We start from the raw sequence: 144,179 nt of genomic DNA, 5'->3' as shown, positions 1-144,179 counted from the left end.
GATGAACGCCTTCTTGTTTGGCGCAAGCAACACAAGTCCATGGGCCCATTTTGTATGGTGCTCACTATCCAGGTAGGTGCCGGCAGTTGCTTAATGCGAGCATGTTTTGCTGGCAAGAACTAGGACCCGTAGTGCGTATGGGCCGACGTTTCACTGGTGAGGTCCGTGTTGTGATGTCTTATGTAAGGCGGCCCCTAAACGTTACCAGTACCTCGTAAGAGATTATGTACACCCTGCCATGTTATATTTTTTCCCAAACAGAAAGGGGATCTTCCAAGATGATAATGCGCCGTGTCATTGGGACCGCACTGTGCACAAGTGGTTCAACGAATACAGTGAGGATATCACCCATCTTGATTGGCCTTCAAATTTGCCTGACCCCACTCCAATCGAACACCTGTGAGATGTTTTGGAACGGGAAGTGAAGCGTGTGGACATGCCACCATCATCTATTCCGACACTGTGGAAAGCTTTGCAGGCAGCATGAATGCACATCCCTTCAGACATCTAGTGGAGCCAACGTTAGGTGAATAGCGGCTGTTATTAGTGCGAATGGTAGCCCAACACGGTATTAGGTAGGTGGTCATAATTCAGGGAACATTGAGTGCATATATGTGATAAATTTATGTATTAGTGGCTGCCTTCAAAGTACATCATTTCTCTATGATTGTATACAGGAATATATATATATATGCTCATATGAGCATATATACTTATTGAGTATATATGTTTGCCATGTTGCTATTACCCTTCAAAGCAACCTTGAAATTATACCATTATTTCTATTATGTTTCATAGCACCCTACATTCTTCTCCTTTACCCTAACTGAAATTTAGAAACCACTTAGATGATGGTAGTTGTTGGCGCATAGGCTTCTGTGGCCATAATGCACTTCCCAAGGTTTTTGCAGTACTTTGATCCAAGCCCGAGGCGGGAATCGAACCCGCGACCTTTGGGTTGCCAGGCAGGCACTTTACTCACCCGGCTAGCCCGATCGGCACTTAGATGATGCAGATATGATCACTTTCTTCTGTAGGACTAAAACAATTATTTGCTCATTGTGCTTAGCATCAAACTTATGAATTACTGATTAATTATACTTTGCTCCTCCTTCCTTCAGACTGCGTTTTGTTTGTTTATGGTCTTATACAAACACGCCATGACGTATCCAAGTGATCAATCGGTACACTAATTAGTTTACCGTAGTTCGAATTCTCGTGGCTGCTAAATACGGTTCATGGTTATATTCAGATCAGAATGATTAGTTTTGACCTCCTCTATCCTAAGTGGCCATCCCTCGCTGGTAGCATGGTTATAATCACTGCTCTTTATACCGTGTGGAAAAGGTGTGAGTTTGAATCCCGTCAGTGACGCGAGAAGTTTTTTATGGTGGCTAAGTTAGTCAGTCTTAGGCAAGACTGTGATTTTTTTCCCCCCGGAAACTCTGGTTTCTTGTCCATTAAATCGACCAAAGAATACACCCATTATAGACACAAGTATTTCGCTTCATAGCTTTAGTTGCTTTGGCGCTTAACACCCTTCATAGGCGCCTCCGTAGCCAGGTGGGCAGGAGCGGTAGTGCGTAGCACACGCTTCTTGATTAGACCGGGGTTCGAACCCGTGACCACCAAATACGGAGGATGCGGAAAGGTCAGGGAATGACCACCGCATATCCCCGGAGCAACATGGCCTTAGTTGCTAATGCTCCTAAAAACCAAATAACAACAAGAACACCCTTCATAACCTATGTGGTCGTGCTAGAGGTCATTAGAATTATATTTCGATTTAATTTTAATGCATCCGCGCAAATAACATGATTCAGTTAAAAAGGTTAAAAAAAAGGTAGTACAACAAACTTCAGTACTAATTTTTACTCCCAGTTATTCTTAGAAATCAATCAAATAAAAGTCTTTTATCCATTACATTTTTACTTAAAAACCTCCATATTAGCTTCATCAGTATAGGGCCTTACTAACGACCATCCTCAGAGCTCAATTTGAATCCACGGCTGTTCGATGAAAGTACGTACGTTCGTGTTATCTGAGGCCGATATTGCATAATGAACTAATGGTATGCAAAAGTAATTACCTACAGTAGCTATTACCATCATTTCGTTCCAGCAGCTTTCACTCATTAGTATATACTATTTCGTAAATAACTATAATGTAAATAAATTTTACAGATGATAAATTTATTCTCTGTTTTTAAAATATTTTATTCTATTTTGATGTCAGCACATGCTCTGAAATATTCCTGAGGTCCACATCCCATCTTTCCTTTGCCATTTTCGCACAGTCCCCATTGGTTGGCTGAAAGTAGAAAAAAAAAAAATATGATGTGATGTGATGATAGCATCAATACTGTGAGATTGCCTAAAAAGTTTCAGTTAAATAAGAAAAAATAAATGAAATAATGCTGAATTAAAATGTAAACTAAAATCAAATATCTATTTCTGATGAGTACATGATGTATCAAAATGAAAATTACAGTATCATGACAGTATCAAAATGAAAATTACAGTTGCAAATTAATTTTAAAATTTTGGATCTGTCCAATTAAGAAAACTAACTAGTACGCCTTAGAAACAAGGGTTAAACTAAAATTTGATTATTGTAGAATCTCCAGTTGTAAAAAAAAAAAAAAAAAAAATTCATCACTCGAATTAGGCATTTTATAAAACTCGAAGATCATGTGCACAAAATGCAGTACAATAAGTTACTAATAACCTATGTAATTATAGTAGTATATCTTGTACACAAGATGCAATGTTACTATAGTAACGATTGTTCCCATGACTGAAGCGCCATCTATGCGATAAATGTTAGTGGAAAATATCATTTAATTTTTATGCAGTCCTAGATAAATTTTAAGAACAATGAAATATGTGAAATAAAGTCGGTTCTTAAAAAGTTGCAGTTATATGCGCATGCCAAGATACTTATAACGTCATTCTAGTGGTTTTTACTTACCAGCACGATAATGCCACTGGAGAACGCATCTTTCGCATTTTAATCCTGCTGGAAGTTGCAACTCAACTGGGAAGTCGGCCTTTCCACCGTGAGGAATGATGTATTTTGTTCCTCCTCCATTTACTAACTCCAACGGGTATTGGTCAAGGCAGTCCTGGTCGACTTTTTTGCCTTCGGTTACTGGGCAGAGCTTGAATTCGAAGTGGCCCATGTGGTTGGCGATCAACTTTACTACTGCTGTAAATTTCTCACCAGACTTATAAGTCTTAACGATGATTCCTTTGCCATATTTACCACCGTCTTCATTAGGACGAGGCTCGGGTAAGTTCCAAGGGTCTCCACAAATGCCACATTTTCCTCCATTTTTACCCCATTGGATCTGTTAAAGAAACGAAATATTCTGAGATAATATATCGTGCTAAGTATGACATTTGTTATTATTTAGTGCTAAAGGCAAGTATTTTATTGATTTCTGGTATGTCTTTATTGCATTCAGTGAATAGTTACATGGATGCCCATAACATCGACGATGCTAGGAGTTTAACATAAAATTAACCAATAAAGGAAAAATTACAAAGAACATATATAAAAACATGAAATTAAAAATTCTGTAGTAGGTACATAATGTATCCGGCCGCTAGCATATTTAACGTGTTTTACATTCAAGAGTCATCGGCAGGCGTTAAAAACGTTTTTATTTTCAGATATTAATAAAATTCATAGATAATAATATTACAATGTTTTGATTTTATTAATAATAATTAAATATCTGTTACTGAAAGTATTGGTCTGTGATGACTAAAGTAGGATGTCATTTTTACATTGAAGAGTACGTATTGAAGAAGTTCACGGCTTTGTTCCATTACGTGTAGTATTTATCGAAAGTTTTGATGACATGTCCAAGTTGAATGTTTTCATAAATGTGCAGAACTCTTTTCCAGCCTCAGAGTCTAGTTGGAAAGAAAAAAGTACATTGTAAAAAAGTAATTGTAAAAATCACATTAATCTGAAAACACCCGGTGACTTGAAACCAGATGCGTTTTTTTTTGAATTAACGCATTTCCCAGTTTCCGAAAGTATGTGCGTTTTTTTTTTTTTTTTTGTATCTTAAAATCTTAATATTTCTGTTTCTAAATTCCTTAAATTTCCAACTATATGCCATACGTCTACATTATCCTGTTTATTACGTGAGAAAATTTCCTTGATCACACGCTGATATTTCCCACTATCCTGGAAAAACTACTGCAGTTTTCAGAGGCTTGAAAGTTTTTCCTCTAGTATAGAGCTAAGATGAAGCTTCGTGCAAAATTTCATTAAATTTGGTCCAGTACAAGATAAATTATTGTTACCAGCAATGCTTGCAGCAATACAAGTTACAATAATTCACTTCTGGCGGAAGCTGATTATTTGGTTTTTTAGGCGCATTAGCAACTAAGGCCATATTGCTCCGGGGATATGCGGTGGTCATTCCCTGACATTTCCGCATCCTCCGTATTTGGTGGTGACGGGCTCGAACCCGGATCTAATAGAGAAGCGTGTGCTACGCACTGCTGCTCCTTCCCACCTGGCTACGGAGGCGCCCGGCGGAAGCTGAAGGTCACTTTCATAATGCTATTCGCATGACGGTTTTTCGTTACAAAATTTATGGAATAACTCCAGTAAAAACGTTTTAATGTCCAGACGTATAATTACATAAATAAAACAGGTTATTAACACGGGAAATGAAGGAGCATTTTTTTTTTTTCGTGGTACACTCAGCGCGATGAAAAAAAAAACGATGGCAGCTGAAGACGAAAGCTGTTCCCTCATGATGCGTCTTTTGTAGGATTTATCCTCTATGAACTTTTTATAGTCGACATCCATGTCCTGGACGTTGTAGAGCATCTCCATGGACAAGAATCTGTCGCCTATCCTGAGTTTCCACACCACAGACTGCAGAGAGGGGAGGGCTCTTAAGGGTTTCAGGGGGATCCTCCAATTGTACATCTGCCAGAAACTTGGCGTATTGATTTCACTCGCTATCATTTTAATTGAGACGAGTAAGCGGAGGGTGAAGATCTGTTACGAGACTTTTCTGTAATTAAGTAGTTTGGTAATATCTGAAGTGCGTGTGAGGGGTCGCAGTTTATATTTGAAGAGGACCCACCGAAGAAGCCAGTACTCATCAGATGCAATAGTTTTTAACGTGGTTTTCGTTGCTGTCGCCCAGATTTCCGATCCGTAGAAACCGGTATATGCATTGGGCGTATACTCGGGTTCTATGACACGAAAGGAAGTGATGTTTGGCAAACCACCTGGATCTGCAAACCTTGTGAATATCTACAACATGGTGTTTGAAGCTGAGTTTAGGTTCATGAAATGAATATAATAGTTGTATTATATTCATTTCACTGACTCAATTGCTATACGACAGCGTCAGTATAGCAATTGAGTCAGTGAAATGAATTATACATATATAATTCATTATACATATTCTGTTCCTAGTCTATACTAGGAACAGAATATGTATATATTCTGTTCCTAGTCTATACTGTTGTGCAGTTTGTGTGCTGGTATAGTTCTATTCTAGTGTATTCCTTTTATTTCTGTCTCTCAGGTTCAAGTATAAATTTGTAACTTTTTACCTTTTATCATATTCGTAAGAGCTGTAAAGACGAAGGGAACGGCGTTTCCTCACGTTAGTTCAATCGAACTTCATTCTACTGAAGAGCTGCATCTTTAACTTTGGTATCCACTTCCGGGCGGCATTGCATTTTTTTTTCTTTTGTTCAACGTACCGATACAATTATATGCGCAGCATTTATTTGGTCTATTTAGAAACGGACCTGATCAAAACTATTTACAATGAAATCTTAAAAATCCCGCACCCTTGGGATTGAGAAGTGCCGAATTTTAGAGAAGTTTACAAGGGTTGATCCCGTACATAGGTTGATCATTTTTGGAGAGGCACATTTCAGTGAATATCAAGAAAAAATTGAACTTCTTTAGATCTGTAAAGATTTATAATGATAAAAAGATGATACTAGTAGTTAAAATGTAAATAATAGTTCAATTTGTGTAATGTAGGCTACACAAATGACAAACTGTCGCAACAAATGTTATGTACCGTAACGTCAATTTTTAATGCATGCCTAATACAGTATCAGAGATTATCAATGAATGTATTTCAGCAAAAAAAAAAAATAATAATACTTTTCATTGGATGATAAAAACAATTCTTTTAAGGAATACTTAAACGAGGTGTGTAGAATCACTATTTACATTACATTTTAATTTTATCAATGCGCTGTGGAGAAATTGTATCAATTTCTCGCATGTAATAACAAAAATCGCTGTTTCGTTTTCATTGAGGAATCGCCTCACAGTCTGTCATTGGGGATACTGAAGTATCTCCAATAACAAAACTGTTGTGCGGTGATAATTATCTGTTCTTAAGGGCGTATTTAGGGTTAGCCATTTCTACATTTTGTACGATAGCACGTCATCTTTGTTTGCCGTGATAGTATAGTGATATCAGCATTTCTCACTGGTTTGGAGAGGTCTCAAGTCCTGTCAGTGACTGGAGGGATTTTTAAGTCTCAATCGGGACTGTAGTTGGCCAACAAGGCAGAGGGATTAGCAAACTACAGGGTTCCCCCGTGAATTATTTGGGGTTTTCAGTCACACGACGCGCAAATCGTTTCGAACGCACACTCCCTACAGGCATAATCTACAGTAACGCAATGTAGAGTAAAATGGTGCTGATTCGCCTAAGAACTCGCAACAAAACTCAACCAGTTCACGTTGGGCTATAGTTTCCCAGTAGGATAATCCCCTTCCCCCGGTCATATTGCATGAGTTAAACAAAAGTGAATTTTTTTTGTTTAAAAAAAATGTCTGAAGTCGATAACTGACCCAGTGATCCGACCATTCCATTCCGTTCCAGTTATTTACACACAATTTTATGTACATTCTCATGATATATAAACAATTTATATACAGTTTTATACATATTATCTTATATATCCATTCTATATAATGGTAATCAAAGTACTGTGTGTGTGTTCTTGTATCGGGGTAGCTCCTAGGCGTTAGCCCATCTCCACCTTTGTACTCTGTTATGGTGCAGAAACTCTGCATAATGGGCCTGAAAAAAAGTGTATGTGTATAAATATTAATGTGTGTTGTTTTGTTTGTGTCAGGCTACTATACCACCAGGGTGCAGCCAACACGTGGGCAGCTGCAACCTGGTGCCCATCCCTAGCACTGGGTGAACTGTCATCCTGTACCGGTGTAATTCCCATCGAAAATCTTGCACCCGCCAGAGGTAGTGCAATACTGGTGGGTGCCTGCAATCCCGCTCCCAGGTATCCTATATCTGAGAGCCAGGAAAAAAAAAACTAATAGTTATATACATTTATGGTCTGAGTATCTCGACCAAACACTCCTGTTCTTAGAAGATATGTACTTTTGGTCCTGAGTCACCAGGACCAACCACTCCAAGGCTAGGAGGATGTTCTGGCAAAACAATTGTAACAATTATATTAACAGATATACATGATTTCCTAAGGTCTTAGTTTTTTCATCACAGTCCAAATGTTCTCAGTATTTCTTATTTTCAAATGAAGTCACAAGTTGAACTGTCCATTTTGATTTCATTCAAGAAAGAAGTCAGTCCCAGTAGTCTTCTTCGTTCTGTGCCAACATAAGTCTTAAACTCTTCTTCAGGTGGTGGTTCTCTTCTAGTTGTTGAAGACTTCTAATTATTCTCTTTTTTCCCGAGAATCATAGATCTTGTGTATGATTTGGAATTCCAATGACAATCCACAGAAAATACTCCATTTGCTTAGCCGTATGGGTAAGCAAATGGAGTATTGTCACTTTCAAAAGTTCTCGTTGTGAAAAACACCCTTCATTACGTTCATGTAGTTTTAAATTGTATGCATGTTGTACCTCATATCTATATGGTCACAAATCTAGATGTCACTTAAGACCACACAAGGTCACTAGGTATAACTGCATAAGTTTCAGAAGTTATGCTTGTAAATTATTTCCATCCAGTTCCTTAGTTTTTAATTTGAGGTATCACGCCCCAGAACCAATCAACATTCTTTAGAGAATCCTGTTAACATCTGAGGGTCCCTGTATATCCTCCCATTAGAGTTCTATCGAAGCATCCGATCTGCGACTTCCAACCAGCTGAGAAACTAATCAAATATACTTAGTATATGTTTCTTTAATAATTCATCTGTACATCTTACAGCTAATTTACTCGAGGGTGAAGGGATCTTATTTCTAGTCTTTTTCTTTTAAAAACAGTCACTGAAAATGTGTGTAAAGCATTAAAATTCCTACTGTTTTCGACCAAGGGACTTGCGTTATCCTCTGTCAGATCCGGTACGCTTGTAAGAACTATTCTTACACTTACGTTTAGGAATGTATAAATTATCAAATTTTAATAAATAACTAAGAGTTAAAAACAGTCAAGCACTCAGCAGAATTGCTGGTCTGTTTACACTTCGAAAGTGAGAGATTAGCGTAGCAGCAGGAGGGACGCTGACCAGACTATGATACAATGGGTAGGCCAGTTTGACGCAGTTCGTGCCTACAGAAAAAATAGGACTGTCGCCTACTGACGGTAACGGGAGACAAAAGAACGCCCACACCCCAAAAGTGGTTTCGGTACCCCATCCAAAGGGAAGACCCAGATCAGAGAGTTCTCCGTGTTCGAGCTGTAAACAAAGTACAAACAGGCCGACACGGGAGGCACTCTCACCAATTTCACAGACGGTGTCTTGGAAGGAAGCGTGAAGGAAGAGGTAAGTGGCTGCGGGCATCCCAAAGATAGTTTTTGAGATTGGTTAGAGCCCGGATGTTGTCAACACAAAGAAGGAAGATGGACCTACCAGACGCGGTCCAGGCGACGAGAAAAAAAAAACATAAGCGAATGAAATTAAAGATGAAGAGAGAGAGAAAAATATGATTGGACGAAAAATAAGGGAGAGTTGGAAACAAAACTAGAATGCAGGAAGAAGACGAGAGAGAGCCCGAGAGTCAGAGTCCTGAAGCCTGGAAGGGAAAGATCCGGAGGAGAATCCCGGAGGTGCGAAAGATATTTTTGGAGTGCGGGGAAACGCGTACGGAAAGTTAGATCATGATAGTTTAGTGGGTGCAGATAATAGCGAAAGGCAGAATGACCTGGAGGAAGTCCTGAGTGTGGGAAAGTCAACGTGGAGACAGAAAAGAGCCGTAAGCCCAGCTGATCAGGGAAGAAATCGCAGGAAGGCCTGAAGGATCAGAAACTTACCCAGGAAGTAGAGAAAATGATACCAAGTAAGTCAGCTTAGTGAATGTTACTAACGAGAACGGGGTTGTAAAGAAGGTTCCAAGGAGGGATATGAAAATATATATTGTGTGTAAATAATTACATATACAAATAGGAAAATAATTAAAATATTCTCATCCAACCCCCCCCCCCCCACACGCTGCTAAACAACTCTACCTGAAGATAGTGTGGGCAGTCGAATAAAACATGAGACCAAGTTTCCACACCCCCCCACAAGTGCAGTAAGGGTCTGGCTCAAGTCCACATTCATGTAACTTGGCTCTGAGGGAGCCATATCCCTTTAATAAGTACGTTGTATTCATCAAAGGAGCAAACCAAGGATTTATTTCCTTGGCGGCAGTAAAGTCCATTTTGGTTATAAATTGCCTCGTAACTATTCCATGTTCGCTGACATTCCACCGTTCCTGCCATACAGATGTCATATGTTCCCACATTTAAGTATAATAAAGTCAGTGATATTAGGTGGATTTGGACAAATATCTAGGGGGCCACCAAAGACATATAATAATATGTTCCCACAAACTTCTTTTGTTTGACCTCGTTCACTGGATCAGATGTTATTCCCATTAGTTCCGAAGCCAAATCTTTCCAAAGCCGACCTGTTATCCCCTTGAATACGATATACAGATCCAGGGGAATGGTTCCTGCCAAGGCTTGTAACGCTTTGTTTAATACAGTTCTAGGGGAATTTAAAACAGATAATAACATGGATCTTTGAAGAGAAATAAGTTTCATTTTCATTTTAACTGTTATGACTCTGTGATACCAAATGGTTGCCGCATATGAGACTATTGGCAGAAATATTGTTTTATAATATAAAAATAAGATCCTTTACTAAGTCCCCATTCTTTCCTTGATATTCTTATTATTGAGGCAGTAAAATTCCTTATTTTATCTCTAAGTGTACATACATGTGGCAGAAATCTTAATTTATTATCGATTAGGATGCCTAAATATTTGTTTTGGGATACATGTGGGATTTGAGAGTTGTCTGTCAAGATCTTAGGAAGTCGATTATTGTTAAAATGAGCTTTGAAGGTCATAAAGTTGGTCTTTGTTGGTGATATTTTTAGCTTGCTAAGTTTGATCCATACAAATAGATCATTTAATATAATTTGCATTTTTTCCTCGAGTATCCTCCTCGAACGGCCCTCAACAGCAATTGTTAAGTCGTCGTCGTAAGCGATTTTCATAGCCTCCTCGTGATATTTTCTCATCCACTGATCTAAGACTGCGTTCCAGAGGAGAGACCCCAGTACCGACCCCTGAGGGCATCCTCTGGAAACGGTAGCTGAATTCACTAGGTGTTTTGCATCAATTCTAATGGATCTGTCCTGGAAGTAGGACCTGATGATTTTATAAGTGTAGTTCTCACATCTTCCCAAGCACATTGACACGAGGGCACTCTCCCACTATACAGTGTCAAAATCCCCCTCAAAGTCAACAAACACTGCCAACATGTACTTAGCTTCGAAGTTTTCCACATAGTTCTTGAGGGTGGCAATGGCATCTTCTGCTGAAGACCCTTTTTTAAACCCGAACTGATTAATTGAACTTAGATGGTTATCGTGTAACTTTTTTTGTATTCTTGGAGAGAGGAGCCTTTCAAAAAGTTTCCCCACGTTTGCCAATAGGGAGATTGGTCTGTATGGCCTGGGATCAGATGTCGACTTCCCAGGCTTACTTAAAACTTTAAGCAGGGCAGTCTTCCACAGTCTTGGAAAGACTCCCTCGATATAACACTTGTTCATGAGATTGAGGAGGATATTAGGAAATAGGTCATAAAATTTGACTATTATCTGGTTTCCTATCAGATCCATCCCTGGACATTTTTTACAGTTTATTTTGGAAACAGCTGTTCCTAGTTCAACGAGAGTAAAAGGATTGACGTCACATGTTCCAAAGTATTGTTGATTGTCTCTCCTAATTTCTGCTTGTTTGGGAGAATCATCGTCTGGATTGTCTTGAGGAAAAAGCTTATTTACAATAGTATCAACAGTAGAGTACCAGTCCGTGGTTTCTTGTCCGTCCACTATAACAGTGTTATATATGTCTTCGGAGATTAACTTGTTCCTGGAAATCTTGTATACTAGACCCCACGGTTCGATGTTTCCCGTGTGACGTACACAATTTTGCCAACATTCAATTTTGGCATCCGCGACTGCTTTATGTAGCCTTTTCCTTAGATCACTGTATTGTATCAGTCTCTGGACATCAGTGTCCGCCATGTGCCTGTTTCGTTGGTAAGTTTTTCTAGCATTCATGGTTTGGGTTCTTAATGCAGTAAATTCAGAAGTCTACCAGGAGACAAATGAGCGTCTGGATTGTTTTACGTTTAGTAGAGTAGCTCATAGCAAGGAATAAGTGTGACTGAACATAGTTTGAGTATTCTATGACAGATAAGGAATTTAAAGTAGAAGCCACCTCAGGACGAAAGAACAAATTGAGAAAATTCTTAAAAACTTGTCCCATTTTTAATTTTTTCCATGGAATATCTTCTCAAGTCCACCAGCTGTAGATCCGCATTTTTAACTGTAGGTTTGATACTGAATACTATAGCGTTATGATCACTGTTAATAAGTGATGGTAGAACATTCCAATCAGTTATCTGTCCGTCCAGTTTAACAGAGGATAGTTACATCAATGTTTGATGTTCCATTTACGGACGCGAATGTGTAAGGTCTGTTTGGCAAATTTTGAACTATTAAATTATAAGACAATATTAAATCTTCCACAGCAGAACCTCTGTTGTCTGAAATTCTGCTGTGCCAAAAAGATGATGATTTGGCATTTAAGTCAGCGCATATAATTAAATTCCCTGAAGCAAATTTTGTGCATATACGATCCAGCTGATGTTGCGATCCGACCACTACAACGTCGAGCAACTCTAGTGCCTTGCGAGGTGCCATTTTTGGATTGTCGCTAATAAACAATACGATCAGCAAACCTTCACGCCAGGTATTTGTATGAAAGATAGATGGCGAGCTTTCCTGATGAGATATGAAAGTTGTTACTTAGAGGTTTCTACAAGTAATGATCTTGTACTGTACAAGGAGCGTCTGTTATTACAAATATTGCACTTCTTACTATGGGTCATGCCTTGGGATGGCATGATCGGATGGTAATACTTTTTTTTTTTCTTTTCTTTTTTTTTATGTTTGGGCAACCTCTGTGCATTGGGGATTAGCATCCACTGGTTTAGCACTACAATCCAGTGGATGCTGTTAAAGACTGGGGTCTGTTCACCGGGTAGCAGTTGTCCAGGTTATGGCTACTCCCTGGTGGCAAAGTGGCCTGACACGCACTACAAAACATTCACTAACACACATTAATTCACACGTCAGGCTCGTTTTACAGAGTTCTGTGTTTCATCACAGTTATACTAGATGGAAATAGATTATTTCTGGGAACTACCATGGACAGGACACACACACACACTACAAATATAAGAAATATTATATAAAACAGAAGGTCCTTTGGCAATTCACCGCGTATTGCTAAGCTCCGCTTGCAAAACTTGTGCACAGACACGCATGCAGAGATATCTCGCAAAAGTAGTTGAACTATTATTCATAGTGGCTCATGTAAGTAATCTGTTATTAAGCAGCTATTATTTAACTAACAGCTTTCAATTGGAAATGGGTGGCGCTTTATCAGATCGCTTTATGTGTGCATGATCGTTCATGGTTTGTCTAACTTGTGTAAATATCAACAATTATGAAAAGCTGTTATACTTACTCCAAAACCTCCACAGTACAGTTCGTTATCGTCGTAATTAACAGGAGTGTTGAAACCGTAGCGCCACATAGTGGAACGCCCAGGTGGTTCAATCAGACTCCCATGGCCAACCACCATACCAACGGCTAAACCTAACACGAAAAGTTGCAGCATCTTTCAGTTGCAGTCCGAGATTCCTCAAGAATATTGGAGACGAACGATTATGTAAACTCTTTTTAATAGATGACAGACACGTGACGCGTCATGATTTGCACTTGAGATTCAAGTGTTTTGAGGTATAAGAAACTACGGTAAGATACGCAGATATTATATCGACCCATCTGTACATTTCCCTTAAGACTTGACGTTCAGGTGTGGTCCCGCTGATCTTATCATTGACTTTTTTCAGAACTCTTCGACAGTTCCTCATCTGTTGACCTTATCTCGCTTCAGACTTCACTGATATTATTCACTCAATAACACATTAAAAGATAAAAAATTTCTAACGTCTTATGAAGTTTTAAAATTTGAGCTATTTATTTTTAGTATGAGTGGACGCAATGGAAACCATACTATCCGTTATTAATTAAGGAATACAAGTACACTTTAACCAACAAAAGGCCAGATTCATTAGTGTGTACATTAAAGGAAAAAGAATTGAAATATTCTTCGTTCGTTAGTAATAGAGGCATGTGATGCAAGAAAACAAGCGTATGAGCTTATGTAGCATCAGCCAAAAAAAAAAAAAAAAAAAAAAAATCACACAAATTCCCTCTAAAAATTTGTCCAGTTCCTCCTTGAATTTGTATAAACTATCAGCTTCCACAACGACAGATGGAGTTTGTTCCAGCAATTAACCACCCGCTGGCTAAAGCAACTTTCAGCACATTGATACTATAGCTGTCTTGCCCCAATTTGAATTTATGCCCCTGCAAATTCATAATCTGAGCAAGCGGAAGAATCCCATTACCTCGCAGGTGCCTAGTCTCCAGCCGCTACAATTTGCAGAACTTAAGCCTTTCTTGGTAAGAGAACCCCATCGTTCCACTCACCAATCTTGTTACCCTTCTCTGTACACGCTCAAGCAACTCTACATCCTTCCTAAAATTAGGCCTCCAGACCTGTAACGTAGTACTCAAACCCTGACCATTGCCTTATACAAAGGGACAACTATCTCCTTTTCCCTGTTAACAAAATTCCTGTATATCATTGACAATAATCTGCTCTGGCAGCCTGTCTACATTGCTCAGAAAACTTCATATCTGACTGCACAATTACTCCCAAGTCTTTTTCATTTTCTACCACCCTAAGTGTAGTACCACACAGTTGGCACGTTCCTGTGGGGTTACTTCTACCCATATGCAGTACTTTCCATTTGTCAATGTTAAACTTCAGTTGCCACTTTCTCAGCCCATCTGTCCAAATTTTCTAGATCCTGTTGCAGTAGCACACTGCCATTACTGTCATTAACAACCCTGCCAACCTTTGCATCATTTGCAAACTTCGACACTAAGTCTGATATACTTCCATAAATATCATTGATAAATATTCAAAACAACAGTGGGCCCAACGCTGAACCCTGTGAGACTCCACTAATAACATTAGTCCACGAAGAGCAGCGTCCATTGATTACCACTCTCTGTCTTCTCCCACTGAACCACCCATTTATCCATCGTAGAAACTTACTCTTAATACCATTTTGCTCCAATTTATATAGTAGTGTTCCATGTGCAACAGTGTCAAACGTTTTCCTGAAATCCAAGTATATGATATCAAAATTATTTTTTGCATCCAGTTCCTTTGTAACCACATTACAGTATCCAGTCAAATTTGTGAGACAAGATTTTCCATTAACAAACCCATGCTGTGTCTGAATTATTGCTGCAGTCTTGTCTAGATGATCCTGCAATGCATCTTTAACCACTGACTCCATTATTTTACCCTGAACAGAAGTTAAACTAGCTGGTCTGTAATTACTCGTGTCACCCTTTTATTCCCCTTTGTGAATTTGGGATACATTTGCACATATCCAGTCCGTGGGGACTTCCCCTGAGTTCAAAGATGCTCTCATAATTATGGCTAAGGGTTTGCTTGCTTACTTTGCCGCCTCCTTTATAACTGGATAGATTCCATCTGTCCTAGGAGCCTTTCTTATGTTTAATTTCAACAATTTCTCCTCCACTTTGCTCCCAGTTATTACAAAATCATTAAGCACTCTGTTACAGTTTGATAAACTTCTGTCATTTTCCTCCCATAATAGCTCCTCATGTGTGAATGTAGATGCAAAATACTCAATTAGTTTTTTAGCTATCTGAGCTGGATCTTCAACAGTCGAACTATCGATATCAAGTGGACCAATCCGATTCATCCCCTTTCCTTTTAGAGTTCATATAAGTAAAGAAATACTTGCTGTTTTTCTTAGCATCCTTTGCCAAAGAGTTTTCGTAATCTGCCTTCGCTTTCCTAATCTCCTCTGTGACTTGATTACAGACTAGCTGATATCTGCCATGGGCTTCTGTGTCGTCTGATATATGCATCCATGCATTTTTCTTCTCTGCGACGAGTTGTAATTCATTTTATAACTATTTAGGCCTAAACCTTGAACAATATTTCTTAATCGGTATGAAAAATCCTAGTAGCTTCCACAATTAATTCCTTGAATGCTTTCCCACTTAGAATTTGCTATTGGTGATATCATCAGTTGGTCCCACTGTACAGAATTTAAAAACTGTCTGAGACCACTGTAGTCACCTTTACGGAAGCAAAAACTTCCCTTTTACCGCTGATGGTAATTATATCTTTAAGTAAATCCCAAATCAGTACATTGTGATCACTGCTACCTAGTGGTTCCTTTATCTGCAAATTCCTAAACCATAATACACCACGTTAACTGACAATTGGGGAAAAAATAAACCGTACGCTGCAAGAATTAACTAAATCATAAATAATGCAAGTACAATTTACAGAGTTTACTGAAATCTAAAAGGAAGGAAGGAGGCAACGTTTTCACGTAAAAATGTTTAGTTTATTTTTGTACAGTTGTCAACCATACAGTACAGGCTAAATGACGCTGAGGACGAGTATGAGGAAAATCTCTTTGGGCAGTTTGAATTGGCTAATAAGTACAATGATTCCATTATGAGCTGTTTTAATCTACCTCCTATAGACTAGAATACCTTGACCAGAAAAGCACTGTATGGTAACAGATTTTAGAATAAACTGGATTATTGTTGCTTGTCCAAGACAGTGCAAGGGACTAATATCTTGCATCTGGTTCCCACTTACGAGCCTAACTGTATCAAAAACGTGGCAATGGAAGAACCAATAATGCCGACCGTAACACAGTACCATAAAATGGGTTGTATCTAAAAAACCTATATGGTTAAAGGTAAAAGCGAACGATTCCGTTTGAATAGAGGGGCTATAATGGAATGAGATTTCTTTGGTTCAGTTAATTGGGACGATCACTATATGCTGTTAAACAGACTGGGAACATATTCAAGAAACTTATCCTCGAAACCATAAAATGTATTTTATGTGGTCATAAAACCAGTGGTCAAGTCCCGTAATTGTAATATTCCAAAATGATTAACAGGTGAGTTTAATTGAGTAAAAGAAATAAGCATGGGACAGTTACATTCATGTGATTCCGATTTGTATGAGCATTATAAGAGAATATGTAATCCAGGGGTGTCAAACTCATTTGGGCCGCGGACCATTTCCCGTATTAGTGTACCTCACGCGGACAACACACTACCTACAAACCGCCTCCGTAGTAGCCAGGTGGGCAGGAGCAGCAGTGCGTGGCACAAGCTTCTTGATTAGACTAGGGTTCGAGCCCGTGACCACCGAATGCGGAAAGGTCAGGGAATGACCACCGCATATCCCCCGAGCAATATGGCCTTAGTTGCTAATGCTCCTAAAAACCAAATAATAACAACAACCACAACAACTACCTACAAACCTTGCCGTTGCTAAGCCTAAAGACGCTTTTTAATTGCTCAGTTGTTGCTTGATACTCGCAGCTGAAAATGCACTAATAACTAATTTAAAGGAAATAAAAGTCTGAATAAACAACAGAACGAATAATGAAAAGCCAGTTTATTCCAGATAATACAATATTTCAACAAGGGAGAATATACATGAAATTAGGTAATCTAGGCCTTTTTGCCAGACACTTGACTCCGTTTGCTTGCAACCAGCTTCTCGAGATTTGGAGGCAAAGATTGAGAAGATACAACCTTCATTATGGAAGAAAGATTGGCGTGGGTTAGTCTTAATCTGGATGCTGTTTTTTAGCTTTCATACGCGAAAACAGTTGTTCACATAAATATGTGCTCCCAAAGTAACAGAATTTGTGTGGCAAACTTTTTTATCTCTGGGTATTTTTGCCCTAAATACGAGTAGATTTTTGGGATCCCAACTTCTCGGTATTTCCCTTTTAAAATTGAGTCATTCCACAAATCGATTAGTACCATTTGTGTGGAAATGGGAGCTCTCTCGACATTAAAAGAAAAAGGACCCTTGAAAAGAGAAAAGTCTTGGTGCTCCTTGAAATCTTTAAAGCGCCTATCAAATTCGTGTTTAATCTTCTCTATTCTGTCACAATATTTTGAAAAGGTATAACTTTGACTGATTTTTCAACTGTTCGCACATAGAAAAGTAAGTCAGAGTACCCTCTTTTAATTGATGTTGCCACACAATCAACTTTTTTTTTTTTTTGAAAACTAACCAGTGCATCGTACGTCTGTTATCAGCTGATCTTTCCATTGTAGTTTAATGTTTAGATTTAGGTGACCTGTAATATCAACTAAGAAGGCCAGATCTTTTACCCAAGACTGATCCTTCAGAAGCGATACATCCTGACCTTTCATTTCTAGGAACAGTATTATTTCTTCTAAAAGTATTATTTCAACCAACGAAACCCTGTGTAGTACGGCAACCCTTCAAATTCACTTACCAAGTCCTCAAGAAGGAGAGCAAACTGACAGTTATTCAGTCCTCTGGACCGGATGAAGTTCACGGTCTTGAGCACATAGTCCATTTTCAGTATTTTCGAACACAATTGATGTAATCACCGCACTTCCCACACTGGGCGGAAAAGAACTGAATTCGAATTCCGTTAATGACGCGAGGAATTTTAATGTGCCTTTTTCAAAAAGTGGTTGAGTTAGTCGGGCTCTGGCGAGGACAGCATGGTTTTTTCTCCAGGAAACGCGGGTTTATCGTCCAGCAAACAGCAAAGCGACCACAGAACACGCACAATTTACAGGCATGTTATATACGGCGCATTATGGCCTAAGTTGTTGGTACCTAAAACCCTACAACAACAGCTGAGGCGGCTAAAATCCATTCTATATTAACCCCTTCAACAAATTCGAGAGCCTCGTGTATAGTATGCCTCACTCGGCCGTCCGCATGATGCAATAATTTCCCTCCAACTTGATCATTTGGGTGAGCCGTCGGCTGCGATATCTCAACGTGCCAGCGTCCCACATGGTCCCCATTAAAATGAGTCAATCGCACACTGTTGTTTTGTGTGGTAATTTGCTACACTGTGGCGTGTCTGTTCCACCGGAAGGAATGTTGAACCCTCCATTTGCTTCTTTGGGCAACAACTCGCGGCTAGCTATCTTTGTACCTCTGACTCGTGTTCATTCCGCCGTTGAGCCTCTCTTGATGCACATGAGAGACGAGTAGAGAATACTTGATAAAAGTGGCAGTGTTCGAGATGCTCACCTCACCCCCTGCTAATCTTGTTCCCAGAGATCATTCCCCACTTGGAATTCGAGTGGGGAATGACATTGTTTCCTACTCGTTTTCTCCATAGAACACAGATCTAGTGAATGCTGTAAGGCCAGGCTATGCCCTTGTATAATGAGGTGCGTTGTGGAGCGGTAGACGCTGCGGATGAATTCGTAGCTTGAAGTGTTCCTAACGCATAGCTGTCAATGTATTTTCGAGTTACTCCTCGTGAGATACTCCTTGGTGTTTCAGCCTGCGTAACTTGCAAGTCGGACCGTAAATACACACACACCTCTACAGAGAACTATACATACTATAGTCCGGAAAGATCAATTTAACAGATTAAAATTATTTTCAGAAGGTTATTTAATTAAATCTATCGACAAGTTCCGCTGAATTGCAGTATTTTTTTTTTTAAACTAGTACCACAAACAAAGTCTTAATTTTCAGCTTGATATAATCTGTTTATATAAGCTATTTGGCAGCCAGTGCGATTATATTCATTATTAAACATATACCTGAGTTATGTGGGCCTGATTCCTCAGTTTTCTGGTTATTCACTTAAGTAGTCGTATTTCTTTTTAAACACAGTATAATCGAATTTTACCATCAGAGGCATACCTAACGGTACTAGGAACAAATTTCTATGTAAGCGCCTGTTCCAGTTCACATGATGGTGTGTGTTCACCCTCTCCCCAGCTGCCTCCTCGCGCACCCTTAGTTCTGACTCTTCTTGTAGTGAATAATACTCTTCTACTAAAAATCTTTCAGAATTCTAAGATTGAAGCTTAACTTTTCCATATCAGTGTAGATGAATGTATTCTCAAAGCATTTGTCCGTAATGATCATAAAGTGAAGTGTAATGAATAATTTTACCAAAGATTCTACTTTAAAAGTAGAATAGAAAGTAAAAAAAGTCTACTAAAAATTGTACTACTAAAGATTCTACTAAAAATCTTTTAGAATTCTAAGTAGAATCTTTAGTATAATAGAAAATAGTAAAAAATTCTACTACTAAAGGTTCTAAAAATCTTTTAGAATTGCAAGATTGAGCTTAACTTCTGCACATTAGTGTAGAGGAATATGTTCTCAAAGCATTTGTGTCTGCAATGATCATAAAGTGAAGTGTAATGAATAATTGCATATGTACAAATCTTTTCTTAAGAACCACTTAGCTGTAGGTTAGCAGTCTTGTTTTCCAGAACTGCTAACCCAACCCGTAGTCATAACTTGTTTCCAGTTATAATCACAAGAGACATAATTAATTTATTTTATTAAATAATCTATTGAATAAAAGAAGCTTCATTTCTGTTATAAAAAGGTATTGAGTCACTGAAGTAAGGAGACCGAATACCAGCTCCGGCCTTTATAGAAACATCAGCACAGTTGCGATACGTTTCTTGTGGTCCACAGCCTACTCTCTCGGTTCCATCGTCGCAAACTCCCCAGTTGTTCGCTAAAAAAAAGAGAAAGAGAGAGAGAGAGAGAGAAAAAAAAGCATTACGTAACAAACAAGTATTAAAAATACATTATTTAAGTTTTAATACAGTAGGTAATTGGGAATTTTTTTTTTTTTTTTGTAAGATCTAACAACGCAAAAGACATCTGACGAAATTTAATAACGCAACTGATAGTGAAACATTGTAAAAAAAAAAAAAAAAAACCAACTCTACTTACCGGATAACCAGTGCCAGCGCAGAACGCAATGAGAACAGCTTACATCTTTCGGAAGCTTAACTGGGATTATGAATAAACCAGTCCTGTTATGAGGTAACATGTAACGCGTTCCCTGGAGACCATCAATGAGTTCCAGTGGATGTTTCTGAAAACATTGTTCCGTTTCATCTTGCTCTTCGTTCCGAGAGCACAACGAGAACTCAAACCAGCCTTGGTGATTCGCTACAATATCGATAACAATATCCACCACTCTTCCTGGTTGGTAGGTGCGCCCAATAATTCCTTTTGAAAAATTTCCACCCGTTTCATGTGGTCGAGGTTTCGGTAGATCATACCTATCACCGCAAGGACCACAAGAGCCGTTATTTTGTCTCCATTGAACCTAAAAGGGAAAATGATCTATCAACACCTGAAGTTTGCAAAATATTGTTGTTAATTATTTTCCTACATATTTGTGTTGCCAATTATTCGTACATTGAGAGAAAATTGGCGTATTCACATGATTTTTTTTTTTTCCAAGACATTTTCCGTAATTACGAGTGGCATCCAGAAAATGAAGTTCAAGGTCTCAATTATTCATTATTAATATCAATTTATTTAAATTTGTTAAGCCTATTGCTTTTCTATTACATAGAAAAATGTCCTTTCTTACGCGTAGAAGAGCGAGGCATTGTAATGATATTTTTTTTTATATAACCGCTGCCACATTTTTGTCATTTGTCCATTGGTGGGGGTGAAAACAACCGCACTTCGGATCCCGTAAAAAGAAAAGAGGAATTTTCATCGGCTTTATTTTTAATTGCCGAGTTAGTCAGGCAATGGTTACGTAGTTTTCCGCATCCAGCAAACCAACTGAATAATACAGAAATTGCGGGCACGGTATGTTGTTATTATTAAGATTTTTTTTTTTTTTTTTAAATCTAAAGCGTTGACACTGAATGGTCACGGGATAACAGGGTGTCTTCCAAGAAATGATGTATACATATACGGTTACAGAGTCTTATAAACATAGATTTACAATTATTGAAGCTGTATGTTCGAATATGCAATAATTAATTTGATACAGTTAAAATTAGTTGAGATTATGAACTTCTTATTTACCTGAATGTACAGGAAAATTTCAAGATATTTATCTGAATCCAGACTCTTCGTTGCTTTAGTTGCTTTGACCCTTAACATACTCTTATCCAGATGGCAAGTGCACATGTAGAAAAACTGCGTTTAGGCAAGGATGGCCTGAATGCATTTAGCCTTTGGTATTTAGACTGAACGACGTCTTCATCAGTTTCACATTTATTTCCTAATGAGGGCGGCAGAGAGAACGTCCCCTTGGGGGAGCCCTCTGGAACAGAGAATGCGGTGATTATGGTTCTGATGCATAGGGTCCTGGACTGAAGGAGTTTCCTAAGGAGAACGAGATTTTGAAGTAGTTGCACAGTATGGCACATAATGCACGCGTAGGCAGATTGTCAAAGGCCGCCTTAATGAGGAGGAATACAATATCCAGTTGCTGGATGAATATCTGGCCATGGACCTGGGGGATGTCCGAGCGCAGGCTTTGCGGACGATCTCGCCTTGCTCATAGCTGGAAACTATAGGGCACAGGTTGAAACTGCTGCCAACAACGCCCTGACTGTTCTGCAACACTGGACCAAGCTACATCGTCTACAAATATCACCGATCAAAATTCAATTCATCTTGCTAAAAGGGCACTGTGCCTCAACGAGACCGCCGCTAATCAAAATACAGGACAAAACCATTAAAATAACGACCGATCTAAAATACCTGGGCATCACCCTGGACAGAAGCTCACATTACTACCACACAAAAAATCTACAGAAGAAAATGAAAACATACGCAGCAATGATAAATAGTGGCAAGAAAAGACTGGGGGGTTGAAGAGGCGCACCCTTTCCCTCTTATACAAAGCTGTATTCATCCCTACGGTGACTTATGCCTCTGGAATCTGGTACAACAAAGCCACAAGTGTGGTAAATTCTAGAAAGCTTCTCACCATCCAAAAACCGGCGCTACTCACCATGACAAGAGCTTGCCACACAGTCTCCATCCCCGCGCTTCAAGTGATGACAGGAAGCCTGCCCCTTGACCTGGAGGTGGTTCGAGCTGGGATGAATTTCCAACTTGGTCGGGGCAAAAGCACCACATACAAAGAGTTCACCACAGATCCTGCAAGCAACAGAGCAAATGAAAAGAAGCGGCTTCTAGCTTACCTCCATTGGATATGGCAACAACGGTGGTCCGAAATAACAAAGGGACAAATAACAAAAAATTCTTCCCCGAGATAAATAGTCTACCCGACGCTACCGGCCTGGTTTTCCCTAGGTCTTCGTGTTACATATCTGATGGCAGGACATGGCGCCATCAGAAGTAAACTGGCCACCTTCCGACTAGTGGACTCCCCCCTGTGTGCCTGCGGGTTCCCTGAGACCTGGGACCACATGTTGGCCGAATGCCAACACTACGAGGACCTCAGATTAGTATTAATCACCAAGATTTAATTCATCCCGATAAATAATGAACACCACCTTCTGGAGAGTGTCGAGACTTTCAGAGCCTTCTCAGACTTTTCCCAGGTCGTATATGCCAAGCGACAAACTTTACCACAACCACCAAACTCCAACTAGGAAAGGGGCGAGATAAATGACAACAAAAGGAATTACCAACATAGGAGAAAGTGCAAACAACAAAATGACACAACCACACTAGGGGAAGAATGAATTGGGACCCCAAGATCTTATCACACCACAAGTCAAGGAAACCTAAGCTCTCAATAAAGTAACCACCTTCTGCGACAAACAGGAAAACCGCAAGTTTGTAACACCTAGAGAAACAGCTTCCTCTCAACCCAACAGTTGACTCAACAACCACAACTAACCACAAGAACTGGTGACAACCAGCACTGCACACCTGACTTAAACCAGAGATGAGACAAAAGGAAATTAATCCCAAGGAAAGGACAATCATACTTGACCAAACACATGGATGTGACAAACTGACCAGCACCACAAGGAAAGGACAACCAAGATATTGGAAAAAGACCAGGACAGCAGCTGATCGCTGCCTAAGCCATACGGTGACCCAGGCTGGACACCTAGCCCTGGATCGCCTAGCAGGGGAGGGTAACTTTTCGGAATCTCCCTACCTGCCATCCAAACTTCCCTCTGGTGTGGCATGGGCATGCCACACTGTCTAGCAGGGGTCATCTCTTCTATCGACCCATACTTCTACTCCCAGCCTCCCCTCCCTCTCTCCCACTATTATCTTTCATCTAGCGTATAGCCTCACACGTCCAAATATAATAACATCAAAGTTTTGCCCGACCTGTTAGGCCTTTTAACACATTTCTCTAGCGTTCAACCCGAACCAGCGATTTCCTAACAGCAATCGAATTAACGTCAAACGCGTGAAATTTTTTTTTTTTTTTTTTTTTTTTTTTAAGGTCCTAGCCACCGAAATCCCAGGAAACTAGGTGGCAGGACCTGCCAGAGCAACTTGTGATACTGGACACACCCGGCTAGCCTCCACGTGGCGAGGTATGAGCAACGTCGGGCCCCACTAGGGGCTTGGTGGCCAAACAATGGGCACTGCACAGACACGGCCCACACACTTTTAAGTCTCTGGCTTGACAGTGTACTGTCCTCGATACAGCGGAGATGGGAGAAATCCCAGGTGCCGTCTGACACGAACATACCTTATACTTTATAATATCCAGTTGCTCTTTGTTACTTAAGGTACCTTCAGTTCTGAACAGTGTGTCCATGAAGTTGGTGATCGTGGATCGTCCAGGTAGTACACTATGGAGGTTTGTGGCGGAACATGTGATGGGTGAGAGCAGGGAGTATGTCTTTTTCCAAAATTTTGAGGAAGGTGCATCCTGCGGAAATTGGTCTGTAGTCGTTAGGCGATTTTGGGTCAGACTTTTTTGGAACGGGAGAAACATGTGTTCCAGATGGTAGGGTAAACTCCTGTTTCGAGGATGGAGTTGAATGCGTCAAGCACGATGTCTGATACATACGCTGCATAGTTTAATCATGAAAACAGGGAATCCATCCGGGCCAGTGGTAGACTTGTAGGGAAGACTGTTGATGATCTCAGTAAGGCGTTCCTTTGTGATGGCTATTTTATCCAGTGATGTTTGGTTAGCTGGTGGATTAGCCCGAATAAAGGGTTTGGGGCAGACGGGGGCTTAGTTTCGAGCGAGTTAGCCCACGCGAGAAAGATGTCAGTGGTTATGGGAGAATGTTGGTTCTTGTTGGTGTAGATTCTTTTCCCAAGTTTCATTCTGTATGCAATCTACTCGTTCTGTGCCATCCTCCGAATGCGTAGGAAGCGTGCCCGATGTTTTTTGTAGAGCTGGTAGTCGGCTAGATCCCGTGTCCTTTGCCATTTCCTGTATAGTTTCTGTTTCATGATGAAGGCGAGTTTCGCGTCGCTGGTAAACCAGTTCTTGGTCCTGGAAGGCAGGCGAACGGATTTGGAAGCTCCTTCATGGGCGATGTCTTTTAACAAGTTAGCTAAATTGGTAAGCGTTTGATCAGGATGGCTAGCAGCAATTTTTTTCCAGTCTCTAGCTCTTAGTCTTTGTAGGATGATTTGAGATTGCATATATTTTAATGAGAACATCTTGAGCAAATCATAGTAATTTTACTACTTACGCAGATGATATTAAGTTCTTCATCACAAAATGCCCTCAGGCTATTACTGTGAGCTCCAACGGCCAGCTACATGAACTGGAAAATTACCTTCATACGATTGGGCTCTCCATTAACAAAGAGAAAACTTCACAACTCTCTGTCACCAAGAAGAAAAATACCAACGATGTGAACATCATTATAGCCAACTCCCCAGTTAAAAATGTCACCCAACATAAAAGGTGACACCCAAATCCTTATGGATTGAGTGTGACACCCAAATCCTTATGGATTTGGGTGTCACCTGGGACAAAGACCTCACCTTCTTGCCTCACTTTAATGCCACTCAAATGAAAACATATTCGGGTTTATGGGCAGTAAAACAGGAGATATCCAACTTCCATAACCCGCACCTTATCATCAAACACATTCTTCGATGCATAATCCCAATTCCTTTATATGCCTCAACTATATGGTCCTCAGCACCCTCATCATACCAAGCCAGATTCCTTTCCCTGCAATACTGGATTTTGAAATGGCTTAATAGGGTTGCTGGGCTAATACCTACAATCTCAAAATCTGTTCTAGTCACCAATCTTAATACGCTTCCTTGGAGGTATCACATCATCTCTAGGAACCTTCTCACTCTCTCTCTCAGCTTCTATCCGAAAAACTGAGTTCACCTGATATATTAGATATCATCGTTAGACAGGAGAATATGCCAGACCAACATGGGATGTGACGAGGGATGTTTAGAGCATCCCTCGTTACTTCCTTCATTAATGAAGGCTGCCAGTGGTTTTGACCTTTTTTTTAATAAGGCACTCCTAAGTAATTTATTTTATTTCGTGGCACCCGTACTCAATTTTCTGCCTGTTAGATCCGATTCTCTCTGTATGTATAAAATATGTTATATGATAGTTATTACAATATGAACTATAAACATAATTACAATTCATAATATACATTTTATATATATGTAATAATTTTATTCTTTATGTAGAGGTACTAAATAAACATCAATTATAGATCACCACAAAATTAAAAAGATACCGTACACCTTTTAATAATGAAATAAATACTTAAATTTAAAAAAAAAAAATAAGTTTAAGTAACTTAAACCCAAATTACGTGGCACCCCTGGAATATTGTTGCGGTACCCCGGTTGAAAACCACTGGATGGAAGTTTAGTAGCAAAAACTTGAGCAACAATCACAAATCCGAACATGTCGCATGAACGCATGGAAATATTCCAGAAACCTTAAATCTCCAGGTTCATTCTCTGCCTACATCAAAATTCATATTGTAAAGCAATTATTAATCAGTCCAAACTAGATTTAGAGCAGGCTAAGAGTAGAAAACTTGCATCTTATAAAAATGCTAGCTGAGTATTCTGGTCTCTTGTAAAAGCTATCACCCGCAACTTTTGCCGGGGCGCCTCCGTAGCTAGGTGGGAAGGAGCACCAGTGCGTAGCACACGCTTCTTGATTAGACCGGGGTTCGAGCCCGTCACCACCAAATACGGAGGATGCGGAAAGGTCAGAGAATGACCACCGCATATCCCGGAGCAATATGGCGTTAGTTGCTAATGCTCCTAAAAAAAAAATACCAAAGCAACTTTTGCCCATATTTGTTCCCACCTCTGTCAAAAGCAGATGGTTCTTTTGCCACTTCAGCCAAAAATAAAGCTGACCTGTTAGCAACTTATTTTTCTTTCAACTTGTTTATTGATGATCATGGTAAACCACTTTCCACCATTCCCAGTACACTCTATTCAATGCCTCTTGTGGTCTTCCGTCAAAAGGATGTTAGAGGGATTTTTGAAAAATCTTGATGCTAAGAAAGCTCCTGGTTCTGTTGGTTCTTCTACTTGCTCTCAAAACCTGTGTTCATAAACTTACCCCTGTTCTGTGTCCCTTTTTTTTACTCACTTATTCTAAAGTTGTTTTTCCTTCTGCTTGAAAATTTGCCTATATCCAGCCAGTTCTTCAAAAGGGTGACAAATCCCTCCCATCTAATTATCGTCCCATTTCAATTACTTCTACTCTTTCTAAAGTAATGGAGAAATAAATTTGTCGAAAACTCCTAAACTATCTAGAAAACTTCCAACTGATCAATGAACGCTAGTATGGATTCCGTCAGTGTCGATCCACTGGTGATGTTCTGGCTTACGTTACCCATCTATGAACGAAATCAGTGGAAACGTTTGGTGACACTCAAGCACTTTCTCTTGACATTTCAAAGGCTTTTGATTGTATTTGGCATAAAGGTTTTCTAAATAAGCTTCCATCTTATGATTTTCTGTTTTTTGTAACTGGGTATCCAGTATTCCCTGCCCGCCCACTGCGGGTGATGGTAGATGGCTCACTGTCTTCTAACTTCTCGACTAATGCTCGTGTTCCCAAATGTTCAGGTCTTTCCCCCACTCTTTTTCTCTTGTATATTAATGACCTTCCATTGACCGGAAATCCTATCCATAGGATTTCCGGTCAATGGATTTTGATGACGTTGATGATAGCACATTGCATTCCGCCTTCTGGTTTGAGAGACCTTTCCCTGCACAAACAGCTTCAACTTTTCGCATAACCGCTACCAGTTCCTTACATGCTAATCTCCAGTGTGGCAAAGATAACTTAAATAAATAAATCTTTATTTGTCCTACCAAATTTAAAATATAGGTGTACATTGGTAAATGACAAATTCCCTTCACGGCAGAAAATGCCAGGGATTATCATAAAATGTGAATAAAAGAATGTCTAAAATATACAAGAAAGCTTAAATATACACGAAAAGATGACAGTTAAACTGCATTACTCTTCACTACATTTCTGTCTAGAGTCCTGGCAATTTTAATACAAAAGTTCATCTTAACATCACATCCACTGATCAACTTGTGCGAGATATATATTATTCAATTGCGTACACACAGTTCTTGACAGAAATTCACACAACTACTATGCAACAGTAGCCTCACTGAACCACACTGCGACATGTCAAAGCAATACGGATTTACTCCTGGCAAATCCACTATCGAAGCAATACAGAATCTCCTCTCTAGAGTCGCCCATTGTAAAAGGAAATACTTCCTCGTCATCGCAGTGGATTTCGCTGGGGCGTTCGACACCCTCTGGTGGCCGAGCGTCTTGGCGAGACTCAGAGCTGCCAACCTTCCATTGAATCTTTATTATTGCATGAAGGATTACCTGGCTGATAGAGCAGTGCAAGTTAGCACACCATATAAATGCCTCAGTCGCCCAGTCCGCAGGGGCTGCCCCCAGGGTTCTGTCCTGGGGCCGCTCCTGTGGAACTTTGTTCTGGACGAATTCCTCGCCATGGATCTGGGTGGTGTGGAGGCCCAGGCCTATGCAGATGACTTGATCTTGACCATCGAGGCTGACAGCAGATCCTCCTTAGAAATCCAAGCAAATGATGCCCTGCAAAAGCTGCTAGATTGGACGAAGCTACACTTGCTCAAACTAGCACCCGACAAGACAAATTCGGTGCTGCTAAAAGGTACGCTAGACTTAAGGAGACCACCACAAATTAAGATTGAGAACAAAACAGTTAAGCTGTGCGAACAGATTAAATACCTAGGAATAATCCTGGACAGAAAATTAAATTTCAAGCCACACCTAGAATATATTAAACAAAAGATAAGAAGATATGCGGCCCTCCTCGCTAGAGTCACTCGCAGGGACTGGGGACTCAGACGTACTACCCTGTCTTTGTACTACAAAGCTCTCTTCATCCCTGCCATCACATATGGCTCCCCTGTCTGGTACGCGAGGGCGGCACTAGAAGTGAATAAACGGATCCTCGAAACCATTCAGAGGACCATCCTCCTTACCATGTCGAGAGCAACTAGAACGACTAGCACGGCTGCCCTCCAAGTCCTGGTAGGAGTTCTACCCCTGGATCTCGAAGCTACCCGCTGTGGTCTGCTCTACCATCTTGCCAGAAACACATCGGCTACGATGTATGACCTCACCACTGACATCACTAATGACGGCAACTATGAGAAGAGAAGAATCACCGACCACCTCATCCAGATTTGGCAGAGGAGATGGAGCAACACAGAAAAAGGTGCAGTGACCAGAAGATTCCTCCCCACTGTCACTAAGCTGTACCCTAAGGCGCCAGTGTGGTTTCACCCTGGTCGAAATACCACCTTCCTCCTTACAGGACACGGCCCGTTTAAAGCTAAACTTCACCAACTTGGCATCATAAATAACGCAGACTGTCCCTGTGGCAACCCGGAGTCCTGGAGACACTTAATGTTTGAGTGCGATTTGTATGACGACCTGCGACTACAGCTAATAACGTCAATCCAATATATCCCAGACAACCAAGAACCCAGACTGCTAGACACTCAAGAGGACTACAAGGCACTCAGTCAATATGCCCAGGATCTATTTTCTAGAAGGAAAACAATGATAGAAATATACCAAAGGCAACCCAACTAGAAAGAATGCAGGAGGTCAAACAAGTAAAAAAAAAAAAAAAAAAAAAAAAAAACACAAGCAAAAAACTCACCATACCACAGAAAGACAAGACTTTAGGATGATTTGAATGGCCTACTGTCGACCCAAAACTGCACTCCCTTGTGCGGTTTTTTTTTTTTTTTTTTTTTTCGGGGAGGGGGAGGGGGTATTTGCTCTTCTCCTCTCCTCGCCTCCCCATATTTTCACTCTGGTGGGGCATGGGCATGCCCCACTGAAAATGGGGGGTCACCTCTCTATCCGACCCCTCTTCTTCCTATTTCATCCCCCCAGTCTTCACCCTCCCCTCCCAACACTTTCTCTTGTACAGCGACTGCCCCACATGTCCAAATTTAAATCACATCAAATTTTGCCCGACCTTTTAGGCTCTCTAGAAATAGTTCTTTCAGCGTAAAACCCCACGCAGCGCTTTCTAAATGCAATTTTACTTAAACCGATAACTCCAACTTAGCGATAACTCCAACCTTTATTTTAGGTCCTCATCACCGAAATCCCAGGAAAGTAAGTGGCAGGACCTGCCAGAGTATAATTAGTCTCTTGGTACACCCGGCCGGCGTCCCCGTCGCTAGGTATGGTAACGCCGGGTCCCACTGGGGGCCCGGCGGCCAACAGGCCGGATGAACAATGGGCACAACAAACTACATACCACATAACCCATACATTATTTTTAAACCTCTGGCATAGACAGGGTACTGTCACTCGATACAAAGAACATACGCGGAGATGGGAGAAATCCCCGGAGCCGTCAGACCCTCAACATACCTATACCGCGGTTTGTTTCCTATATTTCAGATCTTCTATGAGCCTTAGTAGATCAATTCCGATATGTGTTAGGCAATGAATTGATTATAACGCACTGGCGGGTATAAATCTGTCGGCCATCTTCAGTCTGTTGGTCTTCATTCTCACGGATTTTGTGCCTCTTAATGCAGATGGCAGGATGTGCCACTCACAAAGCTGCCAGAAGCATGGTGATGATATCGTGCCAGTCATCATTTTTATTGTAGTTAATCGTTTCCAGGCAGTGATGTTTGGTAAACGCTGCAGTTTAAGCTGTTCAGAGAGCTGCGTAGTCCTTAACTGTTGAGGGAGATGGTGCTTATGGTTTGCCCACTTCAGCAGCCAGAATTCACTCGCATATATTCTCCTAATGTGGGTAGGGGTGCCTGACGCCCACAATTCGGCGCCATACAAAATGGCCGAATACACTGTGGTTCTTAAATATCGTGCGATTGTTGCAGTCTGTTTCACGTGCAAGAGGTGCTGTTTTGTTGCCCAACGTAAATAGTTCATTTTCTTTACAATCAGGTCAATATGAGACTTGAACGCAAGTTTCGTATCAAATGTTACTCCCAGATCTCTATGCGTCTCAACAACTGGGATAGGTTTGCCATTAAGTTTCGGGTGTACGAGCGTGGGCGATTTTTTGAGCGAGTACACCATGATTACAGTCTTCTGCGGATTTAGGGCCAAGCCAAATTTGTTCAAGTACACGAATAAGTTCGGAAGCTTATAATTAATCTGCTTACACAATGCCCCTTGTTCATGGACGTTTGTATGGGTGTTAGGATCTTAATATCGTCTGCATAAGCGCATACATCATCCCTACCCTTGCAGAACGCGATCATCATGGCGGTAAAGAGGAGTCCAGATAAAACTGCACCCTGTGGAAATTCTGCATGGTGTTGGCGTTGGAGGATCTGACTATCTGTGCGGTAATAAATGGACCGACAAATAAGTAGGGCCTATAGGAACTTCAGCAAATTTCCTTTTATTTGGAAGGCGTGTTGGAGCAGATGAAGTAAGGCATGTACATCCAGACTATCGAAGGCTGCTTTTATATCGGCATAAATTATTGCAATTTCCTTTCTGGCTTGGAAAGCATTTAGTATCGCGGCTTGAACTTAGTTGATTTCAGTCGTTCTAAAACACAGTCTTGCCTTATCTCGCAAAAAGGATTCTTCTGCTCCTGTGCTTATCTTCGATGACACTGATTTTTAGGCAAGATCATATATCTCTTTTGGAGATTACCCTGACTTCTAATCTCTCTTGGCATAAGCACATTACAAATATTGCTGCTCTGCATCTAAAAAACTGCTTTTTCTCTTTCACTTTCGACGTTACTTTTCTTCCAAACAGCTGTTCACTCTGTACAAATCACAATTCGCCCTACTATGGAATATTGTTTCCACATCTGGGGCAGTGCCCCCAAAACCTCTCTCAGGATTCTAGATTCCATTCGAAAGAAGGCAGTTAGCTTAATTATTGACTCTTTTCTAACAGTCTCTCCACTCCCTGTCTCATAGACATTTTTTTTCCTCCTGCATGCTTTTCTATAGATTCTTCCGTGGGCACCATTCTGAATTAACTTCTATAATTCCCGACCCCTCTTCCAAAGCAGTCCGAACACGTGCCGCAACCAGTCGACATCCTTTTACTGTCGAACTTCAAACTCACAGAACCAATTTTTCATCTTTGTTTATTCATTCAACTTCCGTTTACTGGATCAACCTTCCTTCATACGTATTTCCTTAAAATTACAATCTACTGAAGTTAAAGTCTAATGTCAACAAGTATCTTTCATCTTCTGAACTTCAACCCATGCACGGTACTAAGTACTATAAGTTCCTGAAACACGAGGTTTTCATTAAAAAAAAAAAAAAAAAAAAAATTGTGAATTCGCCTTAATTACCCGAGGGAAAAATGTCCGATTTATTTTCAGAGCATTGCAGCTGTTGTGGTTGATGGAATCCGATTTTTTTTATAACTGCAATTTCTGATTTTTCACCCACTTGTTATATAGGTATTTAAAATTTCGCTGTTACGAAGGTTCTCAAAGCTTTCCGAGCTCCCTTGGGGGTGCACTTGTTTTTTGGAGGACGCTGTTTTAATTCAGTTTTTTGTTTTCTTTCTTTTTTTTTTTTTCATGATTTTATTCTGTTCATTTGATTAATTTTATTCTGTTCACTTCATTAATTTTATTTCATCATTTAATTCTGTTCATTTCGTTAATTTTATACCAGTCTTTGAAATTACATGTAATGAGGTATACATATCTTTCTATATATTAAAATATTTTTCCTCCTAATGATATTTATTCAGCCAATGGAAGAAGAGGGATGCGGATTACGTGCAATACGTAACAGAAGCTTGTTTTACTGTGGTAAAACGAGCTTCTGTTTAAGCGTGGTCACGCCTAACATAACCACGCGGTACCATCCTTGATTTCCATATTTAACGTATTTATTCAAATAAACTAAATGCAACAAGTCATAATATTTTAAGAGTTTAAGATTCTATATCTGTATAATGTCGGTGTAGATACACCATAGACAACTCTAAAAGAAAAACTACAATCGTAGTGTGAAATGCACCCACCGATGAAAAGCCAACTAGCTTTGAAACGGTGGCTGTCTGGGTGTTTGTGCCCTCAGAGAATTAGTAGCAATAGTCTTCTCTATTAGTGAAGCGTTACTTACTCGATGTAGTGCAATACATGGTAACTCGTTATGAAGGTAGTCACAATATGAGATACAAATGAAATTATGCCTTTCACACTACGATCGTAGCTTTTCTTTAAGAGTTGTCTATGATGTCTCTTCACCGATATTATATACACTGGCGGGGAAAAAAAACTACATCACCTTAAAAAAACTAACATATGTAGTGGAACGTACATTACAGTCATTTTTTGTCGCAAAGCAAATATATTGCGTCAGGTAATGCTTATATTGCATCAGACAGTAATTGCAGGGTATTATATCAGCCGTTTCTATAAATACGGCGTTAGAACGGTACACACGCTCCTTAGTATCCTGTTTTGCGGAGTTATAAGTATGGCTCCATATGTTCAGTTGACACCAAGAAAAAAAGTGTAGCTACTGCTCTGTCCCAGGAAGGGCTTTCTACGCGTACTACCGCTGATAAAATAGGCTGCCACCAGTCAACAGTATGCTGAAATTAAATCTTGAAACCGGTGATGTGAAGAGAAGACCTGGATCGGGCCGTAAGAGAGTGACTACGCCTTCCCAAGATCGATATTTGAAATGGCTATGCCTTCGTAATCGCCATGCTAGCGCTCCCGATCTAAAACTGCACTTTGAGATGTCCTCTGGTGTTTCAACACCAGAGTAATGTGGTCTGAAAAAGAAGAAGCCTTTGTTGACCCAACCAATGAGGAAGAAGCGACTTGCTTGGGATAAAATTCATGTTTCATGGACAAAAGGGCAATGGGACACCGCCATCTTTTCTGACGAATCAAAATTCAACCTGCATGGCTCGGATGGGAAGCGATATGTCAGAAGACGAAAATTGCAAACATACCATCCTGACCGCATAACACTGACTGTAAAGTTCCCCGTAGGTCAGATGGTCTGGGGATGCATAACAAGCAAACGGGTGGGGCGAATTAAGTTTACTAACGGAACGGTGTGTGCAGAAATCTACACTGCTATTTTAGAGGACTGCCTGAAACCCGTTATTAGAGATCACCACACAGACGTCCAAAACTGCATTTTTCAACAGGATTCAGCACCTTGCCACACAGCAAAATTGGTAAGTTTTATGCTATTTAGATTTAATGATGAGTTTGTCTTGTCTCACAAGGCTTAAATCATACTTACACCAATGTTTTTCTTTAGTATTGGTCTGACTGGACAGGCACATTCGAACCCTATCGAAAATTGCTGGTACATGATGTCGTCTAAAATTGCTCAGAAGAATGCAACAAGTAAGATTCAGTTGCAGGAGAGCATTGTAAGGTTGTGGTAACATGAAATTGGGCAACCGTATTTCCAGAAATTGATTAACTCTATGCCAGATCGTTGCAAGGCTGTAATTGCAGCTCGAGGAGGAACAACAAAATATTTAAGACTTATTTTTCTGATTTACATTACATAATACTATTACGTTAACTTGTCATTTCAGTTTGTACACGTAAATTCAATAAAATGTATGTTTGGTTGTCATGATTGCCATTTGCATGATTTATCATATTTCCATTAATTACGCATTTTACCTTTTGAGAAGATATTTATGGCAATTAGCTGTATCAGGTGGAGTCTTTTTATTGGATTTCATTCACAAAGATATATATCCCATCTAACAAATACATTTCTACACCCCGCAATGCAGCGCAAAACACATTATTTTCATAATTCACAAGTGATGCAGTTTTTTTGTCCGCCACTGTAGATATAGTAACGCATTTTATGTATTCATAGCTGAGGAAGGGACACACAGTCCAAAGCTTCTTAAGTATTTTATTTTATCAAAAGAAGCGAACGCAGCGAGCAAGGGGCGAAGCCCCATAGTATATATTAATTTATAAAAGTATGTATACATATCGCTAAATGTTATGTCAGATATAATTCATTATATCTGATATAAAATTGCCCTGTTATAATTTATTTCCACTGAGATGATGATTTATCAAACTTTTATCGCTGAAATATGCGTGAAGTTAAGTTTGAAGATATGCGTGAAGTTTCATCTTTTCATAGTCAATAATAAGCTAGACAGTTAGTTTGGGTGAGTTGTTTTGTGAGTACCCTGCATTTTTTATGCATATTAAGTTTACTAGGTGTATGCTCAGTAGAATTATGTGCCTTTTCCATTTATGCATTTTTGCGATTTTTTAAAAATCGGTATTCCATTAAATACCGAGAGCGTTTAATTAAAAGGCACTTGGATTCATCATATATTTGTTTTACATTATTTATTCTGGACTTTTTGGTAGTATTTAAGCTAAACTTTTTGAATTTTGCGTTAAAATTGAATGTTTCCGTTCAGATTTTGGTATTTCTAAATCTTGCCTAATCAGCTGCGATTTTTCTCAATGGGGAAGTTGTTCCCCGCCCTCAGCTTATTCTGAAAACGTCATCAGTGTACTTCCGAAATGAACATGTACCGATTTCATTTGAATCAAAAACAAAACTACAACGGTTGTAGCTTGAGTAGGAGCTACACGCATAGCGAATATTACATACGGTATAGCAGTCGTGTTCGTTACGTTTTTTTTTTTTTTTTTTTTTCCAAATAAAGTCAGTTTACGCAGTTTATGTTCGTTTACAGAGAGCAGGGAACAATTTTCCCCTTCGAGAAAAAAAAAGCATCTGATTAGGAAAAATTTAAATTTAGAAATCACAAATTGTAAATGGTGGCACAGTCTAATTTTAACATAAAATTCAAACCTTTTTGCCCAAATACGACAAAAAGGTCCAGAAGATAACCTAAAAATAAGCGAGTGGATTGTGATGTCTTTTTGTTAAAACACCCAGTATATTATTAAATATACATGGCGTTTTAAAATTTCATGGAACAAATGTAGGAGCATTTTCTACAACTTAACAAATAAGGGAGAAAAAAGTCGCAGTAGTCATTATTTCCGAAATAATAAACATTAAAGCAGCTGTTCGAAGTAACCTTCATTTTTGTTCAGTGTCATTTAGCGCGACAAATCCAGATTCATTGTGCCATATCATATGGCTCCTCCGTAGCCAGGTGGGCAGGAGCAGCAGTGCGTAGCACACGCTTCTTGATTAGACCGGGGTTCGAACCCGTGACCACCAAATACAGAGGATGCGGAAGGGTCAGGGAATGACCACCGCATATCTCCGGAGCAATATGGCCTTAGTGCTAATGCTCTTAAAAACCATATAACAAACAAACATAACATCGCGAGAAAAGTGGGTAGTGCAGTATCGTGCGTTTGCTCTGTCGATTTTTGGGATGGGGTGGGCAGAGTATGTCTTCCAACAGTTCTCACATATTGTTCCGCAGAAAGTGTAGGTATTCCAATTTCTGGTAAAATCAAAAAAAAAAAAAAAAAAGAAAGACCGATAATATTTTCCTCCAACAACACCATACCCAACATTAAATGTATGTTGTTAATGAATAGTCAATCGTATGTGAGGTTTCTTCGACCCAGGGATACGAGTGTTTTTCGGTGTTAAGGATTACTGGATCATTTGACAAAATAAGGAATGAGTCACGGATAAAGATTTCTGCGTTTATTCATATATTGTATCAATAATTCTTGTATAGGAGTGCTGCAAAGTGGATACGATTGCTGAACATGTAATGCCCTTCATATGCATGCAGATGACCATCTGGTATTTGTAATACTTAGAGAACACGAAGTATTTGTTCTTCAACATTTGCAGTTCTTCGAAATCCTCCCCACCTTCATCTCTCAGTTTAGATGTTTCTAAGTCGCCTCTCAACAGTATCAAATGTTATATATTTAAATTTAAGTCGTCGTTTCGTTATTTAATCCAAACACTTCAGTCTAGCGGTAAAAAGTAAAGTACCAAGCGAGCAGATCAATTTTTCCTCCTTATCAAGCATCGATTCGGCCACTCAGCCACTTATGTTTTTCTAGTATTTTAGGGAGAATCGTTATTGTAATTATATACAACGCGATTGAAAGAAACCAGCCACAGAGACAGGTGTTTTACAGGATAAACTGAAAGGTAACAAATATACATTCTAATTGGAAATGCGTGAATTTTTTTGGTTTGTTTACAGTTCCTAGCAGATTGAAATATAAAGTTTTTAATAATGTCATGTTTATCACAAAATCTGCGGCTCCTGCGACAAAATTACCTTTTATCGAAGTATCTAATATGCAGCTGCAGAATTGAACTTGGCAACGCCATGCTTCATGAAGATGTTGCTTTATCGGATTCCTTGCAAACAGAATGTCTACATAAGTTGTTGTGGACAAAGTACACCAATCAGTTTTTGGGGATAAAATGCCATAAACAGTTTAAAGTGGAGAATTAAGTCTGGGAAGATGCTTCTCTGCGTTCCGTATTCAATACTTCAAGGAGAAACTCCAGTTCTGAAGTTCTCCAGTTCTCAAGCAAAATTTCAGTTGAATGTCTCTTCATGAAAATTTTATTGAACAGAAACAGTTAAATGCAGGACTATTAAAAGAAGAAATTAAAAAAAAAAAACTACCTATTTTAAGTGTGATAAAATACTTTAACCTCAAGAAAACATTACGGAAGTGGATACACTATTCATATCTCTTCAGCGAATTTCAGGTTAGAGTTTTTTCTTGTAACCTCCGCAGCGCATGTGAAGTTACGTGATGGTCGAGGTTACACTGACCTGCACAGTGCTGTCGATGTTAGTGGGGTGTTAGCGTTATTCAAGTAAACGAACTATTGTATTGCTTGTCTCTCTCCTACAGAATTTGAAATCGCGCCTCTCCAAAGGACTGAACAATAGCGAACATGCTAATATGTTACAAATAATTTCATCATTTTCATGGTAGAAAATATTTCAGCAATTTTATAGAAACAAGATTTTTAAAATTAAGACGGGAAGTGTTTTATAACTTCTTTAGAAGAATCCCGCTGTCCTACATTGAATATGCAGCAGTGAATGTTTTTCTTTTCACTTATTACTTAGCAGGTCCATCCAATTTCCTTAGCAAGACAACTTTTTTATGATGCGTACTTTACAAATAAATAAAATGAAGTAAACCGTGTATTCTTTAAAAATAAAGCAATGTAATTTATAATACACAAAATATTTTTTTTTATAACTCGGCACATTAAGGATTCGACTGTGATAAGATTCTACTTCTTCACGGAAGGTGAGAAGCTCGATCTATGACCACGAAACCAGATTCGTTTCGTAGTCATCGATCGAGCATATCTGGCTGGTGAAGTTCAGGTATACCCGATCGATCGTTGACCTAAAGTTCATTTTGACTTTTTTTTTTTTTTTTTTTTTTGCTGGAATAATCCTAACTCTCGAACGGTGAACCCACAATCAGCGATGGCCTACTCTGTAACAATCAATTTCATATTCGAATCTGATCGTTAGTTGTTCAGTATAGTCTTGTAGAATGGTAAAATAAAACTCAGAATTATATACAAAAGAACTAATTTTAAGCAGCATGCAAACTTGAGATACTGGCTGTATATCATGGAAGTAGCTTAATTTCAATATTTAAATATCTCTTCTGTATATGATTGGTAGTAATATCGTGCATTAAGATAAAGCGCACTCTACAGGACTGCTGCTGAAAGTTGTTTTAGTTGTCCTATATACATCTTGTATTCCGATTAAAATTAAGGCTAGCAGCCAATTAAAAACGGAATCCCTAAAGTAATTACTGTATCAAGGGGCAAAACTTACCGCAATTCCTCCACAGAAGAGCTCCGTATCCTGAAAATTCGGAGGCGATTCGAAACCAAAACGCCACATGGCATTTCTAGAGGGAGGTTCCACCAATCTTCCATGACCCCAGCACATTCGGATTAGGTGTACGATCACCGCTGCTAAAACCCGTGACGCAACCATCATAAAGTATTTGACTAAGTAGAATGGTTTTTACCCGCGGCTAATAGGAAGGTGTTTTTGTCTGGTACTGCTGGATCGGCAGACGTGTTTCGAGCACGAGACCCGACGAGAAATATTTCTTTCCGTCAGACGTGTCTTCAGTGAGATGCTTCTGGCAGAGATGAAATTTCGTCTCCATCTCAGCTTTTAAATTTCCTATTGATGAACAAGAAGAGTGGTTTGGTTTCTCCGCAGGGTGATATCCCATGTAAACGTCCGTTCGTTGTTTGTAAGGTCACAGTACTCCCAAAGGTTGTTTGTCAACATGTGTTGGTAGTCCAGTCACGTTCTCTACTGTCTGCTTGATTGATTAAAAATCGTTCCATAAACTGGAAATGCATGTTTAGCATTAGTTTGGGAAGCATCAAACTGTTTGGACAATAACAACAGGCACTTGTCCGGAAGCCATCTTCAACTTGGATATTTCCGGCGAGGAAGTTCCGTAGGTCATGTTGTGTGAACTTAGTTTGAGGGCAATGACCTTCGATTCCCTCCGATAACTGCTTTTCTTGGAAGCAGAAATAGTGGAGTAATGAATAAGTTACTAACTAAAAACTCCCTCCTAGTAGTGTGGTTTATAGAAAAACTGAATTGTTTTTTTCCTTTCTCAAAAGGAAATTATTTTACAATTATTATTCAAAAGGAAATTATTTGTGCATGTCAGATTAATAGTTATGTTAATTATCGTTATTTTTTATGGCGGTGTGTCAGAAAATAATTACCATCATTAAATAAAAATAAATTTTCTGTACCTCTTCACGACTGCATCAAGTCAGGAGTTCACACGATAGAGAAAATGCGTTCGTTTCTAAATTACTGTATTTAGAACCGAACATTACCTTTTTCCTGACTCGCTCAAACGCGTGTACAGTACTTCTGTGCCATTTCGCTTGACTAATTGCCTGTAACTCTCCTCTGTTACTGTGTGTTATGGAGATAAGATAATCCAAGATGGATGACTATAACTTCTTGCTCATTCGCATTGTATTTTTATTATTATGAGATATTCGTTTCTAAATACAGTGATTTAGAAACGAACATCACCTTGTGCATGAACCACTCAAACGCGGGTCCTTCTACGCCCTTTGGCTTGACCACTCTGCTGTGATTCTCCTCTATTACTGTGAGATCAGATAATACATAGTGGATGGCTATAACTTCTTGCTCATTCGTATTATATTTTTATTATTATGTTATTAGTTTTTCACTGTAATGTTTATTCGAACTACACTTTTCCAAAACTTGAGAACAATAATCACAAAACGGAGCACATCAGGAAAACCTTAGAAATATTCGGCAATTTTTATGAGTACAGTACTAATACATAATTTCATCAACGAAAGTTAATTGTGAAATGTAATAAATGCATGCATAGATAAAACTTATTATTAAGAGAGAAGTGGTCGATGGTGGTAAGTTACCCCTGACTATAATATAGGGCTCGCAGCAATGCCGTTCATAAAACTGTCAAGAAGCCTGAGTAGCATAGATAACCATGGCCCACGAAAATACAGTACTTGCAAGCTTCTGAAGAGTTTGTAAAGAGTGGAAAACGTTTTATTCAAATCATCCTGTAAAGCAGCGGTTACCAACCTTTTTTTTTTTTTTTTTTTTTTTTTTTTTTACTCCCGAACCCCTTTCAATATTTTTAATGCGAAGCACTAAGCCTGCATTCTCTGAAATCGTATCATTTTTCTGAATTTTTAATATAAAATATTTCCAGTACTACGTTTTATAAGCGACATTGCGTAATAATAAAAATTATTATTAAGTATTATTTATACTTTGTAAAGCAGTGATTATTCAATCCAAACTAGATTTAGAACAGGCTAAGAGTAGAAAACTTGCTTCTTGTCAAAATAGTAGCCGAGCATTCTGGTCTCTTGCCAAACCTATTGGCCGCAATTTTTGCCCGTCTCTGTTCCCACCTCTGTCAAAACCAGATGGTTCTGTTGCAACATCAGCCAAAGATAACGCTGACCTGCTACCATCCTATTTTTCTTCCAACTCTGTATTGATGACCTTGGTAAATCACTTCAAACCATTCCAAGTACACTCCATTCAATGCCTCCTGTGGTCTTCCGTCAAAAAAGGATATCAAAACGGTTTTTGATGAATCTGATGATAAGAAAGCTGCAGGTCCTGATGGTATTTCTCTCAAAACCTGTGCCCCTGAACCTACTCTTGTTTTGTGTCGTCTTTTTTTTTTTTTCACTTTTATTCCAAAGGTGGTTTTCCTTGTTGGAAATTTGCTCATATCCAGCCAGTTCCTAAAAAGGGTGACAAATCCCTTACATCCAATTATCGTTCCATTGCATTTACTTCTACTCTTTCTAAAGTAATGGAGAAATCAATTAACCATCAACTCTTAAACTGTCTGTAAATCTTTCATCTGATCAACGATCGCCAGTATATATTCCCTCAGTGTCGTTCTACTGGTGATATTCTGGCTTACACTGCCCTACCATTAATATCCGGACAACCCTCCATGGATGGGGAAACTGGTCCTATGCATGCAATACGTCACAGAACCTGCTATAAATTTGCACACTGAGCTTCGAACAGACAATTTCAAAAGTGGGTATGCAAGAATACACGTTCAACAGAATAACCTCAATTTTTCAACAGAATTGATCACCTCATCAAATGCTAGACGCCGATTAACATGGTGTAAGGCGCGCAAATCCTGGACTGTAGAGCAGTGGAAAACAGTCCTATAGACAGACGAGGCGAGGTTCGCACTCTACCCGTCTGGTAGCCGTTCCTGGGTGTGGTGAATGCCCGGGGAACACTTCCTTCTTGATTGTATCCTCTCTACAATGAAATTTGGTGGAGGCAGTGTGATAGTTTAGGGCTCCTTTCATGGTTTGGCTTGGGTCCATTAGTCGTTATCGACAAAACCATGAACACTGTGGACAGTTATGCACTTCCAATATTATGGCAATACTTCGGGAAAGGCCTATACCTGTATCAGCGAGACAATGCGCCATGCCATACTGCTAGAGTCGTAACAGGGTGGTTTGATGAATGGGTGTGGAAAAGTTGGATTGGCCAGCCCAGAGTTTTGATCTGAACCCTGTCGAGCATCATTGGGATGTAGTGGATCGTCGGGTACGTGCACGTCGAGATCGCCCAAAGAACAAGGCTGAACTGGTGGCTGCGTTAAAGGCCGAGTGGAGGAACATATCACCTGACATTTATAAAATGCTGGTTGAGAGTATTCCACGAAAATTGAAGGCCGTCATAAAAGTAAAAGGTTTCAGCACAAAATATTAAATGACACAATAAAAGCTCTTTTTTTTTTTGTCTAAAGGCTGGTGTCCGTATATTAATGGTAGGGCAGTGTATTTTATCCATCTATGGACAAATTTAATGGAAAAGTTTGAAACTCAAGCCATTGCACTTCACTTTTCAAAGGCTTTTGATCATGTTTGGCATAAAGGCCTTCTAAATTAAATTCCATACTTTGGTTTGCCACTGTTCTTTGTAATTGGGTATCCAGTTTTCTCTCTGACCGCTCACTGCGGGTGATGGCCCACGGCTCTGTCTTCTAACTTCTCCATTAATGCTGGTGTTCCTCAATGTTCAGTTCTTTCTCCCACTCTTTTCCTCTTGTATATATTAATGACCTTCTTCCATTGACCAGAAATCCTATCCATAGTTTTGCTGACTATGGATAGGCATAGTTTTATATAGCACATTGCATTTCACCTTCCAGTTTGAGAAACCTTGCCCTGCTGAAACAGCTTCAACTTCTCGAGTATCCACTGCCAAATCCTTAAATGCTAATCTCCAGTTAATTCTCCCGTGGGGCAAAAATAACCTTTTAATTTCAATTCTTCTAAAACTCAGTCCTGTCTTATATCTCGCAAAAAAGGGTTCTGCTCCTATGCTTATCTCCGATGACGCTCCGATTTCTAGGCAAGATCTTGGGGATTACCCTGAGGGGCAACCAGTCAACATCCTTTTACTGCCCAAGTTCAAACTCACAGAACCAAGCCGACCGGGCTAGCCGACTGGGTAAAGTACCTGCCCGGCAACCCAAAGGTCGCGGGTTCGATTCCTGCCTCGGGCTTGGATCAAAGTACTGCAAAAACCTTGGGAGGTGCAATATGGCCACAAAAGCCGATGCGCCAACAACTACCAAATCAAAAAAAAAAAAAAAAAAATCACAGAACCAACTTTACTTCTTACTCATTTATTTTTCAACTTCTGTTTTCTTGAACAACCTTCCTTCATACGTATTTCCTGAAAATTACAATCTACAAAAGTTCGATTCTAATGTCAACAAGTATCTAATGTCAACAACCCTCAACCCATGCATGGTACTAAGTACTATATGTTCTTAAAAAAAGAAAAGTATCTGTACATAACAATGGTCCTGGAGAATGAAAAAAAAATTATTACGGAAAACATTTATTTAACATGATATACTATAAGATAGTAAACTAATTCTAAGGAATTGTGGGATATGTGGTTTCTTTCTTTGGCAATTCTTTACTTTCTGTTTAATTCTGATTCACTTTATTATGTATTATTAGTTATATTTTGTAGTTTACAATACAAAGTACAAAGTATGTTGAGGGTCAAACGGCACCAGGAATTTCTCCCATCTCCGCGAGTGTTCGCTGTATCGAGGGACAGTACTCTGTCAAGGCAAGAAATTTAAGTGTGTGGATCATGTATTGTGTAGTATGTTGTGCCCATTGTTCTTCTGGCCTATTGGCCGTCGAGCCCCTGATGGGACACGACGTTGTCCGTACTATGCCCCCCCCCCCTTTAGGCGCCTCCGTAGCCAGGTGGGAAGGAGCACAGTGCACAGCACACGCTTCTTGATTAGACCGGGGTTCGAGCCCGTCACCACCAAATACGGAGGATGCGGAAAGGTCAAGGAATGACCACCGCATATCCTGGAGCAATATGGCCTTAGTTGCTAATGCTCCTAAAAACCAATCAATCACTAATCACCGTACTATGCCAACGAGGAGGCTGGTCAGGTGTACCGTGAAATTTATTATACTCTGGCAGGTCCCGCCGCCTAATTTCCTGGGATTTCAGTGGATGGGTCCTATAAACAAAAAAAAAAAAAAAAAGATAATCGCGGTGGCATAATTGCAAAATCGCTATTACGAGATAGTCTGTGGCGTTTGTTCCCCGAAATTACCATGGGATTGTACGCTAAAATGACAAGTTCTAGAGGCCTAATGGGGCGGGCAATAATTTAAATTTGGATGCGTGGGGCTTTCGCAGTGTATAGTCAAAGAGAAGGGTAGGGAGACTGAAGGCTGGGGGGAAGAAAGAGAAGGGGCCGATAGGGTAGATGGCCCCTGCAGTCAGTGGGGCATACCCATCCCCACCAGAGGGAAAGGGGATGGCAGGAGGAGGAGGAGAAGACAGCGAGCCATCTTCCCCCCCCCCCCTGCCAAGGAATAGGAGTGAAAGCAGGCTAGTCAAAGTTACCAGCCCAGATCGCCATATGGCTAGGTGGCAGCAATGTGCTGAAGTCATTTCTCTGAGCCCTTGCATGGTTGTCTTGATCAGGTTGTGAAATGCCTGTGCTGGATGAGGTTGTCTAATCGGGTTGTCACTGTGATTTCTTTTTTATTATTTTTATTTGTTTATTTTATTATTATTTATTTATTTATTTTTTTTAGTTGGTCACTTCTAGGTAAGGTCAGGTCCAGTTACCTTATTCATGTCATGTTCATATATTGAATGAGATTGTCATGTCAGGTGGATACATCTGTCGGTAGTCATAGAGATTGTGACTTCAGTTTGACTCAGTTGTGAGGTTTAATTCCTTGGTTGTTTCACCTTGGTGTCAGTTCATCATCTGGGAAGGTTTCCGAGGTTGTGTAGACATTCTGCTGGTCTGCACGGCATGGTTGTTTACTGCAGTGGTTGAGGCTGTGGGAGCGTCCTTCTCCTTGTGAAGAGGTCCTGGGCCAGCTGCGCGAATGCCTTGTATGTGTCAACTTCAGTGATGGCGAGGTCTTCTTGATTACGGAGGTTAAGCTGTTCTGGTGATGAACCTGCAATAGAGGTCCTCATACAAGTATAGTTGGCAACTGTACATTAGGTGCTCCCACGTTTCACGTTCACCACAGAGGCAAAACGGTGTATCGCTCAGTCAAAATCCTTGTAGTTTGTCTCTAATTGTCCCGTCAGCAGGTAGGTGGTGTAGAGTCCTGGTGAGAGCCACGGTGGATAATTCGGGTATACCAGCCGTATATTGGGTAGAAATATTCTAGTTATTGCATCTTTGCTGGAGATCTCCCAGCTGGCCTGCCAAGTTTGTTGGAGGTAAGCGGAGAGACGGTTCCTTTCTGCTTTGGGATCATTTGACAGATCTATGGTGTAGTCGAGGCATGTTCCCATTCTGCCTTTGGTCAGTTGATAGAATAGCCCATGCTTAACAATCTCCAGGTCCAGAGGGAGGGATCCCGTTAGGGCCTGGAGTGCGTGGGTACTTACAGAGTGTTACATGCTCTCGAGATGGTTATGAGTATATGTCGCTGCGTAGTCTCCAATTTTTTCTGGTTCACTGCAGTGGTAGCTTTGCGATACCATATTCCAGCAGCATATGTAATCGCTGGCAGGTAAATAGCTTTATAGTAGAAGCTGAGGGTTTTCCTCCTCAAACCCCATTCCTTGCATGTGATTCGCAAAAAGTGCAGAGTGTCCTCTAATTTTCTTCCGTAAGTGCACTATATGTGGTGTAATGCTCAGGTTCTTGTCTAGTACGACTCCAAGGTGCTTTGATTCGGTGGTAAGCTTAATTATGTTACCTTGTATCTTGATTTGAGGGGGTCGTCTGGTGTCTAGGGCTCATTTTAATAATATAGATCTTGTCTTCGAGGATGAGATCTTCAAGTTATTGTTGTTAGCCCAGTCCTCTAGAGTTTCTATTGCTCTGTTGGCAGTGTTCTCCAGTTGCGCCCTATATCCCCCAGGCAGCATCAGAACCACATCATCCGCATAGGCTAGGGGAACGACGGCGCCGAGTTCCAGGTTCAAAAAGCCGTCTAGAACCAAGTTCCATAGGAGTGGACCCAGGATTGAGCCCTGTGGGCATCCTCTGAATACTTCTCTTGTTACTGAACAATATGGTGCTCTGACTGTCACGAACCTATTCGACAGATAGGATTTGATGACTTGATACAGATTTGATGGTAGGTTGGCCTTCCGGAGTCGGGCCGGGACGCTTGGCCACCATAAAGTGTCAAACGCCCCAGCAAAGTCTATTGCTATGACCAGAAAGTATTTTTGATCTGAGGTAGTTGCAGCATTAGTAATATTTTCCAGGACATCCAAGGTTGAGCATCCCTTTCTAAATCCATATTGTTGGGGTGACTGCAGGCCGGCTGCAGTGTAGTGGATCCCTATTCTGTTTCTTAATAAGTGCTCAAAGAGCTTTCTCAGGACTGATAACAGGGCTATGGGTCTGTATGACCCCGGAAGGTCCAGTTGTTTGTTAGGACTTTTGGGAATGAGGCACAAGTTTGCAGTTTTCCAGGCCTGGGGGAACAGGCCTTTTTTGAGGCAGTGGTTGTATGAGTTAAGAAGCACTTAACTCTGGAATGGTTTCGACTGCTTTCTTGATAATCTCTGGCCCCAAAAGATCAGAACCGGGAGACTTCTTGTTTCTAATCCTCATGGCAGCTGTTTCCAGTTCAAGTTTGGTGAAAGGGTGTTCTGTTGCAGTCGTGCAGTAGGTTTCATTGTCCGCACAGAGGGTTATCTGCTCTGGGGTAGAGGGGGCAAGATGGTTTGGAAACATGATATCCATGATGTTAATAATTGTTTCCTGCCAGGTCCGGGTATAAGTACGCTGCCGTGTCCTCGTCGCTGGTATGGTCTCACCCCTGGGGAGTTTGTTTGTGGTTACTCTGTATACCACACCCCAGGGGTTATCATTCCCAGTGGTAGAAACAAGGTGTTCCCAACTGCCCATCTTACGCTGGCGTATGGTTGCCGTGTACAGGTTCGTTGCATCTCGGAAGTTCTGTCTTAGTGCCTCCGCTGCCGGCTGGGAGCGCCTTGCCCGCTGGAAGAGTTTCCTTCTCCTGTGCACCTCCTGCCTAAGCCTCTGTAGCTCTGGAGACCACCAGGGTACAGCTCCCGGGGTTGGGTTTTTCTTTTTAATAGTGGTGTTGGCAGCTTCAGTGATGAGACCAGCGACCGTCATCTGGTGCTGATCCGGGCTGAGTCCAATGATGTTCAGCGATTGGGCTGCTGTGGTCAGTGTGGCTTGGAAGAGTGGCCAATCCGCCTTACAATAATATACCTATGTAAATCTAAGCAGACGCCATTACTGAATTTTTTTGTGCGAACCACCGGTTGGGAACCGCTGCTGTAGATTATATCTGCAGGAAGTGTGCGTTCGAACACGATTTGTTATTGGGGATACTTCAGTATCCCCAATAACAGGCAAATTCATCACGATAGACAAGGTAGCTCCATCATGTATAACATAATTTCCATTACCTTTCTTGCAACCAAAACAAAAAATGACAGTGCCCAGCTAGACCTGATGTTATCTTTATCTCAGCTGGATTTTATGCTTTTTACATCATTTCATTAATGTCTCCAAGACTAATTCCATCATTGATCTTTATTGTCCTTCCTGAAGAATACGATTTTTTGACAGAAGAATAATCTTTATATCAGAGTAAGACACAGCAAATCTGTCGCTTCAGTATACAGGGTGTTTCAGTTAAACGTTTCAGAACTTCTAAGAGGGGTAGGGTACATCCTGACAACTCGAAATCATATAGCAATGTGGGGTCGGAAATGCTTTCCTGAAGCGGTGTTGTACACAGAAGCACCATAAAGAAAAGAGACCGTAAGTGAGAAATCGTTTTAATAATACATGAAAAGAAGCAAAAGGTACATGGATTAAAGTAAGTGTTCGAAGTTTCTTCCACGGGCTACAATGCACGCCTCACATCTCCGACGCATGGACATCCGAACATTCTGGAATACTCCAGGCGAATTTCGAATTTCTTCGGCAGCTACTGCGATTCTTGCAACCAGCTCCTCAGCATTGTCAACAGGGGTGCCATAAACTAGCGATTTCATATGACCCCAGAAATAAAAATCAAGACATGATAGGTCGGGTGACCGAGCAGGCCAACGCACGGGACCACCACGTCCGATCCACTGTTGACCAAATGTGACATCCAGGTAGTTACGAACATCTCCGCTATAATGGGCAGGGGCTCCATCGTGTTGGAACCACATTGTCTGTTGCGTCGATGCAGAAATCTGTTCATCTCTCAAAAGTTGTGGCAATACTTGCTGCAGAAAGATCAAGTACCTTTTGCTTCTTTTCATGTATTATTAAACGATTTCTCACTTACGGTCTCTTTTCTTTATGGTGCTTCTGTGTACAACACCGTTTCAGGAAAGCATTTCCGACCCCAGATTGCTATATGATTTCGAGTTGTCAGGATGTACCCTACCCCTCTTAGGAGTTCTGAAACGTTTAACTGAAACACCCTGTATAAGCAATTTGGCACTCTGTCAGTCTTGCCTTTTTCCTCTAAGAATCCTCTGTAGAATCAAAATTATTTTGTGGTCTGCAACAGCCAAATGTCATAATTATCGTACAAATGTAATCTAGATTATTTTCTCATTTCCGTGTTCAGTAATTATAAGTCCTTTTGTCTCTTGTTGAAAGATATAACCGAATGAATATATTTTCAATACAGTAAACCCTCGATTTAACAGACTAATAGTGGAGAAAGGGTGTCCGTTAATGCCAAAAGTCCGTTAAATCGAATGTAACCTGGGGGGGGGGGCATTTTTATTGTTCTTAATGTAAAAAAGCTTTAATATAATATACAGTACTGTACAATATTAAATTATAATGAAAGAATATATAATATTTACTCACTTTTTTGAAAATGTAGTTGAAAAGTATTTTGCCGTGCCCATAGTGGTAGTAGTACAGTAGTCGTTATTCAATATCTGAAGGATAGACAGGATAAGAAGGGAGGAGGGGTTATGCTATTAGTTAAGAAACACATAAAATCCAAGGCAGTGAAGCCAGTCGACATCGATGGACAGGGCAGTGTCGAGTCAGTTTGGTGTGACATAAGCATAGGTAAATCAGAATTGAGAGTAGGAGTGTGCTATAGGCCTAATGACTCTGATGAGTATAATAAGATACTGTACAGGGAAATAGAATGGACCAGTAAATCAGAGAGTCTTATAATGGGGGATTTTAATTTCCCAGATATTGACTGGAATTTGTGGGTTGGTCACTCACACATTAGCAAGGCTTTTGTGGATTTATTGGATGATTGTTTTCTACACCAGCATGTTCGGGAGGCAACTAGAGGGAGTAATACTCTTGATCTGATTATCAGTAGTGATTCTTCATGCATTAAGAATCTGCAGATAAAGGAACCACTAGGTGGCAGTGATCACAGTGTGCTGAAGTGGGATTTACTCAAGGAAGTAACTACCATCAGAGGTAAAGGGAAGGGTTTTTGCTTTCGTGAAGGCGACTATGATGGTCTGAGACAGTATTTAAATTCTATACAGTGGGACCAACTGATGATGTTACCAACAGCAAATTCAAAATGGGAAGCATTCAAGGAACTAATCTTGGGAACTACCAGGCTTTACATACCAACTAAGAAATATTGTTCAAGGTTCAGGCCTAAATGGTTGTCAGATGAACTAATGAGACATATGGCAGAGAAGAAAAATGCATGGGATACATACAAATTAATGGGTGACATGGAAGCCTATGATAGATATAAGTTGGTCTGTAACCAAGTCACAAAGGAGATCAGGCAGGCAAAGGCAGATTATGAGAAATCCTTGGCAAAGGATGCAAAGAAAAACAGAAAAGAGTTCTTTACCTATTTAAACTCAAGAAGGAAAGGGATGAATCAGATTGGTCCACTGGATGTTGATGGTTCAACAGTTGAGGATCCTGCTCAAGTGGCTAACAATCTAAACGAGTATTTTGCATCTACATTCACACATGAGGAGTTATTCAGGAAGGGGAATGTCGTAGGTGAAGTAAACATTGGCAGTGAGCTAGATGATTTTCTAATAACTGAGAGGAAAGTGGAGGAGAAATTGTTGAGGATAAACATAAAAAAGGCACCCGGGGTGGATGGGATCTATCCAGTTATATTAAAGGAGGCAGCAAAGGAAGTAAGCAAACCCCTAGCCATAATTATGAGAGCTTCTTTGGACTCAGAGGAGGTACCCATAGACTGGAGATGTGCAAATGTAACCCCAATTCACAAAGGAGGATCAAAGGCTGACACTAGTAATTATAGACCTGTTAGTTTAACTTCGGTTCCAGGAAAATTAATGGAGATACTGGTTAAAGAAGCACTGCAGGATCATCTAGACAAGAATTCAGTTATAGCTCAGACACAGCATGGTTTTGTTAAGGGCAGGTCTTGTCTGACCAATTTGATTGGATACTATGATGTAGTCACAAAAGAACTGGATGCAGGGAATAACTTTGATATTATATATTTGGATCTTAGAAAGGCTTTTGATACTGTTGCGCATGGAAGACTGCTGCACAAATTGGAGCAGTGTGGCATTGGAGGCAAATTGCTGCTATGGATAAAGGGATGGTTGAGTGGCAGAAGACAGAGAGTGGTAATCAGTGGACACTGCTCAGCGTGGACTAATGTTATTATTGGAGTTCGTCAGGGTTCAGTGTTGGGTCCATTGTTGTTTTCTCTATTTATAAATTATATTGATGATGGTATATCAAGCTTAATGTCCAAGTTTGCAGACGATACAAAGGTTGGCAGGGTTGTTAAGGACACTACTGATGCTATGCTGCTGCAACAGGATCTGGAAAGGTTGAGCAGATGGGCTGAGAGGTGGCAAATGAAGTTTAACATTGACAAATGTAAAGTACTACATATGGGAAACAGTAACCCCAGATCAACGTATCAACTCTGTGGTACTACGCTGACAGTGGTAGAGAATGAAAAGGACCTGGGGATAATTGTGCAGGCAGATATGAAGTTCTCTGAGCAGTGCAGACGAGCTGCAAGAGTAGCTCATGGTGTCTTGTCAATGATATACAGGAATTTTTCTAGCAGGGATAGGGATGCGAATATTCCCTTGTATAAGGCAGTGGTCAGGCCACACCTTGAGTACTGTATACAGGTCTGGAGGCCTCATTTCAAGAAGGATGTAGAGCTGCTGGAACGAGTACAGAGAAGGGCAACAAGATTAGTGAATGGAACAAAGGGTTGCTCTTACGAAGAAAGGCTTAAGTTTTGCAAATTACAGAGTCTGGAGACTAGGCATCGGCGAGGTGATCTGATAGAGGTGTATAAGGCTTTGAATGGCTTGAGCATGCTCAATGCCGATGGGATTCTTCCTCTTGCTCAGAATAATCACCTGAGAGGGCATAAAATTCAAATTGAGGAAGGACGGATATCGGATAGACGTGCGGAAATTTGCCTTTAGCCAGCGGGCAGTTGGTTTGTGGAATAGACTTCCATCACTTGTTGTTGAAGTTGATAGCCTAAACAAATTTAAGGCTCAGCTGGACAGGTATTTCGAACGAACGGAGGGGGGAAATTGGAGTAGTGGTTGTGTTTTTTTTTTTTTTTTTTTTGGCTGATGCTGAATAAGCTTGCTTTCTTGCATCATGTGCCTCTGCTAATGCTAATGGTAGAGGTGAAGGGGAATCCTCAGATTCAGATTCTTCTGTATTGTTCATAAATTGATAATGAGCCACTAGTGTCATCTGTTTGCTTGCAGACGGTTGAGATGCACAAGCATTTGGAGGTGAAATAGGAGTGGGAGTCGGTGAAGTTCGTTAAAGAAAGCGTCAGGCTTCAGTTGTTTGCCACTCTGATCTTATTTCTTACTAATGATCGCTCTGAACTGCCGAAAATGTTTATAGTAAGGGACAATTTCAGGGTCAGAAGATGTCCCTATGTAGTGGATGGCGATGTCCATGAGATTTCTCATTTCAGACTGTGTAGGCTAGTGTAATTTTCTCTTCCTCAATGTCTTCTTCTTCCCCTGCCATTCCATATTGAACCTCGTCCACAATTCTTTCTTCATTGACGACTCACCTTCATCATTTTCAAGCCATTTCAGAACATCATCATCTTCAGTTGTTTCCCGGTTGCCAGCATTTACAAGGGTGCGCCGAAATTCATTTACTTCAAATCCTTCAAAATCCAAATCCGTTCAATATTGTACAATAACTTCTTCCAACCATTTGCCAAAGTCGTAGTCTTCATCTCCTTCCAAGCAGCTGGAAAGTTAAAGAGCGCAGCTTAATGTTGTAGACTCATAGATTCTGAAGTGTCCTGGCTCCTCTTGTGTTTTCTTCTGCCACTTCTTCATCCTCCAACACAACCATTACTTCTTCCAAAAAGTTCTTATACAGCCTCTTGCAGGCTGTAATTATTCACTGGTCCATTGACTGAATAACTGAAGTTGTGTTAGGAGGCAAAAAAAAGACATTTAATTCTGCCATCCTTGCTAACTAACTTCTCAGCACTGGATGAGCAGGGGCGTTGTTAAAAAGCAACAATGCCTTTACATTATTGGGGGAAATTTTCAGAACATCTGTCTAGAAGCGCCTCACATCAGGGACAAAGTGGTTGAAGAATCTCTGAAATAAACCACGCATTCTTTGAGCTGGTGTAAATAACAGGCAACTGGTTCATAATGTCTTTAAGCATGCGTGGTTTCTTTGATTTCCCTACCACCATGGGCTTCAGGCGATACAAGCCATCAGCATTTGTACAAAGTAAGGCAGAAATTCGCTCTTTACTTAACTTGCGACAGGACTGCTGTGTTCATGTTTGTAGGCCAGTGTATTTTCAGGAACAGCACGATAGAACAGGCCAGTTTCATCGGCATTGTAAACCTGTGATAAAATAAGGCCCTCAGATTTAATAAGTTCATTTATAAATTTTCTAAATGGCTCAACTTCTGAAGTGTCTGCACTTACAGATTCACCACAGGTTTTCTTGTTCACAATGCCATGCCTTTTTTCTAAAACGCCAGAGCCACCCATCACTTGCCTTAACATTAAGTCCGATGTGTTTTCCAAGATTTTCACATTCAGATTTAAACTCAAAACTTCGTACATTAACATCATTATATCTCTGTTGAACACATACACAGCTTCTAAGTTTTTATCTTGCAGAACTTTCATGTGCTTTCTACTCCCCTCTGTAGAACCACATTTAGAGCTATCAACACTGTATTTTAAAGGAAAATGTTGCAATTTGGCCTTTTATTTATGGATATCAACAGTTTGTTTTTTTACGCCGTAAATTTCACAAACACGTGCAACTGAGACGCCTTATTCTAATTTCTCAATTAGCTCTAATTTCTATGCCACATTTAAGTTCACACGCTTTCTTTTTACTCCTCTATCTCCTGTCAGACGCAACTTACAGTCCGTCATTTCCTGGTTGATTGTCCCTTACATTCAACCATCAGGTCAAACACTTTTCAGTCACTCTCTACATTGAATATATCACCTGATTTATCTCGCATCTTAGGAAATGAAGCAAATATTGAAGAACTTTTATTATATCTAAAACATATTGGTTTGTACAGAAGCATATAATTTAATCTCTCTAACAATACGCTTTTGTGAATTAACGATGAAGAGACACAATTTGGCCGTAGTAGCCCTTGTGTCGTTAAACCGAACAACAACAACAACTCCTCTATCACTTGATGCCATTTTAAATTGTAAGGATCGCAAAATTATTTAATAAATAAAGTCACAATTCAGAAATCACAGAAACACTCTGTATACAACCTGACCTCACGATAGCTTGAGGCAGACTGAGACCGAAACAAAGCGAGTCGGTAGACCTGGAGTTTAGTGTCCCGAGTCACGTTCAGCTCGCAAGTCACCGCCTGCTCTTATCTGTTATCTGAGAAAACAGCTATTTGAACACGTTTTCAGAAAGGATAAAAAACAATTTCCTGACTAAAATTTCCTGAATTTGATTATAAATTAAAAATAAAAGTAGGTAAGTATTAAAATAATACTGGAAATAGGTAATTAATATTAATTAATAATAACACTGAAGTTTTGTATAACAAACAAATATGGTCGAGATTAATATGTACATTACTGTATTATTTTTTGTCCGTCCGTTAAATCCGAAATACGTTATATCAGGGTCCGTTAAATCGAGGGTTTACTATATTGTTAAACCGCGTATCTTTATAAGGTCCTCTGGTCTTGTGACTTTCAGGGAGGCTCCCTCCATCTCATTAACTTCTAATTATGATTATAAGTGACTAAAAAACGATATTTATTTTCGTTTATATTATGTATGAGTGTAAAAACAGCTAAATAATTTTTTAAAAATTACCGTAATTACTAAAAAAAAAAGTTTCTTTTTCCCTTAAAAATTTTGTATTGGTGTTACTATTTTTGTTACTTTATACTTGTTCTGTAAATCCAAAACTGTTTGTTTCCGAAGTAAGTTATTAGAGCAGAGCTGTTTCATCATAGACACATGATAAACATTAGTTCTTACCATCTCTCAACCAAATTAGCCTCTTGGCAACTGCTTTATAGTACAAACATAATGTACCACTTAATCATAATGCGTCACTAGCTAAAAGTGCAGACCTCGAATTTGTGTCTTAGCGCAAGCGCAGACCAATAACCATCCAAAACTTGTCTCATATTGTAACTACTAATTAAGCCACTGCGCTGTAATTTACGTATAAATTACGTTGCATCAGATATAGTTGCTATGCCATTATAGTTGTTGTGGACATAGACTTGGTTGCTGCACAGTCTACTTGGATATGACGTGCCCACATGTAGAGAAGCGTTTAGCAGCATTACTTTTTAACATTAGTGTTCGAGGTAAGCTATTTAATCGTATATATTACGAATGTAGGCTAAAGATTATCTTCCATTATAAACCTTCCATTATGCTTAATTTTATTAAGAGAACTATTATTACTAGTACAGTAAGCTTTCATATATCCGACTGTCAAATATTCCAATTCATTTTTAATCCGGATACGAATTTGTATAGCTGGAATATATACAAATATTTAATTATTATTTTATTTAATACTTAATGTTTTAGTTTTTTGGTATGGCACTCACTAACCCTCCCTCAGTGCTATTCCACCAGTCGTGCCAATGGGTAGTCCTGTCCGCTAAGTACTGTATGATTTTGGATGGTGCAAATATTTGCATGTGAAATGCAAGTTCTGTTCTAACGGCCAGAACCATATTTATTCTTTCATTGTCTATTTATTACGTTATCTTTTGGGGAAAAAAAAAAAAAAAAAAAAAAAACTCTTTTTTGTAGACGATGATCAGGGGAGAGAGTGCAGTAGCACCCGCTCTTTGGGTGGTTCATGGTACAGGCCCGCTTGACTCTTAAATACGATTAATGATTGTATTCGTGACTTATTGTAACCTTCTGTTACCTGGTGATTGTGTCGGTGGAAGAGCAAAAACGTTTTAAAAAGTTATTTCGAGTATCATTATTCGAATTTTTTTTTTTTTTTTTCGGGCGACTTTTGTAGTAAATTCTATACGGATGTTTTATCTGCATCTATCAAATTTATGAAAACTTTCCTGCTAATAATACCCCAAAAAATTAGAGATTACGTGTTTTTTTTTTTTTTTTTTTTCTTTTTCTTTTTCAGAAAAGAAATATAACAAACTCTATGAAAGAATATAAAGAATATTTAAAAAATAATAATAAAAGTTTATACTACGGAATGACTACTTGGTCACAAGAGGAGCTTAAAACCGGGGCCGCGCAAAAGTGGGATGTACTAGGACCTCCAAAATACAGAAGGGACTCCAGAAACATTTTTTTTAAAAAAGATGTGATCTGCGCAGTTTAGCAACTTAGACACCCTGGGGGGGGGATTTAATTGAAGTTCATAATACCCTGATGAGTGGTTAGTAAAATGGATGAGGGAGGAATATTCTCACTAGTGAGTAAGGCAAGAACCAGAGGGTCGCAACTGTAAAATCTTAGGGAGTAACACTAGACTAGATCTTATGAAGTTTACCTTCTAGCAGAATGTTGGAAATATTGGAATAAGTTGCCTGCAAGGGTGGGTAAGACTAAAGGTTTGCTAAAATTCAATTCAAGGAGGAATTAGATACACTCTTTTTTTTGGCGATGAGAATAAATTCCCACAGATACATAACGTGTTCGTCTCTTTGTATGATTATGTCATTTTAATGATAAATATTATTCCCTCCTCTCTTTTATTTTTCAGGACTGTATCACGATCAAGTTTAAAAATTCAAAGTTTAACAGTATCCATACTTGTTGCTTCTTGTTTGTTTGTTTTTGTTTTGTCTGAAGTGTCGTGTGTTCACGGACGGATTTGAATGTTATTCAGGCTGAAAAATCTAGAATTACTCCGGTGAGAAACCTGCTTCCTCCGCCTGAGATCGGCTAACTACAGCCTCGATTGAAAAGAACTTTGACTGCAGAAATTCCTCCGGTTACCAACGGGAATCGAAATCAGACCTCTTGAAACAAGTAATAAATGCCACTGCCACAGAGTGCTTCCATCGCCGAGTTGAAATAAATTACACTTCTGATAAATTACATGTGCACATGCATACTTAAATACTAAGACACTGACGATTATTAGTCAGACAAAAAAGTCCATAATCCATTTGTAAGCATATTCTACAATACCATGAACAATTAAACTTTTTTTACATAGCTTCAAATCTGATCAAGTCCTCTTTAGTCGTCGAAAAATCAAGAGATCAGTCATCTAAGAAATCTGATCCAGATTTCTTAAAGTATTTCATGCTTAAGAAGCTCATTCTGATCATTATAAAGCGGCATTTTACGAAAGCATAGGATATTTTTACTACTCGTGGATCTTTGCCACACAGCCTACTGTGTGCAAAGGCTAATCACCGATCATGAACACAGAAGCTACTTCAGACAAGTAGATATATTGAATACACACAGATGACCAGTGGTTTCCAAACTTAATATAATAGTAATCCCGTCCCCCCTCCTCTTTAGTTATGACCAAAAAATGAATAACTTTTTAGCGAATTAAATGTTTTGAGGTACAGTACTTCTTCATAATATGTTAAAATTTTTATGGCAAACAACGATTACGACGTCATAGTGCAACCAGCCCTTTACATATTGAAAAGGTCAATGGACATGAAAGAATGTGGACATCATTACCATAATATGAACAACCATGTCACGTACTTCCACAAATTGCCGACCGGGCTAGCCGAGTGGGTAAAGTACCTGCCCGGCAACCCCAAGGTCGCGGGTTCGATTCCCGCCTCGGGCTTGGATCAAAGTACTGCGAAAACCTTGGGAGGTGCAATATGGCCACAGAAGCCGATGCGCCAACAACTACCAAATCAACAAAAAAAAAAAAAAAAAAACGTACTTCCACAGAAGTCTGAAAAGAATGAACATTATCTTGACTATCAGAAGACAAATGTGATGCTATAGTATTTTTCGAACCAGTATGCAACCATTGGTGTAACCTTCAAATTGTGGTTAAACATTAAAATAAATAACATGTCTAGTGATCTGCAACCATAAGTTAGAAAATGTTTGCGCTAAGGCAAACGTGGGCAGCCTTCACCACGGGTTCGATAAAAATTCTACATTTCATTTTGGTGTGTTCATTTATATAGATAATTAGATTCGCTGATTTATATATAGATAATTGAATTCATAAAAAAAAAGTTAATTTTGTTAAGATATTAATTTTTATTCTTTCCTATGCATAATCTTTTTACATTTTTTTTTTTTAAATAGCGGTAATCAAACTGTTATTAGGTATATAAGAAATTAAACACAGTTAGCAGAAGGATTACACCTATAGTAATCATGACACGAAATTATTACATAAGTGTGTTAATGTGATAAAAGGATTTGGTCATTATTTATTATCAATGGTGAAAATGCTTGTAGCTATTCTGAAAATGTTTTTTTTTTTTTTTTTTTTTAGCGAGAATTTATTTTTTGAGATTACTGTTTCATTTTGGTAAACAACTGATCATATTTACAGATATTTTTAAGGGGGGGGGAGATTTTCTTTCTAACAAAATCCATGATTTAACAAAAAACTTCCTTAGGTAGATTCTGGAAAAAAATCTACTAATGAGAAAACTTATTTTAATTCTTCGCTGCCTTGAAGTTCAATTAAGGCTTAACACATTTTTGGCAGGTCGCTGCAAGCCATATGGAAAAGGGTTAGTTTGCGAACCCAGCTTGCTAATCACTGCACTAAGCCATACAGACCATTAATGATCGTCACTCTGACTGCCCTTCGCCATTTTCCTAAACGACTTAGTTTTCCGGCCGGGAAAGAGAGGAAGGAATCAGTATGTTATTATTGACCCATGGATCATATTAAAATTTTTAAAATTATTATGCCAATTGGGGAGCGTATGTACTAATGAATTCCATATTGCTTCTAATATGGCTCGTGGCAAGTCAAAAGAGAATGTAATGTAATTGTAGCAATTACACTACCAAACCTCTTAAAGCAGTGCGTGCACTACATTTGGGCTTAGACTCCGTTATGGGATTATTAAAATATACGGTTTGCATCATTGTTAGTGTTCCGTTTTAATTTTTGTAGGGATAAATGTCGAAGGCGATCCTCATGATTCAGAACGGTCCTCTAGGTCTAAAAGATATATTTCTTGTCTAAATACCTAAGAGTATGAAGGAGTTTACTTACGCATGGATAATGCATACACATCATTTCTACTACCAAGGTAGTTTTAATGCATTGTTATAATTATATCTCATATTGTGAATACCTTCACAACGAATTGCCGCGGTATTGCACTGCTTTGAATAAGTAACGCTTCACCAGTCGGTAATACTAACGTTACTTAGTCTCGGCGGATACCACCGCCCAAACAGCAACTATTCAAAGCTTATTGGCTTCTCATCGATGGGTAGGCAGGTACCCTGTTGTTGCAATCGTGACTTTTATCTTTTAGATTGAACCACCCCATCGGGCATCTCTGATGTTGTGGAGTTATACTTCATAAGTGGATTGTCACTATTGCAACAACAGGATACCTGTCCACCACCGATGAGAAGCCAATAAGCTTCAAACGGCGCCGTATGGGGGGGAGCTTGACGTGACCCTCGTTACTGCGAATAGGTAACAACAGTCTTCTCTAATGGGGAAGCTGTGCCTATTCGGGGAATTTGAGTGGTTTAGTTCAATGAGGAGTAACTGTCCCTTTCCTCTTTCGACGGCATTTCTTCTTCCTTTCCTACACCTTTTTGCTTTCCTAAGTCTAATAGGGACGGTATGTGGATAACACATACCGTCCCTATTAGTGTTTTATCCCATACCATTTTTCAAATGGTGCTGTCTGGGTGGTGGTATCTGCCGAGAATAAGTAACATTAGTCTTCTCCATAGGTGAACTGTTACTTATTCGAGGTAGTGCAATACCATGGCAACTCGTTGCGAAGGTATTTACAATATGAGATATAATTAAAACGATGCATTAAAACTACCTTGGTAGCAGAAATGATGTGTGGGCATTACCCATGCATGAATAAACTCCCTCGATCCTCTAGGTGTTCAGGGTGACACATGATCTTATTTTGAATTTTATATGCTTTAAGTTATATCATTCAGTTAATTTTATAGACTTACGGTGGTTTACACTTAATGTACATGTATTGCACTCTGACGTTTCTGAGCCATAACTGCTTAACGTCGCGGGTGCCTCCGTAGCCAGGTGGGAAGGAGCAGCAGTGCGTAGCACACGCTTCTTGATTAGACCGGGGTTCGAGCCCGTCACCACCAAATATGGAGGATGCGGAAAGGTCAGGGAATGACCACCGCATATTCCGGAGCAATATGGCCTTAGTTGCTAATGCTCCAAAAAAACCAAACAACAACAACAGCTTAACGTCGCTATTTAAGCTGTAAATGTTAGCTAGACTTAACCTACTGACTTGACAGAATTAATTTTAATATTTTAGATGCCTTTTCCGGTACCACCAAAGGAGTGATCACCTGCAAGTTTTTCCACAGACAAATAGAGTATACCCGAAATCACCATCATGGTTCTTCCCAGGACTTCATAAGCGTACTTAATAACAGGGCATGGCCCCTTCGATGCAAAGCTCACTGGCTTCAGACTCACAGAAAACCCACATTGCACTTTTGGAGAGAGATAGAAGACTGGAACCATCTTATGTTTGACTATCCCATCTACGAAGACCTAAGATATATTCTGATCACAAAAGTGAGATCTTCCAAGAGGACAAGAATTTCTCCTCCTTGAAACGCAAGAAGATTATAAAGCATTGTCACGATTCTCCCAGGACCTCTTCGTGAGAAGAAAGGTGCAAATTGCCTTACACTGAGGAAAAGAGGAAATGCCACCCGACCATGACAAAACATCACCAACCAGCATTTCTCAGACTGAAGAAGATTAAAACCGAAAACTTCATTACAGACTACAAGCGCAACCTGAACTGCAAGTACGGGACTTGTCCTAGGAATGACCCACAATCCTAGAAGTTGACATCTCTTTAGAAGAACTAGAACTTAAATAGAAGACCTACCATGGACTTGACCTCTTTTTCAGCTCTGTTGCCAACGCCACAGGAGATCTTATACCTGTGCTCTCTTGCACGGTACTTTACTTTCTTCCCTGGGGAGGGGAGATGGTTTCACTGTCTCTTCCCCTCCTTTTCCTCCTGGTGGGACATGGGCCTACCCCACTAACCACAGGGGTCACCTCCTCTATCGACGCCTTACTTCCTGTTTCCTCCCCCAGCCTTCAGTCTCTCCCCTACTCTGTTCACTTTCACAGCGTAACTCCACACAGTCTAAATTTAAATTTAAAACTTTGACCTGGGGTCGCCTTCCCTATTGGCTCCATATTTCTGACTTTCCCCCCCTGTCTTCAGTCTCACCCCTAATCTGCCTAAACACCAGCGAACGCCCCATACAATGTCAAAATTTTAAAAAATTGGCAAAATTCTGCATACGAAAACCCCTTTCGGCCTATCTTTCAGCGACTGCTTCCCAATACTATTAAATTATTATTTTTTATTTTTTTATTATTTTTTTTTTCTTTAGGTCCTTGCCACTGAAATCTCAGGAAATTAGGTGGCAGGACCTGCCAGAGTGAAAACTTGAAATTATTTGGTACCTGGTCTGCTTCCACGAGGCATAGTGTGGACAACGTTGGGCCCCAGCAGGGGTATAGCGGCTAAATGGCCAGAAGAACAACGATACAAAACACTACACTTACAAAATCCATACACTTTTAAATCTCTGGCCTTCCCAGTGAACTGGTACACCTAAAATGAAAGCAACGCGAGATGGGGGGGGGGGAATCCCTGGTGCCCGTAGATACACTATAGGGAAAGAGTAGTAAAATGAACGACGTGGAATTGTAACAGGGAAATAGAACACAAAACTTGGCGATATAAATATAAACTATTGGAGAAAACTAATAGAGATTACTTTTGGCTCCCCGTTCTCTACCACTGGAATAAATAACATTCCTCAGTGAACCGAGGTTAATAGTTCAGGAAAATGTAAGGAGCGTCTGCACTACTGCTTTCAGAAGGTGGGAAGCTTATTTTGATAATAGTGGATTTTCAAAAAACATGTATGGACAAGTTTTTTTCCCTTCTCTAATACTAATTCACTTAGTTGAGAGTCAGCAATCGTTGATATCCAATCGACATGGAGTTATGTCAGAGAGCTTGCATGAATAGACATGGTGCTAAGCGCCGATGAAGCAAGGCTGTTTTTGAAGGAAATGCCCAACAGAATTATTCATCCATAATGAATAGAAGAGTTTGCTAGGTCATAAGTCATCTACGATCAACTGGCTTCTGAGAGTCAATGCTACTCAGGATTTCAAATTGAAACCTACACTCGTTTAGCATTACGAGAAACTTTAGAGCTTTGAAGGACAATAGCTTCCTGTGGTTTAAAGTCTAACAAGAAATCTTGAGTTACTAAGGCTGCATTCCAAGATTACTTCTGCATCATCTCTGCCTTGTAGAAAAAATATACCTCAGCAAGAACTACTTGAACTTTGTGGATCATCAACAATGCTGCAGGTTGCCTAGACAATGATGAGATGAACTAGTGATAGTGTGGTGGAAACGAAATGATATAGTTCATCTTTCCCCCATTACAAAATTGATCTTATAGCCCATTAACCAGAGTGTGATTGCTATTAAAGTGATACTATCATATAATTATGTTCACTAGTTACGTATAGGTCACCTAATGGAGAAAAGAGCCCACTTTAAGAGAATGTTAGAAGCGCTTCAGTGTTAACAGTGCAATATACTACAATTTTCTGAATATCCCTGTAAGTCAATTCCTACCAACGAATGCTATATGAAGGAAATTATGGCCAATGTATCTCGAAATTCCTGGATTCCAAGAGGATATAGTCTGAAAAGCTCAGGAGAAGATTGTTCACTTTGTAATTGGAGCCCCGTTGAACTCTGTTGGTGGCACAGGCTGAAAAGCTCAACACCCAACACCTGGTTTAATTGAGTGAACTGAAGAACTCAGAGGAGTTACCTAATGAAGAGATGGAGAAGAAGGAACTATAACATTCAACATTGGACTTTTCCACGCATTATGAAGCAATGAAAGAGCGTTTACATGAGTGCTGAAATGCAGAGTGTAATGACTCGACGATGTTCCAATTGCATTTGCATCCCTGTAGCGAAAGCTCGAAATGGAAAACTTCACGAAACAGAACGCTCCTTGGGATATTACGTGCAGAAGACCGTTTACATATTATCTGTACGTTTGACGAAAACAGGAAAGGCGTTCTGGCTTCAATACCGAGTTCTGTTTGTATCAATGACAGTTGGTTTCTACTGATATTCATGGCTACAAGGAAGTCCTGAATAACAAAAAAAAAAAAAAAAAACCCGCTGAGATGCAATCAATCAAAATTCCTTTTCAAGAAGCGAGCTGATGCATCCAGGAATGAAACTACAGCCCTCGATTTTTGAATTTTAAGCTCCTAGTATGCTGGAGGGTGATTCACTCTCAAGGGAGTAAATTTATGCGTATATTTTCAATTTAAATCAATAAAATTATCGTCAAACTAGTTTTCATCGGTCTTCATTTATCCAAAATAAGTGAGTTCAGCGTTCAAGTTTGACTTCCCTGGAACAAATTATCATTATGGCACTCTGATCTCTTGCTCCTGATTCGTTTTGCTTTTAAGGAAACAATTAACGCCATACCGCGAACCCACTGTACATGTATGGTAAAATCATTATATACAAAATGTATCTAGAAATGTCAACGCCAATAAGCATCTCACGCAATTTGTATTGCTAGTGTATCGCAATGTCAGTTAGACTTCTATCTCACAGAAATTCTTAAATCAGATATAAATGTGGCCGACTTGTTGTTTTTGAGAAAAGAAAGGTATTTTAATGAGTGATCTCCTGAACTGAAAACAAAAATGAAAAAAAAAAAAAATATATATATATAATAATAAATAAAAAAATAATCTGTTTCGAGAAATAAAATAGTAATGAAAACAGTTTGCAGATCAACAAAGAGCAGCATATTTGTTGAAGCATTCCTCATCGTTTTTAAGACGTTGAAGAAACACTTGGAGATATTAAAGTACCATTATGAACTTGTAATTAAGTACTGATGTGGTTGACAATTATAATGTTTCCTGCCACTACTTTTGTTATGGCATTTGCTGTGTACTGGTCTGCAATTAGAACTTTGTTCAGGTTATGCAGTGATAGTCTGATATAAGACGGTGGTGACAATTCGTTCAGGTTATGCAATGGTGGTCTGATATAAGACGGTGGTGACATCTGGTGACAATTCGTGAAGACGGAAGCCTACTATACACGAATCAAGAATAAACTGAATCACATTGAATTTGTCTTCCATATATCCAGCTAAGTTGTTTCAGTGTAAGGATATAACGGCGATTTTTAATAAGATAATGAAACCTAGTTTAAATATATTGAAATTGATATAATTAAGGTAAACTACTTTTTAATTGACATACCGAAACTACATATTTAGGAATAATTTATAAAGGTAAAGACTTCGCATGAATTTTTAATATACTGTATATATTATTTTTATTAGTGTGTATAAGGCTACAATTAATTACTGCTATATATCCCCACGTAGTATCCTACGCTGATCATATTGTATTCATTTAAATTATTTATACCTTAATACACTTTACTGGCAAATCTTCCAACGCTCTCATTAAGTTTATTCTATTTAAAAATATATATATTAAAATATTATGATCCCAGTGTTTTTAGAATGAAAAACAGAAATAAAAAAAAATCCTTCCTCAGTATTTTAGATAATTTGGGACACTTCTGGTTTGTCAAATGTTACAGCGATAGAAACCGCAATATTTATAACTGCTCATAGAATGGCCCATTTACCCCACATCTATCACCAAGTGACCTTCTAGACGTCAGCTGAAACGGGTAAAGATCAAGTGTGTCGAAAAATACGGGATCCAATTACTGTAAATATGCTGTGCATATCCGCGCTTGCCCACTTACGACATTAAACACACGTGTTTTATCCGTTATTTGGAAGCTGAATTGCAAGTTATCCTGCAGTGGTAGCACCAATGTCTCGAAATTATGACATTTTGTCAGTGCTGTGGTGGATAATTGCCCTGTCTTTATTTTTGGTATATTCTACGTATCGCTTAGTAGTCAAACAAAAGAAACTTCCTCCTGGACCTTGGAGTCTTCCCATCGTGGGATATTTCCCTTTTCTCAGTAGTCACTCATATCTAGACTTCAATCGTCTCTCAAAAAAATACGGCGATATATTTGGGTAAGCTGTTTTCTTTGTTTCCGATATCATACAAAGGGAAAATAAGCTATTACTTGTAATGGTTTAAATTAATTTTGGATCTTTTTGTTGTTATTAGTATTATTATTATTATTGATGTATCTTTTAATATATTATTGTGATTGTCGATTAATTTGCTTATTCGGCATTGAGGATGAGAAAAATATATTTTAAACGTTTTTAATAGCATTATTATTTTACGTATTTCTCTTTAACCTTCATTTTAATCTTGATTTGGGTGGCTTTTAAAATTACATTATTATCCTCTATACCAGTGGTTCTCAAACTTTTTAATGTGAAGGCACCCTAAATCCATTATGAAAAATGCCCGACACCCCCAGCACCGGGTGCAATGGGCGCTGGCAGAATATTTTGTAAGGTGGTGCTGTTTCAAATACAGTGCACGATGGGCGGCTCGGCTTGGCTGTTCCGTATATGTAGGTACAGTATACGGAATGTTCCGTATATGTAGGTACATAAACACTGCGATCAGCAATTATTTCATGACTACTTCTAATTTACACAGTTACTAGAAATTCAACAACCAATGCTAAATTTGACGTCGCGGCACTCCTATAAAGAGTAAGTGGCACCCACTTTGAGAACCACTGCTCTATACATTTAAAAGGTTTTCCTCTTAGAGTTATTCGAGCCAATGGGAGAAGAGGGCGAGGCAATTACGTCACTACAAATGCAATTAATTATTTACAATTGCCTCCAGAACGTTCACCAACCTCATGCACGTGCTTCCATTTGTCTAACATTTGATGTTCCATTGTAACGTTTTTTGTATATTAATGAATATTGTATATTTGTAAATACATGTACAGTGATTTTTAGTATTTTGTAAATATTTCAGTGAAATATTTTAGTCCTGCTCTTTGGGATGCAGCAGTATTCCTCATGCATTATGAAACCCCAAGCAAAATTCCTTTTCCTAAGTGACCTATGTAAACGCAGGCAAATAATTACTTAGTGATATTTATTCGACCTTGAGAATGCCGCGCACTACAAATGCACAGGTAAATAATTACATAGGTCATTTCCTGATTAGATATCGATCATAGTGACAGTGTTTTTTGTCTGGCGGCACCGAGGGTATCTTCCAACTCCGCCTTTTTACTCTGTGTAGAATACAGTACTCTACATAAGGCCAGGGTGTGTGTTTTGTGTGAAGTATTAGTGTGGCTTGTGTTGTTCCTCTGGCCACTTAGCCTAGGGGGCCTGTGGAGAGCCACTAACATCTCCAGTTTCCATCACCTCCCCGGGGAGGCGGGCCAGGACACATTAGGAGAGGAGAAAATTCTGGTGGGGTGTATCCTGGTGTAGCCTAGGCATCCAAGGAGATCCCCAAAAAAAATTATTGGAAAGGAGTTAATGGAAAGATAAGGAAAGGGTAGGATAAAAGGAACAGAAAACAGTGGGGCAATAGTTGAGGCACTCGCCTGATTTGAAAGAGGAGACAGTAAGGGGACCCCTGGTACAGGATGCCCATCGTGGTCCAGAGGATTGGAGTTGAAACTGGGTAGTGGGGTGAGCCACCACGCAAAAGGGGTTAGGGACCACCCAATGTAGGGGAAGGAGACTCAACCACCCCAGGCGGTAGGAATAAAAGAACACAAGGAAATAGATGCTGTGGTGGAGCTTGCGTTTTGCAGCTCTGTCCCAAACTGGCCTGGGGTTACCCTAATGTCGTGTCAGCATCCCACACCATGCCAGCTAGGAAAAGCTACAGCATGGTGTTAGCTTGGATACCATGAGGCCTCTCGGGGCTTGCATAGCCATCAGTCTGTCCAGTGAAGAGGCTAAGATAGAACATGCAATTAATAACTTTCATTCACTGAAAATTCACACAATTTTACTTTTTATAGTTTTTTCTTTTTATATATATTAGATTAGATATTGATCAGTGCGTTTCGATAGGTGTGTTTTTTACCTAGAGAAGATTTGACTTACTCCGTTCTACCTCTACATATTACATAGAAAAACATGCGCAGAGGTTGGCGAGCAGGAGACAAAGCCCCCTAGTTATTATTATTAAATTTAAAATTTTTACTGTGTGCATATAATTTATCCTTTCTTCAGCATGTGAATTGGTTTTCTGTACTCACTGCTAGCGCGATTTATACCTCCAAATGAATCGGTTTCCCAGCACCGTTATTCACTTTGATTTTTGTGTCACAGGTGCAAACGAAGTTGCGTATTAAAACAGTTCCAACTTTTATTTCCCTCCTTTTAAAAGAGCGATTTTCGTACGTCTCCAAAAACAGTTTATACAGTCGAATCTCTTTATAGCGACTCTCTTTTTAATGTCCCACACGGTATAACATCTTGTATGGTTGGTCCCGGCCAATTTCTCATTAAGCTAATGCTATTTTGTGAACAATCGATATAACGACCGTTTTCTCATTACTGGGAGGGCTTTTATATAGAGCTTCGAGTGTATTGAATGTTTCTCAGTTAGCGTTGGGATATGACTGCTTATGGTACAATATAAAGGCAGGTTGCAGCACTGATTATTGTCTAGTTGCTTTGAGGATGGAAATGTGAAACTTTCTGAAATCGTTGGTGAAACTTATTGATTTTTAAGAGATTATGTTCCAAGAACACGGTATGTCAAAGCTCACTGATTTTCAAAGATCAGTGACTTACTGACCTATTGCAGTTAAATATAGCCTCCTTGGACTATTTAATAACTGAAGTTTTTTGCCTGTGGTGTACACCCCCACCAAAGAAAGTACCCGGACACCTCTGTTTTCATAATCCATTGGAAACATGAGACCCCATAAATAAACGAATCAGATCGGTGCATATGAAAGGGGCATCAGCCACGCGAGTCGGTTGTTCTTATTATTGCACATAATTGATTGTTTTAGACACAGTTGATTGATTTCGACAGAGATGGTATTGTTGGATGTCACATTGATTGCTTGTCGATTCGTTCAATTGCTGACAGCCTACCACATCCAAAGTCGATTGTTAATGATGTTTTCATGAAATGAAAGTATGGCATTATCGCTATGATACTGCCACCGTCCAGCAGTGCACCTTAATACCACGGAAACTCTCTCCACCTGACCAGGGGTACTCGGAAAGGCAGTACAACAGTCTCGTCAGATATTGAATTTATATATATTGAATCTACCAGGCCATCCGTTTACTTCTGACAATGTTCATGGTTGTTCGAACATTGATGTCACACTTATTTCAAATGGATTATATGTAAAGTGACCAGATCCTTAGCATTCCAATGCGGGACACCTGGGTGGGTTCAACCCCCCCTAGAAACAATATAGACTTTTTTTTTTAATTTTTTTATATATAAAAAATATTCACGTGCAAAATTTATAATTAACTAAATTTAAATTAATAAATTAACTAAATTTATAAAATGCAATATCAAACTTCTTAAAACAAAAACAAAAAAAAAAAAAAATATATATATATATATATATATATATATATATATACACACACACACACACACACACACACACACACATGTGTTGCATGCGTAGGGCGTGTTTCCCCATCCATGCAGGAGTGTCCGAATATTAATGGTAGGGCAAGGTATATGCTGCCTGTAAATTGCGTGCACTCTTTGACGATTTCCTGTCTACCTGATGAAAAACCCAGTTTTTGGAAGGAAAAACCGCCTGAGACTGACTAACTTGGCCATGTTGTGAAAAAGCTCCCTTCCCCCCCACTGAAAATTCCTCGCATCATTGACGCCATTCGAACTGGCCTTTTCCACTCGATGTGGGGAAGACGGTGATTTTACCACCTGTGCTTTTCAATATATATGGACTGAAATATAAGTTAAATGTGCTTCTGTAACAGACTTACGTTAATTTAAAGATTGCTCTGGCTTTGGAGCGCATTCTTCTGTCATCCTGTGGGTTAAATAATTTTTGCTGTTTAAGTAATAGTTGTTTTTGTTAAAACATGTTGCTAGTTTTGGAATCCATCATGCATATCATATAGGGTAGTATACTGATGGCAGATTTTTTATTTGCGGAGAATAGTATATATCAGGACACTTCCCTGCACAACCTTTGATGTAGTATAGAGAACGTCTGAGTTAAGCTATCTAGTTAAGAGATCATCATCTACATGAAGAATTGGATTATACAAATAAAAAAAATTTCCAAGGTACACTAAGCTGGATACAGGTTGCTGCAACAAGTCAGGAAAGGAGATGAACTGATTTACAACATATTGACCCTTTATCAGCGGAACTACCAAAGCTTAATTCCTTTTTAGGGCTTTCAGAAGTTAGAACTCTTAACTTCTGATTAAAATTTTTCAGTTTCCTACTCCCTTCTCTTTTAGTGTAAAGAAATTTTACCAGTATGCTATATTTATACCAGATATGTACAGTGGAACCCCTATATTCATCACATATTTTTTCGGCAAAAACATTCTCCGATATTCCTCCAAAAATCCAATATTCATCACGAAAAGTCACCCACCACATGGTGGGTGACTTTTCGTCTGCCCAGTAGTCTGCGATCGTTCAGTGCTCATCACCTGTTATTTTTTCCTTCGAAATTTTTTTTAATTTTCCAATTTTTTGCAGTTATCTTTGTAAAAAGAAGTTGAAAAGAAAAGTGTAGTGAAGAAAAACAACCAAAAAGGAAAGCTGTGAGAACCACAATTGAGTTGAAAAAAGAAATCATTGCTAAGTTTGAAAGTGGAACACGTGTTTCCAACTTAGCGTTAGAATTTAACATGCCGAGAACTACGGTAAGCAGCATAATTAAAAATAAAGAAGCAATTAAAGCGTATGATGTGGCAAAAAGTGTAAAAATTTTTGCTCCTAAAAGATCACAAACGTATGAAGACATGGAAAATCTTTTATCAGTATGGATTACTGAAAAGCAAATGGCTGGTGGTAGTATTTCAGAATCTATCATAGGCAAAAAAGCAAGGCAGTTATATGATGACCTGAAGCAAAAGATCCCATGAACCAATGGTGATTTCTTGGCAAGTAGGGGCTGGTTCGAAAGATTTAAAAGGCGAACGGGCATTCATAGTGTAGTTAGGCATGGAGAGGCTTCAAGCTCGAATGCAGAAGATGCTAAAAAGTTTGAAGATTACATAAACTATGTAGACACTGAGGGATTTATCCCTCAACAAGTTAATTGTGATGAGACCGGCCTATTCTGGAAAAAAATGCCTAGAATAACCTACATCACAAAAGAGGAAAAAGCATTGCCCGGACACAAACCAATGAAAGACAGATTAACTCTCATGCTATGTGGTAACGCTAGTGGAGACTGCAAAATTAAACCCCATTGCTCGTTTATCATTCAGAAAATCCTAGACTTTTTAAGAAGAACAATATGATAAAAAGTAAACTAAATGTGATGTGGAGGGCTAACAGTAAGACTTGGGTAACGAGACAGTTTTTCCTGGAGTGGATTCACGAAGTGTTTTCCCCAAGCTTATCTAGAAAGTTAGAATTTACCTGTAAAGGCCCTCTTGGTTTTGGACAATGCTCCTGCTCATCCCCCTCGCTTGGAAGACGATTTGGCAGGGGAATACAGCTTTATTCGCATTAAATATCTACCACCAAACACAACTCCTCTAATCCAACCCATGGATCAGTAGGTCATTATCTTTTGTTGATGAAATTGTGTCTCTGGGCAGTTCCATGGGATTGGAGGTTGATAGTGAGGATGTAGAGGAATTGGTGGAGGACCATAGAAGGGAGCTCACCACAGAAGAACTGTTGGAACTTCATAAAGAACAGGAAGCTGAAGCAGTGGAGAAAATTTCATCTGAGGAGGAAGGGTCAAGTAAAGGCAGCGTCCCAACTGCTGACATTAAGGAAATGCTATCCAATTGGGCCAAAACGCAGAATATGGTTGAGAAGTGGCACCCGAACATTGCCGTAGTTAATCAAAATATAAAGTAATTCAATAATAATGTGATTGGCTACTTTCGGAAAATTAAATAAAAAACACACAACGTTGGACAAGTTCTTTGCTAAATCGAGTGCTAGTGAATCGTCAGGAAAGGGACAAAAAAGACATCGATCACCAGAATTGGAGTTACAGTATCTGATGTTTTAATGAAACGTGATTCCCCTTCTAAACAATATATAATTCCTTTCCTCCTCTTCAGCTTCTGCCATCATCCCTCCTCAGTAAAGGTAAAGTCCTGGTTAAATTTTTATTTATTTATGTGTCAGATTCGGGGCTGGGAACGGATCATTCCAATTTTAGTTAATTCCTATGGAAAAAATTGATTCTATATTCGTCAGATTCAGTATTCGTCCGTCCCTCAGGAACGGGTTAATGATGAATATAGAGGTTCCACTGTACATCGTAATGTCTGATTGATTTAAATAAGTATTTTATTGCTAGGTGAAAACGTAATTAATTATCCTTCGAGTAAATCTGATTTTTCTTTTTCTTCAGACTGTACTTAGGACAAAAGTATGTGGTGGTACTGAACAGCTATCATCTTGTTAAGGAAGCCTTATACAAGACCGAATTCCTTGATAAACCGCCCCATTCGATTTTTGGTCTCATACCAGACTCCGTTGGTAAGTATTATACAACTGATTAACACTTAATGTTTGGGATTTTATAAACTGGGAAAATTATTTTTATCCATTGATTGTTATTATTCAATGGCTTCTTTGCTTTTGTGTGTACCAGAAGAATAATCTCCTGGACATATTCGTGACTTCAACATTTTCAAACGGCTGGATGACGTTAAATATACACTTCTCTTCAAAAAAAAATATCCGGACACACAACGGATTCAAATCGACGCCACTACCACTCTCTTCAATACCGAGTCAGTTCCCCTGTGGCTGGTTTAAGACACTCCGCCCTCCTATTTGGACCTTCCACCAAAGAACAATACACTGCAGCTGGTCCTCCATTTCTCCTGCTAAACAGGGACAAGACGTTCTAGATAATCCTGGAGCGTGAACAGTACTATCTGATTTTCATAGGCGACTGCCTCAGCTTTTGCTGGATCGTCGGATGTGACCAGCATCTTAAGATCATCAGCGTATGAAATGAAGTTTGGGTACTTCGCAAGGAAAGGCTCTAGTGCTGCGGCAAAAAACCATGATGAGAGAATTCTCCCTTGTGGGATGCCTTCAGAGGTCCTGATGGTCATCTCCAATCTGTGATCATATTTAATAAATATTTGCCTGCTGATGAGGAGTTGGAGAATAGCAAGAAGATTACCTTCGATTCTGAAATAATGCTTCAGAATTTTAACTAGCTCTGTTGTGCTGAGTGTGTCTAAAGCTGCTTGAATGTCCAGGAATAAGATTTCAAGTTGTTTCTTTGAGTTAAGGGCTTTTTGGATTGCTCAGCTGGTCATTAATAGATTTGAAAGCGTAGACCTCCTAGGAATAACAGTATGAAAATGCTGTGGACGCCCATTGAAGCATTTATCGACTAAGGTGGACTGTATCGTTTTTTCAAACACTTTTAGTAGTCAGGAAATAGAGATTGCTCTATAGTCTCTGGGATCTTTTGGTTTATTAGTTTTTGGAACTGGTAAATCATAGTATACCTTCCATATTGTCGGGGTTGATAGTAATTGTCTCGAGGATGTGGTTGAAGAGGTGATGTAAAAAGTCAATCACATTGAAACTGCATATTTTGAGAATGAAGAGGGGAAATCCATTTCCCTTGATACCTTAACATGCGCTAGCTCGATCTGATAGCCGCAACAGAGAGAGGGGTGGATGTTTTGCCTGGTCAGAGTGGAAGGTTGCCTGTGAAATGGCATTAATTGCCTCTCCATTGGTTTGAAGCAGAGATTATTCCAATTAAATGCTTTACGTTCAGTGATGATAACATTTGGCCTGACTAGGTTGGTTGAAAACGTAGTTACTGTTTGTACCGGGTGCGCTGGTTTGGTCGCAGCGACTGAGGTTGCAGGTGCCTGTGCAATTTCAAACACTATTGATAGGTGGTCCCACACGAATTTGGAGTTATAGGGAATGATTTGTATTTGTTCCAAATTGTGGTAGACGCTGTCCAGGGCTTGATTTCCTCTGGTCGGTGGTGTATTCAGTGGGATGAGCCCCCAGGTCCGCATGGTATCTTCCATGTCTTGCCTTTCATCCTTATACCTTGACAGAGGCAGGTTGAAATCTCCTAAAACGGTTGTTTGGATATTGGGGCATAGATGAGCAGACATCCATGAGATAAGATTCTCTCTGATTGATGAGGTGTGTCGTGGTGGGAGATACACAAGGCAGATTTGGATCCTTTTTTTTTTTTTTTTTCATTTTTGTTGAAAATTGCAGTGATTGCAATTTTCATAGTTTGATGTTTTACTGCTGTAGACATGTATCTGCCTGAAAGAGATCTTGTAGAAGATGGCAACACCACCTCCTCTCTTATCCTTTCTGGAGTTTGCAATATATTGATAATGAGTGGACGAGAGGAGCACTCCAAGTTGTCTTCCTGGAGGAGCAGGGTTTGCAAGGTATGTAGCTTGTTAGCAAGGCTCCTAACATTTTGTAAAAAAAATGTTACTGTCGTTTGGGTTACATCCATTTGCATCTTGTCAGTTGATTGCTATTGGTGTACACTAGGGGCCTTGTGGTTGGTATCATTTTTGTTTCGATGAATGGCTTAATTAAGGCACCTGTCGGCCATACTGCTGGGTTTGAGCACCTCGTGCAGATGTGCCCGAGGGCAAGACAGAACAAACGAGGAATATGATGGGTATTTTGTTTTAATGGCTCTAACATCTACCTTTACTCCAAGCTCTATGTCCAGGAAGCTTTTTATAGCAGTGGCCTGGGTAGTAGGCGGCAACCTAGTGATGAACAGCTTGGCCCACGAAGTCACTGCTGTGATGTAAGTTTCACAAACTTGCCTGAGCCGGAGAGTTTCCATGGACGTTTCCGCGTGTTGAGTACGCTTAGTGGTTGAATTAAGGGCATCTATTCCGTCTGGATCTGGTAGATCTGTCCACATTTGGGCTAGCACAAATGTGGACAGGTGCCGAAAATCACGCCAGGAACTCCGTGCTTTAGAAGTTCATTAGTATAGTCCTTTGAAAATGACATGCAGGTCTAGAGGGAAGACTCCAGCAAGGACCTGCAGAGCAGCAGAGGACACTGTCCTACAGGCCCGGAGCATGGCAAGCAGCATAATTTGTTGAATGGAGATGAGCTTGGAACGGAGTTTAAAATTAAGGGCTCTATGGAACCAGACTCCCGAAGCATATGTTGTTATTAGTACGAATACTGCTGTATAATATAGTAAGAGAGTCTTTCTATTTAGTCTCCAGTCCGATTTGGAAATGAGGATAATTGCTGCAGTCAACTTCTTTATCTTCGAGGCGAGGTGATTAATATGAGAGGAGAAGGTCAACCTGTCATCTAAAATTACGCCAAGATGTTTTAATTCAGGAACAAAAGGGATTTTCTTTCCGTCTAACTTTCCCTTAAAAACCATCAGTTTTGTTTTTGTGGCAGATATTAGCTGTTTATTTATACTAGACCACGTGATTAGCTCAGAAAGAGTTATATTTGGCTGATTGTTCTAGTTGAAGGCGCGATCGATCTGGAATTAGAAGAATCAAATCATCGGTGTAAGTGAGGGCAGAGATATTGTCAGTTTTTGCATGAGCCAGCTGTCCAAAACTATGTTCCAGAAGAGCAGGGTTCCAGAACTGATCCCTGGGTGCATCCTCTTGAGATGGTCCTTGAGAGAGAGAGAGAGAGAGAGCGAGAGCGCGAGCTCTTGAGATTACTTGGATGAGTCTATTTTGGAAGTAGCTTCTGATTACTTGGGACAGTTGCTGAGAACACTTGTCTTTGGTAAGACAGTTGAGAGCGCTCTCCCAGCAGAGGGCATCGAAAGCTCCTTCGAAGTCAATGAATATGGCTAGTTCATATTTAGTCCTGGAAGCTGATATGTGGTTAACTGAAGAGACCAAGGCGTCTTCCCAGGATTTTCCCTTCTTGAGGCCAAATTAGGATTTCAAATAGTTTTCCAAGGTTGGCGAAAAGTGAGATGGGGCTGTATGCTTTGTTCTCGGCTGTAAATCATAGGGCATTATCCTGTTGGGGGTAAAGTGTAAAGTGTGTTTGGTGTCAAGCGGCACCAGGGGTTCCCCCCATCTCCGCATTGCTTACTTTGTGATGGATGTGCCAGTTTGCTGGAAATGCCAGAGATTTAAAAGTCTATGGATACTGTACGTGTGTAGTGTTGGGTACAGTTGTTCATCTGGTCATTTAGCCGCTGGATCCCTGCTGAGGCCCAATATTGCCCCACTTTCGTCCCTGTCACCTACTTTCCTGAGATTTCAATGCTAGGATCTTAAAAAAAATCATTTAATTGGTTTTATTTCATTTGCAAAGGGTAATGTCACTTGAATAGGAAAGGCCTAGAATATAGGCGAAAGTTAATTTGAACGAATTTAAATTTTGTTGTGTGGTGCATTAAGATAGAGGGAGGGAAGGAAAAGACAGAAATATGGGGGCAGTAGAGAAGGCACCCTCAAGGAAGTCAGTGGGGCATAGTGTTAGAGTCGGGCGCCACCTGCGGTTTCCCACATCTGCGCCATATGTACACTGTGAAGAAATACAGAACACTGTAAATGCCAGAAAAAGTGTAGTTTGTTGAATGGGTAGTTTTGTGTTGGGTTCTGTTGTGTGTCCTGGCATTTGGCCGCAGGGCCCCTGGTGGAACCCCACGTTGCCCGCACACACCACTAGGAGGTAGCCAGGCTGCCCATAGTTCTCTGGCTAGTCTCCGTCAGGGTCGCCTCAGCTTCCTGAGTGGAGACCAAGTAAAAAAAAAAAAAAATATATATATATATATATATATATATTTAGAAAAAAAAAGAAAAAAATAAATTAAAAAAATAATAAATTTAAAAAAATAATAATAATAAAATAAATTAATTAATTTTAAAAAAAAACAGCGATTAGAAAGAGTGAGGTAGTACAGGGTGTACAGAAGAAGAAGAAGAGGGGGAATGAAAGTAAGAGTAAGGGGATATAGGCGAAGGCATCCCCAACCAGTCAATGTACACTCAGTCAATCAGGTGAAGGCGTAGAAAGGGGAAGGAATGGGATCGAAAGTGACTGTACAATTGAGCACAGATAGAATCGCCATTTGGCGCCTCTGTCATCGACATTGGCTGGTGTCCAATCCAGGGGTTTAATTCAATCCAACGGTACCTTTCAAACTCCAATCATCAGATAGTTGTCCGTTTGATGGTGTGGCGGTCAAGTTCATGACTGTCTAGTCTGGATGAAAGACCATCATGGTCTCAGACCGTCTGTTGTCTTCCTTGGGACCGTTGTGGCGCAGGTACAGGAACTGTAGATAAGGTTTTCCTTCGGCTGAAGAGCTCTTGTGCGAAATGCGTGAAAGCTGTATATTCCTCCCTACTATCAAGCAGGTGTGTTTCTTGGTCTTTGGGTGTGTAGGTCAAGGAAGTGATAAAGGTGCTGCGAAGATCCTCATATAGGGGGCAGTCATACATAAGGTGCGACCAACTCTCAGTCCCACCACAGGTGCAAGTGGGATCATCAATGATTCCCAGGGCCGTCAGTTTGCCTTTTAATGATCCATGGCCAGTTAACAGGTATGTAGCATGAAGACCAGGGGGGAAGCCTGGGGAACACCCTGTTAATGTAAGGGAAGAACTTTCTAGTGATTTCGCCTTTGTTGGAAGTAGTCCATCTCGCTTGCCACGCCTGCTGCAGATGCGTGAGGAGACGCTTCTTTTCTGCTGTTCTGTCGTTTGCGGGATCTGTTGTGAATTCGAGGATGGTCTTGGAATTTGCTTTGGAGAGGTGGAAGAGTAGTCCACAGCGGACCACCTCCAGGTCCAGTGGCATGGCACCTGCCAGGATTTGCAGAGCATGGGTACTGACAGTGCAGCAGGCACGGGTAGTAGCGAGCAGGATGTTTCTTTGCAGAGAGTCTAGGATTCTTCTACCATTAACAGTGATTGCTTTCGGGTACCAGATGCCTTCTGCTTACGTTATAATCGGGGTAAATATCACTTTATAGAATAAGGACAGAGTGTGCCTATTGAGTCCCCAGTCCCGTCTGGAGACCCTGGTGATAAGGACGGTGTAATGACGTATCTTTCTTCTTAGGTATTTAAGATGTGGCTGGAAATTCAGTTTACTGTCAAGTATAACTCCTAGATACTTGAGTTGAGTGGAGAATTTTATGGTCCTGTTGTCGATTTTTATCTGTGGCGGTGTGGCTTCATTGAGACTTCCTTTGAGAAGAATAGAATCTGTTTTGGCGGCAGAGATGGTGAGGTTATGGTGTTTAGCCCAGTCCTGTAGCTTCTGTAGTGCATTATTCGCCGAAGTCTCCAGTCGGGCCTTAGTTTCGCCGGTAACGGTGATAATAAGATCATCTGCATAGGCTTGAGAGGTGATCTCTCCCAGGTCCATGCCAAGGAATTCATCAAGGACAAGATTCCACAAGAATGGGCCCAGAACCGAGCCCTGTGGGCATCCTCTGTAGACCTGTCTGGTGATTTTCATATATGGAGTCAGTGGGGCAGGCCCACGCCCCACTAGGAGGAGAAAAGGGGATCGGTGAGGAGGAGAGGAGACAGAAAAGACTTCCCGTCCCCTCCCCCACTCCACCGGGGAGAGGGAATGAAAGTGGCCAGGCAAGGTGCCTGGTCAAGATCGCCAGGTGGCGTATTAGCAGCAAGGTGCTGTGGGATTGTGGATAGCTAGTGCAGGGGGGGGTTCTTGTGTAATTGCCTTGTTGGAGTTTGGTGGCAGGGATGGCCTCACCCCTAGGGAGTTTGTTGATGTCTGTTTCGTAGACCACCCCCAGGGGTCGGTGTGTCCGACTGTTGAGACCAAGTGTTCCCAGGAAAGTTTCTTTTTGCTTTTGATTTGAGCTCTGTATTCGTTTCTTTTTTCCCTGTAGAGTTGCCTCAGGGCCTTTATCTCCACCTCTAGCGACGAGCTCTCGCCGGTAGAGTTTTCGGCAGGTGTTGACTTCATTCCTTAGGGCTTGGAGCTGTGGGGACCACCAGGGGACCGCTCCGGGAGTTGGTTTTCTCCTCTTGATAGCAGTATTTGCAGCATCCGTAATTATTTTAACGATCGCACGTTGGTGTTGGTCAGGACTGAGGTCTGAGAGATTAAAGTTCTGGGCTGTCTTTTTCAGGGTTTCCCGGAAGAGGTTCTACTCAGCCTTGTCGACTGCGAATCTGTGAAGAGTTTGTCTTGCTATTGGTTGGACATTGAGAGAGCAATGCAATTGAAAGGTGATGTTGGGGTAAAGTGTATTTAGGGTCACGGCACCAGGAAATGCCAGAGATTTAAAAGTGTATGGATATTGTACATGTGTAGTGACGTGTACCGTTGTTCATCTGGTCATTTAGCCACTGTACTCCTACTGAGGGCCAACGTTGCCCCACTTTCGCCCCGTGGAGGCAGACCAGGTACACCAGTATTATAATTATTTACTCTGGCAGGTTCTGCCACCTGAGTTTCAGTGGCTAGGACCTAAAAAAAAAAAATAATAATTAGTTTCATTTCAATTGTAAAGGGTGATGTCACTTGAATAAAAAAGGCCTAGAATATGGGCGAAAGTTAATTTGAACCCATTTAAATTTAGGTGTGGGGTATTCGCTTGCGTTAAGAGAGAGAGAGAGAGAGAGAGAGAGAGAGAGAGGGGAAGACTGAAGACTGGGGGGGTGAAAGACAGAAGAATGAGGTTGATAGGGAAGAGGACCTCAAGTGAATATCAGTGGGGCATGTCCATGGAAGAAGAGTGGGGATAAATAATTAATTAATTACTGTATTAGGGTTACCCATAAATGAAATTACATTAACCCGTATTCGTGTCTGTAAATTGCGTGTGTTCTCTGGTCGATTTGCCTGTTTTGCTGGACGAAAAAACCTCAGTTTCTGAGGGAAAAAACCTTGCTATCTACGCCTGAGACCGACTAACTCAGCCACGGAGTGAAAAAAAGCCCACTAAAGTTCCTCCCGTCATCGACGGGATTCGAACCCGGGCCTTTTCCACCCGGTGTGGGGGAGGACGGTGGCGGTACCACTGTGCTACCCACGCAGACCAGAAGAGTGGGGATGGCAATGAGGGGAGGAGACAGAGAATCATCTCCGCCAAGGGAAGAGTGAAGAAAGCGGGTTGGGCAAGACACCCAGCCCGGATCGCCAGTCAGCGAGAAGGCAGTATATGCTGCAGTCACATTCATGAATATTCGTCAGTTCAGGTTAGGTCACATCAGTTTGTCATGTCAGGTTGTAACGTTGAGTTGTCTTGTCCGGTTGTCACTTCAAGTGTTCTTAGGAGTATCAGGTTACGCTTCCGTTTGGTCATAATCGAGGTCAGATCCATTTTCCTTTGGAAATGTCAGGTCGTTGCAGTATCAGTTAAGAGTTCCAGGTGTGTCCGTATACTGCGCTGGCATTCATGGAACATGTGTCCCATGTCCAGTTGTCCTTTCTTGTTGGGGTACGTACTTTGTACTAAAGAATTTCTCATTATGTTAAGGTATGTGTCAGCGTTCATGGTTTCCACACAATCACCAAAGGACTTAGGCAACTGCACCACACAATAACACGTCTTCTAAACTTCATAATTGTCACAGTGCACTTTCCAAGAATAAAATTAAACATTTCCGCTTACAACCATCGAAGTTTTTGCATTTATCTAAAAGAATAAATGAAGTATAAATAAAATGGAGTGCTAAGCGCCCCGTTCTAATCATCTACGTAATACGTGTATATGTAATGGGCGGCACCTTGAACGTCTGTTCAACTCCTCCTCGTATCCCTGGGAAGAACAGTATCACTACAAATGGGGCCCCAAGTGCCAAGCGATAGGGACCAAGCGATTTTCTTAAGCGAATTCTAAAGTGATCCTTCCAAGTGATTTTGTTCTCTTTCATTTCTAGCCGCTCTTATTCTCAGTTCATTGTAAGTGGTTCTTCACTTAGCAGATTTTAAGTAGAACCCAGGAAGGAAAATCACCTTTCTTTTTTAGGATATTTATCCATTTTTTCACTAACAAACTAATCCGCCAGCCGCTTGGTCACTAGGTGGCACTGCTCCTGCCTCCCCGTGGTGGGGCCGGAAACCTGAAAGGAAAAATAATCCTTTCAGGGCTAAAAGGAGCAACAATGGACTTGACAAACCAGGCTTCTCCTGGAATTATGGATCAAACTGATCACAATCGGCAGCAAGATGATCCTAATCCATCTACTGCCAAAAGACAAAAGAAAGATGTGACCCACACCATCTCGCCACTCTTTCTAATTGTTCATTCACTATCAGACCAACCAGTTTGTAAACTTTCTCCCTTTGTTATACAGAGGTGTCTAGAACATATAGCTGGTCCACCGAAAATGGTTCGCCGCTTGAAATCAGGCGACCTTCTGATAGAAACGTCAAATCATCGACATTCTGAGCTTCTTCTTGAAACCAAAACTTTTGGAGGGATTCCCATCAAAGTCACTCCACATGCCACTTTAAATTCATCTAAAGGGGTTATCGTGGAATGGGACCTCCTAAATAGCTCTGAAGAAGAAATCGTACAAGAGCTACAAAACCAGAATGTCATACATGCCAAAAGAATCCTTATTAAAAAGGATGGAAACCTCGTTCCAACTCGCACCATCATACTTACTTTCAGTACTCCAACTCTACCATCATCAGTCAAAGCCGGGTACCTGAATTGCCAGGTAAAGCCATATATCCCCAATCCGATAAGATGCTTCAAGTGTCAAAAATATGGCCATTCCCAAACAGTATGCAGAGGACAAGCTATTTGTGCCACTTGTGGCTCAAAAGAACATACCTGTAAAGAATGCAATACACAGTCTCCTTGCTGCCCAAACTGCAAAGGAGACCACCCTGCCTATTCCAGAGACTGTAATATATGGAAAAGAGAAAAGCAAGTTCAAAAATATAAAACTGAACATAAGGTAACATATCAAGAAGCCAAAAAGCAGATACCACTATTTCCAGCAGTGAGATCATATGCAGCAGCAGCAGCAACAGCAGCAACTACAGTACAGAAAACAAAGGTAATTGCAATACAGACTGACATCACAATCCCGCCTAACATCTCAATAGCAGATTGGGCACGTAACATTCTTATACAAACAAAACAAAAAGTAGATCAGGCAATTAATACACCCATTGTAATCCCACCAGATGCTGAAGATCCAACACCAACAAGCAGTACAAATTCCACCAAACCTGTTGAAAAAACACAAAAAAATACTGACACTATGGAAATTGATGAAAAGGAGAAAGAAGATGAACCAGTTCTGGAACTTTACGCAAATGATGACATGGACAGTGGTTGCCGACCCAGCTTCCCCAGAAAAGAAAAAATCAAAACAGATCGATTAAAACAAGCAACTCATCGTAAGTCATCTGAATCAAGTACTAAACCCAAATAATGCGTACACTTCTACAATGGAATTGTCGTGGCATTCGAAGTAATTTAAGCGATATCAAAGATCTAATTTCCGTATATGCTCCTGCAAGTATCTGTTTGCAAGAAACAAACCTAACTCAGCACATAAGTATTTCAATCAAGAACTACAATGTATATAGGCAAGATCGAAAAACCAATACAGGTCATGGAGGAGTCGCCATTCTTGTTGACTCTAATGTTCCATCCAAGCATATTCAGCTACAAACACCCCTTGAAGCAGTCGCGGTACGCATCGTGACTGGAATTACCTTGACTATGATTTCGCTCTACCTTCCACCTAATCATGCGTATTCACTGCAAGAATTTGAGGATCTAATTGAACAATTACCATCTCCTTTTTGTTTGATGGGGGACCTTAATGGGCATCATATCATCTGGGGATCACTTCATACAGACAAAAGAGGACAGATGATTGAAAAACTTATAAATAATAGGAACCTAACACTCTTAAACACAGGTACTCACACCCATGTCCACTTACCAACAGGGACTACCTCTGCAATTGATCTCACCATCTGTTCCCCAGCTCTCTTTCCTCTCCTTGACTGGTCTGTTTCCGATGATCCTTATAGCAGTGATCATTACCCAGTTGTTTGTCACCTACTAGCAAATGATGTACAGCAACCTATAAGAGGTATAAAATGGAAATTTTGCAAAGCAAACTGGGAAAAATACCAATATGCTGCTTCTCTAGATGAGAAAATCATAAGACATACTGATATCAATAATGCTGTTACTCACATCACAAATCAAATAATTTCTGCAGCAAACATTGCAATACCAAAGACAGCTAACCAGTCTCATAAACATTATAAGCCGTGGTGGAATGAAGAATGCTTGGAAGCAAAGAAAGAAAAAAATAAGGCTTGGAATCAATTCAGAAAGTATCCCACCACCACCAATCTCATAAAATATAAGAAAGCCAGAGCAAAAGCACGCTATATACGCCGGAAATCTCAGAAAGAATCCTGGATATCCTTTGCAAGCAAAATTAATAGAAATACGGACAGCAGAATAATATGGAATAAAATTAGACAAATTTCAGGCAAATATACAACCGTCCCTAAACCGATCATAAGCTGGAAAGGTCATGACATAACTGAACCAGAAAAAATTGCAAATCTACTAGGAGAAACGTTTGAGGAATTGTCAGCAACAACGTCATACAGACCAATCTTTCAAACATATAAAGCTCAAATCGAAAAATACAAAATCAATTTCCATGCAGCTCATGAGATTTCATACAATCAATCCTTCACTATAAATGAATTACATAAAGCCCTAGCCAAATCTAAAGAAAGCGCAGCAGGTCCGGATGGAATCCACTATCAAATGATCAAACACCTCCCTAAAAACTCTTTATGCATGCTGTTACTGCTGTATAATAGGATATACCTTGAGGATACATATCCAGACTCTTGGCGACATTCGTTTGTACTGGCCTTTCCAAAACCTGGGAAGGACCATTCAAATCCATATAATTATCGTCCCATCGCGCTCACTAGCTGTCTAGGTAAAATTTTAGAAAAAATGGTGAATGATCGGTTAACATGGTTTCTTGACTTCCATAACCTCCTGAGTCCTAGTCAGTATGGGTTCCGGAAAAATAGATCAACAATAGACATAATGACAAAAGCTGAATCAAATATTCGCAATGCCTTTCTCCGAAACGAACACCTTGTAATGATATGCCTTGATATTGAAAAGGCGTTCGATACTACGTGGAGATATGGTATCCTTCATGAATTGTACAAATTAGGTCTTCGAGGCCATCTACCAAAGTTCCTTCAGAATTTCATGACTAAAAGAACTTTTCAAGTCCGTTATCATCATATTCTGTCTCTAATATACAATCAAGAACAGGGGGTCCCCCAAGGCTCAGTCCTCAGTGCAACCCTTTTCGCTATCAAAATAAACCCTGTAACAGAAGTTATTCCAGCAACAGTTGAAACCTACCTATATGCCGACGACCTCACAATATCATGTCACTCACAGAATATGCGGACAATCGAGAGGCAGCTCCAATGTGCTATTAACAAAATAGAATCCTGGTCCATCTATAATGGATATCGAATCTCAGTACAAAAGACAGCGGCAATACACTTCTGCAGAAAACGAAAGATGCATCCTGATCCAGAACTCAGGATAAGCAATCAACAAATTCCACTGAAACAGAGTATCCGGCTACTAGGACTAATCATGGATCAAAAATTAAATTTCCTAGAACACATAAAATATCTACGTACAATGTGCTTAAAGAAATTAAACATTCTACGAGCTGTATCAGCCATGACATGGGGAGCTGATCGTTATTCACTTTTGCATGTTTATCGTGCAATGATAAGATCTAAATTAGATTATGGTTCTCCCATTTACTCCTCAGCTAGGAAAAGTGTGTTAAACTGGTTAGATCCAATTCATCACAATGCATTACGTGTTATTTCAGGAGCCTTCCGTACCTCACCTGTGTATAGCCTATACACAGAGATCCATGAACTCCCACTCAGTCTTCGTAGACAAGTTCTTCTTATGAACTATGCTGCGAAAGTTCAAAGCCTTCCTGGACATCCAACATGGCAATACTTGTATAAACCGAAATGGGAAAATTTATATACGAACAAACCTCATATCTGCAAACCTGCAGGTATCCGACTAAAAGAAATACTCTCACAATTGAACTTAAGTATGGATAAAATCTACCAAGATACCCCCACAGCCGTTCCACCGTGGAAAATCAGTTCAATTGACTGTGACATGTTCCTCATAAAATGGAAACAGAGCAATATCCCAAGTCAACATATAAAACAGCTTCATTCCTCTTATGTAACGCAATTCTCTGACTATTCTCATCTGTATACTGATGGATCCAAGACGGCCACACACGTTGGTGCTGCTGTTGCATTGCCAAACAACATAATCTCACAGTCTCTTCCAATAGAGTGCAGTATCTTTAGTGCCGAATTGTTTGCAATAAGTCTCGCCCTAGATCACATTGCCAAAACTTCCCTCGTAAAAAGTATTATTTTCACAGACTCATTAAGTGCAATATATGCTTTACAGACAGAGGATCATCCATCTCATCCGTATGTAAGAAAAATTCTTTCCTCCCTATTACACCTTCGGGAAAACAAACAAAGAGTCAGATTCACTTGGATTCCTGGACATTCTGGAATACTCGGCAATGAACGTGCGGATGATGCTGCAAAACATCCTTCTAACAAAAATTCTCACTTGCATAAAATACCGCTCAATGACTTTAAAAACATCAATCGAAAAGCCTCTGAAAATATATGGACGCAGACCTGGAAATCTCAAACAAACAATAAATTATACCAAATTAAACAAGAGCAGAAATCCTGGAAATCAAGTTTTCGGTCAAACAGACATGAAGAGGTTATCCTCGCCCGGCTTCGCATCGGGCACACATATTTAACACACTCTTACCTCCTAATGAAAGACGATCCTCCACAATGCTCTCAGTGTCTGACCACACTAACAGTGAAGCACATCATCATAGAATGTCCACGATACCAAATTGCCCGCCAATCAGCATTCAAATCGCATTCAAATGAGCCATTAAGCCTTGAACTCATTATGGGAGAAAACTCAAACCTCAGTGAACTCTTATCATACCTCAGCTTAATAAACTTAACTAATCATATCTAATATGTTAAAGCAGTAACAATGTAACAGGAAATAACAAAACTTGAACAGGCGCAATATAGCCGAAGTTGCTCTTGCGCCGTTAAACCCCAAACAAAAACAACAACAACAACAACTACAAATGGGCCAAATGTGTGTGTTCTGTTGTTGTCTGGCCGCTTGGCTACCCAGAAGCATCTGTCACATGGACAGATGATTCTGGGTACTCGTCCACACCACGGGAAGGTGGGCCAGTCCCAGTAAAACGCGTACTGTCTGAAAAGAGACGCTGATCCACCTAGTGTTGCCAGAAGGTGGGCCAGGATCATCTGGGGGACCCATTCAAGAGGGGGTAAAAGGGAGAGAAAAAAAAAAAAGAAAAAGTCAACCGTGGTGCAAGTTATGAAGAAAAAAATAAAAAAAATTAATTAATTAAATAAAGAAGGAAAAAAATAATAAAAATACTAATAAATAATAATAAATAAATAAAAGGAAAAAGAAAATAAGAAAAGAAAAATAAAAAAATATATAATAATAAAATAAGAAAAGAAAAATGTTAAAATAATAAGAATACAATAGAAAAAAAAACTAGTGATACTGATTAAAAAAAAAAAAAAAAGAGTAATTAATAAAAATAAGTAGACAATACATTTCAGTAAGGCCATATCTAAATGGCAAATTAAGCAGAAAAAATATTAATAATAAATAAATAATAATAATTAATAAAAATAATAAAAATTTTAAAAATATTTGGTGCGTTTGAGGGGGGGGGAAACAGCTGCACCGGATGAACTAACTCCAGGCAGAACGCGACGAAAAAAAATATATAATAAAATAGATAAAAAAATAATAAGAAAAGAAGAAAAAAGGTTTTTCGATGTGGACTTTCAGTTCGTTGCAGGAGTATTTCTAATGCGTCTTGCTTCAGCATGGGTTCGCCTTCTACGCTCGAAGACTTGCGCAGCATACGTCTGCAGCGCTGAGAGACTTTCTGGTGCTCAGAGTAGGAGATCCGGTTGATGCTCAGTGATGTTTGGTACTACCTGTGTAAGAGTTCTTATGTCTTCATACAGCGGACATTCAAGTAGGAGATGCTTCCAGTTTTCCTTTTATCCGCTGAAACAGCTTCTCGTTGAGGGAGCCATGTCCAGTGACCAAGAAGGAGGATTCCAAGGTCAGCGACAGCCAGGACTTAACAGTTTTCGTTGCAGTAAACGAGACCTCTGAATGGAATTTTCTAGTGACGGCGCCTGTTACAGAGGTATGCCATCTGGTCTGTAAACTGTTTATTAGTTCATTGTAGCACCTGAGTCTTTCGGCTTTGGGGTTGCTGTTTAGGTCCAGTTCAATTTCAAGGATTTTAGTTGGAATTTTCTTCTTGATCCTGCAGTTTAGACCTCGATAGATGACGTACAAATCCAGTGGTAATGTTCCGGCGATCACTTGAATGGCAGCTATGGACACTGTCCGGCAAATTCCATGAGTAGACAAAAGCATGCTTCGCTGAATGGAATTAAGTTTGTCTCTCATTTTGACTAGCTTCACTCTATGAAACCACGCTCCAGCTGCATATAGGGCCATAGTGTTTGGATAAGCGCCACCTGTGTTTTCCCACATCTACATCATCAGTACTCTTGTGATGTATACAGAACTTTGTAAAAGCCAGAAAAAGTGTAATGTGTTGTATGTGAAGAGTTTTGTGTTGGCTTCTGTTGTAATGTTCTGGCTTTTTAACCGCAGGGCCCCTAGTGGGACTTCACGTTGCCCGCCACCACCACTGGGAGTTGAGCTAGACTTCCACAGTACTCTGGCTGCTCTCCATCAGGGGCTTCCTGGCGGAGAACAAAAAAGGAAAAAAGAAAAGATAAAATAAAAAATGATAATAAATAAATAAAAATGATGAGATTGAGTGGGAAAGATAGTACGAGAAGTGGGAACAAGGAGGATGAGGAAGGAAGGTATCCTCCAGCGGAGGAAAGAGGTGAGAAGGAGAAGTGGGAATCACCCCTGGCATTGGGAGCCCACCCATTGCCAGGGTAAAGAAGACAGTTTGCAGAACAAGGGAGGTCTGCAAAGGAGAGCGCCATAGCACATCTGGCAAGCCAGATTTCAGCTGCACCCGACCAACCCAAAGGTATTCAGGTGCAAAAAAAAAAAAAGAAAAGTGCGAAGAGTTAGTGTCATCAGTTGGTTGTCTTGGAATTGATAATGCGTGCCTCAAGATGGTAGAACGCCTTCTCTGGAATACATCTTGAGCGAACTCAGTGAGAGCTATGTAGAAGTTTTCTTCCTTGAGAAAAAGGTGCTCAGAATTTCGGGGAGTTTCCTGTATCTTCGTGAATAGTTTGGTCCGGTAGTAGTCATACTGCGGACAAGGTACATGATATGTTCCCAGTTTTTTTCATGGCCACAGAGACAGAATGGATTTTCTTCAATTCCAAGCGCGGTTAATTTATAGGCACAATAGGCAAAAAGACCGCTCTGTAGTATAAGGACAGAGTTTTATTTGAGAGTCCCCAGTCACATCTTGAAGATCTATGATGGCCGCTGAGAATCTTTTAGCCTTGGTTCCTAAGTCCATAAAATGTTGGTGGAAGCTCAGCTTGTGATCAATAATCACCCCCAGGACTTTCGTCTGTGTTACGATCGGGAGTTGCTTTCCAGAGTTCCTAATTTGTGGTGGGCGTCTGAGATCTAGTTTAGATTTGAAGAGCATCATTTTTATTTTATCCACATTGATTCGTAGTTTGTCGAGCACCGTCCAGGAGTTGAGATCGGACAGGATACGATTTGCATTACTCTGTAGGTCAAAGCGAGATTTTCCAAGAACAATCATCTACGTAAGAGTTTTTTAATTTTTCTGAAACAGATTTTTTTTACCGTACTGATTTTATTTCCTGATTTTGAAACACTTTAATTTCAGGTATATCCTTCGTCAACGGACAGCCATGGAAAGAACAGAGAAAGTATTCGAACTATTTACTCAAAAGTATTGGAATGGGAACACAGCGAATGGAAGATAACATGCAGGTAAGTTCGCTCTTTAATAGCCGGACATGAAATTTAAATTTAAAAGGAAGCATTTTTGGCTTTATTTCGTTTGTTTGTTTTTTAAATTCTATCTAGTTTCTTAGTTTGGTGGGTTAGAAGTGTATAAGTAGTTATTTACTTACATTTCATATTCAGATTTATACATTTTCCAGATGAAGTAGTACTTTTAAAACTACCAGCTCATCTAGATATTATAAAAAACGATATTTTAAACCATACATATTGTATTAGTTAGTTTGTAAAATTATTTTTTCTTTTTTCATTGAATAATGCATTTTATCTTCTGCTATTTGTCTTCAAAAGCAGCTCCGACTGCGTGGATTCTGGTCTATTCACTGTCCTATTTTGACAGGTTTGGGCCGCCTTCTATTGGTCTCGCTGTTCATGTGTTTACATTTTTTTATTTTAGCATTTTGTATCCTTTAGTATTTTAAGTTTTATATTTTTCTTCGGCATTTTTCAATAGCTAAACAACTTAAATTTAATGGTTTTGTCCGGAAACATTTCTTCCAGCGATTTTATTGAATTTAGCTGGTCCACAATGTTCTTCTTTGTCCTCTCCTCTTTTCCTGTCGACCAAGAGAGTAAATTTTTCATGACGAGTAAGTTTACCAGAATGTTCAGATTTGTTGAATGTGATGCTGCAAAAGATGTCCAATGAAGCGATGCTGATGATATTATGCACGAACAGCACAGTTTTATTGATCAATTTCAGGAGGCAGTGTTGCGAGGATAACATTCTTTTTTAGGGGAGACTACTTTAAAGAGACGTAAAGGACAGCTGTGTTTGTGCGTTGTTATCGGCTAAGGTACTGTGATTCTTACTTTTTATGATTTAAAATCCTTATTGCAATATTCTGTTCCTTTTTCAGATAATTCACATATGTTGAAATGTTCAGCCCTTGTCTCAACTGGCGATTTCTTTGGGAGGTGAACTAAGATATCAACTGCCTATTACTATTCTATTAGTAATTCGGTTATTCTCTCTCTCTCTCTCTCTCTCTCTCTCTCTCTCTCTCTCTCTCTCTCTCTCTCTCTCTCTCTCTCTCTCTCTCTCTCGTTTGCTTTATTGCTGACCTTTCACTGCTCCTCAGGTATCTCAAAAAATATTATTTTCCCTACCGTGAAGTTATACAGATTTTGTATTTGTTTTGAGGGTGCGACAAAAATTGATTGGTTCTTTAGATTAAAATATTAATACTCAAAAATAGCAAATAGTTAGCAGACAGCGATAAAAGAAAGTTTTAAATGTTGTTCCTGTTTATAAATAAGGAAATCCTGAGTTGGGTAATGCGAATTTTAAAATTTTGGCCTATTTTGTTTTATTATGCCTTTTTATTTATTTATTTAAGAAGCAAGATGCCAGGTTAGGAAATAGGCGAAATAAGAATGTTAACCGGTTTCTCAATTATCATTTATGAAATTTTTAATGCTTGTTTTATGATTAACATAATGATGGGCCTAGCCGTTGAAGCCTCTTCTGCAGCTGTCTTGTTCAAGCCAGTTTTACAATAGATAGTTTTGTTTGAAATGGTTTTGTTGTAAATTGAAGCTTCCTCCTGGAGTTTGGATTGATTAATTATTGTTTTGCAGTTTTTTCGGCACTTTTGTGTAGACAGAAAATAAATTTGATTTGGATGCAAGCCAGTTGCAATACACTACATTCTTTTCTTTTTCCAAGCACCAGTTTACGTACACAGTTAAATTCATTGTGTATTAGTTAAATGGGAAATATAAAACTAGTGACTGGCTTATAAAGCATTAAAATAATCAAATTAATGGATATATTTGCCTTCAATTTCAACTCAAAGCATGGAGGATTCTTATTGCTGAATTCAGATCTACTCCCCAAGGTGGTTTGTTTTTAATAGGATTAAAAAATTGATCACTTCTTTTTGGATGGATTGAACTCGTGCCTCTTATGCTTTAGATCCAGGATATAACAGCTGAAATAAAACAAAAATCTAATTTGTGAATGTCATGTGTACTTTTAATGGACTTTTTAATTCAATTTAGTTGTTTGAATTGTGTTAAACCTCCTTAGCCATGGCTGCGCAGACGTGTTCATCTATTTGTCAGTGTATATTAATTTTATTTCTTATTTTTATTTTGGCATTAAAAGAAGTTTTATATATTATAAGAAAGAAGTAATATTAATAACTAACAGTGGAGATAATATAAAAACGGAAGTATAGTAATCGTGAAATAGTAAAAATTTTAAAATATAACCGGCACAAAATTGTCAAAACTATTTTAAAACCTGAAAGGACTAATTTCGAAGCTACTTAAGAGACTGGCTAAAAAACCGAGAGAGTAAAATAAGACTTTCATTGTTAAAACGATAATAGTAAAATTGTGCGGGAATCCGCAACAGCCGAAACGAATATGGTTTGGATCTATATAGAATAAAAGGAGGGAGGAGAAAGAGATGAAATACGACCAGGAAGCAGTGGCCACAAATCGTAATCAGTAAATTGGTTTTAATTTATGACATTTAAAATAAGTAAGAGGCAGGACCTAGCCACAGATAAATACACTAAAAATTTTAGCCTTAATTGGCTAAAATAGTTGGCGTATTTATCTGTGTCACCTAAATTACCTTAAGAGAAAGACAACAGAAAACAATTTATGCTTTAAAATTAGACTTGAAAACTTGAAGAGCTGGCCCCATCACTCTCTTCATTTTTAGTTAGGGTCAATCTTGGTTCGGTTTTTGATATGGTATCTTTGTGTAGTTGTAATATAAAAGACACAACAATTCAGATAAGTGGCCTCGGGCTCTTATTTTCCTTTTCTTTTATGAAGTCTCCACCTCCAAATACGTAAGGTACTAACTCAAAAGAGCTTAATATCGTGGCATGGGTTAAAGGCTGAGAAGCGGAAAGCACCTGTTGACATTAGACTTGAATTTCTGTAGATTGTAATTTTCGGGAAATACGTGAGAAGGGAGGTTCAAAAAGTAAGTAGAAAGGATAAATGAGTAACAGAAAATATTAGTTCTGTGTTGGGTAGTAAATGGATGAAGGCTGGTTTAGAAGAGAACGGTGGAATTACAGGTGCTAATTGAGAAGAACAGTGCCCATGGAAGTATCTGCAAAAAAAGGTGTGCAGCAGACTCCGGATGTCTGTAAGATACATAGAGAGATAATAGGTCATTAATTAACCTGACTGCCTTCTCCTGAATAAAGTCAAAATTATGAGCGAGATTTAGGAAGTACCTCCCAAGATGTGGGAACAATATTCCATGGTAGGGTAGATTCAGAATTTGTAGAGTCTTTAGCCGTTTAGAAGAAAAGTAACTCCAAGACAGAGTTTAAAAAAATCCAGATTTTTGGATACAGAGGAAGCAAAATTTGTGATGTACTCATCACAATAGAGCAGGCATCATTGTGATCACTAGTAAAGATATGCGGTCTTGTCTAGAAATCTGAGTGTCATCAAAAATTAGCATAATAGCAGTAGACTATTTTATGAGAAATAAGACGGGGCTGAGTTTTAAAAGGAATAAAGTTAACAACATTTTCTTCGCCCTTTTGAATTACCTAGAGATCGATATTTAAGGAATTGGTTGGTAATAACTTCTCGAAATTAAAATGTTAGTGCAGGACAAAGTTTCTCAAACTGGAAGGTGTGCTGTTTACACTAAAACCATGAAAACGATTTCCAGTCAGTGGAAGAAGGTTAATAAACAAGAGGAAAAGAATGGAGAAGGAACTGAACCTTGTGGAACAACAGCATTAAATGAAAAGTTATAAAACAGCGAGCAACCTACCGTCACCTTTAGTGAGCGGCTAGAGAGAAAACTGGCTACCCAGTAGCAAAACACAGATGACAGTTCATAAGATGATATTGTTTATGTCTTCATGCCAAACACAGTCAAAAGCCTTGGAAATGTCAGGAGCAATTTAACTTAAGTTTCACCAAACATTTGCATGGAATTTATCTAAAGATGAGTAACTTAAGCCAATATATATCACCAGGGGATCGACAGAGAAGAATCCGTATTGGCGATCGTAGATCAAATGAAAGGCCTTGTGAATTTTAAGATTTTGCGATATTGATGGATTTCTCTATTTGGAAAGAGTACAGGTAAGTTCAATGGGATAATAATTGCAGTGAAGGGATCTGTCGTCTTTTTTTTTTAGGAACTGGGTGTATGTGAGCAAATTATTCTTTCAGAAGGATAAACAACAGTGGAATCAGAAGGTGTAAAAAAAGTTGTACTTATTTAGGTACATGCACAGGATTTCAGAACAAGTGGAAAAAAGCCTCCATGATCTAGAGGTTGTTGAAAATCAAGGTTGTTCGTAATTCTTCAAACAATCTTTTGTCAGAAAACCAAGGGAGATTCCTTTTGTCAGAAAACCTTGTATCAATCTTGGCAAATCACTTCCTAGGGAGTGATTTGCCAAGATTGATACACGCGTTATAAGAACAGGTAGAATCCTTATAAGTCAGCCTTATATTTAGCTGATATGAATAGAAAAATCAGCTTGTAACAGAGGTGGAAGTGTAAAAGACGGGGCTGCCATTAGCCCTGGCTAAAGACCAGAAAGCTCACTTTGGATAAGAAGCAAGTTTTCTAGTCTTACCCAGTTCAAAATGGAGTTTGGATAGTTAATATTTGTAAAGTAAAAATTTCTTACTTTTAAACAGCTGTAACACATTTATTAAAAACCAAGGTTTAAATAAATTAGGTTATTTTAGTCTGGAATGCAGAATAATGACAATAAAAAGATCGGAAACCACTTAATATAGTCTAAAAGAATAATTTAACTGATACGATCTGAGCAGACCTTAGGATCGGAAGATTTAAAATAGTAATCCAACCAAGATAAAGAGGAATATAAATTATTTGGAAAATCATGCCCATTTCACATTGTATTACCAAACGACATGAGGCTGGGGAGGAAAAAGCCATAACAGATGACATGAGGCTGGGGAGGAAAAAGCCATAACAGATTGGTTCTGTTGGAGAACAGACCATCACCAAGTTGTGATTTGAGGTACCTAGAGTATCATAACATTAAGTGTTGGTAAGCCAAAGGTCAAGATTGTCTGGTGTGTGATCATGATTGTCTAGTATTCTGGTAAAGGAGCAAGTTGTGTAAGGTCGTTAGGCATTTCAAACCTCTCAGCATCTAGACCAGCCGCTCCGTATAAAACTGAACCAGATAGAATAGTTGTGAACATTAAAATCACCAAGAAAAATTATTTCACTGTTACAAAAGTCGAATATCAAAGGAAGGAAGGTAAAGAATTCCGAGTGATTAGTGAGAGTTGGAAGAACAATAGAGATAACAGATGAATTTGACAGAATGGGGCAGAGAGAGAATTTAACCCAGAGGAGATTCCAGACGAGGGAATCTCCGACAAAGAATATCAGAGCGGACGTATGCACAACCTTTAAAGCGTAAGGAATCACTGAGCGAATAATTAGGACAGCTGAGATTCTGTTAGAAATAGTAAGTGAGCATCATTGGGGTTTGAACTGAGACCATATATGTTTGTGAAATGAATAAATGTTTTTGGGAGGCTTAGATCTTTCCACAGATGAGTTCGTTCTATTTGTTTGACTATTCATGCTGTTATTGTAGGGTGTTACAGGCGCATCAGTGACTTAGGCCATGTTATGCATTATATATTGTCTGTAAAAACTGCGTTTGTTCTGTGGTCAATTTTTTTGCTTGCTGGATGAAAAAGCCGAGTTTCCGGGAGGGAAAAAACCGTGCTACCCTTGCCTGAGACCAACTAACTCAGACACTTTTTGTGAAAAAGGCCCATAAAAATTTCTCACATGATCGAAGGAATTCGAACTCAAATCTTTTCCACTCGCTGTGGGAAAGACGGCAGTTCTACCACCTGTACTACCCATGAGTGTGTTTAACTATTCATGATACTTTGTGTAGACTAAGTAAAAGTAGAGAGGAGAACATGAATTAATTAAATTTTTGGATATTGCGTACACACCCATAACGTGGCCTCTGAAGTACCGCTCGCATACAAACACTACTCGGACTTCTTTCAGTCACTGGCTGAAAGTAGAGGTAGTGAGATTATACACTAGCTGATCCAAATACCTTCTGGAGAGTTACCAGTAGCTTCGGTCCTGTAGACTATCTAATGGCCGTCCTGCGAAAATCGTTTAAAGGTGTATCTTCGAAATGAAAGGACTACTGGATCTGGCCATGATGCGCAACATAACCCCTAAATACATCACTCGCAGTAAGCAGTAGAAGAGATGGGTATTGTGAAGTTTTGCAGTAGAGACTAGACTTTGGTTCACCACTTGAAGCCTCCAATTAAAGTGATAGTAATGCATGATGATAATGAGGAGTCATTCATCTATTACCTCGTATTTCCTGATGATACAGAGAGAATCCCGATATTTCTACTTGCGTTGGTTAACCACTGGGTGGTCACCTCCGATATACTATGTGGAAGATTAGTCCTAATTATCAGACCGGGAAGAGTGTGTGTAACAAGTCTGAGGGACGACTGTTTTCTCTGAGTGAGTGAGTGAGTGAGAGAGAGAGAGAGAGGGGGGGGGGGGAAAGATGGTTACAGAGAACTTAATGTTGCAACCAACCTGTCACGGCATGCAGGCCAAGGGGTTAACAATGCCAAAACATAGAAAGTGAAGGGAAAAAAAAAAAATCTCAATCCAGCTAATGTCATTGCATAGAAAGCACCTGTTTTCTATATCTTTTATCACATGCGAATTTGTTGAGATCAGCATCAAGTTTGTAGACCTTGGAGAGCATCTGAAAATGGAGGAATTGATCTGTCAGGAAGAGTCTCAAATTCCGGGCGACCAGTCTAGAAGTAGTCCGCAAGGCAGAGATAGGGATTCTCCGGCAGCATGTATCCCAAATGGATGGCTTGGAGATAAGTCCCGCAAACATTTTCACTGTGATAACCAAACTCCGGGAATCAATAAGTTCGGAGAGACGGGGAAACTCCGTTGCATTTGCTAATGCTGTAGTTCTTGCTTGTGGTGTTAGATTGGATTTCCGATTGGCCCATTTGAGTAGCCAATATTTAGATGCAATGAGAGGCTTTTTAGTTGTTTGGGTGGCTGAGGCCCAGACTTCCAATGCGTACAGTAATGGTGGGTAGATAATCGTTCTGATGTATTTTCTGATTATTTTGGGATCTTTAATGTTCAACAGATTTTGTTTTGTTATCCAACGAAGACTCGAAGCCGTGAGGCGAGTTTATCTAGCTGCGTATTGAAATGGAGTTTAGGGTCAACACGTAAGTCAGAGTGTGAAGTAACAACAGGGATTTGGGTGTTTCCAAAAGTGGGTGCAATCACAGAAGGATTGGTCTTCAGAGAGAACGTCTTGGTCTTCCGGGATTGATCGTCAGGCTTCAGATAAAGACTGAAAAATACTGAAATAGTTGTCAGTCATTAATCAAGTAGCTCTATGAGGAGCATTAATTGCTTCTTTTTTTTTTTCCGATCTTTCCTTTTTCATGATGGTTTACTTAAGGTATTTTTTTTCATTATATTTTAAGTTAGTGATATTTTACAGTGTTTAAGCCTCAGCTACTATCTTCAGTAGCTGTCTAAATTTTATATATTTTATATATTTTTGGTGTATCTCTCTCTCTCTCTCTCTCTCTCTCTCTCTCTCTCTCTCTCTCTCTCTCTCTCTCTCTCAGGTGTATCAGAAATTGGCAATAATGTGCCTTATATAATATATCTATAAATTGCGTGTGTTCTGTGGTTGGTCGGTTTACTTGACGAAAAACCGGAATTTTAGAGAAGAAAAACCATGCTACCCTCGCCTGTGACCGAGCCACTTTGTGAAAAAGACCTATAAAAATTCCTCGTGTCATTGATGGGATTTGAACTCGGCTGTTTTCCACCCGGTGTGGAGAGGACGATGATTATACGAACTGTGCTACCCACGATGGCCCCGTCATTGTGCACCCTTACATTTTATTTCGAGTGTCGAAAATTTATATCTGCCGTTCTTCCTACGTTTTGTGGTCATTGCTTCTGATCCACCTTCATTCCTCCTCCCCCCCCCCCTTATTTATTTATTTTTTTTTTTCTATTCGTGGCCATATATGTTCCGAGCAATTTTAGCAGTTTAATTTTAACGGTGAATGTTGTGTTATTTCACGTCCTCGGTTTTATAGCCGGCCCCTTAGTGGCTTCAAAATTAAACATTTCAGGTTTTAAAATAATCTTGTGCCTGTTATATTTTAAAAAGTTTACTGTTTCACGGCTGCTGTGCTTCTGTCTTTATATTATCTACACCGGTTATTAATATTACTCCTTTCATACTATATATTCTAGAGATATTTATCTATGCAGCTTTGAATGTGAAATATGTGCTTCTTATTTCTCCTATAGCCACATATTTCATTCCAATCATTTTGTGAGATATTATAGATATACACTGCCCTGCCATTAATATCCGGGCACCTGCCTTTAGAAAAAAAAAAAAGAGTAATATTAATATTTTATGCTGAAACCTTTTTGCTTTTATGACGGCCTTCAATCTTCGCGGCATACTCTCAACCAGCTTTTCATAAATGTCAGGTGATGTGTTCCTCCAGTCGGCCTTTAACGCAGCCACCAATTCGGCTTTGTTCTTTGGGCGATCTCAACGTGCACGTACCAGACGATCCCAATACATCTCAAAGATGCTCGATAGGGTTCAGATCAGGACTCTCGGTTGGTCAATCCAACTTTTACACCAAGTCGTCAAACCAGTCTGTTACGACCCGAGCAGTATGGCACGGTGCGTTGTCTTGCTGATACAAGTATGGGTCCTCCCCGAAGTAATGCCATAATGTTGGAAGTGCATAATTGTCCAGGATGTCCTAATATTGTACATCATTCAAGGTTTTGTCATGACACTGCCTCCACCAGACTTCATTGTTGGGAGGATACAATCAGGAAAGAACTGTTCCCCTGGCAATCGCCACGCCCAGAAACGGCTATCACATTGGCAGAGTGCGATAGTATGTCCATAGGACTCAACTCGTATGTCCATAGGACTGTTTTCCACTGTTCTACAGTCCAAGATTTGCACTCCTTGCATCATGTTAATCGGCGTCTAGCATTTTTTGAGGTGATCAGTTCTGTTGAACTTGTCACCTTGCATTCCCACTTTTGCAGTTGTCTGTTCGAAGCCCAGTGTGCATATTTATAGCAGGTTCTGTGATGTGTTTCATGCATAGGACCTGTTTCCCCATTCATGGAGGGGTGTCCGGATATTAATGATAGGGCAGTGTTATATTTAAACACCGTGAACTATAGAGTGCCATATATACAGAAAATGACACTGATTTCGCATAAATGCAGTTGCCGCAAGTTATTCTGGAGATGACAATAGAAATAAAATAAAAAAATTTAAAAAAAAACGACCCTGCCTCTTCCAAAACTATAATTTCCTTTTACTGATAAATTAATACTGTACCACTTGAAACCACGACCTTGATAGTGGTTTCAAGAGAACCGTCTTTTCAGAGGACGATTTTTTAGTTACAACCAAAGTACATACAACGGCTAGTCCATTTACTGAGTATAGCAAGGGGGAGGGGAAGAAAATATAGTCATACAGTTAATAATAATACGATAATAAACAGTATAATAAACAATAAAAGTAAAACACTATGATCAAAAACAAGGAAGATTTAAAACAGAAAAAAAAAGGAGAGATAGAAATGCTGAATGGCGTAAGGATAAAATGAAAATAATTAAAATACGTTTTTAGAAACTTTAAGCGGCTATATAGTTTTTTGTGTAATAAAAGAAATACAAATAACTATAATTATTAGTTATTTGTATTTCTTTTATTTATATTTGTATTTTTATTTAGTTAACTACGATTAACTGTGTCTACAGTTAACAGTTATTTTCATTTAACCTGAAAGACTTGCTTTAATAATATCGAAAACATACACGAATTCATACCGTACATTTATTATTATTTTTTTCCTATCATAATTTTAGAATATCCAGCTATGTAGTATTTCATACTAAACAATTGTCTTTTCAGAAAGGTGCGTTTAGAAATTTAAGCTTTTACGTAAATAGATTTTTTTAAAAAATGTTAATGTTTGGTGCATTCCCTTTTTGCGATATTTTTCAGGAAGAAATCGCATTGTTTCTAAACACTATTGAAAAGTTTAATGGCGAGCCTTTTAACTTAAAGACATACAGTACGCCCAGTATTTCTAACAACATGTGGACCTTGCTGTTTGGAAAAGGATTAGCCTACACTGATCCAAGACGGAAATTCCTTGATGATAGTTTAGAAATATCAGGAGAACTGTTTGAGCAATCTAGTTACTTTGCATTCATTCCATGGTTGCTGTGGATCATGAAACTGATGAAAACTGGCAGAGCTTTCAGCCTAATCGACAAGCTTGAGCAACTCAATCACATGATCAGGTGAGCTGCATTAAATTAAAATATCCTTATATGCTGCCCCAAAATGTATGCATGCTTCAAAGAACCTTTTTTATTGATACAATGTTTAATAAAGTACAGTCTATGTACTTTAATAAAGTACAATAAAGTTTGGGCAATGTTTGGCCAATAAAGTTTGGGCTTAATTTCTCGCTTTATTCTCTTCAGTAGACTCCGAACCAATTTTTGGTAAGAGAAAGGTAGTATTTTGGTCAGTTTCTCCTTCGGCACACCATTCGGTTAAACTTCTGATTGCGTGCTTGTTTGTCTGGTCCGAAGCCATCGTGCCAGATCACACGGAAGGTGTTAAACTGGATTGAAGTCTGGCCATTTTCTCAAGTTAAGTCACTGCGGCCTGTGCAGTATGGTGGGGTGTGTTTTCATGCTGAAACAGAAGATGACCCTCCACCTCTACTGTTACAGCGTAGGAAGGTCGGAATTGTTTAAAATGGCAGTATGCCTCATGGCTGTCATTTTTTTTTCAGGGACGACGACGACGAATGGTACAATCTCAGACTAAGAAAAACAGCCCCGGTTGGTAACAGCACTAGTCAAACTTCACAGTTTGAAGAATACAGTTCAGTAAATAACATTCTCCGGTCATTCGCCAGACCTGGATAAGGTCATTAGATCGGAAAAGTGTTCCGTAATTCGTCATTCCGTAACACAGCTTTCCAACTTTGCAGGGATTAATTACGATAATTGCGCACTATCGTAATTGCAAGTCGACGCTCTGACATTACGCACTCTGATGTTTGGTTTATGTATTTCAATACGTCAGTAAAATCCGATGCTATATACAGTGGACAAAAAAAACTGCATTACCTTAAAAAAAAAAGTAGCGTTCGTAGTGAAACGTATAAGATATTTGATTACAGTCATTTTGTTTGTCGCAAAGCAAAGGTATTGCGTGATAACGCTTCAATTGCATCAACCGTTTATATAAATACGGCGTTGGAAGGGTATGCACGCTCATTATTATTCTGTTTTGCGGAGATGTAAGCATGGCTCCATATGTTCAGTTGACACCAAGAAAAAAAAAGTGTAGCTGTTGCTCTGTCCCCGGAGGGGCTTTCTTGTGGGAGCATATTTTATCAGCTATCGCTGATAAAATATGCTCCCACCAGTCAACAGTGTCCCGGGTGCTGAAATTAAAGCGTGAAACCGGTGATGTAAAGAGAAGACCTGGATCAGGCCGTAAGAGAGAGTGACTACGCCTTCCCAAGATCAATATTTGAAACGGCTATGCCTTTGTAATCGCTATGCTAGTGCTCCAGATCTAAAACTGAACTTTGAGATTGCCTCTGATGTTGAAACAAGTGCACGAACTATCCAAAGACGGCTTTCGGAATGTGGTCTGCATGCCCATCGGCCCATGAAAAAGCCTTTATTGACCCAACAAATGAGGAAGAAGCGACTTGCTTGGGCTAAAACGCATGTTTTATGGACAAAAGAGTTATGGGACACCGTCATCTTTTCTGACGAATCAAAATTCAACCTATATGTATTTGTCTTGGGCGGCACCTAGAACGTTAGTTAATCTCCGCCTCGTTTCACTTTTAAATTAGAGGATTCTGCAGAAATGGCCAGAATTGAACTGACTGTTTGGCTACCCGGAGTCAGCAGGTCGGAAACGCGCCACCACCACCACCACGGGAAGGTAGACCAGGGGCAACAGAAGAGAGGGATGCCAAGAGCCCAACAAAGTACTAGCCAAAAATAGTAAAAGAGAGGGGGAAAAAAAAAAAAAAAAAAGGAACTTATACAACTATACAAAAATTAAATACTGTACACAAGATAACCTCAACAGATTGAGGTAAATACAGATAAATAAAAAAAAGAAAAAAACAAGGTCAAAGAAAATAATTAAGGATAACAGTACCATTCAACCCACAAAACTTTACACAAGCATTTTAGCCCAGAAGCAGGCACAAACCTTATAAGCAGTTGAGGTTAAATCCAGTAAGTCCTGCAGTTATTAGTAGCAGTCACAGTCAATCACCAATAACAAAGTCAGTCAGTTAACAGCCATCCAAGCAAAGGAGCACAGAAATTTTCATCGACTAATCGAGTTGTAGTTGTAGGACACTTGTAGTATTTCAAAAAAAAAAAAAAAAAAAAACACAACACACAGAGCACAAGTCCAGAATTGTAGATCTTGTTGAGAAAATGGCCATCATTGTAGTGAAGGTGAAGAGTCTTGAGCTTAATTTGAAACATTCACATGTGCAGTCATTGGAGAAAGGATTGCAAGTCTTTTATTGAAGGTTGCCTTAGCAAAATCCTGAAGGGCGCGGTAACTCGTGGCATTTGATACAAAGTTGGTTTCCAATCCTGATGAAAAATTGGGAATTGCTTTCTGGAGAACTACTCGAAATTCATTGTATGAGGGACAAGAGTACAACACATGCTGCCAATCTTCCACACCGCCATAATGACAGAGTTCCGTAGGAGACAAGCGAAATTTAAACAGTTTCTTATTTAATGATTCATGTCCTGATATCAAATAGGAGGTAAACAAGTCAAGGCTAAACCAGATTGTAGATATTTTTATCCATAAGAGAGTCAACTTCAGGAAAAAACCTACGTGTTACACTGCCCAGTGTTGTGCCATCCCACCTACTCTGCCACAAATTGATCAACCCTTGCCAAATTCTTTGTCATTCAGCTTTAACATCGACTTGAGTGTTAATAGAAATTCCAAGGATCTGAGTGGGAATCTGACGTTTCAAGCGATAACATAAGCCCCTGAAAATTATGTAGAGATGTAGTGGTTACGTCCCAGCTAAAACCTGCAAAGCAGGCGTTGAAACTGTTCGACAAATCTTCAAAATACAAAGTAGCATTGTACGCTGGATTAACATCAATTTTGATTGAAATTGTACAGTCCGCACCCTATGGAACCAAGCGCCAGCAGCATAGGTAACCATTGGGAGAAACATAGAATTATAGTAGATTCTTAAACATCTTCTAGAAATACCCCACTCAGTTCTAGAAACTCTGGCAAGAGCGCCGGTGAAATTTCTGATCTTAATTCGCAGATTGGATAAATGAGGGAGAAAATTTAACTTGCTGTTAATAGTTATTCCCAAAAGTTTAATTTCCGTTATTAGAGGTATTTGTCTATCGTTTATTTTAACTCTTGGTGGTCGACGAATGTCCAATTTAGAGCCAAGGATCATAATTTTTGTCTTGGTAGAACTAAATTTTAACTTATTTTCAACTGTCCATTGTTGAAGATCAGATAGAACTTTCTCAGCAGATATTTCAATAGATCTTGAATTGCCACCAACAAGGACTGTCAAATCATCTGCATATGCCATGATCTTCACATTGTCAAAGGTTCGTGTAATCCAACCTTGCAGAACAAAGTTCCAGAAAAGTGGTCCCAAAATGGAGCCTTGAAGACACCCTCGAAAGACCTGACGCAAAATTTGTCTGTACTTAGATCTGGCGGTGATAAATCTGTTAGAGAAATAGCTCTTAATTAGAAGATAAAGTTGCTGGGAACATTCGGCATGACGGCACATTGTCAAAGGTTCGTGTAATCCAACCTTGCAGAACAAAGTTCCAGTAAAGTGGTCCCAAAATGGAGCCTTGAAGACACCCTCGAAAGACCTGACGCAAAATTTGTCTGTACTTAGATCTGGCGGTGATAAATCTGTTAGAGAAATAGCTCTTAATTAGAAGATAAAGTTGCTGGGAACATTCGGCATGACGTAAACGTTCGAGGGCCTTTTCCCACCAAAAAAATCGCTTCTCGGCCTTTTGGCTAAGATCAAAGTGTAATTTTCCCACCAAAGGGAATCAAAAGCACCCTCGAAGTCAATAAAGATAGCAAGGGTATACTCGAAACTGGAGTGTTCAACAGAAGAAATGAAGTCTACAAGGGCGTCCTCGCAGGACCTTCCAGGAGTGAATCCGTATTGATTTGGCGCAATTAGTCCCCGTTCCAATAACAAGTTGTTTAATCGCAGTGCAATTAAAAACGTTCTAATAGCTTACCAAGGTTGGCAATAAGGCTATAGGCCAATAAGACCTCGGTTCCTGAGGGGGCTTGTCTGGTTTCCTAATCAGCTTGATAAGGGCAGTCTTCCACAGATCCGGGAAAGTCCCAGCATCTTATTGAAAAGTTGTAGAAGTATACTGGGCTTAATCTTGGCGAGCCATACAATAAAGGTGCTCTCCACCAATGTCCATCCCTGGGCATTTCTTAACTTTCACTTGTTTGACAGCTGTGCCAAACTCGATGGTACTAAAAGGCTCAGTCTTAATTGAAGAAACACAGAGAATTGGCAGAACGAATATTAGCGTGAAAATCAGAGTCGGAGCACACATTGTCCTGTAGAAAAAGATTATCTAGAATAATGTTTACAGAATCCGTCCAGTTAGTGGTCTCCAGTCCATTGTATACGATCGATCCATACACTTCTTGTGTAAATAATTTATTTCTTACAATTTTATAAAGTAACCCCCACGGGTCTGCATTACCAGAGTTGTACACAAATTCTGTCCACGTTTTCTTCTTCCTGATAGCAATTGCCTTCGTATAACGTTTCTTGAGATCAACGTAACAATTATAAAAGATGCGAACATCAGCCTGAGACAAATGACGATTTCGCTGATAGGTGCCTCGAGCGTGGTGGACCTGTTTCCGAAGCGACGATAATTCTGACGACCACAAGGAACAAGTTCTGGAACTGACACGTTTTTTCCTTGATGATTTATATGATGCATTAATCAAAATTTTTTGAATCTGTGTCGCAGCTTCAGACACAGACATGGCGTCAAGATGAGAGTTAGTCAGTTTGGAGAAATCAGCATTTAGAGAGTATTCAAATATGTCCCAATTAATATTATTAATTGAGAAGCAAACGTACTCAGACACACAGATACTCGAATCTGAGGGAGGAGAAGGTATGGAGACCGAGAAAGAAATTGCCCGATGGTTACCAGTTGTCCAGTTAGGCTGTACAGTCCAATCGTTAATAGCTAGATTACAGAAAGAATTTGAAAAAGTGATATCAATGTTTGATTCTCGGGAGAAGCTGGAGAACATAGTGAACTGTTGAGGTTTGTTAAAAATCTTCATATTATTATTAATAATAAATTCTTCCAGTAACTGTCCTCGAGCATCAGAGCGTGCACTAAACCAAAACTTAGACTTGGCGTTTACATCCGCTGAAATAAGGACATTATGAGGACCCAGAAAATTCAATGTGGATTCTAAATAATTTAATGAGTTATTTAAGTCTTCGGATGGACGGCAGTATATTGAGATGATATAAAATGTCATGGTAGAATATATGACAAGGATACAAGTTGCAGTTTGGTGACAAAGACCATTAATGACAGTTACATCAATTTTGTCGTTTAATACAACAATACAAGTCTTCGATTGCTGGTGAGCAGGTTGGATTATTCGGGTGGAATAACCTGTGATCTTTGAACAATCTCTCATTTGCCCTTTAGCAAAATATGGCTCTTGAATAGTGATGATGTCGATTGAGTTTTGTTCTGCTGTTAATCTAATCTCGTCCGAAACAACTCGAGAATGATGCCCGTTGATCTGCATAAATTTCAGATTAATAGACTGAACACTAGGCAAGTTCGTACTATTAACATCACCATCAGGGGAATTATTTACACTATATACACCGGAATTGGGTGTGTTACTCATCAGCAATCCTCAGTCTTGCTGTTTCCAAGGCCTTTTTGTATGCCGAGTTGCCATCTCTCACCGAATGGTGAAAGTCACGTTTTCCTCTCTTACAATTGATACACGATGGCTCTTCGTTTTTATTAGGACACTCGTTAAACACATGACCACCATGCGCACTGTGACTGCAAGACTGGGACTCGTGCGAGCAGTACTGAGCGGTGTGACCATATCCCAAGCAGTGGAAGCATTTCGTCACATAAGGTCTGTGTCTGTGAGAACTGCAGGCAAGAAATATGCGCTCCAGAGTAATTATGATTGTAAATCTTGGGAGAAAAACTAACAGCCCAGTTTACAGATAAATTTGACCTTGCTTTAGTTGAGAAGCGAAAGAAAGTTCCGTACTTAACCTTCTCAAATGTAAAATCCGAATCGCCAAGATTTTTGTTATAAATTTTCAAGTATCTCGTCACATGTCAATTCCTTTGGGACATCATAAATCAGTACAGTGGGGGTTTACCTTTCGAGAACACCTGATCTGATACCTGTAGATGTAAAAGACTCCGAGGAGGACAACACTCCAGATCTGCTTTAGAAGCCGTTTCCAGCAAGACTCTTTTGTTCCTCACTAGCCTAAAAGACTTGATCTTAACATTTTTTAAATCCGATTTAAGAGTTTTAGCCACCAATGTCTTAACGTCAGCACTTGACTTACAATCACTGTTTTCAGAAGCTCTAAGAATTAAGACATTGTCATGTTTCACTCTAGGAACATTTGCGGCGGAACGGGCAGCATCAGCAAAGGTCCTGACAATAGAGGTGTCAGTAGCAGTGTCTTCCTGCAAAGTTGAATCATCCATGGCAATCGGGGCAGGGAACACATCATGTCTTAATATAGGTTTGTCTGTAGAGGAACTGTCACTAACAGATTGTTTGGCCAAACAAGCCATATTTGTTGTTATACCAAAAAATGTATTTATAACTCTTTCCAAAAGATTGGTACGTGTATTTATTTCTATGTTTAGGGCCTTTAGCTTTTCGTTCTCTACAAGGAGATAAGTCGCAACAGTCTCCAATTTGAGCCATTTATCCATTATAGTGTTACCTGATTGCTTGGTAATCTTGTTGCCTTCATAAGAAAGGAAACTAGAGAGATCCTGTCTCATTTTTGCAATTCTGTCGTATAAAATAAGAACATTCTGTCCCGGGTCTCTTGCCTGAGCATTTGTTAAATTATTTTCTCCTCTGCACCTGCAGTTCCAAGTTTATTACTCGAAGGGAGATCCGTCTGACGTTCTTTGTCAATAGTTGATTGTGAAAGAGAATCAGTAGCAACTTTTGAAGATGAGTTTTCCTGAGAGGCAATAGTTGGTTCCGGTGATTGAGTCAATGGCACTTGAGGGGTCAGAGGTGTTGAGATCTCACCAAGAGATGGCAACGGAGAAAAGATATCAGCTGCAGAAGGTTGTTTATCATCCATGTTAACTGAAATCAGAAATATATGCGTAGTGCAAATTTAATATCTAAAAGTGATGATATTGAGACAAAAGAAGTGTTTAACTTGAAACCTCTTCAGTCTTCGCGGAGTCCAGGAGAACAGACTCTTCAGGTCAGATTTTTACAGTCTGGTAGCTGATCTTGGCAGAAAATGGGTGTGCTGTACAGATCTTTATGCAGATGGTGAAAATTTGCGACGCATGCGTGCTATTGAAACAAGCACTGCTGGCACTGGTAGTAAACAGTAAACACCGGAGGCACAAAACAGTGAAACTGGTAGCTCTGATGCGACGCCCGTCCAAGGTCACGAAAGGGGGAAAACAACCCCAGTCAAATTAGCGAGGTTAAAGACTGTGGTGGTCAGACAAAGGAATGGCCACCTCCCTAAAGCTTCGGTTATGGCGCCTAAGTGGAGTGACCAAAGAACAATAGCAGTGAGAAGAAAATGGAAGAAACTGGAAAGAGAGCTCTAATATCACAAAACTATGCTTACCAACAGAATCCTCAAGTTGTAATTATCTATTTGGTAACAAACTGCACTTTTAACACGAAATAAATCCATAGTTCTGACACGATAATACAGGAGCTAAAAATAACGTGACCGCTATGCTACGAACCCTGTCCTAATCCCCCTCAACCAATTCAACCTGCATGGCTCGGATGGGAAGCGATATGTCAGAAGACGAAAATCGGAGGTATACCGTCCTGACGGCATAACACCGATTGTAAAGTTCCCGACGTACAAGTTTAAAATTGGCGGTAAAACCTGATAGTATGTTTATATTCGCTTATTTTCATTATTTCATTACTAACGCTGCATACTATACACATACTACGCTGCATAGGCCCCGTGCGGCTGCGCTCCCGCTCATCGAAGCAATAGAATCGTATTTGCTACTTTGTACTTACAAAGGTTCTCTTGCAGTGCAGACTTACGATAAACGCAAATAGGGGGCCCAGTATTTTCTTCTGCGCCCGGGACCTCAACCGACCTTAATCCGCCTCTGGGTGTTGCAGTTTTGATGCAGTGGCACGAACAGATTAAATGCTAATGTGATGAGTCCGCGTTGGAAGTCGGTAAGCCCAACGAAGCATGTCTCCATATGTTCAGTGGAAATACCCATCTATTGTATTTCCTTCTGACTGCTTCTAGTGTGAATGCAGTTGCTCTGTTACCTCTTCCTAAGATGTACATAATGAGAATGGTTCACTTTCCTGAAATCCCAGAAATATCCGGATACTGTTGGCAATATAGCATTGGATCCTATTGAATCCCAACTCCTCCGATTTTACGAATTATAATCTGATTTTCATTGGCTCTGATCTATTGAAAATTCTTGAAAATACTATTCTGACTGTATTTACCACTCCTTTTCAAATAGCAAGAGATTCAGACGGCTTGCTTTGTATGTCTTAATTTCTTCTCAGAATTTTCCAGAAATAGTAGTCCAAATTTTTTTTACATTCATTTTTTTTATTGATATTGCACCTGTCCGGCACTATTCAGTGATTTTAAGATTAATTCAGAATCAAAGCATTGGTTTTGTAATTAAGAGAAAAGGAAAAGGAATCATTTCCGGACCAATATTTATATTACCTTTTTTACTTTTTTCGTGCGTAAAACTGCCCTTATTTTTTTATTTAAACTTTAGAAAGACCTTGTATATCGAATCATAGTCGCAATTATTTTAAAATAAAGATTGGGTGCCCATTAGTTATATTGGAAATGGAGCCTTCACCTTGAACCGGTACTAAAACTTAGACAAAATGTAATTCCAGTAGCACACAAGATAAAAATCCTTGGGACTTGTATTCGACAAGTTGACGTTCCTCCAAAACGTCTGTCAACTGCTGACAAAGTACATAAGGAGCACGAGCCTCCCTCGTGCCAATTCATCTACCAAATGGGGAGCCGATCGTTGCACGTTACTTCGCCTCTGTCATGTTCTTGACCGTTTTAAACTAAATTACGAGTTCCAGGTATATGTGCCATGGAAATTATTGATATGCTTTTTTTTTATTATTATATACATTTTTATTACATATATACAAACATTTTTTTCTGTTTACAATCATCGCATTCTGTTCAAGAAACTCTTTCAGTTATACAGCTTCACTTATATGCAATAAAAACCTACTATGTATGTGTATGCACATGTTTTGGATGGCACCTAGTCGTTTAGTCGAACTCCACCTTGGAAAATCTGTGTTGAAAAAGCAACACTGTCTACAGGCCTGAACATGTAGTGTCTGGGTGTGTTTATATGATGCGTAAGTGTAGGATTGTTGTTTAAGTCCTTTTCGCCACTAGTGAGCGATCAACACCCGGTCGATCGCTGCCTGATGCCCATTCCTAAGCACTACGAGCCATGCCTGGTTCTATTATCTAGTGCTACTGCACCAATTTGTCGTACAGTGGAAGGAGTGCAATGCTAAAGGACAGGAGCCCTCAGGCTACCCAACCTGAGGGGAAAACATAAAATAAAATCAATAATTACTAAGTCCTGTACGAATGCATGTTAAAATATAATTTTAAATACTAGATTAGCCAACGTACAAGTTAGTGCAAACGCATATTAGTACGCAGCTAAACTCTGAATTAGCAAAAATATACAAAAGCGGCATCGTTTCAGTTATATCTCATCTTGTGAATACCTTCACAACGAGTTGCCATGATATTGCACTACTTCGAATAAGTAACGCTTCACCAAAGGAGAAGACTGTTGTTACTTATTCTCAGTGGATACCACCATCCAGACAGCACCGTTTCAGGGCTATTTGGCCCTTCTCCGCATAACTAGGGTACCTACCCACCCACTGAAGAAGAGCCAGATAGCCCTGAAACAGTGCCGTCTGGGTGGTGGTATCCACTGAGAATAAGTAACAACAGGCTTCTCCTTTGGTGAAGCGTTACTTATTCGAAGTAGTGCAATATCATGGCATTGCTAATTCAGAGTTTAGCTGCGTACTAATATGATGCGTTTGTACTAACTTGTACGTTGTCTAAATCTCTCGCAGCCTGAGGCTAAAACCCTTAACATATTTCAATACTAGATTAGCTTATTGATATGGCTATGTAGGCATATATAATTTATATGTAGGCATGTGTAATTTCTTAGGTAGGACGGCACCTGAACAAAAGTTCAACTCCCCCAATGATATGGCTCGATCCAATCCGCCATTCGTATTGCTACTAGAGCTTTCAGAACATATCTTGTCCAGAATAATTTATACGTTGAAGCAAGTGAACCGCTATTGTTTTTATTTTTAGACGGAAGCAGTCATCTTTACAATATACCGTTAAACTAAAATCCATGCCAGACCATCCCATGTGTACATCGTTTTTTGAACGACAGTGGAAAAATCTGTGTAGCGCCTGTCAGACTATCAACCGTCCCTTTTGGTATTCGTGTCCAAGAGCTACGCAGAGATTTTAATATCACTGTAGACTGTTTCCTGGTCCTCAAGGTAATCGCTTCCACTCCGACATGGCCAGCCACCATCATGCAACTTCTCCACTAAAAACTGCGGTAAAACTTTTACCGCAGTTTTTAGTGTAGAAGTCTACCTGCAACTCTACGCTGCTTATGGAGCCAAACACTCCAACTTCTTGTCTGGCTTCACAAATTAAACTATGAAAGAAAAACTGTATATATGCTAGCATGCTGTATGTACACAGTTCTGTGTTATAGAGTTAGCCTGAATAACGTTTAAAACTTACAACTGCTAAACGAGCAGTTGTAAGTTCGATCGTATATAATAATATAATAATAATAAGTTCGTATATAATAATAATAAGATTCGTTATTAACATAAATTGTATACAAGTGATTTTTTTATTAGAAAAAAAAAATAAATAAATGAAAAATAATCAAAATATAATGGTTATTAAAACGAAAAAGGACAAGTTGCGCGAAACATGAATGAAATCGGCTAACTAGGACTAGCACTTACATAATTGTCCTTTACAGACAGAAAGATAGGCCAAGATGGTATTTGGTATGTTGAGGGTCTAGCGGCTCCCGGGATTTGTCCCATCTCTGCGGTGTTCTCTGTATCGAGTGACAGTACCCTGTCAAGCCAGAGATTTAAAGTGTGTAGATCGTGTATAGTGTAGTCTGTTGTGCCCATTGTTCATCTGGTTTATTGGCCATCGGACCCCTGATGGGATCCGACGTTGCCCATACCGCGCCACGTGGAGGCTAGCCAGGTGTTACCAGTAAGGAATCAGTACTCTGGCAGGTCCTTCCCCCTACTTTCCTCAAATTTCAGTGGCTAGGACCTATAAAAAAAAAAAAAAAAGACATTGCTTTAATCGCTGTTGGTGCTTTTGTTTGGTCATAGAGATTTGCCTTAAGAGCGAGAAGGGATTGTACACTGGATGAATTTTATTTTTGGCCGAAAAGGGTCGGGCAAGTAATTTTGGTGTAGTTACAATTTTGACATGTGGGGCTGTGAAGGTAGACAGATTTGGGTGGCGAGAAGGAAGGCTGGAGGGCAGAAAAAGAAGAAAGGGACCGATAGAGAAGGTGGTCCCCAAATGTTCAGTGGGCATGCCCATGCCACACCAGAGGGAAAGTGGGTTTTACAGGGAGAGGAGGGGACAGGGATGTCCCCCCCTCGCCGGGGAATGGAGATAAAGCAGGCCCGGAAAAGTGTCGGACCTGGGTCGCCATTCGGCTAGTTGGCAGCGAGGCTGCAATCTAAGTCGTTCACTTTGACTCTCCAGGTGGTGGACTTAGTCTCGGCAGAGGCCAGGATGCGTCAGCTGCACTTGACAGGCCAGCTACATCTAAGTCCCAGTGTTTGGTCGCATCCAGTTAGGACTCAGTTGTCTTTCAGTTGCTGTAGGTTGTCCCCACCACTTGTGTTCAAGTCCTGTAGTCACTCAGCTGGTCGTCAATGGCTAGTTGTATTCTTTGTATCATCGGTGGTCCAAAGTCTGAAGCTTGTTTCAGGGTGGTGGAAGTGCTCTTTTCCTCGCGAAGAGATTTTGAGCGAAAAGCGTGAAAGCCTTATAGTTTTCTTCTTTCTGCAGCACTATGTCCTTCTGATTTCTAAGGATGGAGCGTAGTTTGGTAAACAGCAGGCCACGGAGGTCTTCATATATATTACATTCGTAGAGCAGGTGCTCCCAAGTTTCTTCTTGTCCGCATCTACAGTGCGCTATGTCCGAGATTCCATGCCATCGCGATATGCCTTGTCAGTAGACCACAGGTCGATGTTGAGCGAGTTGAGTGTCCAGATAGTGTGCATAGTGTTAGGGTCAGGCGCCACCTGTGGTTTCCCACATCTGCGCCATATGTACACTGTGAAGAAATACAGTACTACTGTAGATGCCAGAAAAGTGTTGTGTGTTGGATGTGTAATATTTTGTTGGGTTCTGTTGTGTGTCCTGGCATTTGGCCGCAGTGCCCCTGGTGGAACCCCACGTTGCCCGCACACACCGCTAGGAGGTAGTTAGGCTGCCCATAATTCTCTGGCTAGTCTCCGTCAGGGTCGCCTCAGCTTCCTGAGCGGAGACCAAGTAAAAAAAAACAAATACAAATAATAAAAAATAAAAAATATATATATTAATAATAAAATAAATAAATTAAAAAAACGATAAATAAAAAATAATAAAAATAAAAAAGATAAATAAAAAAAAATAATAATAATAATAATTAAAAAAAGATAAATAATAAAAATAAAGATAAATAAATAATAATAATAATAAAAGTGATTAGATAGAGTGAGGTAGTACAGGGTGTACAGAAGAAGGGGAATGAAAGTAAGAGTAAGGGGATATAGGCGAAGGCATCCCCAACCAATCAATGGACACTCAGTCCATCAGGCGAAGACGAAGAAAGGGAAAGGAATGGGGTCGAAAGTGACTGTACAAGGGAGACCAGATAGGATCGCCATTTGGCGCCTCTGTCATTGACATCGGGTGGTGTCCAATCCAGGAGTTTAATTCAATCCAATGGTAGCTTTCAAACTCCAATCGTCGGATAGTTGTCCGTTTGATGGTGACGGTCAAGTTCATGACTGTCTAGTCTGTATGAAAGTCCATCATGGTCTCAAACCGTCTGTTGTCTTCCTTGGGACCGTTGTGGTGCCGGTACAGGAACTGTAGATAAGGATTTCCTTTGGCTGAAGAGCTCTTGTGCGAAACGCGTAAAAGCTGTATATTCCTACCTACTATCCAGCAGGTGTGTTTCTTGGTCTTTGGGTATGTAGGTCAAGGAAGTGATGAAGGTGCAGCGGAGATCCTCATACAGGAGGCAGTCGTACATAAGGTGCGACCAACTCTCAGTCCCACCACAGGTGCAAGGGGGATCGTCAATGATTCCCAGGGCCGTCAGTTTGCCTTTTAATGATCCATGGCCAGTTAACAGGTATGTAGCATAGAAGCCAGGGGGGAAGCCTGGGGAACACCCTATTAATGTAAGGGAAGAACTTTCTAGTGATTTCGCCTTTGTTGGAAGTAGTCCATCTCGCTTGCCACGCCTGCTGCAGATGCGTGAGGAGACGCTTCTTTTCTGCTGTTCTGTCGGGTCTGTTGTGAAGTCGAGGATAGTCTTGGAATTTGCTTTGGAGAGGTGGAAGAGTAGTCCACAGCGGACCACCTCCAGGTCCAGTGGCATGGCGCCTGCCAGGATTTGCAGAGCATGGGTACTGACAGTGCAGCAGGCACGGGTAGTAGCGAGCAGAATGTTTCTTTGCAGAGAGTCGAGGATTCAGAGTGTCCAGAGTCACATTTGTGAAATGTCCCTTGAAATTCTGTAACCTCTGCGGAGATGTCTGCCTGGCAACCGCCAACCAACCGTATTCCAGATGTTGATGTGATCATGCTTAGCTGAGTACAAATGAAGGAATGCTTTTATTTTTAGCACACGGGTTCTATGGACTGTGGGCATGTATTGCAGGTTGGAGCAGAGTGCAGATTTAGATGTCGTGTAGATCTGGTGCGACCACAAGTGGTGGCCCATTCAGTACCCAGAATTCGGGGCCCCCATAGTTCGGTGCCGCAGACCAAAGTTCCACGGCATATGAGAGCACACTACAGAAGTAAGTTGCAAGGTATTTCCTGGTTATTTGCTTATTGCGCGTTTTGCACAGATCTGTTTTCATTCCCCAGAAGGCTCTCAAGGCTTTGGAATACTGAGCTTGGATTTGTTGTTTATAGGTGAGGTTGGCATCAAGAATTACTACTGGGAATTTGACACTGTCTGTGGGAGTCAGAACATTTCCTGCCAATTCCTCACGTAGAGAAGATACGGTGCCTTTCTTATGTTTAACTTCAACAATTTCTCCTCCACTTTGCTCTCAGTTATTACAAAATAATTAAGCACCCTGCTAAAATTTGATAACCATCCAACATTTTCAATCCTTAATAATTCCTCATGTGTGAATGTAGATGCAAAATACTCATTCAGTTTGTTGCTATCTGAGCACGATCATCAACATTTATAAGACAGTAAGGTCTTTTTTTGCAAATTCAACTCACTTTGAATGAACAGACGAATAAATCAGTGACGAAACTGAACTCGTACAACAATCCGTTGCCACTCGCTTATTGAAATTATAACAAATGAAGACAAATATGAAGTGGACGTAACAGGTTAGGAATGTAAAAATGCTAGTTTTACGTGAAACCGACAGCAGATCTTTAAACCGTTACTCTAAGCAAAAAAAAACATGGCCTCTTCCTACACTTAAATGTATTGAACGTTGTCCAAACGTTAGCGCCCAGGAAATATTAATGTAAGACATTGCATAATTTCGACCATCATATACAGGTAGAAGAACTCTTCTTTTTTTTTTTTTTTTGTCAAATACACAAAGTTAGTTTGAGTGATGTTAATAACGAATTTATCTAAACCAAAGAGGTGCTTTGTGATGATTTGGTTTGGTAATAAATATTTTTAAAAAAGTCGAATTGTATTCAAAGATGATTGAGAATGTCTGTTATAGTATTATGATTACACGTTTAGTTTGTAAAGAACATAAATGTTCTTTACAAACAACAAGATTGTAAAGAACATAAATGTTCTTTACGAACAACAAGATAGGACAAGATGCCATCGCGAAATTCGGGTGTTGTAGAAGAATACTAAACGTGTAATCATAATACTATAACAGACATTCTCAACTATAAGTGCCGATCTTAGTTAGCCGATGTCATTTCATGTTCTGCTCAACTTGTAGTTCTTTTTCGCTGTAATTACTACTTCATTTTTACATTTTGATTATCATCTTAGTTTTTATCTATTAATTATTATTTAGTTATTATTATTATTTTATTTCTTTTTTTTTTTTCTATTAATAAACAAAATCACTTGTATAAACAACGAATTGTAAAATTCCTCTGACTTTCTGTGTAAGGAATCACGATTGCATACAATTTATGTTAAAAAGAATCTTATTGTTATTATTATATGCCGGATTCTGTTGTTGACTTGCCTGTGATATTTGTGATCTAAGTGTATGACAGAATGCTGTGGGGATTGAGTATGAAGGTACCAGTTTAACGTTCAGTGGTTAGTTTATATAATAAGTAAATTCTCTTTCCTGTGACACGCCTTTTTATTTATATCTCTCAATTATATCACATCATTGTATACTGTAATAATTTTCGGTTATTCTTAATTAACGAACTTTTATGACAATTAAAGTTGTTTAGCATTCGCCTGAATGTATTTTCATTTCTTTTTCAAGTAAAAAAGATCATTAGACTGGCGTCAGGTGAACCAGACTTTAAGATTAGCTTTTACACGACTAATACTATTATTTTAATATTATATAGCATTTAATATTTCTATCCTTCCGTAGCTTGATATGAACATAGGAATCTCCTCGAGACAGTTTAACCATCTTATTAACTGATATTCAATTACAAAAAACCGCTGGAGGTATTGGGGGAGAGCCGACCGGGCTAGCCGGGTGGGTAAAGTGCCTGCCTGGTAACTCAAAGGTCGCGGGCTCGATTCCCGCCTCGGGCTTGGTTCAAAGTACTGCAAAAACCTGGGGAGGTGCGTTATGGCCACAGAAGCCTATGCGCCAACAACTACCAAAAAAAAAAAAAAAAAAGTATTGGTGGAGAGGGTATTCAAAATACGCTGCACAAATAGCTGCTTTAAGGAGTCATAGGAATTATCAAATAACAATTTCAGCTGTTGGCTTATTCTTTTAGCGAAAAATGCGCTGCAAATTAGTGTAAAAGATCACCAGGGTAATTAAGCTTTTCTTGTTTTTAGAAGTGAGATCCAAGAGCGAAAAGCAACGCTTGGAAAGAAAGACACTAGTGACTACGTCGATGAATATCTGATGGAGATGATGAAACGGAAAGAGGTGGATCCGGACACTTCGTTCACAGGTATTCTCGTGCGTTGTTGATATGCATTTTATTGGGACAGTCGTGTTTTTTTTTTTTTTTCTAAGTTGTCACGTTGATCTCATGGAGATCAGGTAATCATGATTCTTGCTTATAAAATAAAATGCGAATTATTTTTTGCATACCAGTCAAGAATTACTTTATTGTTTATTGAGAGTTTAAAGGATTTCTTACACTCTCTGGCTGTGGTGGCAGAGAGTGTAACATCCAATGGCTGACTCGGTAAAATTACCGAGTCAGCCATTAGATCTATCCTTCATGAAATAAAATAACTTACAACAGTGCCACCTGCTTGTTCAGCGGTGACCAGCAAATCGGCATAAAGTGCGTAAAATTGTATATCAATTTACATCTTTACAATAGATAACAGTTGAAGGGTTATTTTAATCTGGGAGGAAGAGATAGGGCATACAAGCTAAAGTTCTTGATTTAGTATGTACATGGATAGAACTGCAACATCACGAGGAAGCTTCACCATTGAATAAGAGCTACCACATATATATGGCTGCGACATGTTTGACAGATCACTAGTTGAAATATATTGCGTTCAATAGAAAAAGTAGCCTCAAAACTAATAAGCCCGGACGTCACAGCAGATTTTATTGGTGGTATCTGTGATGGCAACTAGCCTAATGACGACATATATTAAACAAGCCACACTCAGTATTATCACATTGTCAGGAAGAATTGAGGAGTGTGGGAATATCTTAAATGACAGAAAAATAAACATACTTCGATTGAGTGAATCAAAATGGAAAGGGAATGGATGTAGAGAATTAGGAGAAGGCTATTACCTATATTACCTCTGGTGGTAATGCAGAAAGGAAGGATGTAGTCATCATTATAGATTACATGATTAAGGAAAGGCTACTGGAGGCGAATAATATCAGCTACAGACTCATGTCAAATAAACTACAAATGAATGACAGCGAAACATTGAAGGTAGTACAATACTACGCACCCCAAATCGATCGAGAAGAAATCAAGAAGCTGGAGTTTGAGGACAACTTCGAAAAGAACATCACAGGTGGAGATATAGTCATCATGGGGGACCTGAACGCAAAACTCGGAGTGGAGAGACACGGAGTAGAATACGCTATGGGTCTGCATGGTTGGGGACCTAGGAGTGATGGTAGTGACAGGCTGTTGGATTTCTGTTTACGGAACAGCTTGGTCATAGGAAACACCTGATTCAAGAAGAGGAAGAGTCACAAAGTGACAAGATACGGTTGGATCGGTCAACAGGAATCCCTCTTTGACTATATATTCGTGGATAAGGAGCGACAGAAGACGTAAGGTCATTCCGAGTGTCTCCCTGAGTAGTGATCACAGGTTAGTTGGAGTTTTACAATACCCTGAATTGAAGAGGATCAAAATAACAATAGAGAGAGAACTAAGGGTGTGGAAGTTGAGAGAAGATGAAAAAGGGGCGATGTTCAGAGAAAAGTTCAGGAATGTTGTACCTAAGACGGGGGTAAACAGCGTGGAATCAGAATGGAAAACATTCAAAGACTGTATAGTAGGACTGACAGAGCAAGTTTGAGGACAAGCAATAGAAGGAGTTGGAAAAAAACCTCATAGTAGAATGAGAGGACGAGAGAGGCTGTGAAAATCAAGAACAATGCATTCAGGACCTACTTCCTGAACAGAAATGAAGAGAATAAAGAGAGATATGAAAGCGTGAAGAGAGTGGCCAAGAGGATAGTTAATGAGGAGAGAAGACTGTGGTTGAAAGAATGGAGTGAAACTCTACGTCAGGATATCGACGGTAATAAAAAGATGTATGGTATGGTGAGGAATAGGAGAAGAGATAGTGAACAGAGCAAACACTTGATGGATGAGAATGAGAACCTAATTACCAAGAATGAAGAGGTAACGGAAACATGGAATAAGTATTTTGAAAATCTGTTTGAAAAATGTGCAGGACAGCCAGCAAAAGGGACAAAGGCAGGTTGATAATATGAAAGAGAAGATACGTAGAGTGACCAGACAGATTTGACGTGGGATGATTTAGTGCAGGAAATACATCAAGACAGGTGTCTGCTGGTATAGATTAGATAAACGGAGAGATGCTGAAGGCTATAGGCGAAACAGGGATATCATGGACATACAGACTGTTCCCCAAGATCTGGGATGAGAGTGTAAGATATGAAAATCTTACAAAAATAAAATATTTTTTTTAGACTTTGGAAGTTAGTTTTCCTTTTTGGATTCTTGCCGTTAGTAGGATAATATGGTAATAGCGTCAGTTTCAGTAACAAGAATTATTCAGTAAGAACTGTAAAATTAGTGGGTAGTAGTAATGAAAAACAGGGCCATTAGCATAACTTCCGTTGTAAGCAGGGAATAGACGGTGAATACTACGGCAAAAGTAGCAAGTGGTTTAATGTTTATGCAAGGTCAATATAGTAAGGGCAATTTACTTCAGTCGCAGACCGGAAGTCGGTTCTTAAACGGCACACACAAATTTCCAAAAATAGATGCTGTGGTCACTAATGTCACTTTTTGTGGTTTTAGAACGCTGTGTAGACAAGGTGTTATATGAGACGGATAAAGTTGTTTTTGGACAACCGGCTACTTCAAAGAACATACTGGATGGCCGCAGATCCAACAGGTTGAAATAGGGGTGTATTGATCACGTGCTACTGGGCCGGCGGAATAAGGGGTTTTTCAACAAATGGAATGAGATAGAATCCAAAAGTAAATGTAACATTGGTAGAAGTCACTGGGAAATGGGCATGGCGAAATCGGCAGTAAGAGGAAGGAAATAGGCAGTGAACGAGTTGCAAGAGACACAAAGTTGAGATTTTTTGTGGGGTGAGTAAACATGGTTTAGGACACACAAGTTGAGATTTTGGCGGTGCGAATGAAAATGGTTTAGGAAGGAGATAGTTTAGATTTTTGGTCGGTGCGAGGGAATGGGTTAGTAGTCGAGAAAGTCAGAGTTCTTTTTTTTGAGTGGAACATAGTCAGTGTTGGCTCTTTGGATCGTCTAGGAGTTGAGAAGAAATATGTGAAAGACAAACGAGTCTCTCACAAAGAAAAAGGTGAAATCAAATCTGCCGAAAAAAAGGGTCCAAGATTCCTGAAATCTTGGAAAGCAAAGTGCTGGAATCGGATGGAATCGGAACCCCGACCGACATGATAGTAGCCATTCCGGAACAGGAGAAGTGCATCAAGCGGGCTGAATAAAATGAAGCCGAAACCTCCTGGCAGCACAACTACCAGTGCCTAATTCTTCAAGAATAGTAAGACGTCGCCCCAGATAGTAAAAATAAACTGTACCTGGTAGGAAGGATGAAAGATGACGCCCCGCCGAGTTCTACAAGTAAGTCGTTAGTTTGTATCTTCATACATAGTATCTTCATACACACAAAGAACTGTAGAAACCCAGTAAATTGCTCAGCAGGACTTTAGAAATAACTAATTGTAAAGATAGTTTAGTGAAGAATCAGGAAGGAAGAACATTAAAAAGGGGGAAATTTATTAAATATAAGATATTTAGAATGTTGGATATATGATATGTAGAAAGGAATGGAATGGAATTGATGTTTCTTATTAATGGTATTTAAATGAAGCAGTACTAAATATATGTAGAAAGCAATGGATGGATTTGATATTTCTTGTTTAATTGATGCAGTATTAAGTATATGTAGGAGGGAATGGAATGGAATTGATATTTCTTATTTAAATGAAGCAGTATTAAGTATATGTAGGAGGGAATGGAATGGAATTGATATTTCTTGTTTAATTGATGCAGTATTAAGTATATGTAGGGAGGAATAGAATGGAATTGATATTTCTTGTTTCATTGATGCAGTATTAAGTATATGTAGGAGGGAATGGAATGGAATTGTATTTCTTGTTTAATTTATGCAGTATTAAGTATATGTAGGGAGGAATGGAATGGGATTGATATTTCTTGTTTAACTGATGCAGTATTAAACATATGCAGGATGGAATAGAATGGAATTAATATTTCTTGTTAATAGTATTTAATTGGTGCAGCACTAAATATAGGTAGAAAGGAATAGCATGGAATTGATGGTTCTTATTAATGTTAAAAGAAATGGAATTGATATATCTTGTTAATGGTATTTAACTGATGCAGTATTAAACATATGTAGAAGGGGATAGAATGGAAATGATATTGTTTTACTAATGGTATTTAGAGGATGCAGGATAAAATATATTAACAAAGGAAGGGATTGATATTAGCTTGTTGATGATTTTTATTGAAGTATGAATATGATGTATATATACACATGTAGGTGAGACCAAATCATGTTGTCATATGTATGAATTCAATTATTATTTGGTTTTAATTATGCTCATGTAAATATGTCTAATAAACTGATTTTTTTATATACAACATTTGTGTGTTTTTTGTTGTTCTGAGTACAAGCCTATCCAAAGGGAATTAAACACATTAAGGAGCTTTCCCCTTGAACTTAGAATTTTCTGTGAAGTAATAGTCAGATGCGCAAGTGGGGAAATATGTAAAAGGGGATATATAATAAAGAGGATATAAAAGGGGATCAAAAGGATAGATAAATAATATACATATATATAAATCATTTATATTTAAATCCCCCCCACAACAGATAGGTGCCGAAGGACTGGGAAAAAGGTTTGCTCATCCCGTTGTTCAAGAAGGGGGAACGGGAAGAAATGTTCCAATTATAGAGGCATCACACTGACATCATATGTGAGTAAGCTGTACGAGAGAGAGTTAGAGCGGAAGATAAGAAAAACGATTGAAAATAGGATGGCTGAGGAACAGTATGGCTTTAAGCCTGGCAGATCGACGGTGGATCTAATTTTCTGCATTAGGCAACTGATGGAAAAGTTTTATGAACACAAAGAATTATGGCATTTTTGGACATAAAGAAAGCATTTGATGCCTTGAAGAGAGAGAAAGTGTGGAAGGTTTTGAGAAACTTGGGGATAGAGGAACATCTTGTGGAGAGAATTGAGAACATGTACACCAATACAGTGAGCAAAGTAAGAACAGTGATGGGATTGATGGAGAGGGTCGAAATAACATCAGGTTTGTGGCAAGGAGGCGTCTTGTCACTACTACTATTCATAGCTGTCATGAATAATGTGCAATGTAGAGTAGCGTAACAACTTGGACAAGACAAGATGAAAGTCATGCTCTTCGCAGATGACCTCCGCATATAGGGAAAGAGCAGGGAACAAGTGTAACGGCAAGTTGATGTGTGGGCTAGCATGGCCAATGAATTTTTAGTCAGGAGAAGAGTGAAATAATGGTTCCAAAGAGGAGTGACGAGCCTGACGGATACAATACAATGGTAGGAAAAGAGCTAAAAGTAGTTAACAACTTCAAATATCTAAGAAGCACCATTACAAAGAATGGAGTAATAGACGAAGAAATAAGTAAGATACAAGCGGGCGGAAATTTCTATAGGCAGACAAGAGATCTGATCTGGAACAGTAACATACCACTGAAGTGTAAGAAGGCTATATATCAGACCTATTACGTACCATACCGCAATAATTAAAGACAAACACCAGCCAAGGAATTAAAAATTTTTACTATGAAAATAATAAAATAATGTGATACTCTATCGGAAGACTAAAATATTACAATAAATTACGATAAAATAAACTGCGATAAAACGTTAAAAATATACCGAAGCAATAAAATTATCTAAAATAAACTGGATTAAAAGCGATAAAACCTGAAGCTTTCGGAGACTGCTGTCTCCTTCTTCAACAGTATACTATTACTGCAATGACATAATTAAGTAGCAGCCCCATGGCACTCGTGCACGTGGCCCATCAGACACATGGTCTGCATTCCCCACGCGCGCATCGGAAACGGAAGTGGCTCAGGAGCGTGTCAAACAGAACAGGTCATCCCGTCTGAGGACAACCGCCTCTAACAGGGGGTGTAAACGTGTCCCCCTGTCCCTGTTAATAGTATTACGACTGGATGAACCGATTCGCAAGCTCTCGAGCCACTTGAGTTCCCAAAATCCATGGGCACGGTCCGTAATGACCGCGTCTTCAGGGGAGATCCGATGCTGCTCCTCCCAGAAATGCTCTGCCACAGCAGACCTCGCATAATTAGCAGTCTTAATAGCGGTCATGTGCTCCCCCAGACGGTCTAAGACTGCTAATTATGCGAGGTCTGCTGTGGCAGAGCATTTCTGGGAGGAGCAGCATCGGATCTCCCCTGAAGACGCGGTCATTACGGACCGTGCCCATGGATTTTGGGAACTCAAGTGGCTCGAGAGCTTGCGAATCGGTTCATCCAGCCGTAGTACTATTAACAAGGATAGGGGGACACGTTTACAGCCCCTGTTAGAGGCGGTTGTCCTCAGACGGGATGACCGGTTCTGTTTGACATGCTCCTGAGCCACTTCCGTTTCCGATGCGCGCGTGGGGGAATGCCGACCATGTGTCTGATGGGCCACGTGCATGAGTGCCATGGGGCTGCTACTTAAGGATGTATCATTGCAGTAAGTATACTGTTGAAGAAGGAGACAGCAGTCTCCGAAAGCTTCAGGTTTTATCGCTTTTAATTTAGTGTATCACATTATTTTCATAGTAAAAATTTTTAATTCCTTGGCTGGTGTTTGTCTTTAATTATTGCAGTATGGAATTTCCCAGCCCCATAGGCCTGTTTGAAGCTATTACGTACCAATTCTGGCATATACATCTGAAACTTATACACTAGAAGGAAAAAGGATGAATGCAGGGTGCAGAAATGAGATTTGTGAAGAGCATAGCCGGAAAGATAAGATGCGACAAAATCAGGAATGATGTGATTAGGGAGAGAATTCAGGTTGAAAAACTCCAGAATAGGATTGAAAGGTCCTATTTGAAATGGTTTGGACATGTAAAGAGGATGAACGAGAGGCGTTTGCCAAGAAGAATGTTTGATTTACAATTAAGGGACAAAAGACCAAAGTGGCAAGACACGATAAAGACCAATGTCATTAAGAGAGAGGAGAAAACTGGAATGAAATCAACGACAGAGAGAAGTACACGGATAGGGGCTTGGTGGCGAGGTTTCATACGTCTACCCGTGGAATAGCGGAACGATGACATATTGTGGGGATGGTAAATGATGATTTTTTATTATTGTATTTTTTTTTTTTTTTGTATTTTAATTTATATTTATTTATTTATTATATTTATATATCCCCTTATAAACCCCCTCCCACTTTGACACCTGACTTGTTTTGATTACAGAAAATCCCAGACTCAAGGGGACCCCAAATATATTAGGTATTCTTCCACTGGACTGGCTGAGTTTCGGAATGACAGACACACACACATGAATGTAGAATATAACATTGTTTATTGACATATCATATATAAGAAAACTTGCAATAACATTTAACTGAATACAATATTTAGTTGGAGACTTGTTATGTTACTAACGTTTAAATGTGTATATATCGTGATATCAAATAAATCATTTCACCAACAATTATCCAATTCTAATACACATTCTTATATATTATAACATGGTGTCTCTTCATGTTTTTACATGGGCTTCGACAGGGCGTAGTATTCACCTCACACAATCCGTCTCACTCTACTCCTAAACAGTCTGTATAATGGAACAACAAACTACCAGTCAATGAACTGGCTAACAAAATCTTTAAGAGTTCCTTTCTCAAACTTGTAAGGAAAGTACATTTATTCAATCAAACATTTTCTTGTAGCCAGGTTAACAGTAAACATTAATCAACTCAATTAAATAGTACCCTTCTGATCAATTAATCCACAACTCCTTAATAGTTCACCTGTTAATCAACTCCTACTCCAATCAGATATACTCACAATAATTCAACTTTCATAATAAATTAAAGTTCAACCTTTAACTTCACACTAGTTAGAAAACCTTTACTCAATCGTAACAATTCTTAATTACTTAATAGGTCATTTCTTTCTATCAAACTTTAATATATAGGACTTCACTTCCAATTACAGATTACTTACGCCTTAATTATATTACACTTATATACATATATTCATCACTTAGACATCCCTCCTTAACTATATAGCATTCTCCTATAGTCCTTCCCTTATTAATATAGGTACATTTATTCTCAGTAAACTTCCTAACACTTACGTGATTGTCTGGGCTTTTCTCCCTGCTCGGATTCCTTTCCTATCTGCCCTTCGTGTACTGGAATGCGGAAGGCGCCCATCCGGGATCACGGTAATCTTTCTGATGTTTTCCTACGGGGAAAACATCAGACTGCGCGGCTGGATTTAAATCTGGATCCTATATTCCTTTTCAGTCGGCATTTTTTTCTTCCGTGGACTGAGGTGCTTTCCTAGTAGGCCAGTCGTTCGACTGCTCATTTGATTATTCTTTGCCTAAAGAATTCTCAGAGTGTGTTTCTCTTTTCTCCTTCCATACTGCTTCAATGTCTACAGGTGAACATTCCTTCCTATTGTAGTCGTACTCAGAGTTCTTATCACAACTTCCATCTACCCCAGACTTAGACCACGACTCCAACTTAGACCACGACTTTCCTTCCTAAGAAAAACTCCTCGAATCTCCCCAGTATCAATCTTTTTTTCAGACCCTTCTCTCCGTTCTCTCAAAAATCCCTCCGCTTTCTTCCTGGCCAATCGTTGACTTCCACATCCTTTCCTTCGTGATTCTTATTCGTCTCCTTTCATTTCCGTGGGCGTGTTTTTTCATCCTTTTTGTGTCCGAACTTCCGTTGGTCTGGAAATTACGAGATCATTCTAGAAGGTAAGACGTAAGTTCCGGTCAACTAAGAAAGTTTCAGGCCTTCTTTGTGACCTTACATTCACATCCATTGCTACCTCGCCCACACCTGCTAGAGTCGCACCGTAAAATCTTTAAGAGGGCCACTCCCGCACTCAGTGCCCTTTCTATAGAGTATATGCTCCTGTCTTAAGTGGGATTTGTTTCGGTCTATTATACTTTTACTTACTCGCTTAAGGAATCCTTTACAAACAAGATATAACTAGAGCTAGGCGTGGCTGGAATAAACTTCCAAATTCCAGTGGTTCTTAACACATATTATTTGAGCTGAAAACTAACTATTTACACTACAATTAATTCTTCCAATATTTAACAAAACTTTATTAAATTATTGTAAGGATGGGTCCTTACAATATGACTGACTGTTATACTCTGGTATATAGGCTATTTTGAAATCAAGTCCGTTGTGTGCTTTTGTGTGTTCTTCAGTCACCCACTTATTACCTTTTGTGAATATATTCAGAATTTCCATTGAAATATCCAACGCGATCCCAGGATTGCGATCTATTACACTGAATTATTAAAATGAAAACTATAACGATATTCAATATCATAGAAATGACCAGTGCATTTCAATGGTGCTTTTAAAAAAATTAAATAACCGGTCTACATAAAAAAAATAAATATCAAACTGAGGGAAATACGATCGGACATATGACATTATATGCTAGGTTATAGAGAACATGTTCTTTTCCGCTAGCTGCGAAAATAAAGACCTTGATCAAAATTTAAATTCGGCTGAGTATGATCCACGTATATTCTAAAGTTTTTGCTTTCTGCAAGGAAATGTGTGTCTCAAACTGAAACTTATTTAAAGAAAAACCTACGCAATGCATTATATTTAGAATAAATGCACTTGTTTACAAAGTAAATTGATTATAATTTATTTTACAGAAACCATGTTAGTTGGAAACATTCAAGGATTTTTTATCGCTGGAGGAGAAACAACACGAGTCTCTCTCGACTGGGCAATACTTGGCATGATGGCCTATCCTGACGTACAACAGAGTCTACACGAAGAAATTGATAACGTTGTTGGTAGAGAAAGGAGAGTCTGCTGGAACGATCACATTCTCATGCCTTACACGGACTCCTATCTAATGGAGATGCAGCGATGGAAGACAATAGCACCGTTAAGTGGATTGCGATAGTAAGTTATTCGTGAAATCCTTCAAGTTATAGAATCTTAGGGATTACTGATGAAATTCTACGTTGGATGCAGAATTACATAAAAATATCAAAAACTTAAGTTTATAAAAATGTATCGTAGTTAAACTCCTGAAGTTTACGACTTTTTAATGTTTATAAATCTATTGTGTTAAGAATATAAAACTTCGTGTTATATTAAGTCTGTGCACGTACAATCAAGATTTTGTTTTTGCCGCTATTCCGGTCAATATACTAGTTTTGTCACTTTCCATTCGCTCCCAGAGGTCTGGGTTCGACTCACGTCAGAGACTGAGGTTAGGCTCTGGTTAGCCGATTCGAGGCAGAGGGAGTTTGATTGTCCCGGTAATTAATTCCAGATATTTCAGCCACCACAACATGCAAATCGGCACGTGAATACGTGTATAAGTCACAACAAACCCCAGGAGCTATATTTGCCATCCGAACTAGCGTACTGTAACTTGAGTAAATGAGGATAAATTTTGCATTTATGCACCGAGATGGTCACATAGGGTAAGAGGAGTTTTACAAATTACAGTATTTTTGTGTTATCACGTGGGTTCGAACACGTAGTGTGAGTAACTCTATATTGTCCAATTGACTATTTGGCTACCGCGCGCGCGCACACACCCAAAGCGACAATCTTCCAAGAACAAGAAATTGTTTTAGCTCTCTCGTGGTAAAAATACTGGTTTCGTGTAACGGACGAGGAACTTATGATCTTTATTTCAACGGTGGACGAGTTAGTTGTGTTCGGTCGAAACTTCGAAGTTTTTCATCTGGGGTTTCCGGGAAAGAAGAACCTTTCTTCAAACAATACATTGACATCTCAGTGTTGTTGTTCTTTGGTTTTTTAGGAGCATTAGCAATAATGCCATATTGCTCCGGGGTAAGCGGTGGTCATTCCCTGACCTTTCCGCATCCTCCGTATTTGGTGGTCGTGGGCTCGAACCCGGTCTAATCAAGAAGCTTGTTCTACGCACTGCTGACCCTGCCCACCTGGATACGGAGGCACCCATCTCAGTGTATTTGTCAATTGTGGACTGTTAATGAAACAGTGGAAAATAGTAGAAATTTCCGTTCTTGATACCTTAATTTATCACTGTTTTCTCACATCATCCTGTCTAAAGCTACTGACTTTTCCGGATCGCCAAAACGCCAGTGTTGCATTACCGCAGAAATAGAAAACAAATACAGTATTTCCTTTATGTTCCGCCTTAGGTTCGAAATGAGTGGTACTGCGTGTTACACTCATTTATAGTGTGTATGTATACACATACACATTTATAGATTGCTTAATTGCATGTTCTAGTGCATACTCTGATATATTGGATTTATTATCGCGTCAAAATTCATGTAGAAACGTAAGTGACTGTGTTAAAAATAATAAAAATAAGTAAACAAATTGTTATAAAATAACTTTTGAACATGCATATATAAAATGTACATTGGAGTTTCATGTTTCGAAACGTTCATAATTTTTTAGGAAGTGCGTGGGTGTGTATAGTTAGATGTCTGTTAGATAAATGGATTGCAAACGATAGGGTATTACTTTACTGGCACCGTAACGTGAAAAGTAGCAATAATTGGATAGATGATACTATGCAAAACCCTCTTGATGAAATAACTTGAAACACCCCTGACACAGCACTTTGACCTGGTATACCACAATATCCTAAACATCAGATTAACTCACAGTACGACTCGCTTCGTTTCAGATCACCTCCCTCTCTCAATCCAATCCAACCTAAGAAGTGAAACGAGTATACAAAAAGAGAACTGGAAGTGGGAAAAAAACACTGTGTTACCTTCTCATCATCAGCCATTTTAAATCCACTGCAGGATGAAGGCCTCTCCAGCAACTGTCCAGTTCCTTCTGTTTTGTGCAATGGCCATCCATTTACTTCCCACAAACTCATGAATTTCATCTGTCCATCTCCGTTGCTGTCTTCCAGGTTTTCTTTTAGCTCCTCTTGGGGTACCATTCTGTTATTTTCTTAGTCCATCTGTCATCATGTCTTCGAGCTATGTGTCCCGCCCAATACCATTTTAGTTCTTTAGTTTTGATAAGAATGTCCTTTACTTGAGTTTGCTGCCTAATCCATGTGTTTCTCTTCTTATCTAACAGTCTGATTCCCAATATAATTCGTTCCATTCTTCGCTGTGTAGTTCTCAGCTTCTCTTCCATTCTTTTGGTGAGTGCCCAAGTTTCACTTCCATAAGTCATGGTGGGGAGTATACATTGGTTCATTATTTTACGTTTCAGACAAATTGGGATATTACTCCTCAGTATGTGACTATATTTCCTGAATGCTATCCATCCAAAATTTATTCTTCTCTTGACTTCCAGCCATTTATCATTATTACAGCTAATGACTTGTCCCAGATAAGTATATGACTCCACCTTTTCAATTACTGCTCCTTCAATCATTATTTCCCTTTCCGTGGCATACTTGTTCATCATTACTTTTGTTTTAGCCATATTCATCTTTAGTCCAAAATCCTTACTAGCTGTGCATAACTGATTAAGATTTTCCTCTAATTCTTTGGGATCGTGGCTTATGACCACAATGTCATCTGCAAATCATAAATGGTTTAGGTTCTCTCCATTCACATTGACTCCTTTCTGCAACCAGTCTACTCTTCTGAAAGCTTCCTCAAGGGCAGCAGTAAACAATTTTGGAGATATTGTGTCTCCTTTTCGAACTCCTTTCTCAATTTAAAATTTGCTACTGTCTTTGTCGGCTAAGGAAAAGAAAGCCTGCACGAGAAGTATGCAAAAGTTCGATGAAATTTACCGGTAAAAGTACTTTGCCGTAACGGCATTTTGCCCGCTCGGTAAACAGACGGTGGGTGTTATCGGTCTGGAGTAGAAGTTGAATCCCACGGAAGCTTGAAAACCTCCCGAAGTGTATGGGGGGGGGGGGGGTAACCTGACCTTTTTTCTTTAGAATCACTCATTGAATTAACTAATTGAATCACGAAAAGAGTCATTCTGGAAGTTCTGGTGTCGTAAAAAATGTTCGTAACGTAGTTTCACGGGTAAACATTTTCGTAGTTTGCCATGCTTCTCGTGTGGGCTTCCTTTGCCTTTTTTTTTTTTTCTCCCCTTAATAAACAATTTATCCACTAGTCCACCAGTGATTCTAAATAAAAAAAAAAATTCAGGTTACCCCCTCCACTTCGGGAGGGTTTTAATTTCCCGTGGGGTTCAATTTCTACTCCGGACCGATAACACCCACTGTATGTTTACTGAGCGAGCAACGATACAAATGCCGTTACGGCAAAGTACTTTTACCTGTAAATTTAATCGAACTTTTGCGTGCTTCTCGTGCAGGCTTTCTTTACCTTCGCCTCTTTGTCTCTCTAATAAAGGAGGTAGCGTTCTCATATATTTATTTCAAAATCGTAATATATGGGGTATCTATGCCTCGTCTTTCCAGTGCCTTAAACAGTGCCTTATGTGTGAGTCAAATGCTTTTTCATAATCCACAAATGCCAGGCATAATGGTGTTTTATATTCATTTGCTTTCTCCATTAGCTGTGATATTATGTGAAAGTGATCCATAGTTGAGAATCCTGTCCTAAAGCCAGCTTGCTCTTTCGGTTGATTCTCATCAAGTATCCTTTCTAATCTGTTAGTAATGATCCTTGTGAACAACTTGTAGATGCGGTATAACAAGCTAATTGGTCTATAATTTCCAATTTCTGATTTATCTCCTTTCTTATGCGGCAAAACCGTGATTGCATTATTCCACTCCTTAGGCATCACACCTTTTCTAATGCATTTTGTGAAGAGTCTTGCCTGTTTTTGTGTCATGTCTCTTCCTCCCAGTTTTAACAACTGTACAGTAACTTCATCATTCCCCCAGAGCTTTCTGGTTCTTCATTTTATTCAAATCATATTCTACCTAATCAGGAAGAATATCGGGTATATTGTATGTGTTACTAATTTGCCATCCATCTTCCCCACTGCTGGTATCATTCCCTCGCGCCTTGTATAATTTTCTATAGTAGCTTTCCACTATTTGAATTATGCCTTCTCTGCTATTTATAAGTACACCATCGCTATTCTTCAGTATCAGTATCATTTGTCTTTCTGTATTACTGCTCATGGCTGCTGATTTAAGTTCTTTGTTTTCCCTTAATTCTTGTTCTACTTTTCTTGTGTTAAATCTTCTTATCTCCTCTCTGAGTCGCTTTCTTAATGGCTTTGCATAACTCAGTACACTCGATTTTCTCCCTATCAGTGTTTTTCTTGCTCTTCATTTGCCGTCTTCGGTTCATCATAACAAGTGTTTCGCTTGACAAATTTTTCTTCTTTGGATTTCTTTTTACCTATAGATTTCTTGGGCTTTATCACTTTCATAAAGTTGTAATATTCCTCGTCGATATCTTGGTCCTGAGCAGTCTGCAGAAGCTCAAACTTGTTCTTAAGTTCCACTACATACTGCTTTTTCTCCTCTTCTTTTATCTCAAAGACTTTTGTATTATTTACTCGAGTGAGTTTTTTCCTTTCCTACATCTATATCAAGTGTACATCTTACCATTCTCTGAGAATGGTAAGATGTACCTTATTTAGGACGGTAACATCATTCACAATATATCTTCTGTTAGTGAGGATGAAGTCGATTTCATTAGTTGTTAATCCATTTGGACTCTTCCATGTCCACTTTCTGTTCACCATGTTCTTAAAAAAAAGTGTTCATTACTGACAATCCTTGAGATTCTGCAAATTCCACAAGTCGTTCACCTCTTTCATTTCTTTCACCAATTCCAAAATTTCCTATATTTCCCCTTTCTGTACTGTGTTGTCTTTTTCCAACCTTAGCATTGAAGTCCCCCATAATGATGGTGTAGTGGATTTTCTGCTCATCTAGAAGACTCAATTTCGGCGTACATTTCTTCAACCTCTTTTCATCATGGCTCGATGTTGGTGCATAAATCATTATAACCTTTAGCTCGTACCTCTTAGAAATCTTGAGTATTAGTCTTGACACCCTTGGTGATGTACTTTTGAATTCCAAAATGTTGTTTTTTATATCTTTATGGACCAGAAACCCAACTCCACTTTCGCTCCTTTCACTGTTTCCATTGGTGTACAGCAGATTTCCACTTGATAAACTTATAAGTGATTAATTTCTTCTTCTTCTTGTTTCAGCCAAACCGATGGAATTCCATTTTCTAATTCCTTTTCCAGCTCTAATATCCTGTCTTCACCGATGGACGATCTTATTGTTACAGGCCAAGTTCAGTTTCCGTGCATGGCAGCCTGGTCGTACCCAGAGATTCTTAGCACCCTCTGCTTCCACTCTGATCCTCTGGCTGCCGTAAGAGGGGGAGTGAAAGCCGCTGGGGACTGAGGGCCATTTGTTTCGTAGTGCTGTCGTGTGCTGGAGGGTCTCAATCCAACCCAACCTAAGGAGTCAAACGTGTAGACAAAAAGAGAACTGGAAGTGGGAAAACAACACTGATGTTACCTTCTCAACCAAGTATATAAAAATAGACGTAATTTTGAAACTGCTCATGAATTTCAACTGGCGAAATCTCTTCCAACTCACCATAGACGATGCCTTAGAACGCACTCTTGAATGCACTTCACTTTATTGCTCTTGAAGGGGCATCAAAACGCATTAAAATTTCCGATAGAGCAGATTCCTTGTTTATTCCACCAGTAACGTATGCTTTCAAGAATAAGCAAAAACTCTTCAGGAAATGTAAAAAAAAACTGAACGTCCACCTGATTATATTCACTATAATCAAGCTAGAGCACAGTTCATTCGGTTGAAACGTCAAGCCCATTATGACATGGATCGATCACATTAAAAAAAAAAAAAAAAAAAAAGGAAGCAGGATATCCAATAAGAAAAGACGTAGGGATATAACAGAGCACATCTTCTCAGAATGGACCCAAGTCACTTTTGGAACTCCTCTGGAGTAAATGAAATTGTAAGAGTTATTTACAAATTTAAAAAGACCCAAGAGTGTTATCTGAAGACAGAACTGTCTGAAATCAATATCATTAGAGATGACGTTAAAGCCGCAGTTAATAGCCTCCGGAATAAAGCCACAATTGGGCCTGGTAAATTCCCACTCTTCATGATTAAGATCAGCCGCGTATACATACATCATAGACCTTCTCCTTCATTTTCCACAAAATCTTAAGTAAAAACCACTTTCCGAGGATTTGGAATACGTACTTCGTTAAACTTGTTACTAAAAACAGCAATCCGAAATCCGCTAAAGACCACAGGCCTATTGCGATTGGATGTTTGCTTCAAAAAATATTTGAGAAATCTATTTCTTCATTTAGTGATCACACAAAGTTCGACCACCACGAATCTCATGGAGACTTTCGAATCCAACATATCCTTAACTTCAGACAGATTAGATATTGTCTTCGCATCCGCTTTTGATAGTATTTCTATCTCGGCTATTAATGTCATCTTAAAGGAATATTTCCATATAACTGGGCACGTCTTAGCAATAATGACGAGCACTCTGAGGGAGAGACACATCACTGCCATTAACTGGCAGGTATCAGGAACCCCGATCTTGTTAAACAATATATTTTAAGATGCGTCATCCCCATCCCTCTCTGCGCATCTCAGATTTGGTCTTCTGCCCCATGACGCTACCATCAAGGCTTTCCTGGGTGTAGAGTGCTGGATGCTGAGATGGTTAAACAGGATCACTACGCAGCCATTTACCATCTCAAGGGCATATTTTATATGCCAACTTGGCTGTCACGCTGTGGTTTCACATAATTGTCACAAAGAACATTCTCACGCTTGCAAAACTGCTGACCTGGAGACTCGACTCGCCGAAAATTGACTACTTGCTGACTCGGCTCCCCCATGACGAGAGGTGGGCGAATAGGACACCATTTCCTCCACTCAGTAGCGTGCCCACGCAGCTGAGAAGTCTTCAGCGATTTTTTCCTTCTAACACCATTAAGATGTACAACGATCTCCAAGTAGACCTAGAAAAGCTTTGCACAGAGAACTACAAGTTTCAAGTGTTTCAGAATGTATTACTCCACCTATGAATGCTGCGAGCAAATGACACCCACAGATGAAAACAGAATGCAGGAAATGAAGAGTGAAGTGAAGGCGGGACTATTTTTGTTAGTTCGCTGTAAATAGTCGTATAGATGTGAACATTCTTTAAAGTTTTTTTTTTTTTTATTATTTCTTGTAAAATTACAGATTATGCGTATGCTCTCTATCTGCCTGTCATGTAAAAATAAGGTAATGATGTGTGTGAGAGAGAGAGAGAGAGAGAGAGAGAGAGAGAATCTTTAATGCCCTTCACGGCCAAAAAGCCAGGGGTTTACATTTTTACAGCCTCCCGAAACTTCCGGGAAAATCTAACAATTATTTACAAAAAAAGGTAATTTTACAAATGAAAACATATTTTGATACAAAGGAGAGAAATCCTTACGAGAGTTAAGTTTGATTGAGCTGACTTAACATCGAGATAAGAGCACCAGCTCAGTCAGACAGGAACAGATGCAAGGTACACATCAGTCATTGCTGATTAGTCCTACTAGTCATAATTTTTTTCCGGTAAGTCCGGTCAACAGCGAATTTGTTCAGGTCGGCGTCAAGTGCCTGGGTTTGCTTCAACATCTGCTGAGGGAGGAACCTGTCCGAGAGATGGAGTCGTGCTGAATGCGAGTAGAGCTCGGGATTGGCCCCAAGGGCAGCAGGGGGGGGATCCTCCAGCCACAGGTATCCCAGAATGAAGGTGTAGCAATTATGCCTGTTATCATCTTGACTTGCTACTAGGCGTTGGTCGTCGACTAAGGTGGGAAGCCGTGGAATCCCGAGAGAGTTGGCAAGCTGCGTGGTACGAATCAGAGCTGAAAGGTTGTGCTTCCTGTTGGCCCACTTTAGGAGCCAGAATTCTGTGGCAAAGAGTGGTTTCTTTATTGACGGTGCTGCTGACGCCCAAATTTCAGCAGCATAGAGTAAAGGTGGAAAGATGATTGTTCTTATGTACCTCACGGGTGTCTTTTTATCTCTGATATGAAGGAGATGCTGTTTTGCTATCCACCGGAGTCTTGAAGCACGTGTGAGGAGTATGTCTATGTGGGCGTTGAATCGAAGTTTGGAATCGAATACAACGCCCAGATCACAATGGCTGGACACAGTTGGTATGAGGGTGTTGCCGACCGAAGGCTGGAGAGAAGGAGTTTGCTTCAATGAATACACCATGAATTCGGACTTAGCAGGATTGATCTTGAGCCCAAACTGGCAGAGGTAAGATGTGACTGCAGTGAGAGTATTGTTAATTTTCGTTTTTACCAGATCAAGGTCTTGACCAGGGATGATGGGAGTGAGTATCTTGATATCATCTGCATAGCTCAGTAGACATCGAGAATGTGCAACCAGTGGGAAGATAATAGATGAGAACAGAAGGCCGGAAAGGACCCCTCCTTGTGGGACTCCTGCGGTGACGGATCTAGTAAGGGTGCGATCTCCTGTATGAAGCTTTATAACTCTGTTGTTCAGAAGAGAGGAGAGAAAGCATAATATGTTCCCTGTGATCCGGAAGTGGCATTCCAGGAGAGTGAGTAGTTGGTTTACTTGGACGGCGTCAAATGCAGCCTCAATGTCTAAGTAAGTAACAGCTAGTTCGTGCCTTTTCTCGAATGCTGACAAGATAGTATTCGTGGTGGCTAGCAGATTGGTGATCCTTGATCTGTTTGGAAGGGAGTAGTGAATTTGGGCTGGATTACTGGGCAAGATCTGCTTGGTGAGGATGGGGAGTAAGGTCTTCTCCAGGAGCTTCAGCAGGCTAGAGGAGTTGGAGATGTGTCGGAAGTGTTTAGGTTTCGATGGCGACTGAACTTTGGCTAAAGGTTTGATGAGATAGTTTTTTCATTGCTGTGGGAAAATCTGGTTTGAGAGTAACTGGTTGAAGATAATTAAAAGTGGCTGAATAATGTATGGACTTAGGCATTTGAGCATGAATTGGGGAACTCCATCATCACCAGTGGTTGACGAGGCAGGTAGAGAATTGATGGCGACGATCAGCTGTTGTTTTGTGATCTGAATGGTGTTCAACACTTCTTGCTGGGTGGGCTCTGTTAGTAGGGCCAGATCTGAGTTTGGCGTAGGATTACGATTAAATCTTGTGACGAAATCGAGCCACAATTCAGGATCAAGTTGCAAAGGAAAATGAAGGTTCACTTTCTTGTATGGAATTTTTCCTTTAGCCAGATCTCGGTTAACCTATAATTTGATTGCCTCAGATTTCAGGCGATTAAATTGAGCCCGTGCCCTTGAATAAACGATGCGATCATTGATATTTTGCGACTGTTTCCATGTGCGATGGAGCTGTTGCTTCAGCTGGAAACTCATTTTGAGTTCTGAATTCCACCAAAGTCTTGTATATGGACTGATTGTGTTTTTTTAGAGGCAGCATATTTGGCAACCGTGTTGATCCAGTTTGTGAGAATGTTCACAGCTAGCTCTGGGTCACAAGTCTCTAAGGTCACCCAGGGAATGAAAGAGGCGGCTCTGATGCACTTATCTACATCAAGTAAGTTGGGACTAGTGATGTCAACCTTTTGTATAATATAATTAGATAATATATAATTTGTATAATTTATTAATAAGGTGTATTAGTATTATGATATGTATAAATTATAAGTGGATAATAATATGTATAACTTATATTTGTATATCTGAATGTGCACCCCCCCCCCTTGTCAATAGCCGTAAGCGGGTCTCTCTTAGGATAAAATAAAGATAATAATAATATCAGAGCGCAACAGTGTTGCAAATGCATAAGGTTGCTTGCATGTTGAACGTATAACTATGTTCCAGAAATATGCAAAACAGTTAATCTGAATACCATAGAAACAATGAAATTAGCGATATTAGCGCAAAATAATTATGTATTACGAGGTGTGATAAAAAAGATAAAAAAAAGTTCGGGTAACTGAACTAATATTTGGAAACTGAAACTTATGTGCTTTTCGGATGGATCTCTTTTGAAGTAGTCTCCACTTTATATACACCAATTCCAAAAATTCCGCTTCTGTTAACGTCTGGAGTCATTTCTGGCAGTCATCGTTTGGCTTAGTTCTTGTGTCGCGTTCTGAATTTCCCCAATCGCTGCAAATCTGTGATCTTTCAAGGAACTAAGTTTAGGAAACATAAAAAAAAAAAATCACCGGAAAGTGGCGGATGGAGACCGCATTGATTGGAGTGCTTTGTAAAAAGTTCTTGAATAGAAAACGCCGAGGGCGTATGAATGCTGTCATGACGCAGGCGCTAATTCCTTGAAGCTCACTTTTCTGTGGCTCTTTCTCCGAACAGCATTGCGTTGCAGGACAGAATCATAATCAACAATGCCCTATGAGTCAAAAAAGAAAATTAGAAAACAACGATGGACGGCCGAGGCTAGGATCATCTTCGACGGACATTGGGCCTCCTTCAGACTTCGCGAACCACTGAAAAGTTTTCATATGATACTAACATTTCGTGAGTTTCTGTTAATTTTCCCTATTTTATGCAAATTCACTGTTCAGTAAGCTCGTTCATTTTAAAATGCGAAGAAGCATATTAAAGCCCTTCTATTCAACGTTCACAAAGTCAGAACAACTGCAGATACACTAAATTGGCTTTTCATTAGCAACATCGCCATTGTGTATGATTGAACTAATCTGTGACGCTGGTGAAGGCCCAAATCGGGAACGGCGGGTATGAGATTGTAGTTTGCACACTTCGTCATCAGTTGTTGCGTGTCTGCGAGGAAGAATGGAACAGTGTCGGGATCTTTCTGACTTTGAACGTGGAATTATTTTGGTGGAAAAACGTGCAGGTACCATTATCTCGACGGTAGCCAACATAGCTAAGTGCTCCCGTTCTTTGGCGCCACTAGTCTACCGTGACTGGCTCAACAACCAGCCAAAGTTAACAGCTGGGACCCCACTCGTGGTGATCATCGTGTGTGTCTCGTCTCGTAACACAGCAGCAACAAGCACAGTGACCCAGCTAACCACCCAGTACAATGTAGGAACAGCAAGACCATATCCACATGTACTATGCACCGGACTTTCTTTTTTAGGTGGGCGACCGTGTCATTAAAAAGGTGGAAAATGTGGTTTCAGCTTAACAAGCTCATCTTGCGATAAAGTAATGACATTCCATATCCCAAATGTATTTGTGTTGTTTCAGAGACGAGGATAACTGGTATTCTTGACCCAGGTTTTCTTAACTATTGCTACGATTTCGTAACGAGATTCTTTTACAAGAGCAGCTGTACGCATGAAAATATAGAGTTATCTGTTTCTCTTACGATCTTTCCAGCCTAATAAACAGGCACTCACTTCACCAGAAAAACAGCTGACATTCTTTAGGTGGGGAGGTATTAAAAGCAGAATGCTTATATTAAAGACGCTTTTGCATTAAATTGTCACTGGTGATGTTCCTAATTTATTTATACGGTAATAAATTTCAGATAGGCAAACCGCTGGCGAAATTAATACTACGAAGGTTTTTAGAATAGATTGAACATTGTCATCCCATCTTTCTGTAAAACACCACAAAAGGGAAAAAGCGCTTTTCAACATATTCTTTCAATAAGCTATTTTCAACCAGTTTCCCTGGTACTGCACCACATCCGAACAATTATCCTCGTCTTTTAAAACAATTAGTATTTATTTAAAGGACTATATTGTAGTCCTGACAACTATTCCAACTACAATGCCGCCATATCACATAACGGAAGGGCAGCAATCAAGGCGTTATTTTGGGAGGCGAGATTTGTTTGGAAATGATACTGTACCGGGTCAACTCGTTGAGGGTTAAATTCTTTCTATATGAGAGAAACAAGATCATACTAATGAACCTTTTCATTTCTCTGCAAGGTATAGATATATGTATTTAAACATAGGGACGACAGTGTACCTTTCTTGCTTTCTTCCTTAATTCTATTCTGCATATTACCACGTTATCAATTAAAGATGACATTCATTGTCTTCCAGTACATTCGAAGATGCCACATTGGGCAATTACAGAATTCCCAAAAACACAACTGTCATAAACAATATCTGGAGTGTACATCATGATCCAGTCAACTGGAGTAACCCACTGGAATTTGATCCAAAACGTTTTTTGGATGACGAGGGTAAAAAGGTGAAGAAAAGTCCTTATTACATGCCATTCTCCTTAGGTAGGTATTTTTGATTCTTTCAGAACAGCATAAAGCGTCCACGAAATTGACTGTAGTGTGTGTTTTGTACTGTTAGGATTAAAAATTTATTTCCCCATGATAAGTATACTGTTTCATCGTAAAAATTATACCTTTTTCCTAAATTTTAAGATCAAATCCAGATCAGTGAGATTTTATTCATCAGTTTCAGTTGTTTACCATTTTGTTATTCATATTTGAAAAATATAGGTGCAACCATTAGTAAGACAAACAGAAAAGTGAAGTCGAACATCATCACACGATGACTGCCCAGCATTACTTCTGTTGGCACATAACTATTTTTTTCATTGCAAAATGACAGCATAGAGAAAGCTTGTGCCTCTTTTTCAGCGGCTACGCATTTTAACGTATGTGACCTCTCCTTAAGAGTATTTAGAAATACATCCAAAAGAAGTGAATAATTTGGGCCGCTGAGGATGAAGAATCTTGCGGATATAGATGTAAAATGGGATAAAGACACTCTGTATGTATTAGCCAGGATCAGACTGGATAAGGTGCTACAGAATTCAAAATGTTTTGTATAGTAATTTTTGAGCGCATTCTGCGGTGGACGTCTAAATCTTCCGAAGTTTACCGTAACCGATGTTGAAGGTGGAAGACCGAGGATGATACCATCGTCACACCATGCTTTAGTAGGCCAAGTAAATCAAGGGAGCATTTATAATTATATGGCTTCCAGACAAGATATCTCTACATAGCTCCTCACAGAGGAGGGAGCCCAAGAAAATTTTCAAATGTTTCAAACGCAATCACAAACATCAGTTTTTCTTATTTAATAATGGTATGATTACTACCTTAATTATAAGTGTAAGACAACCACTTGCACAAAGACCTCATTTCCAAAGATAATCTAATCAACAAAGGAAACCTATTACATGCGCTGTACATTTCTCTTGTTTGGCATAAATTTGGTCTTAAAGAAAATTGACGAGCATGTCTTCATACAGTTAAGGCCATTCTTTCATCGTAACATTCGTCACCATCATCTGTCATCGTTCCGCTATTCCACGGGTCGATGTATGAAGCCTTGCCACCATGCCCTGTCCATTTACTTCTCCTGTCATTGATTTCACTCCGGTTTCCTCCTCTCTTGTTGACATCGGTCTGTATCATGTCTTGCCATCTCATTCTTGGTATTTTGACCCTTAATTGTAAATCAAACGTTCTTCTTGGCAAACGCCTCTCGTTCATCCTCTTGACATATCCCAACCATTTCAAACAGGATCTTTCAATCCTATCCTGGAGTTATTCAACATGAATTCTCTCCCTAATCACATCATTCCTGATTTTGTCGCGTCTTGTCTTTCCGGCTATGCACCTCACATATCTCATTTCTGCCCCCTGAATTCTACTTTCATCCTTTTTCCTGATAATCCAAATTTCAGATGCATACGTCAGAATTAGTACGTAATAGGCCTGATATATAGTCTTCTTACACTTCAGTGGTATGTTCCTGTTCCAGATCAGATCTCTTGTCTGCTTATAAAAATTCCCGCGTGCTTGTATCCTTCTACTTATTTGTTCATCTATCACTCCAGTCTGTGTGATGGTGCGTCCTAGATACTTGAAGTTGTTAACCATTTTTAGCTCTTTCCCTTCCATTGTAATGTATCCTTCAAGCTCGCCACTCCTCTTTCGAACCATTACTTCACTCTTCTCCTGACTGAAAACCAGTCCGTAAATCAACTAGCCGTTGCACTTGTTCCCTGCTCTCTCCCCATATGCAGAGGCCATCTGCGAAGAGCATGACTTCCATCTGGTCCTGTCCAAGTTGTTCTACCAACCACTCTACATTGCACATTATTCATGACAGCTATGAATAGTAGTAGTGACAGGACGCCTCCTTGCCTCAAACCTGATGTTATTTCGAAGCTCTCCGTCAACCCCATCACTGTTCTTACTTTGCTCGCTGTATTGGTGCACATATTCTCAATTCTCTCCACAAGAAGTTCCTCTGTCCCCAAGTTTCTCAAAACCTTTCACACTTTCTCTCTCTTTACAGCATCAAACGCTTTCTTTATATGCCATCCATAATTCTTTATGTTCATAACACTTTTCCATCAGTTGCCTGATGCAGAAAATTAGATCCACCGTCGATCTGCCAAGCCTAAAGCCATACTGTTCCTCCTCCATCCTGTTTTCAATTGTTCCTCTTATGTTCCGCTCTAACACTCTCTCATACAGCTTACCCACATGTAATGTCAGGGTGATGTCTCTATAATTGGAACACTTTTTCCTGTTCCCCTTCTTGTACAACGGGATGATCAAGCCTTCTTTCCAGTCCTCCGGCATATATCTCTCATCCCAGATCTTACGGAACATCCTGTATATCCGCGCTATCCCTGCCTCACCTGTAGCCTTCAGCATCGCTCCTTTATCTCATCCATACCAGCAGACTTACCTGTATTTTCATGTCTGCACTACTTCATTCCATGTCAGATCTGTCTGCTCTCTCTCCGTATCTTCTTGTGCGCCTCCGTAGGCAGGAGCGGCAGTGCGTAACACACGCTTCTTCATTAGACCGGGGTTTGAGCCCTTCACCACCAAATACGGAGGATGTGGAAAGGTCAGGGAATGATCACCGCATATCCTTGGAGCAATATGACCTTAGTTGCTAATGCTCCTAAAAACCAAATAACAACAATAACAACTCCGTATCTTACCTTACATCCCCTCTCCTTTGATCAACCTGCCTTTGTCTCTTTTGCTGACTGTCCTTCACGTTCAACAGAATTTCAAAATACTTCCATGTTTCTCTTATCTCTTCATCCTTGGTTATTAGGTTCTCATTCGCTCTGTTAACCATCTCTTCTATTCCTTACCATACCATACATCATTTTATTACAGTCGATATCTTGTCGTAGAGTTTCACTCCATTCTTCCAACCACAGTCTTCTCTCCTCGTAGCCTCTATCCTCGTATAACTATCCTCTTAGCCTCTGTCTTCACGGTTTGATATCTCTCTTTATTCTCATCATTTCTATTCTGGACGTAGGTTCCGAATGCATTATTCTTGATTTTCACAGTCTCTCTCGTCCTACCCCACCACGGAGATTCTTTTCATCTCCCTCTATTCTTGTCCTTCCACAAATCTTTTCTGTCAGTTCTACTATACAGTCTTTGCTTTCCATTCTGATTCCAGGCTATTCACTGCTGTCTTAGGTACAACCTTCCTGAACTCTTCTCTGAACATCGCCCCTTTTTCCTCTTCTTTCAACTTCCACACCCTTAGTTTTCTCTCTTGTTATTTTGATCCTCTTCAATTTAGGGAATCTTAAAATTCCAACAACTAACCTGTGATCACTAACCAAGGAGATACTAGGAATGACTTGGCGTCCACTAGTCTGTGGCGCTTTTTATCCACGAGTATATAGTCGAGGAGGGATTCCTGTTGATCGTTCCAACCGTATCTTGTCACTTTGTGACTCTTCATCTTCTTGAATCAGGTGTTTCCTATGACCAAGCTGTTCCGTAAACAGAAATCCAACAGCCTGTTCACCATCATCATCATTCCTAGGTCCCCAACCATGCGGACCCATAACGTATTCTACTCCTTGTTTCTCCACTAACTATATCTGCACCTGTGATGTTCTTTTCGAGTTTGTCCTCAAACTCCAGGTTCTTGATTTCTTCTCAGCCGGTTTGGGGTGCGTAGTATTGTACTACCTTCAATGTTTCGCTGTCATTCATTTGCAGTTTAATTGACATGAGTCTGTCGCTGATATTATTCGCCTCCAGTAATCTTTCCTTAATCATATAATCTATAATGATGACTACATCCTTCCTCGCTACATCTCCCCCAGACCAAATATAGGCAATAGCCTCTTCGTAACTCTCTAGAACCGTTTCCTTTCCATTTTGATTAACTCAATTCAATTATGCTAATTTTTCTGTCCTTTAAGATGTCCACACACTCCTCAATGTTTCTTGACAATGTCATAATACTGAGTGTGGCTAGTTTAAGTCGTCATAAGCTGATCTTGTTGGTTGCAGATACTACCACGTCTAGGCTAATTAGCTTTGAGGCTTCTTTTTCTGTTGAAGGCAATAAATTTAAGCTGCCGATCTGCCAAACCTGTCGCAGCCATATAGATGTAGTAGCTCTTATTCAATAGTGAAGCTTCCTCGTGATGTCGCTGTTCTATCCATGTATATCCAAAACTACAACTTTAACTTGTATGTCTTGATATTCCATATCCCCTTCTTCCCAATTTCAAATAACCCTTCCACTCTTATCTATTTTAAAGATGTAAATTAACAATTTTACGCAATTTATGCCGATTTACTAGTCACCACCATGCGCCATTAAACCTAACACAACCAACCAATTAGTCGCCCACCACTGAACAAGCAGGTGGCACTGCTGTAGTTCTTTATCTCATGGATAAATCCAAATAGCTGACTCATTAGAATTACTGTGACCTTGAAATTTACAAAAAATAATAATTCAGCAACAAGTGAGTATTTTTAAATACAATTTGGTATCCTGAAAACTTCTACAGCAAAACTATTGAGTAGCACAACTGTTCTGTTAAGAAGTCCTAGTGACTGATCATAGTTCCTTAAAAATTTATCGACCTTGAAATTTCCTATATTCAAAAATAATAGTACTGTACTGTATATGGTAGCCATTTTGAAAAACGTTCATAGTCGGAAAATGAAACCACCCTTAGGTCCCAAATCTTAATCTATCACTCGCCAATACTTATTTTATCTAAAATGGAACTTCTTTTTGAATAACACTCCCTAAAACCGTCTTCATTAATTAACTTTATTAGCGCACTAATTTAGCTAGCATACAGCTGGTGCCACCAGCGCCACAGTACCATTGATGCAAAAAAAAGTGTAAATCGAGATTCAGGGCCACATGAATTTTCCCGCTGTTCTCCAGTCCAATCTTGGAGTTGGCGGCTGCAGCCGAATCTTTCGTAAAGGCACATGATTACCAGATCCTGGATTCAACTCCCGCCGCATAGTTCGTTTTGAAATGAGCCTTTTCATTGCCTTAATTGAATTTTTCAGTCATCCTATTCTGACGCACAATTCTCTTTATATTCTTGCGATCTCGATCTTGAAGTACCGACTTTATGCTGCATTTCTTCCTTTTTAGAGTTGCATTCTACTTTCGTCTTCCACCGATTGTATACATGTGAGATTGATGCTTTCGACCAGTAATGAATTGCGTTGTTTTGTCAGTTGTAGCTCCTGCTAAATGTTCATTTTGAAAATGGGAAATATCACCTGGCTTCCTCGTGACCGGATCGACTTAGAAGCCCCAGGAAAGTATGCAATATTTACTTGATGCCAGTGAGCTTGTGATCATACTATGTGTCAACTGAATTTGCGTATTCATTGTTTAAATATCTGTTGATACGAATTACAAAGGGTTTCTAATTTTCAGGCCAGTTAATGTATTTTGCTTTATATAAGGGATAACTATAAATTACCTAAATTTGGCATCAGTCAAATTAGACAAATTTTAACTGAAGAGAAGTACAAAAAAGTAGTCAAAAAAAAAAAAAAAAAAGTTACTGGGGAAGTTTAGCCGATGCATTTTAAGACCGTGACAGCATTTATTTAAGCATCTTTATAAGATATTTTTCAGTCAGTGTTACATGGCCGAGGATACGTATTATTATAGATGTATTTTTATTATTTATTTATTATATGTTTTTTATGGTTGCAAAGTTTTCTCCTTTTCTAATTCTTATGTTATTCAATTTCTAGGAAAAAGAAGCTGTCCTGGTGACTTCCTTGCCATCCAAGAAACTTTCCTATATTTTACTTCTATACTACAGAAGTATGAAGTTCTTCCACCAAAAGGGGAAAAACCAAACCTGGAGGATTCCGAACTGGGTCTGACGTTACGCCCCAAAAAGTTCAAAGTTCGACTCATTCCTAGGAGATGATTTTTCTTTCTTGTAACTTCCACTACTCTTTAAATAAATAAATAATTAGCTAAATATGAGAGTCAATAAAAACGCCAAAGGTCTAATGCCAACAGTCAAATCAGTTCAACGATAACTTTAAAAGGCGCGCCTACTCGTCGAAATGCCAACAAAATGACAACCGATCGTCTTGTCATGTGAAATGTGAATATCACAGTTAAAAAAACACTGTTGTTCACACTCTTCACAATATTGCACAGTGCAGCCTCATCGGACATCAAGAAATAGGGATAGCCAAGAAATTTCTTGCAAATTATTCTTTATCTTGACCCTACTTAGAAGACAACTATATAAAAGCATTTATGAGGAAATATATTAATTTTCATGATCCTACCATATGAGAAAAAAAGCTGTACTTAACAATTTATTAACAATCAATACAATATGTATTTGCTACCATTAGTTACAATCACAGTTGAACCCAGTGGGGATTTTAAAATTCTTACGTAATTAAGTCGCTTAACAAGATTGTTATGTTATACAAAATTAGTGATAAAAATTTTATGCGCTCATAAATAAAAAGTGAAAAAAATACGATAAAATAAAAATCTAAGGGACGAGAAAAAAATTTATTTGCTTATCCGTAAATTAAAGTAAAAAATATGCTATTTTAGGTTTCTATATGACAATAATAATAATCCAAGTTTTCGTCTTGAAAACTGACTATTCACTTCGTGATATTTGCCAGAAATGTTCTGACTGTTTGGTGCATAATACGTGCATTTTGCATAATGTCATTGTAGTCAGTTGCTACTAAAAGCCGCATAGCCGAGGGGTCAGGCACGAGAGTATATAAGTACATGTTTGTTTGTTATTTGGTTATTAGGAGCATTAGAAACTAAGGCCATATTGCTCCGGGATATGCGGTGGTCATTCCCTGACCTTTCCGCATCCTTCGTATTTGGTGGTGACGGGCTCGAACATAAGTACATGTGGTTTGGGTGACCGTGGTTCGAACTCGCGTGACTGCTAAGTACGGTGTTGTTTCTTGTGAACCCCTCTGGAACTGAAATTTACTTGTTTATTTAAAGCCAGTTATAAGCTTCCCCTTTGTGAATAGTCAGATTTAAACGTTTCGATCGTTTGTACTCTATTTGCATATTGAATTTTTG

At 39.6% G+C, this 144,179-nt stretch overlaps 3 protein-coding genes across 3 annotated transcripts; 1 reads left to right on the top strand and 2 right to left on the bottom strand.

Annotated features, from left to right (window-relative positions):
- Positions 1-2,215: 2,215 nt before the first annotated feature.
- On the bottom strand, positions 2,216-13,203 carry LOC150088459 (uncharacterized). Its single transcript, XM_090370165.1, has 3 exons — positions 13,034-13,203; positions 2,971-3,349; positions 2,216-2,310 (listed from the first exon to the last, which is right to left on the bottom strand). Exons 1-3 carry the CDS (start codon positions 13,184-13,186, stop codon positions 2,216-2,218), a joined length of 627 nt encoding a protein of 208 aa, XP_090226291.1. The 5' UTR covers positions 13,187-13,203.
- A 6,837-nt stretch (positions 13,204-20,040) lies between these two features.
- LOC150088458 (uncharacterized) lies at positions 20,041-38,903 on the bottom strand. Its single transcript, XM_090370164.1, has 3 exons — positions 38,739-38,903; positions 20,435-20,816; positions 20,041-20,213 (listed from the first exon to the last, which is right to left on the bottom strand). Exons 1-3 carry the CDS (start codon positions 38,901-38,903, stop codon positions 20,041-20,043), a joined length of 720 nt encoding a protein of 239 aa, XP_090226290.1.
- A 25,620-nt stretch (positions 38,904-64,523) lies between these two features.
- LOC150088457 (cytochrome P450 2J4-like) lies at positions 64,524-143,082 on the top strand. Its single transcript, XM_090369522.1, has 8 exons — positions 64,524-64,798; positions 71,242-71,369; positions 87,845-87,951; positions 98,088-98,389; positions 114,803-114,921; positions 124,619-124,874; positions 136,893-137,080; positions 142,847-143,082. Exons 1-8 carry the CDS (start codon positions 64,587-64,589, stop codon positions 143,026-143,028), a joined length of 1,494 nt encoding a protein of 497 aa, XP_090225648.1. The 5' UTR covers positions 64,524-64,586; the 3' UTR covers positions 143,029-143,082.
- The last annotated feature ends 1,097 nt before the right edge of the window (positions 143,083-144,179 follow it).

Source organism: Mastigoproctus giganteus, chromosome 3, assembly GCF_048544385.1.
Source record: "Mastigoproctus giganteus isolate SK-2022 chromosome 3, ASM4854438v1, whole genome shotgun sequence".
Lineage (NCBI taxonomy): Eukaryota > Metazoa > Arthropoda > Arachnida > Uropygi > Thelyphonidae > Mastigoproctus > Mastigoproctus giganteus.
Note: the sequence above shows the minus strand (reverse complement) of the source record. Positions and strands in the feature narration are given on the sequence as shown.

Excerpts from the sequence above, each read along its gene's own strand:
- LOC150088459 (XM_090370165.1), bottom strand. The coding sequence starts at position 13,186 with ATGCTGCAACTTTTCGTGTTAGGTTTAGCCGTTGGTATGGTGGTTGGC. Across the intron at positions 3,350-13,033 it reads TGTACTGTGGAGGTTTTGGA|ATCCAATGGGGTAAAAATGG; the intron begins GTAAGTATAACA and ends TTTCTTTAACAG. Across the intron at positions 2,311-2,970 it reads CCAGTGGCATTATCGTGCTG|CCAACCAATGGGGACTGTGC; the intron begins GTAAGTAAAAAC and ends TTCTACTTTCAG.
- LOC150088458 (XM_090370164.1), bottom strand. The coding sequence starts at position 38,903 with ATGGTTGCGTCACGGGTTTTAGCAGCGGTGATCGTACACCTAATCCGA. Across the intron at positions 20,817-38,738 it reads TCTTCTGTGGAGGAATTGCG|GTTCAATGGAGACAAAATAA; the intron begins GTAAGTTTTGCC and ends TTTCCCTTTTAG. Across the intron at positions 20,214-20,434 it reads GCGCTGGCACTGGTTATCCG|CGAACAACTGGGGAGTTTGC; the intron begins GTAAGTAGAGTT and ends TCTTTTTTTTAG.
- LOC150088457 (XM_090369522.1), top strand. The coding sequence starts at position 64,587 with ATGTCTCGAAATTATGACATTTTGTCAGTGCTGTGGTGGATAATTGCC. Across the intron at positions 64,799-71,241 it reads AAATACGGCGATATATTTGG|ACTGTACTTAGGACAAAAGT; the intron begins GTAAGCTGTTTT and ends CTTTTTCTTCAG. Across the intron at positions 87,952-98,087 it reads GAATGGAAGATAACATGCAG|GAAGAAATCGCATTGTTTCT; the intron begins GTAAGTTCGCTC and ends GATATTTTTCAG.